A 113,137-nucleotide genomic window follows, 5' to 3' on the forward strand; every position below is an offset into this window, starting at 1 on the left:
GGTCGTCGTATAGTAGCGGTGTCTTGTGCTTGGTACCTTTGTTTTCTTCCATTAACGTTAGATTAGTGAAGATACGTTCAAATTCGAATACGAGTTCGCTTTTCAGGGGATCGGCTTGAATCTGACATAGAAGAATTGCCAAATAGCGTTTGACATCTTCAGCAACCCGATCGATTTCCTCCTCTGTCATTGACGGTATGTGATCACCAACCTGACCTGTGATGAAATGGGGGGAGAACGTTGTCTCTAAATTGACACTGGTATTTAAACGTAAAACAACAGCATTAACAACGACAAGAACAAAACACATAAAACACAGAAATGTAATATCAATGGACGTTCAATTTACTTGCCAAATCTCAATTTGAATTTGCATGCGGATCATGACCAGGGGCTGAGAAATCATTTATTTCCTTGTAATGGGCTCTCACATTGAGGAATGGATTGACATTGTGCCCCGATGTCACTGCCCTAAGGAAGGGTTACTCTGGTCGATGCTAGAATGTCAACCTATTTGGTCAAAAATTGGGGTTCGGGCCATATTCTATTAAGCAAATTACTTAAATGTCATATAGAACGTACATGACCTTGTCCATTTCATATCTAAACAAGGTAAAAACGACGTATAATTCATGCACTAAAGTCTTACGTAATTGTGTTCTACTTCCGTGTTTTGTAGATCCAAGCCATTTGGTCCCATATGTTACCACGTATAGTCGAGTTGAGAATAAATGTGCAATTACACTACATTTGTGGTCAGGCTACTAACTTCATAAATGTTTGCAGTGAAATTATATTGTAGTCAGTGGCGCGTGGAAGAAATCCCCTTGTAATTGCCACCCCCTTTTTGAGAATCGACCATGGGATCAACGTGCCAGAGCACCAAAGCCGCCGTGATTTAAGGCTACTCATTAGTTTGCTGCATTGTTTTATTGGACTACGTAAATTTACCATTTTATTAAATTTATCACATAATGCTAAATCTATTATTGCTTTTAAAAAAGTATGCCTCGCCTTTTTAAAATAGTACTTTGTTAAATGTTACAGTTGAATATTCAACTTTATTGTTGGGGTGTGCTAACTTTTGTTGGACACTGCGTATATAGCTAGCCTTACGTGTGTTTAATGGGGATGCGTGTATTTGTGTGTGTGCGTAATTATGTGTGTAATACTGTACCTCTTCGTACACTATCAGCAAGTTGAACCAGCTCAATACTTTCTAACTTGTTGACTAGTATATCCCTCGCCTCACTTTCTTCTACTGTCTTCCGCCATTCGTAAAGCATCTGATAGGTAGCTTGCATGGAGTTGCCAAGCTTGTCTTTCTCAAACCGACTTAGTTGAGCCTCAGTAGCTCCTAAAGTTAGTCCGACTTTCCTGAAATCTGAGAGATCCATACCGTCAGCAAGGAGATAGAGCTCGAGCTCGGTCAGATTTCCAGGCCTAAATTATAAACAGAAGAAGAATGATGAAGTTCATATAGCGCATATACTATTTTACTGTTTTATGATTTTTATCCACATTGCTTATAATAAAGCCACTCGAACAACACTGCAAATATTTGAAGATATGTTGTCCTGTTAAACATGAGAATATGCAAAACCTCTACACATTTTGATTTCTTTTAACAAAGGCAACGAATAATGTTTACCAGCAAAGTCTATTGCTGTTAGTCTATGTAAATTTAAACCTGACGCTGAGCTGTAGATTTGTTCAGAAACAGGATTAACAAAGGAAATTATTCTGAGGTAAATTCAATTATCAGTCGGTAAAGGTGATCTTAGATCTAGAGTCGGGTTTAGTAAAATACGGACTGATGGATTTAAATTTGTATAAGTTACTCTTTCATGTTGCTTACTTATCATTCGGACCAGGGTTTCGTTCTACGTCACCGGATCTCAATAGGAGTATGTTAGCCATGTCTTGACAGCCATCCTCTTTGATTGCATCTGCTTCACCGCTGGTTATCCCTGATCCGAGGAGAGGACAGGTCGGTGATCCATGATATTCCGTTACTTTCTGGAGGGCAATTATGGACAAAAGAAACTTTTGAAAAGAATGTTCAGACATTATTTGTCACAATACAATTAGAATTACGAATGAATAAAAATTCTATCTAAGAGCAAAGGGCACTTCACTATTGATTACAGTGTAACGGACTTCAGAACTATAACCTCCACAGCAATTTTGAATAATCAAATCGTTCTCTAGAACTTGTCCTCATTTTAAATAGCTCATTTTTTCTTTTTTTTTAAAAACAATGTTCCACAGTGAAGATTAATGCGATCAGTGTATTTTTTGAAAGCCTATTACTTTATGAAAAGCAAGGAGGTATACTTAGACAGCTCACAGTTTGTTTAACATAACCAATTGAATTCGGTTTCGTTTCCTTTTTTTCAGTGACGCCTCGTAAAGTTTTTCTGTTTGTTTGTTGTTTAATGTGAGATGGGTGGTTCTAGGAAAAAACATAAAAATAGCAATCATACCTTGATAGATGGTGTTGTTTGCTCGGTATTTCTCGTTGTATCTTGGCTGGGTTTAGGCGATAAGCCCAATGATTGGTCCTCTATCCTCGAAGGTGCAGAGTTTGATGTTTCCTCCTTGTGTAGTTTGATACGATCTGGCTCACCAGGAACGGCTGCAGGTACATGTGAGTGCGACTCTGATGTGCCAACTTCAGGTTGGTCTGTTTTACTTATTTGATAGGATTTGGTGGGGTATTCAGGTGACATGAGCGTGATGGCTATGTTTCTATCGTCCACTGTCTCTTCCGTACATGGCCGGGGATCTGGGTTCTGAACATCAGTGAAATCAAAGACAGGGTTGGTCTCATTTGCCGTTGGACTTGGAGAACTACTGCTTTCAGCACGCGAAGACTCAGAGTGAGAGAACTCGTTATGTCCGGGGCTTTTTATATCACTTGATGATCCACTCTCCTTGACAGCATCACACTCTGGACCGTCAAATTGTGACCGAGTCTGAGAAGTGTTACATTCTGAGTTGTTTTCTTTGGTTGACTGAACATTATTGGCTCTTTTGATCAAGTTGAAAAGTTTCCTCGAAAAGTAGTTGTAGTCATATTCTTTCTTCCGCCGACGTATAAACGTGCCAATCCTGACACGCCACTCACCGAGAGACACAGGCATGGTGACATCTATAAGCTGTGTGAAAGATTTAAAGAAAATACATACTATCAGTAGGCCTGATTTTAAAGTTATTTTATCACATCCAAAAGGAAAATTTACCTGTAACAGTTATGATGTCTAGAGTTCAGACGTCTTCCTCATTGGCAGACTGAAGTAAGCCGCCAATTATTGTCCGATCGCCAGTGGATGTCGTGTTGGCGATTACTGCGTCATAACAGACAGCTGGTATGCGCTCCCGTCCCAGTTCGTGTTGTGGGGCGAGCTTGATCCAGATAGCTTCCTGGATCCTCCTGGCTCAATATTGGTTCTCTCTCGCTACAAGCCGTGTGCCCTCCAAGTATTACCTGATTTTCTCTGGCCGCATGATCTGTAATTATTTGTTTTTCATTTGTTTGGCCTCTGCTTTTTGTCAGCGGGTGAATTTATGTTGGTTTATTTGTTTCACTCTCCTTCTTGTTCTTGTTTTGGGGGTCTCCTATGTAGACTGCAGGACAGGATAGACAGGGGACCTTATATATTGACTTCTGTCTAGGTGGGCGCATATAGAAGAGTACTAATATGGTATTAGAGTATGTAAGAGACAAGATGCATGTATGTATGTGTGTGTGTGTTTGTGCAGGTGTGCGTGGGAGAGAGAGAGGGGGGTTACCTCGACACGCTTCAATTCCGATAGGTCTCTGGTATAGTTCATTTAATTATGCATTCTTTAAAATTAAAAACAATCACAGTATTCATCTGTCTATTAGTATTAACACTGTATGTTATGTCAACGTATAACATAAGTGATAGGGAGGAAGAAGATTAGTATGCTATATCGAAATATTTTTATTATTCAATTTTGTCCTTGATCTTATGCAAAGACTTTTTTTATTTTGAAGAAACATACTTTACCTGAGACTGGAAGTGAAGTGTGTTTAATTAGCTGGTGTCTCTTTGGTTTAATGGTGCTTTTAACGTTTTGAGCCCCGTCACACAAATATAAATTAGCAATTGATAGCTATTTTGGAATTGACTATGATTTACAATCGTTTGATTATACGATAAATCATTGAACAGTCACTTGCTAAGTTTTGTGTTACAGGTTCCTAGAGTTTGTAAACAAATCGGAAACTGGATCGTCTAACAATTTTTACTAATTACATCACATGTTCAGCGAAAGGTTGAATTTTGAAAAATCAAATTCGGATAAAAAATTAGTTTGAATGTTTCTTGTTTTATTTATTTCGTTTGTTCATGAAAGATAATGGTTGAATTGTTTAGTGTCTGGTTCTTTGAGGACAATTAGGGTTTATTTCAAGTAATTTTGAGCCGGAAAGGAGTTGTGAACCAATTCGTTCTACGGCTGAAGCGGTAGAACGAATAGCATTTTTGCATGAAAAAGTGAGGGGAAAAATAAAAGTGCGTTTTTTTTCCAGCATTGGGGTGCCCGGGAGTCACTTGATTAACTTTTCAAAAAGTATAATACAAACAAATAATATGCACTTTCTCTGTACTTTTGTCGCAAAAACTTAGTAATCCAGCACAATGTCGTCTCTTTTTACGTTGGAGATGAGCAAAATAGCTAGTTTCAATTTACTTCGGGGCAATTCCACGGTAACGGAAGGACACTCAGACAAGATTTTTGAACTTCAGGTTCATACTAAAAGAACTGTTTTATTAGTATAAGATGTGAAACAGTACAGATATAATACCTATATAAGTGCCTTTAATTCTCCCCAAAAAAATTGTCATTATAGTTAAGTAGTTTAAGAATGTGCATATTAATTATCTCGGTAACGGAAGGACATAAAAATGGACATGGTTTTTCCAGTTAATTAGTGTTTATCCAAACTTTGTGAAGTTGATGAAGCTTTCCACTTGACTGAAACACATTTTGTTCCCCATAGTTTAATACATACTAATAAAACATTTCTTTTAGTATGAACCTGAAGTTCAAAAATCTTGTCTGAGTGTCCTTCCGTTACCGTGGAATTGCCCTTCGATCACTCTCGCAAGTCCTCACTCGTTCTATTGTGGTCAGGCGGCTTTGGGGTGAGCGGCTAATAAATACACCAATCGTTAGCTTTCTTCTGGAAATATGTGAAATACGTCATACTACCTCAATAATAGTAAAGATTTGGGATTTGAGACATATCTTATCAAAAGGATCGTATTTTATTCACCTATTAAAATGTTCCTAACACAAATTATCCCTTACTCCCCTTGTTATGGTTGTTAATACCAGTACTTTTAAAAAGTCCATGTTGTAGACTTTAATGCCCTTTAAATTTGTTCATTGCCATTCATGAATAAGATATTTAATACCACTGGGAGAATGGTATCACAAGCGTTTATATTCTGAAAGGAATGACTTATTTACACAGAATGAAAATGTACCAAAGCTGTTTGGAAAACGAATGAATTACCACTGTCTTCATTAAGAGAGAGGAAGACTAATTTTGCCTGGTAGGAAGGTCAGAAATAATTAAATTTTTCTTCATTGGTCCATGGTATAGACCTGCACACACTTTAATGTTCATTACCATTCGGGTATTATACTGTACCACTTGAACAATGGTGTCGACGAGTATTGCTAACGACTGGCACCCGGGTAGCCTGGCTTCAAAACAAGTTTGTATAATGGATTCAGTAGAGTGTTATGTCTATACCTAATAATATGATAAAGTTTAACAAACAAAACTCAAATAATTCGAGTTAAATAATGTAATAATCATGCCTTTGCTTGTATACTGACTGCCGTAAGAACAATTTCCTACAGCCAAATGCTGAAACGGGTTCTCTCCCTCTCGCCATTGTTATGAAACAACATACGGTATATGAATTGTTTTTGTTAATGTAAGCTTTTCCTGTGTTTTAGAATTTTACAAAACTATGTATATATTGTTGTAACTAATGAAAAATGTTGATGAAAAAAAACCTGGGGAAAATATGGATCAAGGCAGATCACGGTCCATTTACCACTTGCCCCATTGGCACTGTCTAGGCACTGTCTAGTCCAAGTTGGTCACGCTTCCAAGAAAAATGGGCAGATTATAGGTCAAGTAATATAGGAAGTTTCATTTATCATTCGCATCATTAGTATTGGCTAGGCCTTAAAAGTGCTTAGACATGGGTCTCGCATCCAGGAACGCCGGTATGCATAAATCTTGGTTTGTTTGATTTTCGACTCAATCCCTTTCTCCCTCTCACCACTTATCTTACCTTCTTTTTCTGGAGCATTCATTTTACTTTTCTATCTTTTTTTATTTTTTGCTTCTTCTTTTTTAAATCTCTTTCCCCAATTTCAAAATTTCATTATTGTTACATTTTTGTTACCTTATTGATTTTCTATGTCTATGTCTATTTTCTCTGCTTATATTTAGTTCCTCTTTTCTCGTGCCATTACTGATATATTTGTCTTGTTTCATTGCATATTTTTTCGTAATATACTGATATTAAATTGCAAATAAAATTGCAATTTCACTGTATTATGTTTTGCATGAGAAATAATATCATTTAAATTGAATTGAATTGAAAAACAGTGGGCAAAATATGTACCGTACTATATACCTGTAGTACGGTCCATTTATCTATAGCACCATTGGCATTATCAAGGACCAATCCGGGCTAAGAAGTGTGCTTCGCATTGTGGGCAAAATATGGGTCAAGTTATAATATGGGTCCAAAATGAGGTTTACTTGTAAGTGCTAATCCCTTCCACTAATCCTTATTTACTACTAGATATTATACGATATACTAGCATACATATCATTCTTACAATTACCGTCATGGCCATAGACTGTTTTAGGGCACAATTGATGCCCTATATTTTACCAGAGCATGGGGGATATTTCACACACATTAACATAATTTGTGTATGTGGGAAATCGTATATAGCAATGATACGACATTTTAAGATAATTTAGCTGCTCTACATTTACTATCCAAAATAACTGGTTCATTAAAGATTTGAAGATGACAACAGATTAGTATTTTCTTATTTCAATTCGAAGGTTGTTCGCAAGCTTTGGATAGGCAAAAACGAAAGAGCAATCTTCAAGAGTTACTTTTGATTTAACTTTCAAAGCAGTTTTGAAATAGTTAAGTGTATATAGTTTGGGATGTGACCATTAAAAGCTTAGTAAATAAATGAGAGCATGTTAAATGCAGTTCTGTGTCGTAATATGTTATCATGTTAAAAATGTTAAAACAGACATAATATGGAGGGGAAGACAAATCGGGAAAGTCTTGCACAGGCACGAATACAAACATTAACAAAGGTTTCAGTGTAAAATGGTATATACGGATGTTTCGGCAGAAAAGGTTGCCACATTTTGCCCCTATTTTTGTTTAAAGTAAGTCATGTTTTAATCCTGTTGACATACCAATCGGAGAGCACGTTGGGATATATTGTTCGATATGAAATTTGTCATGGTAGCCGTTATATTTTTGGAGATATCGCAATTTGTTATGACATTTTGGCAAATGACCATTTTCCATGGAATTGCCCTAAGGATTGACTTGGGTTCTTAACTGAAAAATAAAACGCAGATTGGTCCTCTGATGTTTTGCAAGCCGTGCACATATAATGAAGGACCGTGCAAGGATCAATAAATTTAGGTATAACTTTCTGTATCACTTCCATTAATGATGTATGCGTATAAATAGTGCATTGCTGCCTGCGAATATGAATCATGGTATCTTAACATCACGCTTATTCAGTGTAGATAGGTTTAAACAGACTTTAAAATCGTTATTCTATTTTCAGTTATACATAGATTCACCTCATTATCTTCTTTAATTTGTATATCGAATCATCTACTCTAAAGAGTCGAACATCTTTAATATCGAACAAAATACATTTCATATCCAAAATAATGGAAATTACAATTTACATTTAAAATCTTTTTAAAGAGTTATCGTTATGTTTAATATTCATATGATAATTTTAACATGGAATCTTACCGCTTGCTTAATTCTCTGGTATGTCCCCACAAACCGATGAAACGGGGCTTTCAATCTTTCCCCTCATCAGTAGTGTTGACTTTTTAAACTAAATACACCCAAGCGACCAAGGTTCACATTTATCTTGTTCAAATTTTAGTCTATGTAACAGGTCACAACTCACTTGAAAGGGTTGTTCTTCAACGTGTGAAGAAGAAAAATGAAGTTGAAATACTTTTATTTCATACGATCAGAAACAGGAGGGGTGATGTTCATATAACAGCGAATCCGGTATTGGCACTATGTCGAAACACGCATTGTACTTGCCCCAGAAATTATTCTCAGTACAGATTCCGTTTGCAGAAATATGTATAATCCATAATCCATAATCCGAGTCCCATGTAGAATCAACGAACAAGATACCATGGCTTAGATAATGAAAGGCACAGCGGTGCATAAATCTACTCTATTCAGATTATTTAATACAGAGAGGTGGTACAGTGTGGGTGTATTATCTCTTGGCGTACACCAAAACGAAACCTTTCACATGAAATGCTTTGCAAGGTCATCATCGTAGCCATGTCAGCATACATTTCAATACATATTTATTGCTTAGTCAGTCGGAAAAACTATTTGTGATGCAAATCATAAACTTGGCTCTAGCTAGCTGTTTAGAATAGTACTACAGTGTGAGTCAAAAAAAGGTTACACCTAGAAAATTGCTAATTATTTTATAAATCATCTACACGCAGTTAATTATTATACATCTTATGAAAGAGTATTTTATCCCGAATCATTAAGTATCATTTTGTGTGGTATGTGTTCACGCTTGGATGAAGAGGAGGCATTGTTTGCTATACAGTGTGAGTCAAAAAAAAAGTTTACACCTAAAAATTTGCTAATTATTTTAAAAATCATCTATGAACAGTAAATTATTATACATCCTATGAAAGAGTGTTTTATCCCAAATCATGTCAAAGCTTTTCATATGGTTCGCATTGATTTACTGATGGATTAAGAACTACACTGATATACAGATCACTTAGTCTAGTATATTCTTGTTTAATAGGGATGTGAATTAATAACTGTCAAATCTTACTGGCTCCAGCCGATTTAGACGGACTGTTTATAAGTTACAGCCTACTAATGTCTTTCGAACAACTTTGATAGATGTGTGAGGATGTCCGGGTTGATGTTACTCCGTCTTAACTTTATCCCATTATCGTTTTCAATGGTGCCTTCTCTCCTCCTTTTCATTTTTTTCTTTAGTTTAGAGGGGGTACCTAAAAATGAATTTTAGGGGGGGGATTTCTTCATAACCAAGGATTTGTTATGCTGAACCCATAATAAACAACTGCTTGTCATGACTAGTTCCATAAACATGACTATTAAACTTCTTGTGACGGTCATTGTCAAAAGGTTTGGTCCTGAGACACAATTGATCAATTGTGAGTGGTATACGTTTCTAAAACTCAATTACACGCACCTACATTTATTTTTAAAGCTACTTTGTTTTATTTCTCCAAATGTGTAATACAAACAATAACATACAATCGAATAAAATAAACGTTTTCAATATTGATTGCTTAATTATATACACATAATTAAACCAAAAAAAATATTTGCAGTATATATAACTTAGCAACAAAGTATACGTATATATGTCAATTGTAAATGTTATTCACTTATATTAAAAAAAAACTTATAACAAATCTGGAGGCAATTTTACTGGAACAATGCATGCTCTTCCCTGCCCCCCTCCCTCACACAAACACCTCCACCCACTCACACACATACTCACCCAAAAAACAAAGGTCACATAGTCAGGAGGTATCCATGTATTCTACTTGTAAAAACTTGAAGTTGAAATGTTTCCGACAACATTTGCAGGGAGGAACATCGCCCTCCTTCACCTGCTTGTAATAATACAGACTTAAAGTCATTCAATAATGTTGAGTGGCGTCATGTTCTAGCTAGTAGTTCGTAGCCCCTGTATTTGCATAGACTATATCACGATAATCAAAATGAGATGGTATCATGGATTTATAAAAAAAATGTGCTTGGCGCTGTGTAATAATTGAACGAATTCTCCTTAGTATATATATATATAATTTAAACAAAACTTTTCTTCTTATTTCGTTGATATGTAGGTTCCATCTTTAGATTTTCGTCTAGAGTTACGCCGAGATACTTACACGATGAAACTCTCGGAATGGGTTTCACTCTCTACTAGTAAATGTATATTAGGTCAAGTCTGTTTGACTTACTTCTGGTACCTACAACAAGAAACTCACATTTCTTAACATTTAATCTTAGTTTGTTGCATTAGATATTCACATACGGATTCTAGGTCTTTGTTCAGAGTTGTTGTAAAATTTTGAACATGGTTACTACTGACATATAAACACGTATCGTCATCATACCTTAGAATGATTCACTGCAGTTGGTAGGTCATGCACGTATATTAAAAACAGCATAGGTCCTACGATAGAACCTTGCGGTATTCCGCGTGTAAGTTCTTTAGTATTCGAGCTTATACCATTCATTGTAATAAACTGCTTTCTCCCTATAAGATAACATTCAAACCATTTGGTAACCTTTTTAGACATACCGATGAAACGTTATTTTGCAGAAAGATGTGATGATCAATGCAGTCAAATGTTTTTGTAAATCGAGCATAACAATTCCTGTTGTGCACCCTTTGTCTATATTATCAAATAAATCTTCTGTGATATTTAAAAGTGTAGTAGTCATCGAGTGTGTAGGCCGAAAACCTCACTGATTATCACATGGTAAGTTGTTGTCATTGACAAAAGTCATATATCTCCTTGAAAACAATTTTTTTTATATCCCTTTTGCTAGTACAAGAATAACCGATATTGGTCTGTAATTGCTTTTTTTTTTCTTGTTTATCTACCTTTTTATAAATTGGAGTTACACGTGACATTTTTCATCGAAGCTGTACAATTCCTTGAGTCAAGGACATATTATACGACACATTAGTCCGGTATAAGTTTTCAGACCCGGAAAAGTTAATAAGTACAATAATTAGCATAATCATCAAATTAGCATTTGTGCAATACATAATATGTTGCTTATCTTAATCCGGGAATCCTAAAAACATGGATAATACTACTTTTAAAGGGTTTTCTATGACGGGGAATTCATGTATGACACTTGTGGTTATTATTTTTAAGTAATGCAATTGTCTTAAATAGCATAATTAGCATAATTAATGAGCTAATTGATTAATTCATTTGTACAATATATGGACTTAATTCTCATTGTTAATATAGAAAGCCTAAAAATGGTGCAATGCAACATTGTAAATCGCTTTTTAAAGACAACACATTAATTCAGTAGATTATATTCCATTTAGATGTAGTACAATTAGCCTAATTAAGATAATTAGTAAATTTGCATTTATTGATTTTGGTCTACTTTTATCCAGAAAAATCTGGAATGACAATTTCAATGTGCATTTTTTTAATGACATCCAATATTTATCTCAGAGGTAAATCATGTAAGATGAAAAATAATTAGTCTTGCTAGCTTAATTAACCTATTTAGCATATTTATCAGGCAACTGCCTAATGACCTTGTGGATTTCTGTCCACCAAGACAGAATACATAGGTATTGATTTTTAATGTCCCACTGTACCAGTGATGAGAGCAGAATTAACAGTCATTACAGAGACCAGTCAGTTATTAAAGATAAAAAATAAATGGTTTGGGTCGACTGAAATATCAGAATATGAAGAGAGAGGTTTGCATGTGTTAGTGGCAAAGGCATGACTTTGAGGGGCTTTCCACGTGTCCGTGTGTACAGCTGGTAAAATGCCTCTGCCACGGATGTATCTATACAGGAAGGCCATACAATGCTCAGACGAAAGCTCCCCTGCCGCTATCAGATCAGAGTGATTGGCCCCAAGCTAGCCTATAAGGCAGTGTCGAGTCTCTCAAAATCCCCATTCAACAGAGGTTTTAGGGCTGAAAGCTTGCCCTAAATATAGAAATATGAAGTAATGTCAGATCCTGTCAGAAAAGGCATGCCAAGTAGTTGGAAACTCATTGGATAAAGCTTCTCACATGTAGCATTAACTATGAAAAACCATACCCATGCCAATTCTTCATCAGAACTGCCGAGGTAACCGGAGTGTTGGCTGTAACCGGAGCGTTGGCTCAGTCAGTAGAGCGTCCGCCTCACAACCGGGAGGTCGTGGGTTCGAACCCCGGCCGCGTCATACCAAAAGACGTTAAAAGATGGGAGTTGTTGCTACCTTGTTTGGCGTTCAACAATAAGGGATAGAGCAACGTCGATCTGGCGTTGCTCAGTGGCTGCCGGGCTCACGATCAAAATGGGCAAAAAGAATTTCCGTTTCGGTTTAATAAAATTTGGAGTGGACTATTAGGCTATTATTATTATTATTATGTATAATATACGAGCCTTCTACACCCAATAATGTGATCATATATATCAGATTATGACTTTGTGGCAATCGCTTGCGGTTTGAAGTACATATGATACAACTGTGACAGGCCAACTCCTCGACCTCACTCAATTCATTGAGGATGGCTATGATGGTAAGCTAATCACTGGAGCTGCTTTCGTTGACCTCTCTGCTGCCGACGACACCGTGAACAACAGAATCCTTACCAGGAAGATCTTTGAGCTGACAAAGGATGCGAGACAACCAGCGTTTTTGTGGTTCTTTAACGGCAATCGCAGGAGATGGTCCAGACCAACAAAAAAAGCCTCCCACAAGGAAGAGTGCTTGCACGGTTGCACCACTGCGCTTTAACTTGTACAAGAACGACCAACCAATCCATCCAAACACCAGGAGCTTCCTCTACGCTGATGATCTCTGCATCGCCACCCAGAACCAGTCTTTTGTGAAGCTAGAGGAGTCCCTCAGCGATGCCCTGGCCGGACTCGTTCCATACCACGCGACAAACCACCTGAGAGCTAACCCTGACAGAATTCAGATAAATGAATTCCACCTCAAGAACAGGTATGCCAACCATCAACTAAGGATCAGCTGGTATTTTTTTCTCTCTAAAGGAAATTTAAGTGGAGAAAAAAAATATTGTGGAAGAAAAGAAATAATTTGAAATTTATACGCAAACTGGTCGATGAAATAGTACAAACTTTATTTGCGATTTGTTTAAAATGTGAAAAATTTAATTTTGTTTATGTGAATATTTTTCATCTGTAAATGTGTAACTTTATTTGTAACCTTGTATGGAAATGTAAAAGTTCACTAGCTTGCAAATATATTTAGACCTATGTGAAGATTATTTTGGTCATGTATGTAACTTGCAGAGCTAATGATTTAATTAGATTTTGGGGTCACGAGGTCAAAGGTCAAAGGTCACAGGGCTCATTATGTATGCAAAAATAGCTTGTGATCACATTTTCTTTAGAACAGATGGACAGACATGTATGTATCTTGCTGAGCCAATGAACTGATTAGATTTTGGGGTCATGAAGTCAAAGTCAAAGGTCATGGGGCTTATTATGTATGCAAAAATAGCTTTTGATCCCATTATCTTTAGAACCGATTGATGGATTACCATCAAACTCAAGACATGTATGTATCATGTAGTATTTCCATGGTATCATGCAGAGCCAATGAACTGAGTATATTTTGGGGTCATGAGGTCGAAGGTCAAAGATCATAGGTCATGAGGCTCATTATGCATGCAAAAATAGCTTGTGAACGCATTTTCATTAGAACTGACGGATGGATTACAATCAAACTTAGGACATGTATATCTTGCAAAGCCTATGAACTAATTAGATTGTAGGGTCATAAGGTCAAAGATTAAAGGATGATACATTTATATGAGAAAAAACTTGTAATCACAATATTATGAGAACCTGTTAATGGATAACAATCGAACTTGAATGTGAAAAATTGCTTCTGTTTTGGTTTGTAAAATTGCTTTATGACGGAGGCATCATTTTCGACTGCGCGCATTCGAAGTTCCATCTAATTTCGTTTTGATTCCATGAAGATCCAAGCCATTAAATCAGTTTTCTATCTTGAAGCATGCAAAGAGCTTTGATCAAGGGAAATTTCAATAGCCTGTTCTATTTCCTGTATAGAAATTATGTTCGGTCGAAGTAATAGGCTATGTAAAAGACTACTGAATTTGCTTTCACGTTGATTTTAGAAAGTCTTTGCGATCATGTTTGATGACGTGATCACGTGCTCTGACATCGACATCGACCGCGATGACGGCCTTTCTTTCCTTCGAGTTGGGTGAAGTTGGAGAAGTCGATCGTACTTTGAGGACGCATGAATCCATTTTCTTTACCTGATCTCATCTCGTACTCCATTTGACCTGTTAGGAGTATAGGAAATGAAAAGGGATATTTAAGAATAAAACCGATTTAAAGGGATCGTTGAGTTTTGGTATAGAGGGCGATGCACGAAATAATTTTTTTGTGAGACAATGAAAAAATGAGTATCAAATTTGAAAGAGCATGCAATTTAAATGACAAGTATGGTGCAGTTATAACTATTAGGTTGTTATCTAATGATGCAGGTTTTGGTTACTAAAATTGAGTTTGAACAAAACTGTACTCTCTATTCCAAAAAACAACTTTCCTTTTAAATAGAAGAAAATGTCAAGGGGCAAATACCATTGAGCTTTTATTAGTTTTGTTATTATAAACATAATTTTTTTTCTTCAGAACTAACTAAGTTCTTTAGAATTTAGATTTGTAGGATCCTTAGTCATTGTAAAGGTGAGCGGATCAAGAAAGGACAGAACACCCCCCCCCCCCCCCCCCCCCCCCAAAAAGGATTGGCATCCTCAGGGACGCGTCCATGGGATTATGGACATTTAATCTCAGTTCTTGAGATTACGCGATCACCAGCTATTTTTGCATACACAATTAGCACTGTGATCTTTGACCTTTGACCTCATGACCCCAAAATCTAATCAGCTCATTAGCTCTGTAAGATACATACATGACCCAAGGCAGGAATCCACACATTGGCTCTTGAGACAACGTGATCACGAGAACGAAAACCCGAAAACATAATGCCTCCGGCTACTTCGTGACGGAGGCATAAATAAAAACGGTAAGAGACGAGATCATAATGATTACGATGATCTAAATTTACGTAAATTATCGATCAACTGAGCCCCATGTTTTTAAGAGTTGTGAAAATAGCATGCAATCCTTATCTAACTTGCTGTCGATTCGGATAAATGTCAACCTGTTATCGCTCGGGGTATTATTCTGGGAATACATAGAATAGGCGATAAAGAAATGGCATATGAAATTCTTTTCTCGAAATACTTACAGATATGATAGAAGATTTCTTCAACATCCTGACCAGTCTTGGCGCTGGAATGAAAGTGATACACTCCTTTGGTTTGGGCGTAACTCTCTGCCACTTCCCGGTCGGACAACACGGAGCGGTTCAAGGTCTACTTTGTTCCCAATCACATAAATCAAGATCTCCTCAGGACCATCCCTCCTTAGCTCTGAGATCCAGAAATCAACATCTTCGAACGATTTCTAAATATTTTTTGTTATGAAAAAAATGAAACGTCCTTGACCTTTGCTGCTAATTTTCATTTGGGCAGACCGTAGTCAGTTTAAACCCATTATAAACTAGTTCTACCGCGTTCCCAATACGTCCAAACCCATTCTAAGGCTAGTTCGCAACTTGGGCTAACTAGTTTGTAACCCTACCACTTCGTTCAGAGACAGTTCAAAGGCTATAAAACTCCAGCGCATTCTTGCCATACCTCATTCGCGTTTAACTTCAACGCTTTAAGCTGTGCAGATCAAGACATTCAAGTAAAGCCCCCATCACACCAAACTAGTTCTCACTATGTTCTGTAAAATGCTGTCAAACGGGCTCAAATTGTGTGCGAACGGGTTGTATTAGCAACTGTTTACGATCTGTTTAAGAACTTCATAGGCGGGCTCGGTCTGGCTTCGACGAGAAGGGTGCTCTAGAATTTTGAAACTGTCCATAATTGTCCCCGTCATGCCATTAGACGGAGTGACAACGTACTTAAAACGAGATGGATGTACTACGAACGGAATTGCCGTATTCGGTTCTGCTAAGAACGAGTTACAACGCGACATGGTCGAGCAGCAATGAGCAGTAGTAAATTGGAACGGAAATTATGAATGGTGTGTGTGTGTAATTGATTTTTCGTTTACTGACGTGTATCAATCAGATATAATTATTTACGTCTGGGGACCGACTTTAAACGTCACCATCCGAAAGACGTGACTCAGTTTCGAACCTGCGTCCTTGGCTGAATCAGTTTGTAACTTCCTTTGTAAGCTGGATCTCAGGCGCACGCCACAACGCCCCGTTAATGGCAAGAACACGCTGACTTTTTATAGCCCTCGAGCCAGGATGGCACACTATATGGGCGCGTTCGAACGCACTAAGAACGAGATGCGGACGAGTTGAGCTGTCCCTGAACGTGGTGGTCGTGTTACAAACTAGTTTAATAGAACACGTTGCACACTAGTTAGAATTGGTTTAAACTGATTAATGATGGGCTTGCACTGCTTGGAAATGGCAAAATTACCCAATCTGACCTTGATAATTATGAACTGACTGTGGACGGGTATTAAGGACTGTTTATGAACGATCTAGGATCGTATTATGGACAAATTTACACATTTTACCCCGACCACACCCCGTTTTTACGATTTTCTAGGACGGTTCCAGAACGTAGTGAGAACTAGTTCGGTTTGATGGGGGGGGGTTGCTTATTGGTGCTCGACCACGGTACTTTGCAACACGTTCCTAGTATGATCAAATTACGGCAATTCCGTTCATGATACGGCAATCAGTCCGTTCGTAATCCGTCCTCCTCGTTTTAAGTACGATGTCACTCCGTCTAATTGCAGGACGGGTAAAATTTTGAACAGGCTCAAAGTTCTAGAGCACTCTCCCGTACTAGCCAGTCCGAGCCCGTCCATGAAGTTCTTAAACAGATCGTAAACAGTTGCTACTACTTATTACTCCGTTCGCACACAGTTTGAGCCCGTTTGGCAACATTTTTCAGAACGTAATGAGAACTAGTTCGGTGTGATGGGGCATTAGCGTCACCCTAAAGCCCCCATCACACCAAAGTAGTTCTCACTGCGTTCTCTTAAATGTTGCCAAACGGGCTCAAACTGTGTGCCAACGGAGTTGAACGTAATAGCAAATGTTTTCGACATGTTTAAGGACTTTATGGACGGGCTCGGACTGGACTAATGTCTCTAATACGATCCTAGTTCATTCATTAACAGTCCACAATACGTCCAACTCGTCTGTACCCGTCTACAGTCAGTTCATATCAAGTCAGATCAGATCGGATAAATTTGATATTTCCAAGCAGTCCAAACCATTTTTACTAGTTCGGAACTTGTTCTAACTAGTTTATAACCCAACCACCCCGTTCAGAGACAGTTCAACTCGTCCTCTTCTTGTTCTTAGTGCGTTCGAACGCGCTTCTATCGTGCTGAATTTGCAATCCCGTCCTGGTTTGAGGGCTATACAAACCCAGCGCGTTCTTCCTCGTTGATGCTCGACCACATCACGTGGTAACACGTTCCTAGTAGGATCGAAGTACGGCAATTCCGTTCGTAGTACGTCCATCTCGTTTTAAGTACTTGTCACTCCGTCCAATTGAACAGGCTCAAAGTTCTAGACCACCCTTTCCGTCCAAGCCAGTCCGAGCCCGTCCACGAAGTCCTTAAAAAGATCGTAAATAGTTGCTAATACGTTCACTCCGTTCACACACAGTTTGAGCCCGTTTGGCAACATTTTCCAGAACGTAGTGAGAACTAGTTTGGTGTGATAGGTGCTGACTTGAACGTCTTAAACTGCAAAGCCTAAAGCGTTGAAGTTGAACGGGAATGAGGAATGACGAGAACGCTCTGGGGTTTTATAAGTCCCGAGTCAGGACGGGATTGCACACGCTCTAGAAGCGTTCGAACGCACTCAGAACGAGATGAGGAAGAGTTGAACTGCCTCTGAACGGGGTGGTCGGGTTAAAATTTAGTTAGAACAAGTGGCGAACTAGTTAGAATGGGTTTGGATGTATTGGGAACGAGGTCGAACTAGTTAATAATGGGTTTAAACTGACTACGGACTGGCTTGGACTGCCTAATCTACCCGATTTGAACCTATTATGAACTTGGCTGTGGACGGGGAACAAACGAGATGGACGTATGGAGGACTGTTTACGAACGAACTAGGATCGTATTATAGACATTTTTACACATTCTGCCCTGACCGCAACCTGTTTTACGATTTTCTAGGACGGTTCCAAAACGTAGTGAGAACTAGTTTGGTGTGATGGGGGCTTAAGCGAAAATATATATTCCCTCACCTGATTTGTGATGTCATAAACGATGAGTGCGGCGGCTGCAGACCTGTACGTCAGAGGGGCCAGTGCACGAAACTGTATGAGACAAATAAACAGATTATAATAATCATGACAATGGTTAGGTTAAATTAAGTGAATATACATTAAGTTAAGTTAAGATAAGTTCAATAAGTTAGGTTGAATTAAGTCAAGTTAGGCTAAATTAAATTCAGTTACGCCTTCAGCCCAGTGGGGGATCCAGCCGGCGGCAGGAGGGGGGCCCATTTCGTGTGAATTTTTTTAGCGCCGACTCAGCCGGCCGGTGAATAAGCGGGGGGGGGGGGGGGGGGGGGGGTAAGAGCACTTTTTTTTTCTCTCCAGTTTTTGAGGGAAAATTTAGGGCCGATTCAGCTGGCCGGTGAATAATTTGGGGGGGAGGGGGGGGAGAACTCATTTTGTTTCCCAATTCGTGAGAAAATATTTAGCAGCGATTCATCAAGCCGGTAAATAAGCGGGGGGGGGGGGGGGGTCATGGAGAGAAGAACCACTATATTTTTGTTGATGTTTTTTTGTTTAAAAAAAAGGTTAAGTAAAGTATAAAGTATTAGATGAATGATAAATGATTTTACACCTAAAATTCCCGATATCGCTGACAACAAAATCCTTCTTCTCCTCAATAAATTATGAAAAAAAAAATCATAGTTACCCTTTCTTGCCCCGCCGTATCCCATAATGCAAAACAATATTCGATGAGCTGATAATAGAGTGACCTTGATGAGAAGGCACCGCTATGATGGGAGAGAGAGAGAGAGAGAAAGAGAGAGAGAAAGAGAGAGAGAGAGAAAAAAAAAAGAGGGGGGAAGTAGGTCAGATGTGAACAGTTTCATGACCAAAACTACATGCGAACTACCGTAAAATAGCCAATAACTCCATAGCGAGTTCAGTTTCAGTAAGGACTAATTTCATAAGCATATAAAGAAAATGCAGGATATTCTTATATAGATACATGCACATTTAAAAAGGATTTTGAAGGTCCAAGAGGGCACATGTCTGAAATGATAGTATTGTCCTTGAAACGAAAGATGTTAAAGGTGCATTGGTCCGATAGCTATGAAATGAAAAGTTATTGTATACATTATTACAAGCTAATTATGACAATTTGAATGTGTGAACACTCCTATGATATTCGTTTAAAAATGTTTGCCTCAGCCTCAGAAGAAACTACTCGCAACTGTTTATAGCGAGATTGGTACGAGTATGACTTTGCTATTCATAATTCTGTTCTAGACTTACTTCCTTCCACTTTCATAAAGACATAACTATAAATGAAATCAAGCCAAGAAGTTCCGTATTGAGAATACGGGCTATGAATTAGAACTTATTCGCAGTTCCAGCCAATGTTTAAAGAATATAATGTACGACGGCATTAAAACATGTACGACCACAAGATCCTGGTTTAAAAGACCTTTACATATATATTTCGACCAAAATCCTGCCATAGGAAATCGTTGTTATATGATACATTCTTGTGACGACAAATTAGCGATATTTTGGTATAAAGTTTAGGAGACAAAAGTTGAGAGGAGAGAGACAGAGAAGGAGATCATGGGGGAAGATAAGAGATTAGGAAAAAAAGAGAAAATGAGAAGAGGACCCTGGGAGAGGCAGAGTGGGGGAAGGGAGAGAGAGAGAGGGGGAGAGAGAGAGAGAGAGAGAGAGGGGAGAGAAAGAGAGAGAGAGAAAGAGAGAGGGAGAGGAGGGAGGGGGTTGAGAAAGTGGTCGGGAGGGTATAGAAGCTTACCCGATAGTGGCTTTGTATGCCTCAGTAAACGTTCCTTCGATGAACCGAGTGGTTATACTGGTTTTCCCCACATTGGAAGCCTATATTAATACATGACATAAAGGTAAGCACATATCATCATGATGATTGTGGTGAGGAAGGGTAGGGCTCCAAGAATCTTGGAGCGAAACGGCAGTATAAAGGCGTCGTAAAGATATAGAGAGAGAGAGAGAGAGAGAGAGAGAGAGAAAGAGAGAGAGAGATATGTCTACAGTAAATGGTATTCTTTTAAAAGTATATTTGCTTTTACCGTGCAAGCTGTAATGAAAACATTTGCTCTTTTTTTTTCTCGAAATGTTCAAACAAATTTATCGTGAAGTCACCGGAATACATTAAAGGTAAAGACCAGTATTGGAAACGCCCCAATTTCAAAAAATGAAATGGAAGCTCTCATTACCAATCATGTGAAAGAATATGTTTTGACTAATACATGATAATAACAAATTTGCCGGGAAACCGCCTACTAATTCATATATTTGGTAAATTTGTTTCTCTCATGGTCTGTGAGAGATATAGGGTAGTCCCATATACATCTTTCTGTGTAAACTGCTTGTAACTTTACGGAAAATGGGCCAAATTTCTTATCATTTTGATGATTCCAGAACCTTGCAGATGCTAGATGCTAGATGATCAACCTTTTCTGATCGATTCCACAACGTTTCTTTCACAATGCAATCGCATGACCATAACTGGTCTTTACCTTTAATCCGAAGGGTCATAATATTAGGGAGATTTAGTATAATTTAGCCGACTCCCCCGGATCAGATCTATTCGATGTAACAATTTAGGACAGGACTGTGGTGGCTCAACGGCGAAATCATTAAAAACTCAATAATCCACACACTAAATACAGGTAGGCTATGAACCATTAATAAATGACAATCTATCTAATCATGATGTAAATGTAGTACCAAATAATATAAACGACCAAGGCAATTTGACTAAAACCCCAAAACTCGCACAGACATGCTCAAGTATTTCGCAGTCTTTCGTCTATGGCTGATCGTCAACGAAACGGAGTTAAGTCTTTTGTCAATTCTGTTTGTTTTTACGGCAGGCAGCCAGTGAAAACGAATTCTTTCAATTAAATTTGGAAATGCAAACATTACTTTAAACAAACAGAAGTTTGTTATTTATAGCTCATTTTTTGCCGAATGAGGTGTCATAATTATGAAAGGGCAGAAAATTATCTCTCTAAAAATGTGATTTTCTCTTTGACATTCAGATACTGCCCGCCAAATGACTTGTTGGTTTGCTCTCTTCGAATTGTTTTGAATCACTCATGCGTGAAATGTGCATCATATGAGTTGCATCAAATGAAATAAGAGGAATAAGCTTTACTAATATGTGTTATTTATTAATTATTATCGTGATTAAGTTATGATAAAACATCGATAATTCTCGGTTTTGTTTTTTCTGGGACGCGTTTTATACCGGTCGTGTTTTACAAACCAACATCATGAGAGTAAATCGGAATAAAATCATTTTGGGCATTTCAATGATGAAGCGAACGATATCATGCGTATATGATGCATAATTATTAATCGTAGGAAACTCACGTTGTGATTTGATAAATTAATTTATATGGCTGACTAAGGAAAATACCTCATTTATTACACTCTTCCAATTATAATCAATACCAAGAAAATGCAAAAGAAATGATCAAGCGCGGTTCAAATCCCTATTGACCAAACGGGGCTCATTGACAAAATAAAATAGCAACTAAAACTCTATCGAAAAAAAACGGTCCGTGTGATATACTTACGCCAAGCAAGCACACTTTAATCCTCTTCTGTGCCATATTCTCGGCGATAATTCCGTAGGCGATCGGACCAGAGACTGACAATATTTTCTTTCTGACGCTGAAGTCAAAGACTAGATTGTGGGATTTCTAAAGCTGCATTGAAAACGGATCAAAACCACAAATAAATATTGATCCTGCGAACTGTATTATGATCACTCTCAGTGGTACTAATTCAAGGTTTGAAGTATAGACAGTATTATACAATCAGTACTGAAAGCTTCCGACTGTGACTTCAGATTAGTAAGTTTCATGATTTCGAAATGAGTTCTGGTAATGAAAATTGCATTGTGAATTAAACGGTGTGGAAATCGATCAGAAAAAGTGATAAGAAATTCGGCCAAGTCTTGGTCAAGTAACAAGCATAGTACACAGAAAGATGTATATGGGACTACACAAATGGTGTCGGGGCTACTAACCTTGATTTTATAATCTTTTATGCTCATTACTCAGCCAGTATACATTTTCTACCAAAATTGTTTGGCAAATTACATTTATTTGTAATCTTGAACATTCAGTGTAAGTTTCGTTTGATTCTGTGAGAATTCATTTTCTTCTTTTTTACCAGAACTCACCTTTATCTTTAATTGTTAAAGGTACTATGTCCCATTTGCAGGCCAAAAATGAAAAGGTTAAATTCCAACGACATTTGAAAGACAATACTAATTTAGAACTTCCCCGAAAAAGGGGGCTTGAAAATGTATTCAAGTGGAAAAATCAAGACTTTTAGTTGTGGAATCGACTTAGGAGCTATAGAGCCAGTAAGTAATAGTCTGATTTTTCAGACCATTGTACCGAGTGGTCGTACATTTTATGCTGCGCAAAGATTCAATCAGTTTAATTTTGGCCATCACAAGAAGTGAGTTATTGATGTAGACAAATGCTCATGTACCCTTTACAGCTCATTTTATGTATGTTATTACCAAAGATGAAAAAAGCCAGTCACTCACTCAATAGTGTCTGACAGTGAAGTCTAGCAAGTAAACGGCTTTCCTTGCATAATTTGAATAATAGGACACTGCTAACGTTTAAATTTCACAGATAGGACATACATGACATATTCATAATTCCAGCAAAGTTCTACAGAATTTGATGTTTTTTAGGGGAAATATATTTTATAATCAAGGAGTTTTACGCTGAATAATAACTTGGTATGACCAATTCCATAAACATGATTATTCCGACTTAAAAATCATTTTTGTTAGAAACTCCAACTATACCAATTGGTAAAACAGAAGGAAATTTAAAATTTGTGCATATTCTAGCAAGGAATGAAATAGGAGATGAAATTCCATCATACGGATAAAACTTAATTGATTATCATATGAACTGGAAAAAGATCTTGCAAAGAAAAATGACTGTAAAGGAAAACAAATTGAAACAATTTAATTTTAAGACAATTTATAATTTGATTCCTGTAAAAAATAATGTTGTTTTATGGGGACTTAGTAATTCCGATATAATTATGTGAAACATGTAAATGTAAAGTAAATTTATTTAATGATTTTTTTGAAATCTGAAATGAACTAATGGAAATGATCAAACATTTCTATTATGTAGATATTGATTTTAACATTTGTATTTTGTTAAAACCCATTTGGAAAAAAAATAAAAAATTTAGGTTTAGGCTGCATTAACACTTCAATCAAAAAACGATTCAAAATCCAGAATATTTATGACATTTAAATATTGCTTTTGTAGCTTATATAAAATGTTAATTTTGAGAAACGAAAAAGGGAAAGATTAAAGGAAAAGAAAAGTTGTGGTTATTTTTTTTGAAAGAAGTTAAGATAATTTTGAACATCAAGGCAGCTCTGTTAAAAAAAAAAAAAATTAAAAATGTATAATTTACCTAAAATTTATGTTATGTTAAGTTTGATGTGAGTTTGATTATTTTGTTTTAATCAATACATCTGTTAAGGGTGAAAGAAAGACAAAAAAGAAAGACTTTTTGTGACGGTTATTGTCAAAGAGTTCGGTCCCGAGACACAATTGATCATGTCTGATTGGTACACATTTAAACACAATTACATGCTCCTACATTTACCCCTCATAGAGATCTTGTCCTTAAAAAATTACATAAACTGGAAACAACCAACCTTAACTCGAAAATCAAATAAGAAGAATATTATAATTTCATACTTAAGTTTTTTAAATTTCACAAAATTACACCTACTACAGGTTTGCATGAATCCAAATGGATGACAATAAACTTTAAAATGAAATAGTTGATAGGGGTTCTGCCGCTAATTTTCAATGAACTGAAATAAATTAGATGACCTGAACTGGTTTCTTGTTGCAGTATTCGTCTCTCTCTCTCTCTCTCTCTCTCTCTCCCTCTTTCTCTCTTTCTCTCTTTCTCTCTTTCTCTCTTTCTCTCTTCCCCTCTCTTTTTAGCTCTCCTTTTCCCTTAAACATTATAAGCGGAAATTAGCCTCAGTGAGCTGGAAAAAACGAAAAAGAAAGAGAAAACGGGGAACTCGGGGGAAAACCGAGAAAATGCAGACAAAGAATATGGAATTTGCATATCCATAAACGTATCGATTGATATGGAGCTACTTCTATTGATGAGTCGGTCACGGTACGTGGTGTTATTTTGGCACAACCTTTTCGATTCATTTGTAACACATTTTTAAGATATTTTTTTATCGGAAAGGGGGCATTTTAGTTTTAACTTCTAATACGCAATAGATGTAAAGAGGAAAAAACATATATATTTATACAAAGAGAGAGAGAGAGAGAGAGAGAGAGAGAGAGAGAGATACTATGACATTATTAACGAGATAGTATATAGTAGGACTATCTCTGTATCATTACTGATTTCAACTGTTTCCTTGCTCTCAAATTTCCTTTTCCGTGTTTTCTTCCACAACTTAAAACAAGGAATATTAGGTACGCCTCCCAAACTTGAACTGGTACACTATATTTTTTCTAGGCGACACTATCTTCTTATTCGTTTTGTTGTTAGTCTTATATAGGCCTCATGAAATGCGAAGCTGCTCAGTCTGATATTCTTATTAAACAATGATATTCTGCCACCGTTTAATTAAAACATCTAAATGTAAAATCTCGCACCCAAAGACTCCATAGCTCTGCCATCCACACATCTTTCCGTTGTTGTGATACTCTCCCATCGATCTGAAGACTGATGTTGTGTCTTTACCTTTTAGTACCTGGCTCACAAAACTTCAAGTCCAAGATATTAATGTATGTTATAAACAGTCTAATCATTTCTGCCGAACAACTTTAGATAGATATATGAGGATGTCCGGGTTAATTTTACTTTTTCTTAACGTTATACCTTCATCATATGTCGCTGGTACTTTCTCTCTTTTTCTTCTTCTTTGTAAATTCTCATCAACATATTCCCCCTGCCCGAAAAGTACATACTACAAGTAAATATGAATCCATCGTTGAATGAATTAAGTAATGCGAATATGACTATTATAATTGTATTCATTTATTGTCCTTTAGACTCTATTTTGCCTTAATCTGATATCTCAAACAACTCAACATTCCGTTATTTGTCTGCTTTTGAATACTTATTACAAGGGTTGGATTGCCCTTTGAATTTGCTGAGCTAGATTTTGCCAACATGTTTAGCATGTCAATGTTGTTGGCCTGCTATCCATTTTTCATACGGCCACAACATCACACAACCTGTTGATTATGGAAAGGGAAAACATGGAAATCATTCTCTTGGTGCATGTATGCTCATTATGTTCGTTTATTTACTAGGTAGAACTCTGTATTATCAGGGTTGTTCAATGTTCAGTCTATGTCCTAATCCCGTTATGTACCCCATGCAGTGTGAGTTATACAAACAAAAGGAATGCGTTTATGCGTGTACGTGGGCATGCCTCCTGCGTCATTATGGGTATCCTATTTCATACCAAAATATTTTTTTTTTTAATTTCAACGTTCATTCAATCTTATGTGAATAAGAAAAGAAAGAATCGTTGATGTTGCTGATCAATATAAAATTCCTAGCTATTATGGCATGATTTTTCCGGTTACTAACATACTGCATTGTCTTAATTTCCTAGTGTTGAGAATTCAGAAAACAAAGTTTTCTAGTTTTCGTCTTTTAGAATAACGCAACCAGGAAAGGTAGGCAAAACATGGACCAAGCTATATTGGATCATTAGCACCATTGACAAAACCGGGCATTGACATAGGACCCATCCGGGCTCAGAAATGCGCTTCGCCTTGTGGGCAAAATATGGGTCAAGTTATAATTATGAGTCCAAAATATGGTTTACTTGTATTGCTAATCCCTTCCACTAATTCTTATTGACTACTTAACAGTGTACGATGTAATATTATGCATATCATTCTTCCAATTAACCATCATAGCCATAGACTGTGTAAAGGCACAATTATTAATACCCTATATTTTATGTTAGAAATCGTACATAATAATTATAATATTTATTTATATAATTGAGCTACAACCCTAACTGTACATTTACTATCCAAAACAACTGGATCATCGAAGGTTTAAAGATGACAACAGATAAGTATTTTCTTATTTAAAGTTGAAGGTTGTTTAAAGGCTTTGGAGCGGAAAAACGAAAGCGCAATTTTCAAGAGTTACTTTGGATTTAATTTTCGAAGCAGTTTTGAAGTACTTAAATGTATATAGATGAAATGTTAAAGATAATGATTTGGATATATAGTTTGGGGTCATGGGATCTCTCCTTTGGTTTGTAAACAAATAAAAGCATCTTGTCATGCAGTTCTGTTCCGTATTATATTATCATGTTAAAATGTTAAAAACAGATATAATATGAAGGGAATATTCGGAAAATTGGCCACAAGTCTTGCACAAGCATTCTGAACACGAATACAAGCATGGACAAGGGCTTTAGTGTAAAGGTGGTATCTACGGACGTTTCTACAAAAAAGGTTGCCAAATTTTGGCCAAAACGTTTTTTCGTTGAAGTAAGTCATGTTTTAAGTCTTTTTAATCCTTTTGACATGCCACTAGAATCGGAGAGCTCGTTGGAATATATTGTATCATAATGTGCAAGAGGATGTCATTTAAGACACATTTCTGCAAGGATTTTCAAAACAAATGTGTTTGAAGTCTATTGTTGATGAAAGAATACAAAATTTAGGTTTAGGCTGCATTTATACTTCAATAAAAAACCGATTCTTCAAACCTATTCTTTTCTTGGGGGGCGGGGAACTTTGCAGAAGTGTGTCTTAACTGACATCCTCTCTCACATTATGATACAATTTAAGTGGAATTTTGCCATCAAATCTTTGGAGAATTTTGGGCTCCAAACACTTTAGAAGTTGCTTTGATATCGAAAAAAAAAATCAAATTCAAATAGTAGACATTACAATTGACACTTTATTACAGTTTTTTAAAGAGTTATCGTTGTGTTTAATATTCTCATGATAATTCTAACGTGGAAGCTTACCTTTGCTAAATATCAGCAGTGTTGACTATAAATGCATCCCAGCTACCAAGTTTCATATGTATCTTGTTCAAATTTCAGTCAAAATAACAGTTAGCAACTCACTTGACAAGTTTGTTCTTGAACGTTTGATGAAGGAACAAAGTGAGGTTGAAATGCTTTTATTACGCACGAGAAGAAACATAAAGGCTGGCGTTCATAGTAAATAGCGAACCCGATATTGGCACTATGTTATAAAACGCAGTGCACTAGCCCCAGACATTATTCCCAATACACATTCCGTTTGCAGAAATATGTTTTATCCATAATCCGAGTCCCACTTAGAATCAACAAACAAGATACCATGACTAATATTAGTACAGAAAGGTGGTGTAGAATGTGTTCGTATTATCTCTGGGCCGCCACTGGCGTACTGATAGGGGGAGGTGGGAGGGGGGCTTGCCACCCCCATAATTACAATAATAAGTCTATTCGATACCGGTGATTTACAAATGTTGCTGAAAAGACATAATTTTCCGGCTTTTTTCTTTACTTCTGCCCCCCCTCCCCTAAAACTGTAGTGTTCATTACGCCGCTGTCTGTGCGTACACCAAAACGAAACCTTTCACATGAAATGCACATTTCAATACATATTTATTGTAAGTCAGTCGGAAAAACTATTTGTGATGCAAATCATGACCTTGGCACGAGAGAGAGAGAGAGAGAGAGAGAGAGGAGAGAGAGAGAGAGAGAGAGAGAGGGAGAGAGAGAGAGAGAGAGAGAGGAGAGAGAGAGAGAGAGAGAGAGGGGGAGGGGCAAAGGAAGGGGCAACTCAGGCATGTGGGCATCTGATCCCAGTTATTGGTAATTTGCTGTCCAAAACATTACAAATAAATAATAACTAAAAACGGACATCGTGAATGCTAATGTTCTTTGGTTTTATCCAAGCTCTCGCAGGGCTGTCAACATGATAGAACAACCGGCAAAAGTCTGTGGTGAGGTCGGTAGCACAATACATAGTTATTATATTTATCTAGATTGTGCTCGCTCTGAAAGCACATACCCCAAATTGACACCCTTGAGTAAAGCCTAGATATATATGTCGGTCTCTGGTTGTGTCAAACAGCAGCTAAAGTGAAGTGCCTAACGTAGTCTAATTTTGCAGACAATCTTTGCAGGTATACAGGCATATTTTTCGCAAGGGGGCCAACACTTTTTGCCTGAATATGAAATGTTCCAGTTTATGAACCTTGCGATCGAGCGTGAAAAAAACACTTTTATGTGGTTAACTTTGATTTAATCATTAGTAAAATCAGATGGTATATCTATGTATTATATATACTTGCAAACTCGTGCATCGATCTTGTTGCCTAAATATAGTGTGATGATTGCCCCAAATATTGATAATGTTGATTTTAGGGCGGGGAGGGGAAGCTGCAACCACCACACCCCACCCCCGTCGCATCGTAGAGCTCTTGGTATTTACTGATGGATTAAGAGTGAATTCTTGTGTAATAGATATGTGAATTCGATGTTAACAACTACCAAATCTTACTGACTCCAACCGATTTAGACGGACTGTTTTTTTTCATTTTGAAACGTTTCTTTTCAATACATTATTAAAGGGGAAGTCCACCCTGAAATTAAGTTAGTTTTAATAGGAGTAGAAAAATGAGAGAAACAAGTCAGTGAAAGTTTGAGCAAATTCCGATTAAAAATAAGGAAGTTAGGATTTTTGAAGTTGTGATCAATCAAACACAAATTGGCAACTCTATGACGTATCATGCGAGCTCAACTTCCATTTGCTCAGTACTAAAAAAATCTAAAATTTTCATTTTCCCTCAAGAAAAATTTCAACCATACATGCACCCTAAATATAATAATTGCAAATATGTTTCTATACTCCCCCTGCAAGGAACAAATATATATTCCGTCATCAATAACGAAGAAAACATGATTTTATGGAATATTATGCACAAAGCAAATGAAGGAGAGCTCGTATAATAAGTCACAGAGTTGCCAATTTGTATTTGATTGATCACAACTTCAATAATTCATAACTTTCTTATTTTCATTCAGAATTTGCTCAAACTTTCACTCACCTGATTTTCTTATTATTCTGCCCCTATCGAAACAAACTTATTTTGGGGGTGGACTTTCCCTTTAATTTGTTTTCAGTGACTATTACTATTAACATATAACAACAATTGGAAGAGGATCTGATATTTCTGAATAAAGTAAGCCACTAGTAGGCCTAATAATTTTATCACAAAATGTTTAAAAATATGATATCGATCAAAGTCGAAGAATGGTGATCACTTCTTGTGGGTTTGACGTTTGTTAATATGGGGTAAACAGGCGTTTGAATATATCGCATTAAGACATTTTTCAGAATTACTATTATTCGATAAAAGAATGATATTAAAATTATTCATACTTATTTTCTCGCGAGAAGAGAGTAGCAAAGCATATCTCCAAGTTCTCATTAAAAAAATCAGCATGACATTGGGTATCCAGCAAATAAGGAATAGCCGATCGACGCATGACCGCCCCCTTTTTTCAAGGCCCCCATAGAAATGTCAATAAATTGGGTTTCCAAACCGGGGGACATGGGCTAAACCCTTTTCCCATCTCCAATGAGAATCCCCCTCCTTATATCAATATCTAAATACGCCACTTTATGACTTCACTGAGATAAGCACGTGAATGAGAGCAACGTTTCGGAATTCATGGGATATGCTCTCCCTGCCCTTCTAAAAAGTATAATTTCAACTATGCATTATATGACGGTGTTTTTTCCCCTTTTATTGCGTGTTGATATTGTTTGATTAGGCCTATTCGGAGAGGAAGTGGACCACATAGCCCCACCCAGACGCGAATCTAGCCGGCGGCAGGGGAGGGGCCAAAGAGGGGGCCCAATTCGTGAGAAAATATTGAGCGGTGAAACAGCCAGCCGGTGAATAAGCGGATGGGGGGGGGGGAGGCACTTTTTGTTTAGGTCCATTTTTTTCTGGAAATATTTAGCGCCGACTCAGCCAGCCGGTGAATAAGCACTATGTTTTGTTTGCCCTCGAAAATTTAAAAATTGTCTAACCCCCCCCCCCCCCCTCTCTCTCTCTCTCTCTCTCTTGTGCACCAAGGGAGGGGGCCCGTTTCCAAATAAAGGTAAAATTAACGTGTTTTTACCTGTTTTTCCCCAGGGGAGGGACCCTTTCCCCCTGGATCCTCCACTTGTCCCACCAGTGAGAGTCAGTGAAAGTCGATCTGCTCTATCAGGAGATTTCGTAAATTGTTTGGTGAAGCTTTTGTTCACATTTTGCAAGTTATAAAAATCAAAAAATAACTGAACTGTTCTGGGGCAAATCCACCACCGTAAAATCCTTTTGTTGTCCTTTTCAAGTAACCAAATAAAATTCATGTGGAGCCAGAGGCATGTCTGCTTGCCCCTCCTTCATCCATCATGTGAATTTTATCAAGCATACTTCCGATTTATTTAATAGTACGTTGTTCCTCGGGCCCATTTATTTATTATTCATGTCTTCTTTATAAAAAGCAGGGTGGTCCCATTCAAGCCGCAAGGCCTGCTTTACAAGGGAGCCCTGCTGTTACAAACAAATTACATTTCAAATATCTTACAATACACATACAAATACACAAAATATACAATAAATAAAAAAAAACATAATAAATAATAATAATTATATTTGCTTATATAGCGCCTAACACTTACTTTATCAGAAGTCTCTAAGCGCTCTACAATAATGCAGCATAATTACCCTGGCTTTAGCAGTGCAGCTGTTAAGCGCGCTGCGTTTCAAGGAATAAATTCATACCAGGTACCCATTTACTTCACCTGGGTGGAGTGTGGCAAATGTAGATCAATGTCTTGTCAAAGGACATTAATATAAACAAACTATAAAACATTTCGTACAAATAGGAAATTAGATGCTAATGGAAGAGGAGAGAGAGTAAACGAAAGAGAGAGAGAGAGGGAGAGAGAGAGAGAGAGAGAGAGAGAGAGGGTAGTATAAAAACTTCATGTGAGCGTTCGCAAAATAATCTCATCTAAATAAGTTGCATATGCTTTTATACTTGAACTAATAATTAATCACAACTAGGTTGATGTTAGTTATAGTAACACTAGTATCTGATGGTATATATAGGCCTATACATCTATTAATGATTTCAATGTGAGATGGCATACTTACCGAACTCTTTGTAAATACCTTCCTCTATCAATAATTTATCTCTCTATATACGGTCAAAAAATATTTTTGACAATGGAGACATGTGCATCCAAATAAAAAGTTTTCATGTATTGTATTGTATATTTCATGTTTTAGAAGGCAATGGGCCGGGTATGAGTTCTTCATTGCATGACAAGAATGAATCGAAAGATGCACGGTGATGTAGCTATATCGGGCACGATCGAGGGGGGGGGGTGAGCTTGGCCGGGTGTCCTCGAAAAACGAAGAAAAACGAGATCGAGAGAAATAAGAAGAAGCGAGAGAGATGCGAGAGGGAATGTGAAGTGGCAAGAAGATGAAAGACCCTTCCACATAATTGAGCTCACCTATTTCATTAACCTTACTGTTTGTTACCCCCGTCCCCCCCCCCCCCCCCCCCCCCCCCCATGAAGCCCGAAACCTTCTTTTTTGTATCCTATTTATTTGCCAGTCACTGCACCGTACGAGATAACGGTACGCAGATAATAGTATACGATATATCTCCTTTTTTTTTCCTGACGTAAATACATTGCATTGTAATTGTGTACGTTAGATACCAGTAATTCGCATATCAATCGCATAGTGTAGTGAAACGTATGTAAACGTCGAAAAGACGACAACTATCTACAATTTTGAGAAGTTGCAGTGAACAAGTGGTATCTTGGTCAATTCTGATAGAAATTTTAGAACTTGTGGACCATGTCTGATTCAGAAGATGAAGCTAGGGATAGGGGAAAACAACTGAAAATCGTCGTTGTTGGTGATGGTGCGTCGGGAAAGGTAAGCAGATATAGCCTAGGCCCTATACCTAGGCCTAGCTCCTAGGCAGAGAAATATGGCGAGCCAGCGCCAGCGCGGACGGCACAGGACATGCTGGCTAGCTGGTACTGGTAGCTTTGAGGAGGTAGACCAGGCCAAGGCCCAAGCCAAGGGCAAGACCAGGGCAAGACCAGGACCCGAATCCTCATGCAGGGTCATTAATCAAATCATGGCAATAGACACGAAAATCAGTTTATTTACTAGTTTGGACATCAGCGATAGTGTAGTCTACTGTCTAGGTCTAGAGTCTACTTTCGTATAATTTTTTTTTACCCGTAACGAAAGGCGTAATTACGCGTAATTAACTCCGATCTGACTTGGAGATTACTAGAATCTAGACATCTCTACTAAGAAAATGGAGTCGGGCTAACTCAGACCCGGGGACAACTTGGCCCCGCTGCAAAAACAGTCAGTTTTTGCAGGTTTAGGGTTAGGGTTATTAGATCTAGATCTATATTTTCTTCATAATAAGATATTTTTTCTGGCGAACAGAGCAACAAGACCAAGCTCTGTAATTATTAGGATCTATCTGTCCAGTAGTGCCGTGTTTGTGCCATCGAACTGGATCGACCAAATCAATTGATTCATAATATATTTATGCAATATTTTTTCCCGTAACATGAGAGTAATTTTCATAGTTTCATAGGTCTACTATTAATTAAATGTAATGTTAACTGTTATTGTATAATTGTTTTAAATGGGGGCACGCTACAAGAGTCCTATCTCGCACCCCGGGGCAACGTGTCTGACACGGCCGGTTGTAGCAACTACTCCCAAGATCAAGATTACATCAATCTTGATCTAAGGAGACACGACAATAAGATAAGATATTTTGAGTAGTGTCCCAAGAGCGAAGGTACTCCGTACTTGGTCAAATTTTTGTACACAACAAACGGGAGAGTTACTGTGTTTTTTAAGTTGTGTAGATGCAATCTGTCATTGAGGTTGAAAAAAATCTCCTGAAGACTTTGATGCATGTTTGTCTGAATTTGACTTTCAGCACTGTTTTGCAACTTTACATTTCAACATGTATCCATATTTTTTAATTTAAACATGATTTTCCTTCTACAGACATCTCTAGCGACACGTTACTCCCAGGAACAGTTTGGCAAGCAATACCAACAGACTGTGGGTCTTGACTTCTTTCTCAAGAGAATATGCATTGCTGGTATGTATTATGTAGACATAATATTACTGCTATTTATGCAGGGGGACAGTTTTAGGTATACAGATACTACATGCTTTATTAGGAATTTATTGTTTTGTACGTCACTCGTATTTTTTTTAACAATATAAGGACTGTTGTGAATCAATATAAGATCTAAACATGTTTTATTTCTACATCTGAGTAATGTTTAGTGTGAGCAATTTCCTAAAGCCATTATTATCTGTTAAGGATTTACCAGTATCTTATTAAAGTTATCTTACCTAATTTTTCCCCCAATTAATAGCATTGACTTCAAAGTCAGTAAGAGACTGAAAAAAGTATATGATATTCAATTCTACGACAATATGAAAAAGTATTTGTCATTTTGGGTATTTCAATATTAGTTTTGCTTTTGTATCACAATTGCAATAATTGATGTAAGTTGACTTTGATTGTGGTATGTAGTTTTAAAAAATAATTATGTATCAATTTCTTCTGAAGTTTGAACAAGCTATGAATGTTTTCTTCTTGCCTGTCCTTCCAGACAACACTCATGTTTCTTTACAAGTTTGGGACATTGGTGGACAGACGCTCGGAGGAAAAATGCTGGAAAACTATTTATATGGAGCTCATGTAAGTGAAAGCTTAGACACTGCTTGAAGATGCTTTTAGTTTTTTTTTTTTTTTTAGTTTCTCATTCATTGAATTTTGTTGTTGCTGCATAGTAAAGAAAATGCTCTGCAGTTATACAAGTTATAACGATAATCAGCAGCAATTTGAGATCAGGTAAAATAGTACTACACATGTATTACATGATGCATATATATGATATAGAAAATGCTCTGCATTTTTGCAAATTGTGATAATCATCACAAATATTAGACTGGTATTTAATGATCTATTTAAAATTATATTTATTGCATCATTGCAATCTGAGTAAAACTTAAAACTTATATTTGGAGTGGAATATGTATATTAACGTTTTTTTTAACTCTTTGTCTGCGTCTCTGCGAAGGATTGAAATGCTAGACTGCCGCATGTACACATTATATTGCATTGGTTCACCGTTTGTTCTGTTGTCAACTGAATCAGATGAAGAGTCAATGCTTTCAATGATAAATGACATTTCCTATCTTGTTGTTGCTTTCATACAGGGAGTGTTATTGGTGTATGATATCACTAATTACAGCAGCTTTGAGAACGTCGAGGACTGGTATCAGAAGCTAAGGGATGTCTGCAAAGATGCAGATAAGTTCCCTCATGTTGCACTCGTGGGTAATAAAGGTATGTTGGTAATCATGAATTATTCTAACTGTCAAATATGTTTACTTGGCAGGTGAAAGCTTAGAGTCATTGGCCCGAATTCAAAAAGGAGGTTTGAATTTAACCCATGGTTTAAATCTTCATTTACATAACCCATGGTCTAAAATTAGCACGAAATAAGCATGACACAGTCAGAGGTCCAATATTAGACTCGCGCAAGGCAAGGTACGTTTATTTTGCGCTAATTTTTAAACTATGGGTTATGTAAATGAGGGTTTAAACCATGGGTTAAGTTAAACCTCCTTTGTGCATTTGGGCCATTGTGCTATCACGGCTAAGAAGTCTTATTTGTTAATTTTATACTCTTTTTATTCTCAAAACATATTTTTTTTAAGTACCAATCACCTGTTAAAGAAAACAATGTGTTTTCACCTTGAATGTGTACGATCAACCTCAATGAACAGGAGTCATGCCGGACCAAATATTGTCGGTTTAAACAAAGGGCAGCCCGTTTTTAGTTCTGTTATGATTGCAGTTCCTTATTACAGATTTTAGAGTTTCAAATGAACAGTTAGTTGCCGGACCATTACTTATTGTTATTTGTTAATCTCTTTGTTTCTTGAAAGCCGACTTGGAGCATATGAGGACAGTGAAAGATGAGAAACATCAAAAGTTATGTCAAGAGCACAACATGTCCAGCCATTTTGTCTCTGCGAAGACAGGTGATTCGGTAAGTCAAGTGGACAGTGTCTTCTTTGCCTCTCAACTTTAACACACACATTATCATTTGGATATCAATTTGAGTATAACATGAATATACAGTATACCCCAGACCGAGTTACTGTATCTACAGGTTAGTACTTATGACAGGTTAGCTTTTCAGCTGACCAGAAAAATTGGTATAACTGGTATAATAGAGTACATGAATTACCTTCTACATGTATCAATTAAACATCTCACAGTTTGCTTGCTTAAACATGTGAAAAGTGATTATGTATGTTTATATGCAAATATGTGTTTATGATTTGCAAAATGCTTACTGGTATTGCTTCGTCTTTATATTGCATCATGGAATAAATACGAAAGTTAATACAAAAGATATAATAGTATAATGTTGAAAATATAGGGAAGAATCAAAAGTTTAAAACAATAGCAATATCTGCTTGTAATTGATATTCTTTTGTAAAACACAAGGGTATTGAAAATATTTCAATAATTTTGCCTACCCATGAAATATGTTTTGAAGCATTTGCTACGTGTATATGTCCCTGTATCACACACAAGGCCTTTCATCATTATACATTTAATACTTTAATGAAGGATTTGGCAGCAGAAGTGAAATTCTCTATTATATTAGTGACTCAATTTTAATCTATTGCTTTTGATGGTACATCTCTGCCATAAAGGAACTAAATAATTGAAAGATTGATCTAAATGTAAACTGATTTAATGGTCTTTAAGTCTAATACTGATGTGTTAATGTGATATATAAGAAGTTGTGGCATATACATGTACATATACATCATTATGATGGAAATGAAATATTAAATTATTGATATGATAAATAATTCCTAATTCAATTGTCAGTCTTATATATGATACCTGAAGGTGATTCAGTTGGCTATGAGTAAAGGCAAGTACACTTGCAATAATTGTCCTTTTTTAAAATTCTTTCATGCTTCTTGGTAGTTAACAATCAATTTTTGTGTTTTCTTTCCTCATCTGCCATCATAACTAATGATAATAAACTTTTTTTCTTTCTTGGCATGCAGGTTAATTTATGTTTCCAGAAAATAGCTGCAGATATCCTGGGTATCAAACTGACAAAAGCTGAAATCCAAAACAACACTGTATCCTTTGTACTGTCATTTTATTGTGGTGATAGTTTATACGCGCTAACTTTGTAACATATTAAATCAAAGAAATCTGAAAAAGAGAGGGAGGGAGCATACATAAAGGAAATAGTAATGGAATTCAATACACAAGGCCTCTTGATATTCTGTAAAACATTGATGAATTAGTGTAATGATAACATTATGACAGTATCGGGACAACTGCCCCTGGAGTCTGGACAATAATCGTTGGACAACATCCCCCCCTCCTCTTGTGTAGTTGTGTGGGGATAGTAGTCCTGGGCAGTATGGGGTAGGTCTTTTTCAGATTGGAGTTGTCCATTGAAGATTGTCCAGGGAGTACTGTAACTGTCCTAATATTCCAGTGCTTCAATCTATTTCAAAATGGAGATGAAAGTAAGTCTCTAAAAGTTGTCATGAAAAAATTATACATATATATTGTGTGGAAATTCTTATGCTCTTCTTAAAGACCTCTTTTTAAGAAACAGAAATAGATGACCCTCTACAGAAACTCTCTCCAGGCATACACTTATTATTTCCTTGACTCTAGTCTTCCCAATCCAGCGAGTGGTAAAAGCTGAAGTACTGAAAGCCCGGGAGGACCCTGTACCGAGACCGATGTCATCTCACACACGGAGTTCAATGTGCTCTGTCATGTGACGCTCATCGATGTGTTGGTAGACTTTTGAAAGCTAAGAAAATCCAACTGTGGCTAACCATCGTGTTATTTGATCCTTCTTTGGATGAGGCAACTTCACAAGAGGAGAATGATTGGCAATGGCTTGCTGTTGTGTTGCTTGATGAAATGAAGCATCCAGCCTTCACTATTGGATGTCCTTTTGCTAGACTGCAACCAAGGTCATCATGGATATCGTCATTGTTATCTTCTTGTCATCATCATCGTCAACACCATCATCATGATCATCATCAACATCATCATTATCACCACCACCACCATCATCAACATCATCATCAACATCATCATCATCATCATCATCATCATCATCACCCTTATCAGGGATTCCAGCTTTCATACTCTTGCCTAATTTCAGGCTCTGTCACCTCTCTGTTTCATGATTTATATTGTACACAACATGTTAGGTTCATCGTGTAAAGCTATATGGTTTCCCTGCCCCTTCAGTCATCATCATCATCATCATTATCATCATCGTCTCCATTTTAATTATGATTACCCACTACCACCAGCACTTCTACTGCCACTAAAATAAATCATCATCATCATCATCATCCTAATCATCATCATCGTCATCTTAGCCAGGCCCATTAGAGGATGCTGGGAGCTATCTGATCATTTTCACCTTGAAACCCTAGCAGCTCACAGTGATTGGATAACAGGAGTACTCTTAGGGGAGTGGAGATGGTGCACACTTTACAAGATTTGTTTTCCTTTACAGTAAGGGGATAGATCAGATGATTTATGTTGTAATTAATAACGTCTTTATTCTTTTGTCTATATTAAGCAGTTAATGAATGTCAAAAGAACTAAGTTGCATTCCAGTTTTCATGTGCCATATGGAAGAGATGATGTTCATTTTGTTCAATTTATTTTTTAATTACAAGAAATTTATTTTATAAATTTTAGATGTTGAGAATATTTTCCATGCGCAAAAAGATATGGAATGATTGAAGAGCTGATTTGTAGTAGCATAACTTATTGTATTCTGGAAGAATATCAGAATTGTTATTATAATGACCGTTTTGGTTGTAATAAAGTATAAAAGGATCTCTGGTCATAATACACTGCGTACTGTACAACATGCATGTCCCCTTTTATCCCCACCATAAAACCAAAGCCAATACTCTTTCTTTTTTTCTGTCATTAATGTTTCATTGTTGTGTGTATTCGATCTTATTCTGTAACGTATTCTAGTATGTGTACCTTTGATTTTTATTCTGTGTGCAATTTCACTCTTCTTGGTTCATGATAAAGTATCACACTTTGTGTTTGAAACTTTGAATCGATTTCAAAGTACTGTTGATGATTTGAGCCTCAATTGTACTATAAGTTACGGCATCATGTATTAGCGTTGAGCTTAAAAGAGCAAACTGCGTAAGTACTTCAATTGACTGCATACCTTGCACATACATGTACTTGAATATGATCTGAGGACAGAGCCATATTCTGACTTGAGATGTACATGTATCATTGTAGTACTATTCACTAAATTATCTTTGTGTGTGAAAAGTTGATAAACAACAAATGCATGGACCATTTATCAATATTGGATTGAAATTTAAATTCAGAGGGTTTTCTTTGAATATATGTAAATTGAATGAAAAATTTCAAATTGTTCATAGCATTATTTTACTAGTATTTGACTAATGTTCAAGCTTTATGGGTATTCAGACTAGATACTGCTCTCCAGCACTCTTTAATGAAATAGCATTGGATAACATAGTAGGAGCTGCTATCAGAGCCCTGTTTTATAAAGTGTTACAGTTGATTTGAATCAATCACAACCCTTTTCAAGATTTCAAGATCATTGTAGATCGGTGGTTCAAGACCCAGGCCGAGGGTTGTCATTATCTTTGGTTTAAATTCCTTTTTCTTGTAAGTTTTATTACTTTTCATGTGAATTGTACTTGAAATCACTGCACTCGAAGAGACAGGATACATGCATGTGTTGATCTCTGAGAATCTGAAGTGTTCACTTGGTAAAATTCCAAACTATCACAGTGTGCAGAAGCCTGCAGATTGACTGGAAATATACCCCCCTCTTCTGTTTATTTAGAACAATGATGCAATCACATGCCGATGTTGAGTTACCCATACGTGTACTATTCTCCCCATCTATTGAAATGGGCATAAATTGATTTGGTTTAAGATTGCACTGAGTTATGTCTTTACTTTCTAGGAAAAGCTTTACCATTCTCCAGTTTGGGTGATTCTTAACTTGTCATAAAAGTACATTTTTAAAGATCCCCCCCCCCCTTTTTAAATATGTTTAGGTATCAATGTACAAATATGGGGAGAGGAGATAATATTTTTCACTTCAGGTACACTTGGTGTGTATATGAAGAAGAAAAAACTATTAACAAGTTCTGACTTGTATAAATAGAGACACTTGTAAATATATGAAAATATGTTATTATTATGTGTACATACTAGAAATCTTTATGAAGTCTTACAAATTACAAAAATGTGTAAAATTATGAGAAATAATTTTATTGGTGTGATGATTATTGTATATGAGTTCATGTAGTAGTGTATGTTTTTTGTTTGCAACAATGTAATGAAAGTTCCTTACAAGTTTGGTGTGTTCATCTTGAATGCCATGATTGTGTGGTGCAGGGGTTTTCTTCTCAAAATACAACTTCTTGTGGGCATTTTTTGAGCAAGGGCGCTCAACATGCTTAGCTCAGCTCACCATATAATAGCATACTCATTCTTTTGTTATATTTTTAAACATGCTTCATTGGCCATTGCTAATGATTTTAGATTTTCTTGAGTCTGACTTCCATACGCTTCTGATGAATGTATCAAAATAGCTAATTGAGATCTAAGTGCATGAATTGAAAAAGAATATTGTATGAGTATGCTCAATAAATGGTGAATTGATCAGATTTTTTTTGAATGGGTGGTCAAGGCCCATTATTAGGGAATAAAATTTGAAGTTTGGTACATGCCAATCTTGTATCAGACTTATACATACAAGTGCAACATCAAGTTCAAATACAAAACCAAATAATGTGAAGAGGACATACCTGGACAATGTGAAGATAAATCCTAATACATGATGTCTTGTGATGGTTTGGGGAAATGAAAGTGCAGAGAAGTTTATATTTTAGAGTTTTTTTTATCGTCATGATAGACTTGTTTGTGAATTAGAATGCAAAGTTTGATACTGTGAGGGTTGTGCAAGTCACTCTGACTTTGGTCTCGTCTCATTTTGAAGACTCTTATTCTTGTACTGTTATTTTTCCACATGTCACTTGTGTATTTGTAATAAAAACAACCGATAAATCATCACTATTTTGTCTCCTCTATTTTGTATTGAAAATTCTCTTCAGTTTGTATTGAAAGATATAGAAGTTCCACTCTCAAACTTTATTTCAATACACCTCTCAAACTCATCACCGATATCTCTTAATATCATTGTGTAATACTGAATATAAATGTATGCCTTTGTTCCTAACCACATTGCATCAAAATCACACCTGATGTTAACACAAGTTATCTTACAAGGCTACATTCTTCATCATCTGCTCACCTTCAACTAGCCCCTCGTCCCTGCTTTCACAACCCTCTATGGCGATCATGCCTTCTCTGTTGGTGCTTCCAAACTCTGACTGGACCAATCTTCCACTCCATGTCCGTGAATCCCCTACTCTTGAGACTTTTAAACACCGACTACACACCTACCTTTTGAACACACAGTAAATAACCAAATTCTTCGCACATGTTCTTAAAATTTGCATAATTCATGTAATTTTGTCCTTGTTATATAATTTGCTATTTTGTTACTCGATTTTTGCACTCTTGCAAACAATGCCTCCTGTTCATCCGCATGAACACATACCACACAAAAATGATACCAAATGATTTGGGATAAAACACTCTTTCATAAGATGTATAATAATTAACTATTCATAGATGATTTTTAAGATAATTAGCAATTTCCTAGGTGTTAACTTTTTTTTTTGACTCGCACTGTATAGCACATTTTCATGTCATGTTATCATGTATATTGTTTGAGATTCTCATTAACAGTTGTATTTTTCAAGTAAAGTGCTTAGAAAAAAGTATGTTAAGCGCTATATAAATGTTAACTATTATTAGTATTATTGTTATTATTACAAAAGAGTTTAAGTATCGTACAATGGGTGAATAGGAGCAAAGTTGGTCAATTTCTTTTAAATATCTAGGAATAATACTTTCTCTTTTCAATTCAATTTTCATGATAAGGAATAAAAAATAAAAAAGGGTCTACTTCATTACTTAAGATAAACGACTCGAAATTTGGTTCCTATCTATCCCGTTCAATCTTACAGGGAGCAAAATTATGTGACCAATTCTACAGAGTACTGTTAAATAGTATAAAGATGGTTATCAATCTTCAAACTCAAATATACTTAATAAAATCAAATGAATTACAAATGAAGTACAAATAAACAAAACAAACTGTATATATGAAGTTTATTATTCCATAATCTAATTTTGACAAGCAAGAGTTAGTGCTCTAAATATATACACAGTACAAGCATTAAAGCTCTCTTATTTAATATTCTTGTACAAAATTTCTAGATAATTTTTTTTTAAAGACATGAAATCACTCTGAATGTTCATGATTTGGAATGGTATGGAATCAGTTAAATCCCTGAGTGTTTTCTGGTGGTTACAGTACCAATTATCCTTTGCGATAGGTGCTCCATAAATCCAATTCTTCTTCTTACTAAACATTATAGCCTCCACTCCCACATAAGTTGCAAATAAAACATAAAATCCACTATATTTATAAATTTTTTGAAATGGCATGAGGCAATTTCATGAATGTAAAAGCAGAGCCCATTAAACATTCTCACTAATCAGAGTGTTGCATTACCGAGGTACACAAATAATGTGATGTGCACAATTAACAATTATTGTGCCACTGTGTTTTTGTTTGTTTCCTTAGTTTGGTTGATTATTTGTTTTTTGTAAGCAATTCAGCACCTTATGTCGGCATGAGACTTTTTAGAGGAACAGAACAAAGATGGATCAAAAGATATAATAATAAACACAGAAATAGATGGACAGGGAAATTTAACTACATAAAAAGACATGGGTATAGTCGTAGAGAGAAAAAAGTAAAATAAAAGCTCTTTCAGATATGTTGCGGTATGTCTTCTTTTTCTTCTAGTGTCTCTCTGTAACTTAAGCCTTTATTCTGCATCTACTAATTCCAATGCTTGTCTTGTCTTCTTATTTTCAGAGTATATGACGAGTTCATTTGATATCTTCTGCACAAACAGATTTGTTGTGATGTACAACATCAATTCTATTGCAAACATTAGGAAAAATAAAATCTTTATCTCTTACAAAAATTTACAAAACATCATATAAAAGGTATAAGGATTGATAACTTAGAACTATGATGGTATCTATACTTCTATATTAATACCATCTCATAGAAATCGTATTTCTATAAGCAAATTTTGTGGAATGATTCAATCAAGATTACACATATTCAACGTAACATAGCGATTGCCTTGCTTTAAGTAGTTGTCTTTTGCACAAAATGTATTTTTTGAAATGCAATAAATTCCTTCATTGGGCCTCAGACGATTATTGTGTCACTAATAATTTTATAAACTGGCAAGATTTCAGCTATAATCATTTTTGTAAAATTGTGGAGTAAATTTACAATATCCTTAGAACAATTCCTGAAATAAAACTACATTTCAAAGTCAGTGATGGATTGGTAAAAATAACAAAAAAATAGATGAAAATTCTTCCATCATCTTGAATAATATCTCCAGTACCGGTATCTAATAACTTTCATATATGTTCAATTCTCGACATGATACACTCATGGTTTACCACTTCATTGTGCAAACCACCTCGGTGTCTAGAATTTAAAAAAAAATATGAGCTACAATATGAACTTGCATAATAAACCTATACATGATTTGTTTCCTGGTATCAGATAACCTTCATCAATGGACTTTGTATTTATAATTAAAAAAGAAATTGCAGTTAATCCTAAATTATATGGTATTAATACAATTTAGGCCATGTCTTCTGATGAATTGCATTTGATCCTTATTGATCACAAGACGTCCAATCAATTGCTAATAGATACACAGTTGTGATTGATATCAAGTTACAATCAATTTGAATTTATTGCAAATATTTAAAAGACAGGGCTTTGGGGCCCATCATGTTAAGAGCTGCAATGAATTCAAATCAATCATAACTTGATATTGATCGCAACTGAATACTTGAGAGATAGCAGATACAGTCAAACCTGCTTTGATCTAATGCAAGTTAACATTTAATATTTCTTTAATCTTAAGTATGTTGAATATTAATTTAAATTATTTGTATGCGCCTTGAGCATCTCTAGAGATGGATATCTTGCGCTTTATAAATATTGTTATTATTATTATTATTTTTAATGACCACCTGTCTACAAAGACCATTTTTTTTTCGTTTCCCTTGAAAATGGTTTCTTATTGAAACATGAACTAAAGGAACCTGTCTACAAAGACCACTTTTTGTGTTTTCCTTGGGCGGTCGCTATAGACAGGTTTGACTGTAGTACATTTTTTAATGGTTAGGACTTGTGATTGGCTTGGACCAATTGCAAATCTTTATCAGACGGGCCCCCGGAACAAAAGTTGTGAATTAGATTGGATTATTGACTAAGTAAAGTAGTAACTTGGACCCTGCCGTCCATGGATCCACTCAAGCACACTCCGGTGTTAAGCGTTGTACACCAATCGACACTGACGACAGGTGTTCGGTGTCCAAGGATGGTTAGTGTGCGTAGCATCCCTTTCTCTTTGTTAAGCTGAGGAGAGAGATGGAGAACACAAAGATATTTCAATTGCTAAATGGGATTTATTATTAAGTGACAATCAACACTTTTTATTTCTGTTATCCAATGTACCCCCAGTCCCCCCACCCTAATCCATCATCATTATCTTTTAAATCAGACATAATTTTAATTAATGTTTTAAAAGGCATTGCAAGTGCAACTGTTTGACGATCATCATCATCTCCACTACCACCATCATTATTACCTTCATCATCACTAGCATCATTATCACCACCATCGTCACCCTCCCCATCATTATTAGCATTCTAACCATTATCATCATCATCTTCACCATCATCATCATCATCATCATCATCATCACCCTCATCATCATCATCACCCCCACTTCTAGCTCAACTGCCAAGAACATCACTTCTATTAATTGTCAACACCATCAACAACTCAATCCCAATCATGCAATATCATCACCACTACCACCACCAACACAATCACCATCACTTTTACTAGCATCACCACCACCACCAACACAATCACCATCACTTTTACCAGCATCACCACCACCACTACCACCACCAACACAATCACCATCACTTTTACCGACATCACCACAACCACCACCACCACCAACACAATCACCATCACTTTTACCAGCATCACCACCACCCCCACCACCACCACCAACACAATCACCATCACTTTTACCAGCATCACCACCACCACCACCACTCTCATCATCACATAAAGCAACCATAATCATCCTCCATAACTGAGCTCTCATCTCTCTTCCTTTCTTCACTGACCTTGTATATGACCCCTCCATGTGGAGCACATGTCAGTACGTAGTTCCCACTGGAATCAAAAGCAAAGAGCTTTCCTCTTGGGTTCTGCTGCTGCCTATATCCACCAAAACCTGATACCACGAACGGACCGGTAGCTCCGTCGTGGATGGGCATATCCATCAGCTTCTGTCCCACTTTGTGTATACTCCATTCAGTATACTATAAAACAAATGGTATACCGGTATATTACAGTACATAGAATATAATCAACGTAGGCCCAACACCTAAACTACTCTACATCAATGGAACTGTTCAAAGATACAGTTTCAATCAAAAATGCTTTAACATCAGAGATTGTGAATGAAGGAATTTGAATTCATTGAAATAACATCTTCACAAGGTATAATGACATTTTGTTACAGATAATAAACAAACAAAAAGTAATCATAGCAGTTCTTGTTTGTTTTCACATTTCTCCATTGCCTACAAAACTATATCTGTGTATAGGGAAAGATAAAGAGAAAATATGGCCAATTAAGAACAAGTGTTGAGTAATGGTATAAGGATAAGAGTTGAAAGAATGAGTGTTCTGATCTAAACTACACCGGGCCCCATCGGGCAGAGCTGAGGATCGAAATGGGTCATAACAAAAAATATTGCAAAAAAAAAAAAATTGTAAAATTATTTACTTTTCCTGCATCAAAGAGAACTGTTGCTGAGCTAGCGCCATGAGCGTCCCTGGACGGTGTGTGCGCTCTATAAGTTTACACTATTATTATTATTTATTATTATTATTATTATGAAGCAATGTCTGCGTTTTGGAAACTATTATCCTACATGTAGAGGTGTGGTGGTCGAGTGGATATGTCACCTGACTGTCGATCACAAGTTCAGCGATTTGAGTCCCGCCGGGCACTAATGTCCTTTGGCAAAACATTGATGTACATTTGCCACACTTAACCCAGGTGATGTAAATGGGTACCTGGCAGGAATTAATTCCTTGAAATGCTAGAGCGCCCTAATGGCAACCGTGCTAAATCCAGGGTAATTATCAGGAGCGCCAGGAGTGTCAAGTTTGACAGACATAAGCACTATACAAGAACCCACTATTATTATTATTATGTAGCTTTAGCACCTGCTGATATTAACAGTGCATTGCAGGGAATAAATCATAACAGGTGCACCTGGCTTAAGAAAGACAAACGTAGATGAAAGCCTTGTTATGGGATACATACACATCCTGACACCAGGACCCCCGTTTCACAAAACTTGTCATCAGTCACAAATGACAGTTTTTGTTATAAGCTGCTGAAATCCTTGCTTCTGATTGGTTATCAACAGATTTGTCACTAAATTTTGTCATTTGTCAATGAAAAAAGGCCTTGTGAAACAGTACCCAGAATTCAAACTACCACTGTTTCTATTGGAAGTCAAGTGAATGACCCACCACGGAATGGCATTCCAGAATAATGTTTTCTTAATATCCAAGATGAAACGGTTGCCATGACAAACCAAAAGGACTGAAAGAGAAATGCTTACCTTCCCATCTGATCCCATGCTATAGACAGAGGTCTCTGCTGGACTGAACTGAGTAGCATACACTTGACCCTGGTGTGCTCTCCAACTCAACAAACACTCCTGTCTTTGGATGTCTGAAATAGGAATTTTAGAAGTACTCTTGAAATTGGAATTACACAAGAACTTTCAGAAGTGTTACAGGCAGCAAAACACATATAATCAATTAAAGGGTAAAGTTAAATGTTTGAAAAGCAAAAGTTCATTCAACAATTAGTGCCTAATTCTTTCCCTGCAAAGAATGTGGTTGTCAATGGCATCTTCATCAGGGATATGCATTGAAATCTTAAAATTGGCAACAACTAATACAATGCAAATTATTGATTTGATGTTGAACTTGACAATTCTTAGCTGCAATCTGTAACTATCATTCAAGTATTTTCATTGTTGAAAATTTGACAAAGATAAAAATGATGCATTCATCTGACCTTCAATCACACACAAAATAATGAATCTTTCATGTACTTTTAGTGTTGCCAATTCAAAGAGGAAAGTTTATTGATTCTTCCTAGCTGAAATAACTCACCAAATAATCGGACCATTCCATCCCCAGCTCCTGTGACAAGCAGATTACCGTTGTGATTGAAGGAGGTACAGTTTATACAACCAGCACTTCTTGCCAGCGGAAGCTCTTTCTGCAAACATAAACAAAAGATATAATGCATTTGATTCATAACTTTTCAAAAACAACCAACTATTCTTACAAAAATCCACTTATACACAAGCAACAACAGAAAAAACAGCTAGAAAAGTGTTAGATATAGTAAAACTATGAGCATGATTCTTAAAATTATTGATTAATCTCTCATCGTACACTATGCACATCTATTATCAATCATCTTGTAAAATTATAAATTATCTGTCATGTTTCAATTCATGGCTTATCTTAAGGATTCGATTTTTGAAGGTAGAAAACCAAGGTATATGCCCAAATGTATGATTCACTTAAGACACCTGCAGATTTTGATATTACAGCATTCCACAAACAACAATATACAGCAATCTTTTCTTTGTAAATTTTATATGATAACAACTGATATTAGATAAAATATTAAAGATACGTCATAGCTATCCCTGCCAGGTCAAATTATAGCAATGACAGAATGTTATGTAATTCTGTTAAAGGTAATACAAAGTTTTGGTGATATTTCAACAGGATTGGATTATGAAATTTCAAATTTGCATTACCATTGTCATACCTAGTGTTAGAATAAGCAACTTTGAAAAAAATTGGGCTCTAAAACGCTAAGGATTTAAAGAAATTAAAATATCAAATTTATTGGTGCTCTCGATAAATTTCAAATAGCACCTATGGCCACACAATAGTAGCTGCGACCATGGAAATCTCGGAATATGCAGTTCTGATATATAATTTCATAACAGGAATAGAAAATTGGTTGATTTCAGTAAAAAAAAAACATTGTTTTGAAGCTAATTTCAACCGTGACGACAACCATTGAATATTGTAGGATCGCATATGCTTCAAATATGTTCATTTGAACCAAATTCATGACCCCAACTTTGTATTACCTTTAACATTATAATTTCTTACATGTAATTTGAGGGTCTTGAGATCCCAGGTGGTGAGTTTGCACGCCCCATGGAGAGGGGAGCCTGGCTTACTGAGATCAGATCCCCACTCTGCTACTTGGCTCGCTGATGAACAGACGAACGTGGTACCACTGGGGTTGCATGCAATGGACACAACTCTGTCAAAGAGAGAGAAAGAGAGAGAGAGAGAGAGATGGAATGAGATATATTGATATTGCTATCACTAAGGGGACATTATTTAGTACATGTTTCTCTATGTGCTAATTGCCCAACAATGACAGAGTGAAAAAATGTGTTACAAAGTGTGGATGACTACTAAAGGTCACTCCTGCAGGTCAAGTGCCTAACAGCTGCTTGACTACCTTGTATCTTCTTATTGCTATGTATTCTTACAGATAAAAAGACTTGTTATAAACCAAAGGCTATAATTCTTTCTTCAAAAATAATTCTTCTGCTGAAATCCAGTTTTAATTTGACGATACAGATTGGTGGGATGTCAGAATGTCTTACCTAGGAAATCCTGCGTCCATCTCAGCTTCTTTGATAGGTTTCTTTCCATCACAGTCATAGAGCTTGATAGAACCAACTGAACTGCCAAGGATTAGCTGGGGGTAAAAAAAACATACCATTTTGTCAACATGCGTCAATCATTCCACATACTGTAAAATCAGAAACTTTTGGGACATGAAAAGTGCAAATTTGGAAATGGTTAGACCTGTGAAAGTTTCACGCTGCACAATGATTCCATCACAACTGACAAAAACATACAATTTAATAAATAATTGTCGTTTACAAGGAAAACCAAGATATTTAGATCACTATCTGATCTAGTGTGTGATTAAACATCATACTTAAAAAATGACAAATGATGGCAAATATGATATGATAAACTCACCATTCTATCTGTCTTAGGGACCCATTCCAGAGAAAGGAGAGGTGCTTTAAACATTATTGTTGCTAGGGTGGTTGGATTAGGCGTTGTCTTCCAAACTCTGATAAGAAAACAAATTATATTCATAACAAAAATTCAATATTGTACAGAATGCACAGTAGCCTGGTTTAATGAACTGTGCTTTCAAACTTTGTGTACTGGTATCAATATTCAAATGTTGTTTATACATTATCTAAATAGATAAAATGGATTATAATACTACACAAACCTCTGTAAACTTATCCTGATTTAAGAATAGCAGCTCTACTATATCATATCTCTTAAAATAAATTGAAATTCAAAGAGCCATGATGATGAGTGGTGTGGAACTGTCCAAAAGAAAGAACACAAGGGAGCTCAAGGAAAGATTGGGTCTGGAAGAAACTATGGTGGAAGTAGTAAAGAAATGCGAAATGATATGGATGGGCAATGTGTTGAGAAATGAAGATGACGAACGTAGATTTTATGGAAAGATATGGTAAAGAAAGAGAGCAGTAAGGTGGGTCTAAATGAGGAGGATGCTCAAGACAAGAAGAAGTGGAGGAGGAGGGGGGGGGGTATCCTTGTGCGAGAGTCAGTAACAGATTAACAAATGATGACTTTAACCCATTATGATGATGATGATGATGATGTTAACAGGAAGAACAGGAAGAATATAAGGTGAATGCTTCATGCTTAGAGTATCAACACAATTGTGTTTCAATTGTGACTAGACTTTCCTACCATCTAAAAAAATACAAAGATTGAAAACAATTTTTCTCTAGAGAATGGTTAGGAGTCAATCCCATTTTGGTAATCAAATTGGCAATGCTTACTTGACTACTCCATCGATATCCATGCTAGCTACCGACGTCGAAGATGGTGAAAATCTACTGTATGTAATAGAGGAATGGTGCTCTGTGTACTCATCTTGACTCAAGATCAGGAATGTTCCAAGGCTTTCTTCTTCTCCTAAATGAGAGGAATTCAAAGGTAAAATAGATATGAAACATTCATACATAATTGCAAACTGGTGTTCCAGCGGTAAGTGTGCACCAAAGACAAACTTTGTCACTACTTCAATTCCTAATCTCTACATTGGACCCACCACTGTCCATTACATTAATCTTGACACTCAAGTTAAACCTGAATATCAAAACCTAATCTCTACCTACATATATCGTTTAAATAAAGCGTGGAGCAAAGGTTGTAGGAGCAAATCTGGTTACACTTCTTAGTAAGTCAAAATAACATAGTACTACTTTAAAATATTTCTTTTCGGGCAATGCTGCCTTGTTTTAAAAAGAAAATGACATGCATGGAGAACAAACAAGTACATCACAAATGATATTGGTAAGAAAAATTGGAAAAAGTATGTCTTGGGCATGGTAAAAAAGTATGACGAGGGAAAAGTCTGTAATTTGCAAATGCAGACAAAGAGAGGATCCAACAGAAAGTGTACTATCTGCTATAGAAAATGGATAGTCACACTTAATGTACATGTCCTCCGTTGAGAGCCAGAAGGGTGTTAATTCCTGTACTTTACACACATTTCATGCCCTACTGGCTCTCAACAGATGGCGTAAAGACATTAGTAATCACAATGTCAATGGTTCTAATCAAGATTGAATGTAGAGGTGTCATGGTCAAGTGGATATGTAACCAGACTGTGGATCACAAGTTCCGTGGTTTGAGTCCCGTCCCGGCATTAATATCCTTTGGCAAGACGTTAATCTACATTTGCCATACTCAACCTAGGTGATGTAACTGGGTACCTGGCGGTAGTTAATTCCTTGAAATTCTAGAATGGTGTGTTGGCAGCCATGCTAAAGCCGGGGTAATAACTATGGAGCGCCAGGAGTGTCAAGTCTGACAGACGTGAGCGCTATACAAGAACCCACTATTATTATTATTATTAAAGAACAAATACCATCTTATTTTACCTGGAAAGAAAGTAGAGCTTGGCGACGGCTTCTTAGAGACATTAGGAGGTTGAGATCCATGTGAGGGAGAACCCTGACTTGCTTCAGGTTTCGAAGAAACGAAGCTTGACAATTCAACCTCCTTTACACCACTGCATAATAAAATTACATTTTCTTAAATCAAAATATTCATTTCACAAGAATAAACTTTCAGTAAAAGTATGGTTGAAATATGGGGTGGGGAGAGAGGAACGGGCAAACACTGTCAAGTGTTGCAGAATTCTGAATACTGAACAAAAGAAAAACACACAATTTGATGCAAAACAGTGCACATCAACATATTCATTAGACAAGAACAAGAAAAAGTTCCTGAAAATCAACATTCAGACTTTATAACTAAAAAAGCATGAAAAATCAGCCCCTTCCCCTGATTCATCTACTGGTGTGTACCTATCTCTCTCCTTATCAGTGAACCCAAACCAAGTTACAGAAACTGCACCTACCTTGGAGTTTTCTCTGCAGCTTTTGGTGCATGATGTGCCTGGCTCTGCTGTGTCTGGCTCTGCTGTGACTTAGAAAACAGTTCCTGTCTCTGCTTGTCATGAGCATGCTGCTGCTGGAGACGGACCTTAAGTTTAAAGGGGAAGACATTTTATAAGAATGATTTTCACTTCTGGTTGAGGATGTGTTTTCAAAGTGTACAAGTCAACATTTTTAAAGACCCTATCTGATGAAAATACAACTTTATGTCAATGGAAAGCTGAATGAACGTAGAATACAAATTCTCCTCTTTAGTATTGAACAAAAGAAAACTAAAACCTTTTTTTCCGCACCCCTCCAAATTACTGGTCAACAGGGGTCAAATTTTCCAGTTACGGTGACGATATAACATGTGGAGCACCTCCTATATAGCTGAGGCGATGAGCCATGTTCAATAAAAGTCATTATGAATATGCCTACTCAACATAAGATGATGTCATGCGGTCGATAGCTAGTTTTTAGGTGGACAACTTCTGATTTTCAAAACTTTAGATTTCTAGTTTTCAGAGAGCTGTCACTCCTTTGACAAACATAAAAAATAGTATATAATTGATATCATTATCATTCATAAGCCTTTCTGAAGTCGATAACAAAAACAAATTGACAAAAATTATTGATAAAAACTGAACAATAATGCTCATAAGAAACATCCTCTTTTATTCATTTTCGGTTGCGTTTAAAGAATTCAGTGACTAGAATGGCATTAATTATTTACATATTTCATTGAGAGCATGATATGAGCTGTTTTGCTTTGGAGTGATGGGGAAAAACTTGTTATGTGCCATGGGTGTAATTTTTCATACAAGCTATAGACAAAAACAAACAAAAAACTAATTTAAAATTATAATTTTATCTTCACTTGTATGCATGTCAAGACAACAGAGATTGAAAAATAACAAGTACATTATAAACACATGTGGTTGACGTTATGATTAGATGCTAACTTTTCCACCAAGGTAACAGGGATCAACAGCCAATCAAAATCAAGGTTTCCATGGTACATTGTAGTTACCATTGATGGCAAAGTTAACTTTTGTGCGACGGGCCCTGTACCTGATTCTGTGAGCTGGTCTGTGCAGGTTGGTGAGTAGGAGAGCTTGATGCAAAGTCCACCTTTTTCCCACCACCACCAACACCACCACCACCACCAACACTGCTACCCCCTCCCCCTCCTCCCTCCTTGGTCTTGGACACTTGTTGGGACTGGTCCTGGTTCTTCTTTGGACCCAGTAAGGAGGAGAGGGCGCCCCGCACAGTCTTTGATCCCACGGTTGCTGGGGTGGATGATGACGACGAAAGGAGCCTTCGTCCGACGTTAGGGGATGGGGATTTCTTGGAGGTGGCTTTCAGAGAACTCTTGAGCGGGGGTGCTTGGGATTCCCTAATAAAACAGAAGAAGGAAATCAATGAAACTATAATTAGTAGGTGTAATCCTTTGAGAATGTTTATTTAACATGATTGAGAAAATGTGTGCATTAGAGGCTAATTCCAAGGTATTTTGCCCACTGCAACCTAGTTCAAATATTTTAATATATTTTCTGATTCAAACGATTACAGAGAGACAGGAGAAATGGCTTGGACACATAATACAGCATGACGAGGGCTTGATGCTCAGAGTCATAGACAGTGAAAAAAATACACGGGGGCTCGGGGCGAATTAGCCCCCAAAATGCCTAAAAGAGCCCCCGAAAATCAAAAAAGAGCCCCTGTAAATTTGCATAGAGTTCAATGCAAAACAAATTTTAGAATGTTATTTTCATGCAGGCAAGCTTGAAAAGTAGCCCCCGAAAAATAAATATTAATTTTTTCCCTGGTCATAGAAGGTCATATTCATGGAAAGAAGAAGAGGGGAAGACCTCGTAAAGGCTTTCTAGATGATGTAATCACACAATGTGGAGCGACGGGGGTATGAAACGATGAAACGGTTGGCTCAAGACCGAGGAACTTGGAGAGAAATTTGGAGAGACACTTGATATATATAGAATTTTGAATGGGTCACTGAACCTGTCATAAACCGACAGATCACCATTGATGATGATTTCCTGATTGTATAAAGTTATATAAGATGAAAAATTACTAATAATGATGCTGTCAAATTAAATTCTGGGACATAAGGGTATAACAAATCATGGACTTGCCCAACATCACTTTCATGATCAAAACTTTTATTCACAATTCATAGTTCACACAACAGAGAGAATAGAAACCAGATAGAAATATATACTTGTATACTATACACTAGCAGGACCCGCGGAAATCCGCGGGATTCTAGAGGGGGCGGGGGGTGTAAATAGATATATAGAGATCGTCAAGAACTTTATTTGCCATTCAGGCCATTAAAAAAATATACATGTTTAGCGTCCCCGCCCGCTTCCTTTTTGGGGGCCGCCTCCTTTTTTTTTTTTTTTAATTTTTTTAATTTTTTTTTTTTTTTTGAGAGAGAGAAAAAAAAACAGCGTCCCCGTTTGCTTCCTTTTTGGGGGCCGCCTCCTATTTTTTTTATTTTTTTTTTTATTTTTATTTTTATTTTTTTGAAAGAAAAAAAACATGAAGAGCACTGCTAAAATGTATTTATGATTTAAAAAAAAAAAAAAAAAATTGTCGGCCGCCATCTTGAAAAATAGCCCGAATTTCAGGGAAAATGTACGGAGCGGCCATTTTGAAAGAAGAAAAAAAAAAAAAGGGCCTCCTCATTCCCATTTTTCAAAAAAACATGACGCTAAACATGTTTTTTTTTAAATTTGGCCTTATATAAAAAATTTAAAAAACACGATCCAACTGTACCGGTAGTTATTCTTTAAGCCACTGGAACTGCGTAGAGTTCCGTAGTGTGGCGTACCGACTACGCAGAAATTAGGCTGCGTATTAATGGGAAAATTGTCCCTGTGTAGGTTATGCGTAAGCTGGCGTACAGGTTTGCTTATGGTTGCTTACTGTGTGGAAAACTTTTACTGCTTTGTCGATCTGGCGTAGGGTATAGCGTACTGTTGCGTAGTCATGTAGCGTAGTGTTGCGTAAAAAGGCGTACTTTCTGCGTCGAGTTTCTACGTCGAAAGTACGCGAAAAAAATTAAACATGTTGAATTGTTTCCGTCCCTCAGCATATAGTAACGTAGGCCAGCAAGGTTGGTACGCAACACTACGCAACTCTACGTATTAACCCCACGCCAATTAGTGACCCGCAAGTGTCACAAATAAAGTATTAAAAATATGCTCATCTGACCCTAATTAAATGCCTAAACCCCCCGAGCTTTCGGGGGTTTATGGCCCCTTGAAACCCGTGGACCCCACGCCTATATTATATATACACTCGACTCAGGACCCGCGGAAATCCGCGGGATTCTAGAGGGGGCTCCACTACAAATTTTTGGGAAATTTTCGGGGGCTACTTTTTCAACTTTCGGGGGCTCTTTTTTCTGGGGCTACTTTTTCATTAATTCATCAAAGGATAGGCCTACACTTTGTTGAGATTTGTTTAGTAGGCTAAGGTTTCAGGCTTCCTACTTCATAATTGCCTATTAAAAAAAAACACAACATTTTTCTAGTTCAATAACTAAGTTTTCATGCATTGATTTGATGCAAGAACTGTAACGTAATATAGACCCTAGATTGTGATTATTTCTGACCATGAATTTCGATAATCATTTTTCAAAGTAAAATTTTCACAAGAAAATCAGACAGTAGTTTAAAAACGTAGACATTAGTAATACTTTTACTAATTCTAAGCTTAGGTTTCGTAAATCTATTCACGAAACTATATTGAAATCGCGGCAATAATGATGCAAACCAACAGATAACAATTTCAAAGTGTCAAATCTCTTCGACTCAAGCTCAGCTCAGCTGAACTCACACACACTCCAGGAAGGTCAACACCGGCGCCGCAGGCATCGGACGCCTACGGTGCGCGGTGCCTGTGTTGGAGCTTCCTGCAAGCTCATCTCAACTCTCACACACTGCACAGCAGCACTGCACTGTGTGTTGACTGAATGCAGCTTGCGACTAAACTGTCAGTCCAATGGTTTTCTTGTAAAAACTTTCCTTTAGAAAATGATGATCAAAATTTTATATACATGTCTGTAATAATCACGAAATAAGCTTTGATTTCATACCTCCATTCACGAAAACTATATCAAAATCGCGGCAATCATGATGGAAATAGGTCTCTAAGTTTGGACGTCGACGGGAATTAGCCCCGTGTATCTCTCGGGCTTTTGCAGCTAGTACAAAGCACACCCTATAGCAAGATGGCTTACTCGTGTGTAATCCCGCCCTTTGCATAGAGCATTTAATACGCAACATAATGTGAGTTGCTCGTCGTCTATCGTGTGTCTCTTTGATACGGATGTAATGTTGAATATGCATGAGGTATCTCTGTCGTCACGCATATCATGCATTATGCATATCGCGTCTGTTTTCGCCCTGGACGTCGACACGGAGGAGGACCTCGGGCGGAGTATAGCCAATTCCACAGAGTAGACTCTCCCGCGGACGATGGCACCGGGCACCGGGACCCCGAGGGGAGGGTTCAGGAGGAGATAGCTGCACCAACTTCGGTCGGCGATCTCATTAAAAAACAATAGAATACAAAGGCTGGCAGAGACATCGCGCCCCCCGCGGAGCCTTAGCGTATTATTATTATAGATGTATATCATGAATAATAAAACTTGAATTCTCAAGCCTTTGACGGCCTATTCCAACAAGAAACATAGACCTAATTACACAAAATAATTATGAGATCTAAATTATGAACAAAGACTTTCCACATGCACATCAATGACATTGCTTGCATGATCTATGACATCACTGAAATAATTTCTACAAAAAACTCTTCATTAACTCACCCGGTACCAGAGTTACTGGACTGATCAGAAACATCTGGAGACTCAGATTTCTCATTCAAAGAAAGCTGTCTCACCTGCAATAAGAATTAGCATTAAAACTAAATCCACTGAACTATCAAATCTCTTTGAAATAAACAAATTCTGTTTGATAGGTAAACCTGGGTTAAATAATAACAGAAAAAATTTATACCAAATTTGCATGAATGATTAAAACTAATAATAATATTCAAAACAAACTGTGTAGGAATTTTAATAGTTGAAGAATGAGAAAAGAAAATTAAGCTTGTAGTTTTTACAACATGTAGAGCATCAGATGATATGGTAATACAATGAATGTGATTTTAGATCGTTCACATTTTGGCAATCCAAATAATCAATCAACTGCATCATGAACAGTTGCAGATTACTTTAAAATCAGCTTTTCCTGACACGGTATTCCTTCACCACTTTAGATAAGTTGAAAACTTGAAATGGCAAAAATATGACAAGCCAATATCTTAGCTTCATCTGAAACTGACTTTCGAAAATGGTGATTAAACAGTTTGTATGAACCAGCAAGGACAATGTTTTCAAGAAGACTATTTTAAAATTCACTTAGTGCACTACATCACCACACAATGCCAATTCACAATGCTCCCATGGGAGTGGAGAATGTGCACACATTGTGTGCGGGTATGCTTGAATCCGATGACCGGGGTAATAATATATCTGTAAAGCGCTTAGACGCATCGTTGTATCGATCTATTGGGCGCTATATAAAAACATAATATTATTCTTATTATTATTATTCATGGCATTTTATTTGGAGATATCTCTGATTAGATGAAAATTTGTGGACAGAGAGACAGACCTGTTCTTGTAGTCTGCCCATCTGGTCCTCATACTTGGCGACCTGATCGGTGAGCTTGATCACTTGATCTTGTAACTTGGCATTCTCCTCCTGAAGGTCAACAATCTTCTGATGTTCAGCATCAAAGTTCATAAGAATGGGCAAGGGTGCAAGGTAGTTAAGGTCATATAAGGTCATAGAAGGATATTAAAGAGCATGGCTCGACACCAAAAATAAAAGAAATAGATGGGAGCTTGCACAAGTGAAATAGCAAACACAACCCCTGGATTTATTTTTTTCAATACCAAGTCTTACTCATTATTACAAAAATTTGCAATTACATTTTCAAATGCTGTCAAATTAAAGGGATCCAGAAACTTTGTCTCAGATTCTGAAACAAAATCCTGGATTTAGCTCATGCTGCAATGATAATTATAAACCTTTAGGTCAGTCAGGAACCCCATGACTTTTACAAGCCGATCACCTGTCTGATTATCAAGATATATATGATTGGAAATTGAAACCAAATTTTGCGTTTTCCTAACGGTTTTCATAACACTACAGTCTATTGGGGAAAATGAGTATGGTAAAACCGGTCACTCAGAGATTTTTACTTTTTTGAGGCACTTCTTGATCATTTTGGAGCGTGATTTGTTTAGGGCTTCAATATTACACCATATCACAGACACTGATAACACATAGGGCCGTGCATCTCAGAACTTGTATCAAAAGCATATTTGAATATCCCTGAGAAAGGACTGTATATTTGTAAATTGCATATAGCTACATGGTGCTAACAAATTTGCTAAGGCAAACCTGCTCCCAACTATTATAAAAAAAGTCAGGACTAAAGGTTCCCACAGAAATTTGAGAACCAAATACCATGACTTTACGTGATTTTCCATGACCCATTTTTTTTGCTTTATTTCCATGACCAGATTTATAAGTACCATTTTGGCATGGGTTAGGGCATCCAAGCAGCGTATAAAGACTATGCCCATTGTCAGTTCAAACTGGAAGGCTGCAATAGCCACAGGCGGCCTGCATGCATGATCGATTTCAATGACTTTCCAAGACTCACTTTTTAAATTTATTTTTTCATTGGCTTTTCATGGTATCTTTAATTTTGATGTACTATTTTTAAATCATTGTACGTGGTGTTTAGCTATCGATATTGATATCGGTATCAAGCTCTTAATTTCATCAACAAATTTTTTTTGTTAACACTAACACCCAACTTGCAATCACTCATTGACTGTGGAGCAATTTTTGCTACAGCATGTGTCATGCGAGTGAAGGTACCTGCATTTTTTTATTTTTTTTATTTTTCAAAAAGGATATGCATCGATTGAAAGATGATGCTGAGGAAGTTATGAAGTGATATCTTGAGTGTCTCTTCCCACTGCTTGCTGAAGTAGAGGGAAAATAGAGGACTCTGCTCCGGGTTCCTCAAGTACGGCAAGACTGCAATATCAAAAACAAATACCCCAAAATCACTCATTGTTACATGTACTTATTACTTATCAATTTAGCAATTTAAAACAAATTAAAAGTCCAACAGATCTATATGCATATTAAAATCTATTGTACATTATTATGACTCAAAAACACTAGCAAACCAACCACTTTGATATCAACTTGATCAGGCTGCATTATAATCATTTTTCAACTTTCCTGTAATCCAATTTCAAGTTGCTGTAAAAACGATGATGCTGATGATATACAACATTTATACGGCACAATATTTCTGTTAAAAACATCCAGAGATGCAGGCTTCTCCAATAAAATCTTTTTTTTTTCACATTTGCTAAAACAGGTAATTTTTCAAGCATCACTTACATAGCTCTAGACTAATAACAGGAAGCAATGAAGCAAAAATATAAGACTGATGAATTATCCGATCCCACAACGATTTCTTCAAATCATATTTCAAACATTTAGGGATTTTTTTTTCTTTGTAACTTACCAAACCATTCTTTCCACTCAACCTGGCTCTGTATCTCTGGAATCAACTTCTCAAAGAATTCAGTCACTCTGTCTGTTCTGTTTGACTGGATTGCATTCACCACATATAGCCTGGAGCATGAAAAATGATGATTACACAGTTTTCTATTAAAGCTTATCTGCCATAGTTTACAGGAGGGATTAGACTGCCCTGCAAGGTCACTGGACAGGTGGTTATCTCATCAACTCAGCTCTCAGTTAACATAAGAAAAAGAGGATCATGGGGGACCAATGGTCACCGATTAGGCATTGTTTGTTATATAGAGGGCGCAAGTAGCTACCAGTAGTGCAGTGGGCCTTTAAGATCCATACAGTAGGCCATTTCAAGTTCTTCTTTTTTGTGCTACAAAATGATCTTTTTAGACTTGTTTTCATCTTGTTGATGGTTCCATTAAGTAATTTTGATTTTCTTTGCACAGTGTACAAACAGAAAATAATAAGAATTGTAGCTACAACGTATAAACATAACACAAATAACTGCACATCAATGCAAACAATGGTATCATCCTTTATCAAGAATTCTAATTATTACTTAAACTGCATGAAATTGAATGAATCTACATAGTAAATCTTCAAAGTTTAAATCATTGGTTGTCTCTTGTTAAAGTTAAAAATTATTCAAACTTCATACATGTATCTAAGATACAGAGAATTATAGAGATGATACCTTACCTAAGAACACTGATACGTAATTTGTTGACATTGTGAGCATGGGTGTACTCAAGATGAGAAAAGATCCTCCTTTCTAAGTGCTCCCAGTAGTTCTTCAGACCAAGGAGGTCAAAGGTTGAGATAAACCCTAAAAGCTGTTCCAGGATCTTGTCTGCCTGAACTCACAAAAAAAGTAAAGGAAAGAAAGGAAAATGAAAAGAAAAAGAAAAGAATATACATGTGCACGACAATACCTCCCTCTTCAGATCATAAAACAGACTTTTATCCGATAAGAAAGCAAAACAAAATGGACATAACTACCGGTGCTCTTCTAGAAATTTATTGAATAAGAACTTCATCTCATATTATACCCTTCAAGGAAAATTTCTTGGTCAAGGATTGGTCAAGAGCTCTTCATGTGATCATTTGTAATTCCTCTAGAAGAGAATTTCTTTTGGGGAGGAAAAAATAGGTGTAACGTCACACTTCTCAAAATAAGAGAACTGACTCTGACTATAAGACTAATTATCACATGAAATCATCTTTCACCTTGCTGCAGATCAATAAAATAAGTAACAAAAAAGTTGGGCAATTATCATGAATATAGAAAAACCACTATTCACTCCACATATTTTGTCAGATAAAAGAACAACAGATGGAGTGGTCTCCGGGAACAATTCAATACATAAAGGAATTGATTGAAATGTTGAGAATTCCTCTAAACAGATATACATGTAACTGCCACGTATATGGGGAACTCTCTAATAAAAACTGCCATTTGCAAATTAAGAAGAATAGACCCTGTCAAATTATGCGTTTTAAAAATTGACATTTTAATCATTTTGTGTTGCCTGTTGCCTGCTACTATGTTGGCACTTCGTCACAGTGACATTACCGATTCAGCCAGTTTGAAGCTATCCATCACATAACCAATTAATTAATGATTGACAACTTACAAGAAAGTTAACAAATTATGTTACTTTTTGTCTGATTCAGACTTTCATCAGTCTGCTTCGATGATGTTTCTGTTTTCTCTTACTAGATCTAGTCTTAGTAGACTTTTATCTGTCACAAACCATGTAGATAAACTAATTTACCAAATATATCAATTAGTAGGCGGTTTCCCGGCAAAATTTGTATCATCATGTATTAGTCAAAACATATTCTTTCACATGATTGGTAATAATGAGCTTCCATTTCATTTTTTGAAATTGGGGCGTTTTCAATAGAGTAAGACCGCCAAACTTCGGACACTTAAGACAAAACGGGGGAAAACATTAAATTCTTTTTTTAATTATTGAAAGATCAAATATACTATTATTGTGCAAATACTGTTTATGTATATCATGAAAAGAAAATTAGTAAAGGAAATGGAAAACTAGAATTATTTACTTACCCGCCGAACCTTTTTTCATGCCAAGCTTCGGACGCACTTGCCAAGCTTCGGACGTTCATGAGTAGCGCACGTATAACGCACGTATAGCGCATAGCGCACGTACAGCGCACGTACAGCGCGCGCTAAAGTGCGCATTCATCGTAGGTTCGGAAACCGGATCAAAAATGGTACGACGGGGGTAAGTTTGACTGCGTTGATTTCATGAAAAAAGTATTATTTTCTCGTTTTGGGTAGATTTATTTTAGGTAGAACTATCAGAAAGGTGTTTTTAACAACACTCACACAATATTTTGGTGCTAAAATCTTACGATGGCGCTGTTTTTTCGTAGTCAAAATGACACTCAATGTTGCCTGTCCGAAGTTTGGAAGAGCACCATCTTCTGGTAGGGGTACCTGTATAGTACCCCTAGGTCCGTGGTAACGGCCGCCATTAGAAAAATTTTGCGATAGAGTGAAAAAGTATCTCATAAGCTCCCATAATTTTGGCAGAAACCACGTGAAATATGCCAAGGATTTGTTTGTAATCGATATATTGAAGGCTCTATACTTAACTCCCCGGCCCTGTTAAGGGACTGTAAAAATCCAGGTAACCTGAAATCTGTCTCTGAATTCGATGTTTTTTGTGAGTTTTGCAGACGGCAACCTGCCCTAACTTTCTGTACTAACGATGTAGGTTAGTAGTAGTATCAAATGCATGCAAGTTACCCGCCTGAGCTAGGCTCATATTTTGCGTTCGAGCGGTTGAAGTAATTTTTGTCCGAAGTTTGGCGGTGTCCGAAGTTTGGTGGTTTTACTCTACTGGTCTTTACCTTTAATAGCAGTTTAGGATAATTCAAGTTGTGAGGCAATTAAGCCTGGATTTCCCTTTAAATTAATATTAATATTAATAAAAACTTACCCGAAATCCCTTGTCTTTGTCATTCTTCAATTCCGCATCAAAACTCTTCAGTGAATTAGTCAGACCTCGGTAAAGTAGATAATCTCTGATGAGTTCGTCCATTCGTTGGACAGATTCCGACATATTCACCTGATATTTGGACTCAGTTTGAGCTTGTCGAACTCTAAGTCTAAATAGTGACTCAGTCACTGAGCTGAGCTCGCATCTGTAAACCAGTTGGAGCAACAACAACAAACTGTATACATATTATGCACAGTAGGCTTATGCATGCACTTCGCTGTACTGTTTCTGCAACACACTCCTAGCTAGCTGTATCTCCGACCATCCTCTCGGGCTCCTCGTTCACAACGTGCAACTATTAAATATCAGTTTATGTGTTTCTTAATTGATAATATCACTATTTTGTTATTTAAATTACTTTAAAAAATAATTAAACTACAATAAATTTCATTGAAATGGTATAAATTATTTAAATAGTATATTAACAATTATTTAAATAGTATATTAAAGAAGATTGACTGATATCGCATCTGAACGAGGTTCCACTTCTGACGGTACAAATTTCAACGGGTGAAGCTTTTCTTCACACACCTAATCGGAGATGAAGGTAGCCCATCCAATGTGTAAAAATTGCCAATTTGATAAGTGTAAGGATCGCATTGTACACATACAACCGCGGTACTACACAAACGCAATATATTCTTTGTGTATTGTATCCGTCAGGCATGATCAGTGCAACGATGGCTGGCTACCAATTAAAATAGGCATGGTGGTCGGATATAATGAGAGTAGATGATGGAGGGGGGGGGGGGGTAAAGCGCAGTACTTAGGGGCAAATCAAAGAATTATACTAAGACCTCACCTCATGTATGCTAGAAATTAAAAAGTTATTATCTTCTTTTGAATTGCAATATATCCCCGCACCATAATTATAAGTCATGCATAAATGTTATTTGTCATATGTTATATATTTGAAAGGTGGTATACGCAGAAACTATTCACCATTATGTCACCGTCATGTACATATTTTCTATGGATATAATTTTTCACGATCTCAACTTTTCACCACCCTAGCGCCATGTACATTGTCTATGGATAAGCTGGAATATTAACTCTTCACCACCCTACGCTAACTTTCACCACCCTAGCGCCATGTACATGTCTATGGATAAATGTTAATATTAACTCTTCACCACCCTACGCTAACTTTTCACCACCCTAGCGTCATGTACATTGTCTATGGATAAGCTGGAATATTAATTTTTCACCACCCTACGTACGCTAACTTTTCACCACCCTTCAGTTATGTACATTGTCTATGGATAAGCTGGAATATTAACTCTTCACCACCCTACGCTAACTTTTCACCACCCTAGCGTCATGTACATTGTCTATATATGGATAAAGTGGAATGTTAATTTTTCACCACCCTACGCTAACTTTTCACCACCCTAGCGTCATGTACATTGTCTATGGATAAAGTGGAATATTAACTCTTCACCACCCTACGCTAACTTTTCACCACCCTTCAGTTATGTACATTGTCTATGGATAAAGTGGAATATTAACTCTTCACCACCCTACGCTAACGTTTCACCACCCTAGCGTCATGTACATTGTCTATGGATAAAGTGGAATATTAACTCTTCACCACCCTACGCTAACGTTTCACCACCCTAGCGTCATGTACATTGTCTATGGATAAAGTGGAATATTAACTCTTCACCACCCTACGCTAACTTTTCACCACCCTTCAGTTATGTACATTGTCTATGGATAAAGTGGAATATTAACTCTTCATCACCCTACGCTAACTTTTCACCACCCTAGCGTCCTGTACATTGTCTATGGATAAACTGGAATAATTATGAACTCTTCACCACCCTACGCTAACGTTTCACCACCCTACAGCGCCATATACATTGTCTATGGATAAACTGCACTATTAATTTTTCACCACCGTATAGCGCCATGTACATTGTCTATAAACTGGAATATTAACTCTTTACCGTGTTAGTTTGTGTTAGTTATGCCTATGCCTTCACGGTGACCATATGGTAGGAATACTCCCCAGCAGAGGCCGCCCTCCTGGGGGGAGTAGGGGCACAGTGCCCCCCCCCCCCCCCCACTTTTTCAAGCACCCGAAAAGTGCCCCTTTTTACATAGGAATAGTGCTCCTTTTACTCTGATAAGTGCCCCTTTTATTTTGACACGTGCCCCTTTTCCTTCGACAAGTTCCCATTTTCCATTGCAATAAGTGTCCATTTTCCATTCTCGTAAGTGCCCTCTTTAATTTCTAGTACTAGGGTAGGTGTGGGGAATTGGAGACCCTTAAAGGTAAAGACCAGTATTGGAAACGCCCCAATTTCAAAAAATTAAATGGAAGCTCTCATTACCAATCATTGTGAAAGAATATGTTTTGACTAATACAGTCATGATGATAAAGAAATTTGCCGGGAAACCGCCTACTAATTCATATATTTGGTAAATTTGTTTCTCTCATGGTCTGTGAGAGATATAGGGTAGTCCCATGTACATCTTTCTGTGTATAGTGCTTGTAACTTTACGAAGAATGGGCCAAATTTCTTATCATTTTGATGATTCCAGAACCTCGCAGATGCTAGATGCTATATGATCAACCTTTTCTGATCGATTCCACAACGTTTCTTTCACAATGCAATCGCATGACCATAACTGGTCTTTACCTTTAAGCACATTTCCATAATTTACATAAACATGAAAAATGTTACACATACAGAAAGTTTTGTTTTCTCTTTAGTAACTTCTTCTCTTTATTGGGAAACAAAATTGTGGTCATGATGTAACTGATTAATAAGATAAAAATAATTTATGACGTCATCACCAAAGGTCTCTCATTACCAACATGCGTAGGTAATAAGGGACAGTTACAAATCAAGACATTTCAAATCAAGACATTTCAAATCAAGACATCAAGACAAAAATGGGATTGTTATAGTTAGTTCAAACACTTTTTGAAAGAGATACATGCAGCCAATGAACTTACTGTAATTTTGAAACGATTTTGAAAGAAGAAATTAATCCCATGTTATCCGCTTATGCTTTATAATTCATTGATATTACAGTATATAACATTTTCTCTTCTTCATTCTCGTAGTCATAGCCTCTACGGTAATACATGGCAACATTAGAATAAAGAATCAGTACTAGTACTATATAGATCAGGCGCGCCGGAAACAGTTTGGGATTGGGGGGGGGGAGGGGTTGGGGGTGGCAAACATTCCAGGGGGCTCGCTTTCCAGGGGCAGTGACGTAATGAGTAAAAAACGTTCGGAAGGGGGGGGGGCAGACGAAAAAATCTGCATCACCACCAGTCTTACATGTTACATGCAGCTCCCGCGGAACGTTTTTCAAAGTGGAGTATTAACGATCAGCTAGAGCGTAAATTGGCGTAGGGTCCAGGGCATGAGTCTCGGTAGGGGGTCAAGGGGCTGAGCCCCGGAAGCTCAGGGGTTTTAGGTATTAAATTACGGTTAGATGAGCATCCAGGGGCCCTCTTTAAGCCATTGACGTGTTCCAGGTGGGGAGCCCCAAGAAGCCCAGAGGTTTTAATATTTAACTACAGTCAGATGAGCATCCAGGGGCCCGCCCTATAGTGGGTCCAGGGGGCAGAGCCCCCGGAAGCTCAGGGGCTTAGGTATTTAATTACGGTCAGATGAGCATCCAGGAGCCCGCCTTAGGGACATTGGTGGGGTCTAGGGGGCATAACCCCCGAAAGCTCGGGGTTTTTAGGTATTTAATTACGGTCAGATGAGTATCCAAAGGACAGAACCCCCGGAAGCTCAGGGGTTTTAGGTATATTACGGTCAGATGAGCATCAAGGGGGCCGCCTTAAGGCCCTTGGTGGGGTTTGGGGCGGAGCCCCCTTAAGCTCTGGGGTTTAAGGCATTTAATTACGGTCAGATGAGCTTTTTTTATACCTTATTTGTGACATTGGCAGGTCACTTATTTTTTCTCTCCGTCTTTCTTTCTTTTTCTCTTTAACATACTTTTTCAAAAAGTGAGGTGGGGGGGGGGGGGGCTCGAACCCAGCAACTTTGCAGACCATGACATAAAGGCTTCTAAATAAGCGTATTTTTCGCTCGACTGTAATTTGGGAATTTCTTATCGTCCAACAAACGTATAAAAAGGTAAGACTTACAAAAAAAAATGGAGAAAAAATACCGGAAAATCATGTCATAACAACAACATTTGTAAATCACTGGTATCGAATAAGAAATACACCCCCCCCCCATCAGTACGCCAGCGTTCGGGGGCTCATGTCTTCTCACCCCTATAACAAAAAAAACAGACACGCTTTCCCATTCTCGGCGCACAATATGTCCATGATATGCGCTATTATAAAGACATCCATTGATAAATACCGTATAGGTGGCATGCGCAATGTTTATGAAATTTAATTCCTGTGAACGTTTCTTTTCTTTGAATGGAATTGTATACGTGATTTAATTCAGGATTTTATTATTGTTATGTTCTTTTGGGTTAAAAATACAAACCATGTTTACTCCTTTACTGCTTTGTTTGTTTTTTTTTTGGAGGGGAGGGGGGGGGGCAAAATGCGTTTTGTCCCCCCCCCCCCCTGCCCCCCACTTCCGGCGCCTATGATATAGATGGTAATATCAAACCTATCTATTAGAGAAGAAAGTTGCGACGAAAGTGCGTCTCTTTGCTCATTTACCACTCTCCCTTGTGACTATGACATTCATAGTTAGCAACTGGGAAAGTATTACATTCAGATACTGTACAAGATTGTACATTAATTTCAATTTTAAAGAGATCATAATGATGATTGTTAGTCGACACAAACAGCCTTTTTACCATTGCAAATCGGCCTGCATAATATTATATGACGTACTGTCAAGTACATGATCAGGAAACGTATTAACATGTTAAAGTACAAACACTTTTCCCATAATTATACACGACACAAATAAGATAAGACAATGTTTCAAACAAACAACATCAACAGAAGGAGCTTCCTTACATTCTATAGCATGTGTCAAATGTGCCTGTTGGTTATGGAAAAGGGATTAATGGTATTTGCCCATTTTATTGTATGTCTGTTTACGTTTATATACACAATCATGCATGTACGCTTTTAAACTCTCATACGAGTTTATTTTTCTTACTAGTATATTCAAAATGTTAATTAATTCGTTCAATAACGATTTATCACAATTAACTCCTCCCTCTCCATCTCATGTTTTACCACCGCCCTTGCAGACATTAATTAATATAGTGTTCTGTAGACCAAGACAACACAAACTTGTTAACAAATTCGTTGTTATTCACATTCTCTCTAGTATAATTATATGGGAGATAAATTTAATGTTGTACAGTCAGTTTACATCTCAAATGCAGCTGTGCACATATTTAAAACATTAGACATGGCAACCAAGTCACAATGAAAACCACATATTATTAAAAACATTTACAAGACCAGCTTTGCCTTTGTGCTTCATTATGTTGTCATCCCTTTGGAATCAATGTGGAATTGTTTGGAGGTCCTACATAAACAGCACAACAATTTCGCCGTTCATTTCCGATTCTCTTGAATTCATAACGACTGAAATAAGATCCATTCAAGTTGCAAACTTCCGACGAATCAACAGTTTCCCAGTTGCATGTACCTCCATAAGGTCTTGCGGTACCGCAAAATATTTCGGGAACAAGGTGTAATTGCGCATTTGCCAGGTATATTGAGGTTCATTTGTAAAATATATTCCACATATTACAGAATGGTACAATATATGTTTTCTCTACAGTTGTATTAGAAAAAGATATACAGGCTAGCACAATAGAATTTTAAATTCTTGACGATAATATTTTGGAGAGTGCAAGTTTTATAATTTGTTTGATAGTCTGTTAAATAAAGAGGACTGTTTCATTGTTAAAGTATCTCACCCGTCTACATATGAAGCACTATATATTTTTTTTAAATTTATATAGGCGACAGAAGGGGATCGCAACTTGTTATTTCAGTTCATCCTCGTGAAGCAATTGCTTATACATAAACCCACCGATCGGAAATAATAAATCTCTTAAAGGTTTTATTTGAACCCCATGATCTCTTTTTCAGCCAACATGAAAGTCTGAAGAACTTTGCAGGAATTGTGAATATGTCACGTATGTCCTATCTGTCAGCAGTGTCCTATAGAATTCAAATTATACAAGGAAACCTGTTTACTTTTAAGACTTGACTGTCAGACGCTATTGAATGAATGATTGGCTTGCTTTGGTAATAAATAGAGCTGTAAGGGGTAAATGAGCATTACATGCAGGCACGGATCCAGGATTTCTTAGGGAGGGGGGGGGGGGCAAATTTGAAATCATGCGAGCCAAATATTGGTACGTTATGATGACCAGCAGTGACGTAATTGGAAGGGGGGTGGGTGCAAGTAGGGGCGAGTTTCCTCCCTCCCTCCTCCGCGAAGCGCGGAAGCTTTAACATTTCAAAACATTATTAGAGAAAGAAGACGATTCGTTGTACCGTTATCGACTCTTAATCTTCGTCTAAATTCAGTTTCCCCCCCCCCCCTCCCGCGCGAAGCGCGGAAGCTTTTACGTTTCATTAAATCATTAGAGAAAGAAGACGATTCGTTGTATCGTTCTTGACTCTTAATCCTTGTCTAACTTCAGTTCCCCCCCCCCCCCCCGTGCGAAGCGCGGAAGCTTTTACGTTTCATTAAGTTATTAGAGAAAGAAGACGATTCGTTGTACCGCTCTCGAAAATATTCTTCGTCTGAATTCAGTTTTCCCCTCCCGCGCTCCCTAGCTACGCGTTTTTTGGGGGACCACCCCACCTCCCCCTGGCTACGCGCCTGCAGTCAGATGAACTTATGTTGATACCTTGTCTGCCCCCGGAAGTTCAGGGGTTTTAGGCATTTAATTACGGTCAGATGAGCATTATTTTGATACCTAATTGTGACATTTGCAGGTCACTAATTGGCGTGGGGTTCCGGGGGCGGAGCCCCCGGAAACTCAAGGGTTTTAGGCACTCAATTACGGTCAGATGTGTATCAAGGGGCCCGCCTTAGGGCCCTAGGTGGAATCCAGGGGGCTGAGCCGTCGTGGTTTTAGGCATTTATTTAATCATGGTCAGATGAGCATATTTTGATACATCATACCACCCCACCGCCCCCTGGCTACGCGCCTGCAGTCAGATGAACTTATGTTGATACCTTGTCTGCCCCCGGAAGTTCAGGGGTTTTAGGCATTTAATTACGGTCAGATGAGCATTATTTTGATACCTAATTGTGACATTTGCAGGTCACTAATTGGCGTGGGGTTCCGGGGGCGGAGCCCCCGGAAACTCAAGGGTTTTAGGCACTCAATTACGGTCAGATGTGTATCAAGGGGCCCGCCTTAGGGCCCTAGGTGGAATCCAGGGGGCTGAGCCGTCGTGGTTTTAGGCATTTATTTAATCATGGTCAGATGAGCATATTTTGATACATCATTATAATGTGACACTGGCAGTTAACTATTTTTTCTTTCTTGCTCTCTTTCTTTCTATTTCTCTTTAATATACTTTTTCAAAAAAAAGTGGGGGGGGGGGGGCTCGAGGATCCCGATCCCCGCCGTTCCGCGGGCCCTGACATGTAGGCATCTCAAGAAGCATTTTCTTGCCTGGCTGTAAATTTAGGAATTTGTCATTTTCCAACAAACGCATACAAAAGTACAATTTACTTAAAAGTGATGAAAAATCTCGGGAAATTATGTCATTTCAGCATTATTTGTAAACCACCGTTATGGAATTAGAAATAAACCACGTTTGAATTTTATTTCCCCAAAGCCCCCCCCCCTCCCCTATCAGTACGCCAGTGCCCCCCCCCCCCCCCCGATTTACACCTTGTTGACGAGAAAATTACAACTGATATCCCTTACCTTTCTTCATTCTCTTTTTGCTCTTTCCCTTTCTCTCCTCTTTCCCTTTCCCTTCCCTTCTCTCTCTTTTAAGTTTGCCTGGGGGGGGGGGGCCCACTCCGCTCCACACATTGTTGACTGATCTCCCCTTCTTTTCTCCCTTTTCTTTTCTTCTTCCTCTTTTTTGTTCCCTTTTAGCTCTCCTCTTTTCCTTTTCCTTCCTTCTCTTTTTTTTTTAACGCGGGGACGGGGGGGGGGGGGGGGGGGAGGCAAGGGCCTTTTGCCTCCACCCCCCCCCCCGATCGGGAAAATTGCAACTGATATCCCCCTTCTTTTCTTTTCTTCTTCCTCTTTTTTCCTTCCCTTTATCTCAGCTTTTCCTTTTTTCTTTCCCTTTCCTTCCTTCTCTTTTAATTTTTGATTGGGGGGGGGGGGGGCAGCAGCATGGGAGGCAATTCCTTTTGCCCCCCCCCCCCCGATCTCCTTCTTCCCTCTTTTCTTTTCTTCTTCCTCTTTTTCTCCTTTTTCTCCTCTTTCCCTTTCCCTTCTTTTCCTTTTCTTTCTCTCCTTTTTTTCGGGGGGGGGGGGGGCAAGGCCCGCTCGCCCCCTCCTGGATCCGCGCCTCTCTACATGTACTAAATGTACATGTCTATTATGTAAAAATCAGACTAATTAAACGAGCGTGCTCGCTAAAATCAATTCGACAACTAATGATCATTATTTTCTCACAAAAAGACATTTTCAAACCTTTTGGTTTTGAGGGAAGTTCTAAATTATTATTATCATTCAAATTACGTTGGAATTTAACCTCGTCATTATTTTTGGCCTGCACATAGGACATAATACCCGTTTAAACTTCAATAAACTGTATTGTAATTGGATGGTGAAAAATTAATATTCCAGTTTATCCATAGTCAATGTACATGGCGCTATAGGGTGGTGAAAAGTTAGCGTAGGGTGGTGAAAAACTAATATTCCAGTTTATCCATAGACAATGTACATGACGGTAGGGTGGTGAAAAGTTAGCGTAGGGCGGTGAAGAGTTAATATTCCAGCTTATCCATAGACAATGAACATGGCGCTAGGGTGGTGAAAAGTTAGCGTAGGGTGGTGAAGAGTTAATATTCCAGCTTATCCATAGACAATGCACATGACGGTAGGGTGGTGAAAAGTTAGCGTAGGGTGGTGAAGAGTTATTATTCCAGCTTATCCATAGATAATGTACATGACGCTAGGGTGGTGAAAAGTTAGCGTAGGGTGGTGAAGAGTTAATAATCCATAGACAATGCACATGACGGTAGGGTGGTGAAAAGTTAGCGTAGGGTGGTGAAAAATTAATATTCCAGTTTATCCATAGACACTGTACATGGCGCTAGGGTGGTGAAAAGTTAGCGTAGGGTGGTGAAGAGTTAATATTCCAGCTTATCCATAGACAATGCACAGCATGACGGTAGGGTGGTGAAAAGTTAGCGTAGGGTGGTGAAAAATTAATATTCCAGTTTATCCATAGACACTGTACATGGCGCTAGGGTGGTGAAAAGTTAGCGTAGGGTGGTGAAGAGTTAATATTCCAGCTTATCCATAGACAATGTACATGACGGTAGGGTGGTGAAAAGTTAGCGTAGGGTGGTGAAGAGTTAATATTCCAGCTTATCCATAGACAATGCACATGACGGTAGGGTGGTGAAAAGTTAGCGTAGGGTGGTGAAGAGTTATTATTCCAGCTTATCCATAGATAATGTACATGACGCTAGGGTGGTGAAAAGTTAGCGTAGGGTGGTGAAAAATTAATATTCCAGTTTATCCATAGACACTGTACATGGCGCTAGGGTGGTGAAAAGTTAGCGTAGGGTGGTGAAGAGTTAATATTCCAGCTTATCCATAGACAATGCACATGACGGTAGGGTGGTGAAAAGTTAGCGTAGGGTGGTGAAAAATTAATATTCCAGTTTATCCATAGACACTGTACATGGCGCTAGGGTGGTGAAAAGTTAGCGTAGGGTGGTGAAGAGTTAATATTCCAGCTTATCCATAGACAATGTACATGACGGTAGGGTGGTGAAAAGTTAGCGTAGGGTGGTGAAGAGTTAATATTCCAGCTTATCCATAGACAATGCACATGACGGTAGGGTGGTGAAAAGTTAGCGTAGGGTGGTGAAGAGTTATTATTCCAGCTTATCCATAGATAATGTACATGACGCTAGGGTGGTGAAAAGTTAGCGTAGGGTGGTGAAGAGTTAATATTCCAGTTTATCCATAGACAAAGTACATGACGGTAGGGTGGTGAAAAGTTAGCGTAGGGTGGTGAAGAGTTAATATTCCACTTTATCCATAGACAATGTACATGGCGCTAGGGTGGTGAAAAATTGAGATCGTGAAAAATTATATCCATAGAAAATATGTATATGACGGTGACATAATGGTGAATAGTTTATGAGATTTGGTATTTAAAGAGTCAATGTCCCCTTTCCCAGAGAAAAAGCATATATATGCATGACATGCTTATAATTATGGTGCGGGGATATATTGCAATTCGAAAGAAGATAATAACGTTTTAATTTCTAACATAAATGAGGTGAGGTCTTAGTATAATTCTTTGATTTGCCCCTAAGTACTGAGCTTTACCCCCCCCCCCCCCCCCCCCCTCCATCGTCTACTCTCATTATATCCGACCACCATGCCTATTTTAATTGGTAGCCAGCCATCGTTGCACTGATCATGCCTGATGGATACAATACACAAAGAATATATTGCGTGTGTGTAGTATAGCGGTTGTACGTGTACAATGCGATCCTTACACTTATCAAATTGGCATTTTTTACACAAGATGGGCTACCTTCATCTCCGATTAGGTGTGTGAAGAAAAGCTTCACCCAATTTCAACATGACAAGATATAGCTGAGCTGTGTACTCAATGATGCTAATGATAGGCTAGAGTTAAACGTTTTTAGTTAAATCACATTCTATTTGACTTGTTCAGAATGGCATCCAAAAATTCATCAGCAAAGAGTGAAGATGATGACGAAGAGTGGATGCACAGGCCTAGTTTGAAGAGGTTTAGAAAATCTGAGGACCAATTTTCGTCATCTCAGCAAAACGGTACCTCGTCAAGTCAGTCTACTCCGCGGCCGCGGGACATGTCGGGGATTCCCCAGTCCCAATGTGGCGGCGTGACCCCCAGCTCCAGACCAACTAATCATCTAAGTCGTCGAAAAATATTTGATTCTTCACAAAAACCGAGCAAGAGTGTTTGTGCAAGCCAGCCGAGTCGGACTCCTGCTAATAAATCAGGGAAAAAGCAGCACAAAATGAAGAAAGAAATGACAAACACTGAGAATAATCATGATAATAAATGTGAAACTGGAGACGAATTACAAGGATATTGTCCAATTTGTCAAGCACCGTTTTGCTCAATTCATTTAACTTCTCCAGGACAGCATATACAAGACTGCCTTGAACTTCCAAAACCAGACAATGGTAATTATTCTCTAAAAGATTTATAAGTTTGTCCAGTAATCATGAATAATAAGTCTTAACATATTTATCAGTATATTTTATAGATCTGTAACATCTGTTTAAATTTGTTAATAATATTTAATGTGTTTAAATATAGACCGAAAGCTTCAGTCTCTATACCGTCGGTTGTTCCACTGAGACTACGTCTGGCTCCACTAGACCTCCGGTTATAGAGACTGAACGATCGCCTATGCCAGCCTATGTTGAAGATATCACGGCTAGATTTTAGCCGTTAGGCCCCTCCCACAAACATGAACAAACTTGCCACGGCCGTATTGTTATGCCCCCAAAATCCCCCAAAATGTCATTTTACCTTGTGCATATCCAATTTTACATTAGGCCTAGGCTATAATACATCGGTTCCACTTACTAACTTGATTGAAATAATCCGTTTAATGGTCCCTTTTAAGGAAATTATGGGTCAAAATCGACATCCATGTTGAAAATCTTGCAAGCCGTGTTAAACTCTCGCTGCCATCAATCTCATCCCTTCTAGTCTACGCCGAAAGCAAAAATGATTATGAAGGAAAAACTGTGATAACGCCATTACGAACGTGTAGATGGCGCACAGTTTTTCCTTCATAATCATTTTGCCTTCGGCGTAGACTAGAAGGGATGAGAGTGACGGCAGCGAGAGTTTAACACGGCTTGCAAGATTTTCAACATGGATGTCGATTTTGACCCATAATTTCCTTAAAAGGGATCATTAAACAGATTATTTCAATCAAGTTAGTAAGTGGAACCGATGTATTATAGCCTAGGCCTAATGTAAAATTGGATATGCACGAGGTAAAATGACATTTTGGGGGATTTTGGGGGCATAACAATACGGCCGTGGCAAGTTTGTTCATGTTTGTGGGAGGGGCCTAACGGCTAAAATCTAGCCGTGATATCTTCAACATAGGCTGGCATAGGCGATCGTTCTGTCTCTATAACCGGAGGTCTAGTGGAGCCAGACGTAGTCTCAGTGGAACAACCGACGGTATAGAGACTGAAGCTTTCGGTCTAGTTTAAATAATAAACTATTAATTTCAATGGCAATACTGCACTGCACTTTCACACTGGGCATGATTCATTCCGTCACGGCGTCACCCACAATTTATGTGTAGCGTCTATGGAGTGGGAATGAGAATACTGGTGTTGGTGCAATAAGTACACTAGTGCTTCCAATGTTATGTTATTTCATTTTTCCCATATTACTACTTTTTTTTGACAACATATTTTTCCCTTCTTTAGAATAAATATTTTTCTAAACTGTCTGAGGTGACATTTTATTTTACAAAGTTACATGATTGTTATTATGTATAAGATATCTCCATAATCCATATATGCTTTAATTTTTCAGATTTTTCATTTGTTTCAAAATAATCTTTACTAAAAACTGCTCAAACATCATATACTCATACTTTATTTTATTGCACTTTCTAACTATTATACATCTCTCTAGTGTCTAATTCTCGATACTTAAATTAATTATTTGATTCTAAAGACTAAAGTAACCTCTCAAAAATGATAATTATTGCATGCATTCTAGAGCTCCAATCAATTTTTCTTCAAACATTTTCAATACCCTTTAATTTCTGTTGACATTACAGAATGTCCAGAAGGTCAGTTTTGCAACATCACAATCTTGAGCCACTATGAGAAGTTCAGCCACGATCTGCTAGCTCTAGTCAGATCAGAGATGAAACCTGACGATTCATCAATGATGGATGATAGGTTCACTTCTTTGAAAGCAGAGCCAGAGGTCATGACGTCAGACAGTGATTTTGAAATACCTTCCTCTTCAAAGCCAGCAGCAGCACCATCCATGTACCACAGTACTCCAAAGGGGGACTATGAATGCAAAATTAAAGGTGAAAGGGTCATATTAACCCCTAGGGAACAATGCTCTTCTCAAATTGCTCCCTCACAACCTAAGTCCAAATTAAAAAACACTGCCAGGAAATCTGCAAAAGGAGTAATCAACAGAAATCAAAGAACCTTGGATAGGATACTAGCAAATAAAGAAGAGATGCCTACACCAAAGCGTGAAAATCTAGGAGAAAGTGAAACATCTTATACAGAGAACCAGAAAAGTGTAAGTAAAGACAATACATTGAAGAAAGACCCTGATCAGTCCACCCTAACCAACTTGACCTTAAGTACCCTTGGTCTTGAGCAGAAAACACTTGGTGCCGTATTTAATAGAGCTTCGCACTCTCCCCTTTCCAATTTGGAAACAAATGTGACTTTTGACCCACCCTCATGGTCCTCTGTTTCTGAAGACTCTCAACCATTTGTCGAAAGTGATATGGATATTTTTGCAAGTGGTGAAAGTGAACTGGTCAAAAGTGATATGGATATATTTGCAAGTGATCAAAGTGAGCCAGAGTGTAGAGACCAGAACAATTTTAAGAAGACAAAAGTATTGACTGCTGATGATGCTGGGTCAAAGGCAGATTGTAAGGATGAATTTGTTAAACTTAAACCAAAACAAGATATGAAGAGGGTACCCAAGAATCCACAGAGTGTGGCAAATGATGTTGATAAGCTAACAGATGAACATTTCTTTTGTATCCAGGATGATGCAGCCAGTGAAGGAAGTGAGTTGCTTTTTTCTTCACAGAATTCCAACTTTGAGGAGGATGACGACGCAACGTCAAGAAATCGGCCCAAGAAGTCTAATCCTCCAAACTTCATTGAGGTTCCTCCAGCTCCAATTCAAGATGATGATGATGATGATGATACGACCTTAGAGGATTTCTTTTTTGCTGATGCCAATGGGGATGATTCTTCTGATATTGGAGGTCAGGGGTCAAAAATAGATGGTGAGGTTAAAGGTCAAGACACCCTGGAAGATGGAAGCCAGAAGGAAGAGAGCAAGAGTCTCATTAACCCTCCTGTACCTTCTTTGGACCACCGTGAAGGGGAAATGGATCAAGCTGTGGTGTTTTCAGAAGATGAAGACAGCCAGAGTTTGTTCAACATTCCTGGTGAGAACAAAGAAGGACAATTTCTTACCGTCAGCAATCTTGATAAGAACAAAGAAATTGTCCCTACTTTAGACGACCATGAAGGAAAAATGCATCAAGCTGTGGTATTTTCAGAAGACGAACCCAGCCAGAGTTTGTTCAACATTCCTGGTGTCAGCAATCTTCCAGGCAAATCAGATGATGCGGCAGAGTGTTCAGAAGATGGAGAGGAAGACATGGAAGTGGATGATGAGGAGGAAGAACTCCCGAATAAGGAAGAGAGACCATCAACGTCTGGATGGGGGACAAGTGATGCAAGAAGTGCAATGTCAGCAAAAGACGAAGAATACTCAAGACAATCTAGCGTGCATAACACCTCCACATCGACTCCAGCAGTCACTCCAAAGCTTAAGAAACAGGGAACACTGGACTCCTTTTTGGGGTGCAAACCTTTACCAAAAGTAGAGCCATCATCGAAACAGGGAACATTAGACTTCTTTTTGGGGTGTAAACCTGCACCAAAAGTAGAGCCACCATCTCAGAAGATCCAGGAGAAGGGACAGTGGAGAGGAGCAAAGCAGACATACAAGAAGAACAAAGGAGAAGGCGAGGGGAAGAAGGAATGGGGGAACAGCAGTCGCAAGGAATGTCCCTTCTACAAAAAGATGCCAGGTAAACAATACTGCTCCAGTACAATTAAACTTCTTTGAAATAATTTTCAGCACTTTTATGTTACTGTGTTTTCCATTACACGTTGCTTGTCCATAGAATCCATGAATCACATGATTTGATTTAAGCAGGGAAGCTAATTATTAACTTTGAGGTGGTTTAGTTTGGAGAGGAAAAAATGTAGTGATTATTGTATTAAATTTCCAGGAACATAAAGGAGTATAACAACAACAAATAATACAAGCAAACAAGGTACATATATGATAATTAATTTAATAATAAAAGATATTAAGTTATTAACCCATCAGTTTTGTCTGTGAATTACCAAAAGTAAGTTTGGTAAGACATGTTTCTGCATTTATAAGGCTCTCTTTAATCATTTATTTATGCATGCATGCAAGTTCACAATTTCACAATTCATTGGAGTTAATATCACATGAAAAAGAATATCATTTAACACATCATTTTCAATCTTGCAAATCCATTAAAGATGTTAGTATAATACATAGATACACTGTAAATCAATGTCAAGGAGACACTAAAGACATATTGCCCTTCTTTCTCTCCAACATTTACCTCGTTATCAGATACATCTTTCACAGTGGATGCCTTCAGGTATGGTGTTATCCCAGGATGCAAAGCGTACTTCTTAAGTCACTTCCACTATGATCACTATGGTGGTCTCACCAAGCACTTTGACCAACAGCTCTACTGTAGCAAGGTATAGAATCAGCTTGAGAGTGATTGCAGATGAAATCTCAAACTTTAAAGACCCACTGCACTACTTATAGCTACTTGCGCCCCCTAGATAGTAATCTAAGCCTAAGTGGTGACCATTAATCCTCCATGGTCCCCTTTTTCTTATGTTAATTGAGAGCTGATTTGATGAGATTACAACCTGCCATAGATTATGCAGGGAGGTCTAATCCCTCCTGGCCAAAGTAGTGCAGATAGACTTTAAAGGAATTTATTTCTTGAACAATTATTTGAAAGCAGACATTCAATCAATAAATAATCAATATCATTTTATTTGTGCAGCGATAAAAATATTTGATGTAGAGTTTTAAATCTTTATATTGCTCTCATGATACTCTCATCCACTTTTTAATGTTGAAATGTATCTACATGACTACATCTACATCTCCCCCTCCCCGCCCTCTCTTTCACTCTCAACATCTTATTTTCTTACTCTTTCTACCCTCTTTCTCCCACTATCCCCTTAACACAATTAACTACTGTAACTAGAGGGTTTTGGTATTAAACCTATAGCACTAAATGAATTCAGTAGTCAATGGGTTCATGTATCAACCTGTTCTTTTCTTGTACATCAGGTAACAGGAAATCTTGTGATATCCAGACTGAATGTAGCTGCTGAATATGTGAAGATTTTACCCATGAATGAACCTTGCAAAGTAGATGGCGTGGAGGTTACACTACTCGAAGCAAACCAGTAAGTGGACTATATGATTTATAATCAAATTAAAAAACAACTATGAATTATGATCACTCTGGGAAAATAGTCTGCAGGCACAGACTTTGAGACAATTCATAAAGCCTTGTGACAAGAATAATATTTCAGTCTCTGTGAGCTATAGTCAGAGCCAATGGAGTTACATAGTCTGACAGTTCAAACTCTCTGTTACATATTACACCTGACATGGGTCATCTGGTTTAATGCTCATTCAGAGAGCTTGAGGTTTGAATCCTGGCCTGGTGATTATGACCCCTAGACTAAGCATTTAATCTCTAGTTTAATTTCTTGATCCATGTCTAGTATACGGATTGCAGGGAATTTAAGCACTTGAAATTATGACCAGAGCTGCCTTCCACTACTTCCCTCCTCTTGTCACTCACTTTCTCTCTGTATGTTGCTCTCTCTCCCTCTCTCTCGCTCTCTCTCCCTCTCTATATGTTCTTTCTTGGGTTGTCTCCTCTTGTTGACATCTATTTCCTTATCCTCCCCCTTCCCCACCCCCTGTTCCTTCTCTCTCTCTCTCTCTCTCTCTCTCTCTTCTCTCTCTCTCTCTCTCTCTCTCTCTCTCTATATATATATATATATTTCATTTTTTTCTCATTGTCCCCTTCTCTTATTTTCTAATGTTTTTGAAATGTTTGCCTGTGTATGTGTAATGTATATATTAGTGAGCCTATAATTTAGTTTAAGAACTCTTATGAATTTTCACTCTGCACATTATAAATTTTTCTCTGGTTTGTCTGTACTGCATTTTTCAGCTGCCCAGGTGCTGTGATGTTCCTATACAAGCTGAAATCAGGAGTCATCTATCTACATACCGGTGACTTCAGGGCCGATGCTGAGATGGAGCTATATCCCCAACTGAGCAGTTGCCATGTCAACCAACTCTATCTGGATACTACGTAAGTCAGGGTATGGTTTGAAGGCGAAGATATGCGAAGAGCATGAAGAGAGAAGTGAGATGCTTATTAGAGAAGGTTGAGTTCTGGGAAGAGGTGACAAATAATTTGTAAGCGTTATCATTGTTATTATGCAAGTGTGGAAGAACATCAGATAAAAATTGTATCCTCAAAAACATGGCTCTTCGAATGCTTTCATAGTCTAAATATGCCACATGTTTGTGTACCCCCATATACATCTTTCTGTGTACAGTGCTTGTAACTTTACCAAGACTGGGCCAAATCTCTTATAATTTTGACGATTCCAGAACCTTGCAGTACACACCAGTACTTGTATGCTAGAGTATCAACCTTTTCTGATCGATTTCACACCGTTTCTTTCACCATGCTATTGCATGACCAGAACTCAAATTTATCTTTAACTTTGGAAAATTTGTTTTTTTAATTTGTCTTGGATATGCTTCAACACCTGCATACCATTCTGTTGGTAAGAACTATTTCTTGTGAAGTTGGAAAAGATGGATCACTCCTGAGGTTGCTTTCTATCTATTTGATAAGCATTCTGGCTGATGAGATATTCAGCTTTGAGCTTAGTATCTGATCTGTTATGTGCATATGAATGTTGTTGTTGTTGCTGTTCAGTGTATTTTATTATTTTATATGCTCATTATGCTGTACATTTACTGATTGTAATCCCATTTGTTTTCATTTGCAGTATATTGTCCTTTGTTAACCTTGTATATTGATTGAATTTGAAAGATTAACTTATCCTCATTATATCAGTATACACAGCTAAAATACATTGGATGTATCCAACTCTTGGCTCACTCTCTCTTTCTATCTGTTCTTCTCTGCTCTATCCACGTCTTCTGCCTACCTTATCTTCTACTCTCTTGCTCCGTCTGTCATCACCGGGCATCCTTTATAATTTATTTTGTGTAACCTACTCAATTGCGCTATTTTGACTCTTTTTATTGTTCTGTTTGCATTATGAATATCAACCATTACTTTAACTGTCTATAATTATGATTATTTCTTTCTGTAAATTGACTTGTAAATTTATACCAGTGAAAAAACAGACATGAATAGACAGTAGATATTTAATTACAAGTACAATTAAGAGTAAATTTGTAAGAACTTCCCTTAAAATTCTATTTTGATGGACAGTATGTAACATTAATTTTATGTATCATTTGTAGGTACTGTGATCCTCAGTACAAATTTCCATCTCAGACTGAAGTGATAGAGTTTGCAGTAAAGATAGCTGTCCAGGCTGTGAAATCAAACAAGAAGACCCTAATCGTGTGTGCAACCTACACAATTGGCAAAGAGAAGGTTTTCAGAGGTATGATATTAAGAGAAAAAGAACTTCAAAGAATGGGGAGAAAGCAAACAAGTTCAACTTGTGCCACACCAAAAGATCCATTGTGACTCTTCAGAATTTGCAATTTTACAACATCATTTATCAATCACTGAGAGAAAAAAAAAATCCTTAGAAATGCTCTGTAATGATTATCTGTGATTAAGAAGTGAAACTGTGTTTGGCCTGGGGAGTGTTTCACAAAGACTAAGATCGACTCTAAGTTGGACTTACATATGGCAGGCCATTCATGCCACTGGTTGCTCTCACCATTGGTCTCTCAATTATGATCTTTAGATAATATATTTTCCTTCAATAACGAATTATCAAAATATGTCAATTCTGTAGATTTGTGACCATAATTTGTACATCCCTTGTAAGACCAATGCCAGTAAATGGTGAGAGCAAACAGCGGCATAAACAGCCTGTCGTAGTTAAAGATAAACTCCAGTTCTGGTGAAAAAAAGAAAATGGATTCTCATAGAATCAAACGAAACTTACACTGAATGTTCAAGATTACAAAGAAAGATTACATAGAAAGACAAGGAAATCAAGGTAGTACTAGCCCCGACACCATGTGTGTTGTCCCATATATAACTTTCTGTGTACAGTGCTTGTTACTTTACCAAGACTCGGTCAAATTTATTATGATTTTGATGACTCCAGAACCTTGCAGTGCACACCAATACTTACATGCTACATGATCAACTGTTTCTGATCCTTTCCACATCTTTTCTTTCGCAATGCAATCGCATTACCAGTACTAAAGTCCAACTTAAATTCAATCTTTGTCTTAGTGAAACACCCCCTGGTCTTATAACAAGGGTTGCATTACAATGCTAGTGTCTTGCTTGTATTATCTATGTCAAAATAGGAAGACAATATGAATCATCAAAATGGTTTAAAAAGTAATTTATGCACCATGCAAATTGTATCTCTGATGATAAGTAGTCATGCACTTAGGTATACTCAATGCAATGTTACATAGCTGTCAACCATTCCTATTTTGGAGGAATGATTCCTAATTTTTGGCCCTCACACTAATGTTATGAACCCTAGATTCCTTTCTTACTCTGTGTGCAAAATGTATAAAATGACTGTATTCCCTATTTTGCGTTGAGGGATTCCTAATTTTTGCCCTGCAAGGTTGGTAAGTGCAGCTGTTCTTAAGGATAATCCATAATCAGATCGATCCAACCAATTTTGCATTTATTAAATATCTCATCTTTCATCCCTTGCCAAGGATAGCCATGTGATGTGTTTGCCTTTGGGATTTCTTTTAGTACTTTTGCTTATGGGACTTCTTTCAGATGGAAATGCTTTCTGCATTTGGATAGTGAGGAAGCATGAATAAGTGCATGTAGCATTGAGTTTTAAAGGGGGTGTAGCATGGCAAATACTGGTTAACGCCATCTATGACTTCTTTTGAACAACTGAACGTAAACGAATCAACTTGATTAACAGACCGAAGTTCTCCTCACGCTTCACGTATGTTGCACGCATGTGATTACTGCAGTCGCAATAGTAGTCGTAATATACCTGATTGGCCCCGAGTCAGGCCACGAGAAAGACATGTAGTCTCGTCATGCTACACCCCCTTTAATACGCATCAGTCAAAATGTTATTTCTGTATTTCAGTCCTTTGTTGCTCTCCTTTTTTACAGCTATTGCTGAAGCACTGGAATGCAAGGTATATGTGGATTCTCGGAAGTTGAAAGTCTTGGAATGCCTTGAAGATGATGATCTGATGTCACTCCTAACCCGTGATAACAAGACATCTGCATGTGGACTTCACGTCATAGCCATGAATATGCTTAATCACCAGGTCAGTGTGTTTGTGGTCATAATGATTTCAGTCAAAGATGGTTTGTTTTTTATAAACCAAAAAGGGGACTTGCAAGATACTCTTCATTTCATTATGTTAGATAACTGGAGGGAGATTGTTTTGTGTCCCTAAAAGAAAAATATATGAAATTATTTGCTCTATATTCATGTACACACTTATGACAATTTTGTTTATTCACTAGTATCCAAAGTTTACATTTCTGTTAACACTTGACTTTTAAAAAGAATTGAGCTCTGGATAATTTGCCAATATTTATTTCTTCATTATATTTGATTTATTGAACAATTAGATTATTCAATATCTTTGAATGGTTCTCAAATCCTCATGCAGAAGCTGAAGGAGTACCTGTCCCAGTTCAGTTCAAGATATGACAACATTCTTGCCTTCAAGCCTACTGGTTGGACTCACAGTGATAAGGTTGAATCACCCTCAGATATCAAGCCTTCCAAGAGTGGAAAATCAACAATTTATGGTACAGTATAATGAGAATACCACCTCTACCACCACCTCTACCACTACTACTACCATCGCCACCATAACCACCACCAACTCTACCACTTCTACTACCATCGTCAATATAACCACCACCACCTGTACCACTACAACAACCATCGCCAATATATATCCACCACCACCTCTACCACTACTACTATCATCGCCACTATAACCACCACCACCTCTACCGCTACTACTACCATCGCCACTATAACCACCAACACCACACCACCACTACCACCACCACCACCACTATAACCACCACCACCACCTCTACCACCATCGCCTCTACCGCTACTACTACCATCGCCACTATAACCACCACCACCACACCACCACTACTACCACTGCCGCCACCACCACCACCACCACCACCACCACCACCACTGTCATTATTTCTTCAGAATAGATATTAGTGTGTATGGTCCCAGAAAATTCAAAATATATTTCCACAGTTGCACCTTGTTTGTTTTTGTACAGAATCGATCTTAAAATTGCAATTCTGGCAAAAAATAATATACCAGCTACAAAAGGGCATTCAATATTTGGCAGCCTTGGTGCTAAAAGATTAAAGCTTGGTTCAAGTTATCCTTTCTCTCTTGTCACCTATTCTAATGCTTTTCCCTGATTGAAATATCTGTTTTGATCTTTCCCAAAATTAGAAGGAGGTCACATTATCATCTTGATAGTTTAAGAGGGAAGAAAATCTTCGTACCAGTAAATGAAATTTGTTGTGATGTTTTTCTTTCAGGAATACCATACAGTGAACACAGCAGCTACTCTGAGATGAAGCGCTTTGTTCAGTTCATAAGTGCTGACAAGATCTTACCCACAGTCAACAACGGAAACCCACAGAAACGCAAAGCCATGGAGGATATCTTCAAAAGATGGACGGCAGAGGATGGACAGTCATCGTCACCAACTAGGCTCAAATCTGTTAAGATCATGAACTGGTTTAAGTAGTGCGATGACAAACAGTGAGAAAGAGGCGAGGTCCAAAAGACAAGACATGACCCTTCCTCAGGTCTAGAACGGAAATAGCAAATTATGTAAGACCATGGAGGACATCTTCGGAAGATGGATGAAGATGAACGGTAGGCCGTCGTCACCAACTAGGCTCCAATCTGAGAAAAAACAAGAACTGGTTTAAGTAGCGAGGTGATGGCAAGAGAAAAGAAGCTAAATACAGTAAAACCTGCTTTAGTGACCACCTATCTACAAAGACCACATTTGTTGTTTCCGTTAAAAATGGATTCTCATTGAAACATGTACCAATAGAACCTGTCTTCAAAGACCACCTGTCCACGTATCTACAAAGACCACTTTTTGTGTTTCCCTTGGGTGGTCGCTATAGACAGGTTTGACTGTATTTATAAAGATACAAGATCCTTCCTGTGGTAAACAGTGGAACCCCGAATCATGCAAGGCTGTGGATGAAGTTTTTAAATGATGGATTCTGTAGAAAGGACAGTCTTCTTCTTCACAAGCCCGGCCCAGTGCAGGAGGCAGCTAGGTCTGGCCTTGGCGTTGATCCCTTCTAGGTCACTGGGGGTACAGGGTATCCAGAAAGGTCACCAACCAGGAAACCAGTCTTTGATGTTGTAAATGGTAGAACTTGTTTAGGAAGTGATTTAAGAAAGCTAGAGTAAGAGATGCAGAAAAGTGTTGTTGACAACAATATTCATGTTAGATGCTGCTCATAAGTATCGGCTTCCATGGTGATGTAGATGTACAGTAGGCTTGTGAGAGATGGGGAGGATTGGGGAGACCTGGAAAGGACTCTCCTTAATATTTCTTTCTTGAATGTGTGTAGTCCTGAAAAGGACTGTTGGTAGTCTTGAATATTCATGATATGTAAACCTATGAATTCCCATAAGCTTACCGGTAATATATGGACCATTAGGTTCCTTTAGGCAAAGGGTTAGTAGACAGATAAGTATGTGAAATGTAGTAAAAACAACTATGCTGCGTACATATTGATTGCTGTTCCCATCTTCCTCATCACCGACACATCATTTGCTTTATACAAGGAGGGTTTAAAGATCTCAGTTTATTACCTTAGAGTTCATCATGGAAGTAGATCCATACTTGATATTATTTCTACCACTATATGCAGCTGATGGAATGCACAGTTTAATTGCTGTAGAGGGTTTTGATCTTTAAGCAACCACACGTCCAAAAAACTGCCCTTTAACATTCACATTCTATAGTATTAAATTGTTTGATCCTGCATAATCACACCTCACTTGTTATCTCTGAGGATATATATCATTTGTTTGTAGCCCAAAGGGTGTTGACCCATACACTCTCAGCCCGTCTGTACTAGTTTGGCCAGAGGGGATTAGACCTCCCTGCAAGGTCACTGACAGGTGGTTATCTCATCAAGTCAGCTCTCAATTAACATAAGAAAAAGGGCATCATGGGGGACCAATGGTCACCGATTAGGCATTTTTTGCTTCATAGAGGGCGCAAGTAGCTATGATTAGTGCAGTGGGCTTTAATATAGAATCGATGCCCTTCTAGCTCCGGTAGACTCTGTAATGAAAAACATTGCATTTCTGTTGAAAGAGTCTTTCCAGATAATGTGTAGTTACTAGTCAGTTTCTTCTTGTGAATGAGTGGCAACAGGGCACACAGTTGTAGTTACTAATGGCTTAATTTCAAGTCATGGGTTGATGTTACACATCATTTCAAGATACTGCCTTTCTAATAGTGATATACAATATACTCTGTGTATATTTAATTGTATGCTTGGACAGTTGGAATACTGAAGGTACCAGTTTGGCAGCTTCAATCCATTATTTCTCTCGGCAATGAATGATAATGCAATTATTGAGAATTATCAAGAATTTGAATGAACTTATACAACAAATTGTTATGTATATGCAATACATAGACTTTTACAAACTTCCGAATCAAATTATTGATCATGTCATTTCACTAAAAAAGATGAATATATGTAAATAATTGTTTGATTCGTCAAGGTATTACATTATAGAAAGAAGAAAAAAATATGTGTGTATTGCAACTCAGCAAGATAACAAGTGTATAACAGAAATATTGGAAATGAAATTTACTGTGTGTGATATGACAGTTTGATAGTTTGATATCCGTTGTGTTATAATTGTGAAATGTGTAAGTCTACAATCCAACCAATGAATAATTTCATTCATATCATGTGTTGGGAATTCTACAACTGTTTTCTGCTTTGAAAAATGTTTATTGTATGTCGTCAGAGTCTACTCTTTCATATTGTGCCAAAATCTAAATCATTCCTTGGTCTTCCAATGTACATTTATATATGCTATAAGATAGATGGGGGAAATGTAAGAGGTTACTTAAATGGACTTCAGTGTAACATTGTTCAGATGATAGAAAATGGTGCTAAGGTAGTGACTTCAATGCTAGATGTACAATTTAGGATCATCTGAAAGTTTGAGTGAAAACAGACCATTATTAATGATAAAAATTAGGAAAACTGATCTGATCAATTCCTTAATTCTCCCAACTATATTATACAATTTAATTACATTTAAGTTTAATGTAAATTGTTGCAAAGCAATAAATTGGCTCTATATTATTTTAAAAGATTATTAGATTATTAAAAGCCTGTCTCTTGTCTTATTTTCATGGGAAAACGGTTGGGCAAATTCAAAAAAATCTTTGTGGTTTGATAATTTTTTCAGGATTCTTTGCATGTTAGAGGATTAGTACAGTAGAAGGAATATGATAAATGACATTTCATACAAAAATGAAACAGGTTTTCATCAATCTTCAACAATGTTACTGAGTCACTTTGATACAGGAAACTTCACATTTGCAATTACTGTAAGTGTCCGAATTGACTTTATGCAATGCTGCCCTCTTTGTCCAAATGAGGTGAAATCTTAGTTTTATGAAGGAGTTTCATTCAGCAGGCGGCATTTTGTTTTAAAACAATGTTTGTGTGTTTATGTATTGTGGGTGAACCCTATCTAGCCCGAACTATGCAGTTTTTAAATAGCCCAGGCTACATAGGGTTAAGCCTTAAAAGGATTTGATTCTCCTACATAGAATGTCTTATTCAGTCAGGAAAAAAAATGAAACACAAACTTGTACACCAGCAAGTTTTGTTTTTGTTCTTACACTACTTTTTAGGCTGAATAGAATATGATGTAGTCTGTAATATGAATTCCTTAATGTTTTCATTTTTGGGGTAATTAAACATTCCTTACTGCCGTAATTTTGAGAATTAGAAATGCATACAATGGCTAAATTTATTATTTTATCACTTAGAACTTCCAGAAACATCTTCTTTTTTTTTAAAGACTTTTCCTTTATATGTATTATTTATAAGACATATACAGTTTAAATGACGAGGTCAACAAATCAATATGTTTATATTTTTGAATTATTTGTGTTATAATCCTAGGTTTTTAGATCATTAGAATCATCTATTCCTTAGATTTATAGAACATAGTTGTATGATTTTTCATCTCAATTATATTGCAAAATGTATGTATGTACCCAAATTATTGTAGGTTAGTGCTATAGTTGTTATGTAAGATGGTTACTAATGTGCTAGTACATTCCAAAAGGATCTATAAATGGTTGAAAACAAAGACACATTCTAAACTTTATTCCATTTCAATTTTCATTTTTATGCAAAGGTATTGTGCCTTAGACTTCAGAAACTATAGAGTACCGAAGTGTGACGTCATATTGGCCAAGTTATCGACGTTGCAGGCTCCAAACAATTTTGTGCTAAACAATAGCATTGTGATCACACCAGCACCAAACAATAAGCCCTGCTCCAGCCCGGTGCTTGAATGGTTTTCTATTTTTTTAGAACCGATAACCTGGAAGACGAGCAAATATAACGTTAGTACTTTAGATACTATACCTGTGATTGTGTACAATCAGAAGAACATCAACTCATAAAAAAATTCTAGCCAAAGCCTTATACAGCTAACATGTTTAAAACTGTCAGATAAAAGTATTATTTAAATAACGTAGAACTAAAATTTGATTTAGTGCTAGGATATTACTTAGATTTGTTTTATAATTGTCTTGCCCTTAGCTTATAGAATATTATATGGTATTTTGTATACATCAAAATACTGAATAAATGAAAATGCTGCTAGTCATGTTCTTTTCATCCTGTATCATCTTTTTATTCAAAAACGTGAGTCCAGTGAACGAATGTTGTGTGTTAGAGGGATGATATAAAAATGCTCCTATACGTTTAACACTTCTTCTTCTTCTTCCTCTTCTTCTTCTTCTTCTTCTTCTTGAATGGTGTATGTTAGAGGGATGATATAAAAATGCTCCTATACTTTTAACACTTCTTCTTCTTCTTCTTCTTCTTCTTCTTCTTCTTCTTCTTCTTCTTCTTCTCCTCCTCCTCCTCCTCCTCCTCCCCCTCCTCCTTCTCCTTTCGTATGGCACATAGTTACGAGTAAGCAACAGGGACAGAAACTCTTTCTCCTTGAAAAATAGAGATCAGTTTAGATCCATGCTCCATTGACAGTAACTTAGTAAATGTAGAAAAGATGATATGAAGTTTTGTTTATATAGAGAATATAAAAATGCCCCATTATCACAAGAAGATGGTCTATTTGGTCTGACTTTAAAGAGACAGTAGAAAGTAATACAAAAATTGATTTACAGTTTATTGATGTTAAAAGTGAAAACATATGGTTAAACTCAGATATAAGAGATCATAACCAAAAAGCATTATTTATCAAAAAAATGGTTTGATGTAGGCGTTTTGAAAATTAATGATATCGTAAAAGACTCTAGATTTATGTCTTTGAAAGAAATTAAAGAAAGATTAGAAAAAACATGCTTCTTTGTTTTAAGAATATTATATCATAGTAAATACAATTCCATGTTTAGACTGGTATATGATGCGATGCAGGAAAAAATGAAGCAGTAATGAAAAATGTTTTAATGAATGTTAACACTAAACGAAAATCTATTTTTTTTTACTTTACGATGTCTATTCATTCAATTGTTAGATTGAATTGAAGATAAATGGGAAGAAATATTAAATAGTATAGAACAAATTGATTTGAAATTCATAGGGTCATTTGATTTACAAGATATGAAAGTAAACAGAAAAACAGAATTTAATGTTAAGGTGTTACAAAATTTAATACCAACTAGGTATAATTTATTCAAATGGAAATTATGTAACAATCCCCTATTGTTCATAATATGATGATGAGTTACACGACAATCTTCATCTGTTCGTAAAATGCAAACACAAGATTCTATCGGTTAAGATTTGGAGACATAGTTCGAAAACTTTACAATGTTTTTTTTTCTTCCTACAAATTCATCTTAAATACAGATTATAACTTGAAAAACAAAATGTTCAAAAGTTTAAATTTTCTGATCATGTATGCAAAATACGCAGTTTATCTAACATTAATTTTTTTCATGCCCGCAGAAAATCGCAAATTTATGTTTTATGAAGTCTCTACTTCTCTTTGTATTTTCAAAAGATTAATCCATAACAGTTTAAAGATCGATAAGTATTGTATAACAAAAAATCTATGCTTTTTTAAAAAAACACTGCTGTTCAAGATAATGAAACATTTTTTATTTGAATTGTGTAAGGATGCTACGATGTTATTTCAATTGATTGTATATGATTGTTTAATTTGTTTAAAAGCATATATTTATCAATATATTCATTTTACAAAAAAAAAAATCCAAAAAAAAAAAGAGTGAGCAATAGGGACAGAAACTCTTCCTCATTATAACATGGAGATCAGTATGTCCATGCTCATAGGCAAATATTGGTCTGTGGGCACTTTTGTCAGGGGGGGGGGGGGGGGGGGCTGGCACGGATCTTTGTGTGAATGCCTAATGCGTGAGAGCAAAATTAAATCGAGGAGATCGAGGGAGGTGATCATTTTAATTAATGATAACAGTAATGTCGTCTTCCAATCTCCCTTTCTTTCTTCTTTTAGCATTTATTTTTCAAAGATAATAGAAATAATAATAATAATAATAATTCATCTAGAGGGTCTATATAATAATGGACCCTATTATTATATTTTTTATTTAAACATTCAATATGAATGTGGTCATAGTCAACAGAACCCAATGCGATGTTCTTATTGCTTTCGTTGATGCCAACATAAAATTACTTGAACAGAAAGACAGAATTTTAAAGAAATACATGCATTTCAGGAAATTCAGGTCATAACCCCTTCAAAATACAGGGAGACCTTATTATTCAGGTTCAGTCGACCCTTTTGCCAACTTGCTCTGCTACCCCCGCATAGATTGGCTCCCTGCCAACAATCGATTTCCCTTTGGATTTTTCCACGGATCGCATTGACGTCACCCCATGTGACTTTGATGATGCAAGCAGTCTGGTTCTAGCTGGTTCGCAGCTCATACAAGAATTACATCATCACACACATTTATTTTCACTTTTACCATACAAATGTAACATTTTGTGAATTATTATTGATGAATGAATAAAAGATAATAATCATATTTATAAGATGTACAGAAGATATTTTGTTAAACTGATGATCCTAATGTGTACAATGTGCTAAAGTTTTGTTTTGATGCAAATTCTCCCAACTGAACAGAAAATTTACATTGAATAAGTAGGCGGCCCTTAAAGGGCGAGCCCCCAGAGAGACGAGTTTTGATTGGTCAACCTCGGTTGCTGTTGTTTCCTGGTACAGCCTTGAGAAGTAGCTGACAGATCCAAAACAATATCTCGACCTGCCGAGCTGCTGAGAAGCTAGAAAGAAATCTCGGATAGAAAATGCGAATTTTATCGATGTTTTTTAAACATTTCAACGTGGAATATCTCATGACTCGATAGTGTATCTACTGTTCCATAGTGTTTTCTGGTTTTCTACAATCAGTTGTCCGTAAATTGAGTGATATATTGTAAGAAATACAAGGTGGTTTGAAACCCAGCTGCTAAGCTGATTGTGCAGGGAAATTGGAGAGCGGAAATATCCACTGCAGCAGCTGAGCTGCACTATACACTACTGTACATGTACTGGAGTACTGCTGGTACCTGGAGAACTACTAATCTAAATTGATCTGCTGAAAACTGTGCAAGGTAATAAAGTAAGTATGTACATATTTATATATTTTTTTTAGGGGGTTCAAAAGCAACAGACACATTTGTTAATATTGGGAAATATGTTTTTTTCAGTAGTAGATCTAGATACAATAGATAAGAGGAAGTGATGTTATTTGAGCTTTCCATTTCATGGAAAAGTCAATAACGATGGGGGGGGGCGATGGCTATATTCATAATACACGATAATGATTGTACCGTGAAATTAGGTTAAGATTCAATACCGAGGTCAATGGTGAACGAATGCAAAGATGAAAGAAAAATTAATGCGTACATTTTTATAAGATCCTCTGGTCTTTGACTTTGACTTTGACACTGAGTTAACATGTTGAACTTGAAGAAGACATTGTATAACAAATAGCCAAGGCATAAGGCTTTATTGTCAGTTTAATTCTGAAAAATGTTGTAGAGAGATAAGAGAATAGAAAAACAAAACAACTGAAATTTTGGGTTCAGTTAAAAAAATTTAAAAATGGAATAGATCTATGAGTTTAATTAAGAGATAGAAAAACAAAGAGGAGATAACAGCAGAGTGAGGAGTTGGATTCAGGAAGAGAAGAGAGAGAGAGAGAGAGAGAGAGAGAGAGAGAGAGAGAGAGAGGGAGGAAGAGAACGTTTGGAGCATTTCTGGTGAACTGCCAAGATCAATATACAAATTCATGGTTAAAAGAGGTCAAACAGCAGTGACCTCCTTTTCATTTTGTCCACAACATACCAAGTAGCCCTAAATACATGTACATGTAGATAAGTGTACTTTAGTCAGTTCAAGAACCGCATGCAAAATGTTATTCATAACCACAACCTTGAGTGTCTAGTATAAAATCCATTGATCATCTGAAACATGTAATAAGTGTGGACCACAAGATTATAAAATGATCATTTTCACATTTTGTAAATGAAGGAATTAATAAACTAATATCATGTCATCATGAATCAATCTCATTATTGTTTGAAGACTAAATGAAATCAAATTCAATTTGTTCTTGAAGTACAGTACATGTGGAGATCAAGGTTGACAGTGGGTGCTTATACATGTCAAAGTATACAGCACGGTTTATAATTGGACTAAGTTTAAGCCAGGTTTAACTTCATCTGCTTGATGAATAAGAATCCTTCTTAAATTTTAACGTTACTGTCAGTCTGCTCCAGAAAGGTAGGGTTTGGCTCAAGGGTGTTGGCTTCATGTGAACTGGAAAAAAGGAACAGGTTCAGACATGAAATCTATGCTCTCGATCACAAACAGGATGGGTGAACTGTGTGGACTGATTCTGATACAGGTCTTTCTTTTTGATAAAGTAGCATCAATGATGAATTCAGAGGTTACATATAAATGTACATGTAAGGTCATACATGTAGGGTCAGGAAAATTATTTGTATTCATGTACCCCGGTAGTATTTTTTGATGACCTCAAGAGCTGATTAATGGCCTATGGTATACATTTTACATGTACATGAACCTTTGCTTTTTGCAAAAGGATATATTCTAAAATCCATTACATTTTACATGTTTGTTAGCTTTTGGGGGGAAAGTGCACCCACCCTACACTCCCTTTAAGTTATCATGAGAACTGTCATCTTCAAAATTCTTTTTGGCCTATCTTATGCGACAGGTGGCAGGGAGCCAAAAACACAATGTGACCTTCACATTCAAGGCTTTCCTGGCCAGCCTTGCTAGCTAGGGTGATGACCTTTTAAGTAAGATCCTATTTACATGCTCTGTTTATTTGGATGCCTGTTGGGCAAATATCCCCCTGTGGATTTTTATTATTCATTACATTTATAATCAACTTGGAAGATAATTTGTTATTGAATTTTTTGAAGGACAGCTATACTTGGACTTCACACTAATTAGGGAAGGGAGTCATTACAGAAGGGACCTTGCTGTATACATGTTCATGTATTGGTATTGTTTAACTCTTAAAGGTGGTTGTAAATTTGCTGTTCAGTTCTACCATACAACAAGTACATCGTCAAATATATGCAGATCAGTACAACATAATGTTCGATCGTTTCATATTTAAAGAAGAGGTACGTAGAAAGGTACATGAATGTGCATGCCCTACAATAGGCAACTGAAATAGTGCACTTACATGTAATCGTACATGTACAATGTACTTTGTGGATAGCTGTGCATGCACAATTGATGTAATAATGGACAAAGTTCTGTTACCAAAAGAAATCATAGAGTTAATTTAGATATATCTGAAAATATGTTGGCATGCACTCTGAACTACATGAATTGGTTGAAATATGTTGCGCAATCAATACTGATACAAGTACATGTCAATATAATTAATGCATGCCAGACAATGGACTTAATTGACATGTTTATGTTTCCATGTAGTGCATGAACATGTACGTGTACCATATACATGTAGCTACTCAGACAGTCACTCTTTCTCTGCATGTCAGATATTTATTTTCGAGCACCCCATACTTTCGTTGTATGGTCCCTTGTCCAGGAAACCAGAGTCTTGTTATGATTTGATGACTCAGCTATCACTTGGTCAGATCAGTAATAGCTAGTCCTGCCAGGCAGGCTCATGCAAAATCTTGCTATAGTATAGAGCTAGAAAGAAGCTAGCTAATCTGATTCATACATGCCTGGGGGCCAAATACTGTTTAATACAGGGCTGTGGTGGATGACCTTTACCTGTTTTATGAGTCAAATATTATTGTCTGCTTGGAGCCAGAGGGACATTAACTCATCATTATTTACAATATCCTTCAAATCTAGCTCCAAACAAGTGTTATTATAAAGTCACATGCCAACTATACAGGTCTTTTTTTTTATTATGGATATTTGCCCAGTGGGTACTCCTGTTGCATGTAGTAAATATCCTTTTTAAACAAGGCATTTTATCCACAGTTGACACTCTCCACCCAGGTGTTAATAGGAACCTGGCATGATTTATTCCTCAAAATTATGCACTTTGTGCTGATATAAATGGCTGCTGGAGCTAAATCTAGGGTATGTTTTCTGACCTCTTATTGGAAGCATATACATGTATATATATATATATATATATAGACATTACATCAAAATGTAGTTGTGCTAGATCCCCAAAATATGTATTATTATCATTATTATTATTTTAAAGAGTTATTACTGTGCAACTCTTTGGTTGCGAATGCAATTGCATCTATATAGGCCTACCCGCAAAAATGCATACCTACTTGTGTTGGAACAGCTCATTAGCCATAAGGGCGCTCCAAGTGACATAAATGGGTTTCCTTGAGCTAGAGTATTAGAATTTGGGTCAGTCAATTTACAGCGAAGTTGACCTTGACCCAATTTTTTGAAGATACTGTACCTGTAGGTGTAGGCCTACATGTATATTTCAAATTGGTCATGTGGTGTGTATGATTCGTAATATAATGTGCCCCACTGTCCCTTATTGCCATGGCTGGGGCTGTGGCCATATAGTGATCTTGTCAAATCTGAGTAAATTACAATATATAGGCTATACAGCTGTATGTTTAGCCTTTATGTATTGAATGACATTCACTCAGCTGTCATTGAGATGTAGTCTTTAGGGGGACACAAGCCATCAGGAGGGGGGCACACAGGTTTTCCCGGGTGGATATACAGGCATATAAGGTGTGAGAACAAAGTCTCATATGAGTAACAATCGATCTAGAGCATATTTCAAGAACATTGGCTAAAATAAATGTCTAAAGTTTCCTTTAAATGTGCCCCTTCTGTAAAGGTTAGTGGGGAACTGTTTACTTCATGTCATACCAGCATCACACAGTGAGTCAGTGACGTACATGACATAGCCTATCCGTGACATACACTTAGATGACAGTTACTGTACATGTATATGCTGAACAGTGAACACTAATTAGACCTTGGCTAAAATATGTTTGTAACTTTGTATTATAGGCCTACAATTAATTCTTACACATACAGTACAGTACATGTATTTCCCTTCGACTGAGCAAACTGACCTACACTGTAGCTAATATTTTTGTTATATAAGAACCATGAACTGAAATAGATTCCTAAGTCTTTTAATGTATACCTGTACCCAACCAGGATTGTTGTCTTGTAAAGGTCATAGCAGCTGTTATGACTTGCGTACATGTTTACGACTGTACCAAAACATACACTGTTGCTCAGTATATTTGATTTGATTTGATTTTATTTTATTTTATTTATTCATCATCAATAACATCAGTGATTAAACATTTGAATACATCGTGAATGGTACATGTTCATAAATGAATATTATAGATCATATTAAAGAAAAACCTAACAAAGTATTGATATGCTAGACATATGTCTTTTCTCATAGAATATAGAAGGTGATGAAAAGGAGCCAAATAATAGCACATGTGCTAGTCGAGTCTGGCCCCTGTTCTTAGCACACACTTGGCAAAAATAAATATATCATTATCAAAAAATAAAACTTGACAGTAGAAGTATACATGTTGAGTAATACCGTAGCACAATTTCTACACTCCAAATATAATTATATACCTGCACATATTCAGATGGGAATGGAAAATGCCAGCTAGTTGCATAATTCATATTATCATATCTTATTTAACCAGCATTTCCATTAAAATGAACAAAGATTTTATTTAGTTTAATGTTGGTGATAAAACTGTATACTTGTAGCCAGAGAATATTTAAAGGTAATACAAAGTTTTGGTATGGGGTCATGAATTTGGTTCAAATGAACATATTGGACGCATATGCGGTCCTACAATATTCAGTGATCGTTGTCGCAGATGAAATCGAGTCTTCAGTTATGAAATTGTAAATAATAAACTCTTTATGTTGTATAGCTCCCTCTCAAGGTCAAGATATAAATTAAGCTATAAAACAATGTTTCTTGACTAAACTCTACCGATTAGTTGTTCCCGTTTGGGATTAAATCATATATCACAACTACATATTCTGAGATTTTCATGGTCGCAGTTACCATTGTACAGCCGTAAAAGCTATTTGAAATTTATTTATCATTTACCTGGAGCACCGGTAAATTTTTATATTCAATTTTTCTCGAAAGCAGAAGTAGTTTAGGGGCTAAATTTTCTAGTGCTTATAATACATCCACAGGGGCATCCAAATATATCAAAATTATAAAGAATCACTATCCACCCAATTTTCAAAATTTCCCAAAACTTTGTATTACCTTTAAGCTTGTGTCCTAGACATGTCATTGACATGCAGAGGTAATTATTCAGATTCATACATAATTTCATATCTTGAGTGCCTTGTGTATATCTTAAGTACATGCATAGAATCAGTCAGGTTAATGATTGGAAATTTGAATTTGCATTTTATAGAAGGTTAAAACTGTCTAATGCACATGTCATATTATGAGTGAGGGAGATGTCTTTGCTTGGATAATGCATACGGTAAGCTGTTGTCCAGACTAGTAGGACCCATCTACATTGAATTTACAATTAATTCAAATTGATGGGAGCTGAATATCAAATGTTACTCTGCACTTAAGAGATAGGAGTAACTTAGCGATTGCATCAGTCCATGTCAATAGCAAAAATGGAGCAAAGACAGGATGGTGAGAAGTGGTTACGGATGATTTTTTTTTTCAGGGGGGGGGGGGAAGGGTATCAACAACTACCGGTACTGGTATAAATAATACAGGGAGTAACATGTCCATTGGTCTTGGACAGTTACAGTACATGTTTTCAAAGTTTTGCCTGGGAGGTGTCCTTGTAAGCAGGCAGGATTAAACGTTGACAATTGTCTCTGGGCTGTAGTGGACTGATACCTGGTTTGCGACAAGGCCTAGCTATGAGGGTGTTTCCCAGTAACCGAGATCTGTGTACCCCAAATACTGCAGTCTTTCAATGCCGCACGGTGAGGTACAACAATAGAATGAATAGCTCAGCTGGGTGGAGTTGTGACTAAAGATCGCCTCCTAGGGTTGGTTTCTATTGTGTTTGTCTGTCAAACCAGGGTTACGGGTTCAGTAGAGTAGAGCCATTTGGTATACAGCTGACAGCCTAGCTGACAGCGAGTGTGGGAATGCAAGACTCGGTGACCTTCTTGTCATGACATAGCAACTTTTCTCTATTGTAGGGCGAGGTTTTGTTAGTTTCTGGTAACTAAATTTACCTGGATTTTGTCATATGAATGCTTTGTACAGCTATTTTTTTAAAGCTCTACACACCTTTAATACATGTAGGTGTATTTATACAGGATGTTTTTAAAAACAAACATAGCAGTGTTCTTTCTACCACACCCAAATAGTGACACAATGCTGGGTTTATGACTTTAATTGTTTGAAAAAAAATGTTTGGAATGTACATGTAAACTGTTTTTTTTTTGTTTGTTGCTTGCATCCTGTAATTGGGGTTATTCTGAGAGTGAGGCGAGTTCGGGCATTCATGCACTATTGATCCCTCTTGCATGTTGTTTTCCCACGTATAAGTACACAGGCATAGTATAGTCTTTTGTGTGTACAAGAGCAATCGATTGTTTTAAATGACTGGAGTGAAAAAAAAAATTAAAAAACAAAGAGAAATGTGCAGAGTACCGGAACTCTGTTTGAACAAGCAAGTATTTGATATGTTATGCTTCAAATCAATGATTTAGAAAGAGGCTATTAAAAAGGGAAACCTCAAAACACAACTGTTTCAATTTGAAGCAAAAGAGGGCCTTAGGACATTATGAGTGTGTGTTCTGGGTGGGGGGTAGAGGCCTATGAATGAATGTGTCCATTGTATGCAAATGTTGAGTCTATTCTTGTTTCTTCAGTAAACTAGTGGTATTGGCCTTGCAGTCTATTGATTTCCATTTTGTGACATACTGTTATGCATATATTGTGGTGGTAGGGGAAAACATATGCATGTGAGACTGAAAACCTTTTTCACTTGACACTATAACAAATATAGTGCACATTTTTTTTCTTAGACATATACTGTATGTACATAATATAGTATCTCTGTTTATGAAAATGTGTTGAAAAACAGAGGGCCTATGGCTATGTGCTATATATGCCTCCAGTGTAGATTTAGAAAGAAAGAAAAACTTCATATTTTCTAGACCTTATAATTCATAATTTTGTTAGAAAATGTAGGAATGTATTATGTGTACACATCAAAATCAGAGATAAATGAGAAAATTTCCAAGAATCCAAGAAGATATCCTGTTTCCAAAGCATCAGGGAACTGATCTAGACTCTACCTCAAATTCATTTTCCAGAACAGTTTGTAAACAAAGCGCCTGCCTGCACAATGTATGGTGAATCCCCCTCATTTGCATAGGAATGAAGTTCACTAGGTCAGTGGAAAGGAGTGCAGGCCTCTCATTGGCTGGCTCGTTGCTGCCTGCTGTCAAGGCAGCTTTACACATGCATACAATGCAAGGGTCTGTGTATGGACTTTACTGTGTGTTTATATGCTGTGTGTATATATGGTGTGTGTATGCAGTCAGGTTTGTTTATATTGGAGAAAGTTTGTTGACCGGCCTGGGAAAAAGCAGCAGTGTTTATGTTTTGGGTGTAATTTACATAAAGAATGGTTCTGTATCTTTACTGCTCAGCTGACTGCAGTGTTCTACATGCACATCTACATGCACTGCAATTTTACATGTTTGTAGGTGGGGCATGCGCTTTCCTCAATGCATGGTGCACATGTAAATGCATATTATTATGCAGATTGTTTTTATCTTGTATGTTTGATTGATTTGATAAGAATGTAGATGGCTGTCAGTTATCGATCGCCTTCATTAATTCATATTTACAATTTCACCTGGACAGTTGTTCATCTTTACATTTCTAACAGAATGAAATATATCACCACACCAACACTAAATAGTGAAGTATACATCATTGCTTATGATTATGTAGGATAGCTGGACTCCATCTTCAGTATATATCTCGGTTACAGTTTACATAATTTGGTTTAAAATTTACTAAAAGAATCTCAGCTTTACTTTTTGAATAGTATCTTTTCTATGGATTTAGGGAGTCCTTCCTTCAGCTCTTTAAATTTCTCTTTCCTCTGCCTCTAACCTATTTCTCCCTCCCTCCCACTCTATCTCTCTCTCTCTCTCTCTCTCTCCCCTCTCTGTATCTCTGTCAATATCTTTTCATCTGACTATTCTCTTCCCCCCTTTCTCTCTCTCTCTCTCTCTCTCTCTCTCTCTCTCTCACTCTCTCACTCTGTCACTGTCACTATATTTCTCTTTCTCTCTCCCTCTATACATCTGTACAGACATGTGATGAAGCTCAAATGAAATGTCCTGGAAAATGTTCAACTCTGTTTCAATCTACTTCTAGTGTAAGGACTATAAAGCCAAGTAGCTTGTGTACTTGGAAATCCAGGAAAGTAGGTCACCCCAGTTTGTAAATCACGGCTGCCTTTTCCTGAGAAAAGAATAAATGTAATACCTACATTTCTTGAGAATTCATACTCTGCACTTGGTTTTGCATTTCAAAGACTCAATAATTAATTGCTTTTTGTGCACGTATTTTTCATCATAATTTGATAGGTTAGTGTCAAGAAACTGTTTGTTTATTAGGGGGCTATTTTTGGATATGCTACCGGTACTTTGTGACATTGTCTCACATTCACAGTGTCAGTGATATCAGTTATTTTGTTATCTCTAAAATACCTTTTTGACATGAGCTCTTTTTTGTATTTTTTTTTTTTTTAAATAGCTTTTTCCTGATCCAAAGCCAAATACCACTCACAATGTTTATTTTTCGCTGACTCATAGGTATGTTCTAACATTGGACCTTTTTTATACCCCAGGTACTGGTTCAAACATAATTAATGGGAGAAACTAGGTTATCTGTCAAGTGTCGACCTTGCCTCATGCACGGGTACAGGTGGACACATTGAGTTTGCATGCACAGACCCTTGTTCTATCAGTCGTAATGTATATATCGGAGCTAGTGTGACTCAGCTACTTGTGAGGGACTATGAAGACTGTTACCCATCGGCTATACATGTACCTGCCCTTGACCTACTGTATGTTGATTCAATCAGGAGGAACTTGGGTTAGGCTACACTCAAAACGCAATTTATTCCAATGAGGTATCAAATTTGGGTCTGTGTTTAAAGACTAATACAGGTGGTGCTTCAGTATTTATGCAGACTTTGCACTCGTTTTGTTCCTATTGTTACCTTTTGTGTTTATATGTTGTGAATAATATTGCTGACGACAGTACATGTAGGTTCTATGCTGACAAGTTTGTGGTCTGAAGAGAATTTTGGTTGGGAGGGAAAAAGTTGGAAGTCACATGAGTTTGTTGTGTTCAATTCTAGAACCATGACCTACGAAAGATAGCAATGGAAGGAGGGCAAAGTTCACAAATGACACTTCAGCTCTACATTTGAGCATATATGTGTCAGAATGGGGAGTTATAATTTGCAATAATCTTGTATTTAGTTGTGAAACATCTTCGCACTAGCAAAGAGAGAGAAGGGGATGCTTGCAAGATCGATCGATCGAGAGAGAGAGAGAGAGAGAGAGAGAGAGAGAGAGAAAGAGAGAGAGAGAGGGGGCAATGGTAGGAGAAGGAGAGTTGAAGAGAAAGAGACATACAGACAGAGAGGGGGTAGAGAGAGAGAGAGAGAGAGAGAGAGAGGGGGGGCAATGGTAGGAGAAGGAGAGTTGAAGAGAAAGAGACATACAGACAGAGAAGGGGTAGAGAGAGAGAGAGAGAGAGAAAGAAAGAGAGAGAGGGGGCAATGGTAGGAGAAGGAGAGTTGAAGAGAAAGAGACATACAGACAGAGAGGGGGTAGAGAGAGAGAGAGAGAGAGAGAGAGAGAGAGGGGGCAATGGTAGGAGAAGGAGAGTTGAAGAGAAAGAGACATACAGACAGAGAAGGGGTAGAGGGAGAGAGAGAGAGAGAGAGAGAGAGAGGGGGGGGCAATGGTAGGAGAAGGAGAGTTGAAGAGAAAGAGACATACAGACAGAGAAGGGGTAGAGGGAGAGAGAGAGAGAGAGAGAGAGAGAGGGGGGGCAATGGTAGGAGAAGGAGAGTTGAAGAGAAAGAGACATACAGACAGAGAAGGGGTAGAGAGAGAGAGAGAGAGAGAGAGAAATTTAGAGAAACAAAGATGGAAACAAAACAATATAAAGATATTATACATCACGTCTTATTTGTTTTTCAGCCAACCAATTAGATCATTAGTACCGCAGACATGCCCAAGCTTTTTTGTATGGTATCTTCATCATTGTGTTGCCATGCCGATACAAGCCAGGGAAGCCCTGACTTTATTCTCTTTTAGGGCATGTGGTCCCTCGTGAATAATGGATTTTCCTTCTCACCCACCCTCCCCCCCCCCCCCCCCCCGATCAATGTCAGTTTGTTATGGAACACTGTTGTCATTGTAAACTTGCATGTACTCTACTGGTTTATTACTATTATATCAAAGTTTAAAAAACTAAGTTCTCTTTTCATTCTCTATTGCTTTCTCTTGCAGGTAAAGATATTGCTGTATTTGCTGAAAAGGACTAATTACAGAATCAGCTGGAAGCTAGGAGAGCCCCATTCACATCATTATTGGCAAACTTTGCTGAAGTGTAAGCTAGAGTGAAGAGTTTCAATGTGAGGGCTGGACCACCTAGTGCACTGTCAGAGGAAGTGGAGAACATGTAAGTCTTGACCCTTAAGTATAGTAGTCAGATACAATGATGTTCCATCATGATCTGTTATTCAAATCTTCAATGTTGTCAAATGAAGAAATAGTTGGTTATGTCTTATTATGAGTACAAATTAAATAGGATGTAGTCTGGTCATCCCTTGGGGTGGATATGTGCGCATTATAAATGTTGATATTATTATAATGCCAGGTGTTGAATCAGCTAATATCCACCAACTATTTTTTTTTTCTTTCTTCAGTTCAACCATGGAGATGTATAACGACTACGGTCAGCCAGACATTTTTAGCAACTTGACTAATCCTGAACATGCCCTCCAGTCTCCGAATGCCCTTCTGCTCTCGGCTTCACAGAATATCTTTATGTATGAGCAGGATAATTACAACCCATCCAGTACTAAACAGGAGCCGGCCCCGGCTAAACCCGCCTGTTTGAGCCTCAGTGACAATGTCTTTGAGTTCCCCAACCCGGAGGAGATGGCCCAGCTGGGATGTAGTCCAGTGGTGGACGATTGCTGGCCTGAGACGCCCCTCCTGGCAGGGTCCCTTGATGGCTCCCTCAACGATAGCGGCTTGTGCTTCAGCTGGGATTTGAGCGATGACGACCAGGAAGGGGTTTTCCCGATTGAAGCCAGTCCGTTCTGTTCTGCACCGACCCTGGCAGAACTGAACCTTGAGGATTCACAGTCTGTTGATAATGACATGGCTGTAAAGAGGAAGGCAGAGGACCTGTCTGTCCAGTCTTCTTCAGCCACGATGCCATTGGGCAAGCAGGAGATGTCGTTGTCACCGCAGAGCTGGAAACGGGTCAAGACAGAGGCTGTGGAGTTAGCCAGTGTAGAAAAGAGGACCAAGACATCTGATGGACTTAAAACGAGTAGCCCAAGACCAGGCTTGTCCAGGAAATCCTCCAAAACAAAGACATCGAGACCTCTCATGCCAAAGAATGGCAGAACACATAATGAGACCTCCAAAGTTCCTGCAGATGCAAAGAAGTCTGTTTTGTCTCTCAGGAAAGTGCATCCCTCCAAGATAGATTTCACAGAGTTATTCTGGAAGCGCTACAGGAGCAGAGAAACGATTCCGTCCCCCACCAAAGAGATGTCTCGCAGTGAACTGTTAGCCAGGACTCCTAACCCATTTGGCAACAGGAGATTCCTTGGAAGGAATGCAAATCTGAAAGCCAAAACCCAGCACCACCCACCAACCGCCAAGTTGGCCCAGACCCCTAAATCAGTTGCAAGGACAGTCAAGTCCAGGACAAATCACAAGGTCAGGACTAAGAAACTTAGTGCAGTGGTCCAAAAGAAGACCAGGAACATGATGTCGTTGCCCTCTCTCACTTCAGACGATTCGAGCCAGGACAGTCTCTGGAAGGATCTGAAGGTATTCATGTATGGTGATCACGACATCAAGAGGAATAAGAAGAAAGATATCCCTCACAGGACTCTAAGTCTGCCTGAACCTGATATGAAATCAGAATCGGTAAGTACATCTACTTACTATCCTTACCAGACCTACATGTAGTCATGTTCTAAGATCATCTGACACATTTCTCGAGTGGAACGATAATCATTTGTTTGTACAAAGTACCATGGATGTATATATTTTTGTTCAAGTTGCAGATTATGGGATTTGGAAACAAAAGTATTGACTTTTCAGTGTATTGATTTTCTTTTTAGTCTTTGCTATTTGAGTTTTATTGTATTCCACTTAATGGAAGAAAAATGTATCAACTATGTTGATTTTATTATTAAAAGGAAAATTGACCTGTTGGTATTCTACTAAGCATACTAAAGTTAGCACAGATGTCAAGCACCTGTATAAAAAAAAATGGTTTTAATCAAATTAAATTGTTACAGACTAATTTGTGGTCTCTCTCTAATTGGTGTCAAAATTAAAATGAACTTCAGTTTAATTGGTTTTTACATTTCCTCTAAAATTAAATAAGAAAGAAAAAAAAGGAAATCTCAAACATGCTGATTTCTGACCTCTATTTGCCGGAGTTTTATTTTGATATTGCGTTTTAGTTATTGAAATAATCAAAATGCAATGGCCTGTCAGTGCTTAATTGGTAGTGTTTTATAAAATGGTGAGCTGGAAAGCCAGCTGGCACAAGTGGGAAATTAACATTTTATGTCTTTGCTTATTAAATCATATTTGTGTTTTATATTGTTAAAAGGAAAGTAACTCTGATGTTAATTTTGTTGTTGTTCAACCTGTATAATTTTGACACTTGGGAATCTCTAACAGTGAAGTAATGGTGAAAACATTTTTAGTTATTAAGTTAAATATGATTATTATGAACAGGATAAATGAATTCAATAATTATATGGTTAGTCATGTACTGTCCCATTATAAATGTCCAGGGGGGTGTTTCACAAAGATAAGTTGGACTTAAAAATTATGGAAAGCCATTAGCATCTTTGAAAATATTTTGTAAAAGTTATTTTGAAAGGCATTAATTGTTTATTCAAATCATTCATATTGTCTATCATCAAGGAGATTTCATGTTCTGGATGTGGTATTCATAAAAAGTCTAAAATACTTGAATTTCTGCTTTTGAATATATTTCATGTTAAGACTCCAATGGCTGTCCATAATTTTTAAGTCCAACTTAGAGTTAAGTTCTACTTAGGATCTTTGTGAAACACCCCCCAGAACTGTGATTTGATTACCTCATTGATGAAATATTAATGATCATTTTCTAGATTTCTATATTGCTTGATATAATATTACGTCTCTAAGCACTTTTTTTATTACCAACCTGATAAGAATTTGAAAGAAGTGCTGCTTCATGCGATGTGGGATTTGTTATCTTCACATGAAGTTCTGTAGTATTGTATTGTATTGTATTGTATTTATGCATGGGAGGAGGGCGGTTGCCTTGCAAACTTATATTTGTAATATTGACTGATATTTAAAAGTTAAACATGTAGGAAGTATATATTTCAAATTATACAAACTCGTTTCCAACAAACTTGAATGGATGTATGACATATATAGCTACATCATCTTAGTTTAAGATTGTTTGGTTGAGTAGGCGTGTAGTCTTGTACTTGATATAATTAAGGGCTTGTGGTTCTGGGGTACCATTTCGTTTGAAGAATTACTAAATGTTTGATATGTTATTGAACATGTTTATTACAGAGTAAATCACCTCGGACCAACATGAGCAGTGATCCAGGCTTTGATTCTCATGACGAGGGTCTGGGCAGTGAAAACGAAGACCATGATGACTTTGGGAGCGATGATTCCGATGACGACGATGATGATGACATCCCTGATGATGGCAGTGATATCTCGGATGACCCTGGTATGTCAAAAATGAAGTTCTAAATTTTTCCTTTTTGAATAAATGTGGTTTAATTTACCTTGTAACTATATATATATTCTTGCTATATATTTCTACAATGTGTTATGTATTACAACCTCTCAATGTGCTTCAAAAGGAGTCTCTATATAGACAGGAAGTCTTTAAATAGAGAACAGTTCCTAGTATTGAAGATTTCAAGGGGACACACTATTCAAGGGAGACAAAAAAGTGACCTTTCTTCATAGTTGCTAATGCAGTTTATTAGTCTGTACTGCTTAAAGGATGTTGTGCAAAAGGGTTGCAGTACAAGAAAATGTCTGATGTACATAGAAGAGCACAAATTATTTGATGTTGATCATATCTTGGTTTTTTGATATGCTAAATGCTGTTATGGGTCTAACTCTTGAATCTTTGTGTCTATGGCTAAAGGGTTACCATCAACGAGCACGAAGCACTCCTCTGGTTCCTTGGCCACCAGACGAAGACGGGTCAAGACGCGACGCAGCGAGTACGACGACTTCACCCCGAACCCTCGTAAGCTCCTGAACATTGGCCACGAGCTCAACAAGCTGAACCTGACGATCAGCTCGCTGTGTCCCGGTAACGAGGCATCCAACGATGAGAAGAACCAGACGAGAAGGGAGAAGAACAAGTTGGCATCAAGGTAAACAGTTTATTCCTGTTCCTGGGGGGGGGGGGGGGCTGGGGGTGTTTCACAAAGATCCTAAGTTGAACATATCTCTAAGGTGGACTTAAAAATTATGGAAAGCCGTTAGCGTCTTTGAAAATATTTTGTAACAATTATTTTAGAAGGCATAAAATGTTAATTTAAATCATTCATATTTTCTATCATCAAGGAGATTTCATGTTCTTGATGCGGAACTTATGAAAAGTAAAAAATACTTGAATAAATGGCTCTCCATAATATTTAAGTCCAACTTAGAGTTAAGTTCGACCTAGGATCTTTGTGAAACACCCCTGATGTCATATTCTTTTACATGACATGTGTTAGGTAGAGGGACAGATCAAGGTTAGAGAGTCAGCAAGGGTAAGATCTGACACAAGGTGGAGTTCCTTGGTGCCTCCTCAGGTAACAAAGCCATGAGAGAGAAGATCTCTGCCTTATGTGAAATGGCAAGTTACTTTTAGTGAGAAATGGGCAAAAGAGATAAAAATATCCAAAAAGTTATGAATGCATGAAATTCAGGATAAGACTAACATGGGAACCTTATTATCAATCAGGGAAATGAAAGCCAAAGAGAAACTGAAACAAATGAAGATCGATCGAGCGAGAGAGGTAGAAAGCCAATGTTTGTCAAATGATGCAAAGTCATCCCCTGTGGAAAGGCAATATCGATAAATATTGACTCTTTTTTTATCACACTGCAATCTATGACCACTGTACTTTTTTGCATGAGTGAAATATATAACAATTTTTCAAATTATTAAAAAACTTGTTCTGCACAGCTTCAATGCAAACCTATATATATGTTTACATATTTGTTTATATCTCAAAATTCTGAGCATTTTAGAGCCCAATTTTTTCAAAGTTGCTTAGTCTAACACTAGGTTTCACAATAATAATGCAAATTTTAAATTTCATAACCCAATCCTGTTGAAATATTACCAAAACTTTGTATTATACCTTTAATGTTTTATTGGAAAGGGGCAATTTCGATTTTTTAACTCTCAGTCATTACCATTTATCTTGTGTGAGTATTTTCTATTTCATTTTCTTGGTTACTTTATTGCCTCATATTTCTAGTGTGAAGTGGGTTATATAGTATCACAGTTTAAGCAATGTGAGATATCTCTTGTAATTGCCCCATTTCCACCTCTCATCCTCCCGTCACTCCAGGGCATGCAGGCTGAAGAAGAAGGCACAGCACGAGGCGAACAAGGTCAAACATTGGGGACTCATTGAGGAAGCAAGTAAGAGATCACTTTCATATCTCCCTCTCTCTGTTTCCTGTCCACCCCCTCCCCCTCCCCTCCCCTCTCCCTATCATGTAATGATTTATGTATCACAAGACTCTTCATCGATTCACCGGAAAGTGAATATATAAATATACTTTTTTCAATCAAAGTAAGGAATGACATATTTATTGCTGTCATATCTTACCAATATTACTCCCCCCCCCCCCCTATTTATTATGATATTATTCATTTCATCCTACTAGTGAAAAAAATCTTACATTTAGATGTTTTCACAATATGGTGAAATGATACAGGTTTCTTTTCTAATTTTAGTTTGTTTTCATATATAATCATGAAATCATTAACATGTCAATAAATATCTTTGCACATTGTGTATTCTATCATGAATAATATGAAGTATGCTTGTAAGCCCTGCATTGTTAATAGTAAAACATGACCTGGGCCTTTTCCTCTTTTTCTACTTATATATACTTTTTTTGTTGGTAGTATCTAATTATCTATACAATTTGATGTATTTATTTACTCCCTTTGTTGATAATCATTGTTTATAAAGTGATATTGAAACCAAAAAATGAATGTATTTACACAAATGTATTCCCACTTGGGTTTGATATCAAGTACATGTACTAAGTGAGAGTTCCTTTTCCGTTTTCAGAGCAATTGAAGCTTGTTCTAGGGAGCATGAGGAAAGAGATGACTGGTCGTCTAGAGAGACCCAAGGCATCATGGGATTTCAGCCTTGGAGCAAAGCTGGATCATCTCATCAAGAATTCACTTGGTATGTTCAATTCCTCTCCGTTTTATAAATGTCAATTGGTATGTGGAAACCGTATAACTGAAAGAACATGAGATACAAAAGTAGGGTTTTGTAGATTGGTTACTGAAAAACAGAGTCGCCTTCTATATTTGATAAATTTGATTGGTATGGAAGCCTTATAAATGAAAGAAGCTGACAAACAAAACCCTTTGCCTTCATATCCACATTTGGTCACATCAACACTTCATCTAATTTAAATAATTTCACCCATGTTTCTTCCTTCCTTCGCAGGTCACATGGTGTCCGGGCATACATCCGAGTTTGTGAACTCCGTCTTGGAGAAGACCGCCAAGGGAATCCCACTCTCACATTTGAAGCCAAAGGTCACCTGAACCTTGATCTGAACTTTGACCCCTCTCCCTCTTGGAGAAGACGGCCAAGGGAATTCCACTCTCACATCTGAAGCCAAAGGTCACCTGAACCTTGACCTGAATTTTGACCCCTCTCCCTCTTGGAGAAGATGGCCAAGGGAATCCCACTCTCACATCTGAAACCAAAGGTCACCTTGACCTGAACTTTGACCCCTCTCCGTCTTGGAGAAGACGGCCAAGGGAATCCCACTCTCACATCTGAAGCCAAAGGTCACCTGAACCTTGACCTGAACTTTGACCCCTGGACCCTTTCTGTACTTCTTCTGATCAATTTCTTTGTTATGTTTGATGAGTGGAGCAGCAGAAATGTTTGTTGTAAAATGTGAACAGAAGCTAAATTTTTCAACCCAAACAGGAGAAATGGTCTCTAATATTCATGTTTGTTCCTGATCAAGAGTTTGTCAATATCTTATCCCATTTTTTTCAGTATCCCTGAAAGCATAGTTTAGATGTTCGCTATAATTCTTCGTGTAAGAAACGTGCTACTGTTATATTTGTTTCTTACAAGTTGAGAAATATTTATTGGCTGTAAGATACGTCCCTTTGTGTATATCCTGTAGTACTTGTGAAATAAAAAAACAATACACTAGAAAGTACACATAATATCAGATGGAGATTGTAATGATCACATACAGAAAAGATTTAAATCAAACATGATTACTCAGTGATGTGTCCAACATTTTCAGAGGACTTTTCAGCTTAACATAATGTACAAGTACTACAGAATTACATGTTTTGTTCTGATATTTTCCATTGGAAATCTTGTTAGAGATTGTGTGCTTTTTGTACATGACAGATGCCTGCCATATTCAGAAGGCATGTCACTTTGATTTTTAATAAGATTAACCATAAATTAGTTGTTTTTGTCTAATTATTGCAGAGTGTTGTTTTCCCAAGCCTGTGCCCCTGCAGTAATGATTTGACTTTTGATAGAAAAGACATGCCTACAGTGTACTGTGAAATGGCGTGTGAAGCAAACGACTAATGTTTGTGTTTAATTATGGCAAAGTGCTGTTTTTTTTAAGTCTGTCACCTTTCGTTCACTATGTGACTAGTAGAAAGGACATGCCTGTAGTGCATTTTAGGATGGCTATAGGATCATGTAAGGGGAAGAAACATGAGCCATGTGTATAGTGTTTCTTATCCCTTCTGAAATCAAGCTGGGCTGTCGAGTGTACTATTTATACTCTGCACAAATGACTATCTTTAAAGTCTGAGCTTCTTACCCTGCTCAAAGTGCTTTGCCCTTAACATGATATTAACTATTTCCTGTGTTTTAGTTAGTAACTAACAAACCCTATCTTATTATATTCTATCCCTAATCCCTCCAAAGAAGATTTGATCAAGTTCAATTTGCGTGTACTCTCCTGATAACACAAGAGAGTCGGCATAGAAATTCTGAAGATGATATTTTTGCCTGTGTAGCAACTATAGATTAGAGAGTTGATAATCTGTTATTTGATCAAGACCATATATATATATATATATATATATATAAGTGTGAGAATTCTTGCATTTCTTGCTTACTCATTCATGAGGGTCCATGATAATCGTGCTCCCGTCCCATGAAATCTTTGGTAAAAAAGCTTTAAATACCATATATGTAGTCAGGAATATTAAATATTTGATTGGAGTTTATATATGATGCTTAATTATGTAACTTGCTAATAAACATAAAAGTAAATACTATCATATTCTTGTTAAAGTTAGTGCCTTAGAAAAGAAAAGGAGAGAGTATGATCATGAATATAGAGTGTGTTTTTTATCAGAATATCCTTCCTATACATTGTAGTTAAAGCTTATCTGCCATAGTTTACAGGAGGGATTAGACCGCCCTACAAGGTCACTGGACAGGTGGTTGTCTCATCAACTCAGCTCTCAGTTAACATAAGAAAAAGAGGATCATGGGGGACCAATGGTCACCGATTAAGCATTGTTTGTTATATAGAGGGCGCAAGTAGCTACAAGTAGTGCAGTGGGCCTTTAAAGAGAGGGGGTTACAAACATTTTGAGTAATAGAAAAACAACTTTGATACTTTAGAGAAGCCTCCCCCTCCCCTTTTTTTTTAAATGGGGGGGGGGGAGAATATAATTTAAAATCTGTTACGATGTTCATTGTAAAAAAAAAGTCTACAGACTACATATATCGATCTTAATCTGATCTGATCCCTCTCATAAGTATTAATTAAAAGCAATATACATGTTTAAAACAAATGGTTGAATTAGCTGTATAGCTAGAAAAGGCGTGTAAAATGGAAAACATAGTTTCTGACTGGTCGTTGCTGAACATTTTAAGAAGTAAATGTAAGGTAAAAGTCGATAGAAAACAAAGAAGAAGTCATATTGATGTAGGTTATTGGTGGTGTCATTATAATATTTCAGTATTTCCTTTATTACTGCTGGCAGTGATTGTGTATAGTTCCTCTTCGCCATCAAAGACATACAATTGGTGCTAAACTTTCAGATTATTTTAACTGTTAATAGTGTGTAAAACTATAGGGGCGAAATGGGTATCTCTATGTTACAGAGTTAAGTGAATCATGTAGATTTGGTGTGATTTGATGTGTATTTTTTAAGTGTTTTGTATCCTCTTTTTAAATTGTAATCATTTTCTTATCCTCTTGAATCTAATGTGAAATATTGTAGATGTGTAAAAGGCTCTTTTAAAAAACTTTTTTGTGAATTAATTAGCTTTTCAATTGTACCAGCAGCATTTTGAAATCTGTCTGGGATCTCCACAAGCCTACACAGAAATACTTTTATTGGGACTATAGTTGAGCCAATAATAGATGTACATCCTAATCTTCAACAACTACAAGATAATTGTTTTTGTTTGGATAATTGTTCCAGATTTTGGCAAATACATTTTCACCGTTAGAAATGTTGATGAAAAAAAGCTCTCTCGATAGATATAATTTTTTACCTTGTTACTCAGAAATTTTGCTCTTTACATTGAAAGAGTCTCAAGTGAGACGACAGGCATTTGGTGTAGTCCATGCTTTGAGTATTTACATACGACAGTGAAATGTTAATGTAGTGTTCAGTATAATCATATACACATTTGCACTATATATGGTGTTTTACATGGATATCGGTGTATTGGTGGCAAGCAGTGTACCACATGTGGTATGTACATGTCTAGCTATGATTGTGTATCACTGTATGTGAGCGATGGTCGGATTATATGACTAAGTGAACTGGTGATGTATCTGTTCCTCAGCTTTGAAACGCGTTAAATGAAATCCATACCACTTGGAAATTCTGTAGCCAAAATGGACTCGGAACTGGGCTTGCTGACTCTATTTTTCAGTTGAAGTGCAGTGTTGTTGTCTTTTCTTTTAACTATCTTGACAACTGTATTCAAGTGATGTCGAAGTACTTTTCACAAATTGTCTTGAGTTTCATTTTGTGGCACACTTTAAATTTACTCTGAATAATATGTGTATAAATTCACTGACAGTCGGTCTAGACATATTGTGGTTCTTGTAATTTTTTTGAAATTTCAAATTTGTTGAGTGTAGTAATTGTTAGGTTTAATATTGATATAGAGTTTATGTTCTGTAAGTTTCTTTTAGATGTAGTGAAGGTTGTGTAATTTGGAGTTGTACTTTTTGGAAAAGAGAATTAATGCATAAAGTAAGTAGTTCATCTGTAATTCAGATGGTTGCATGAGGCATAATGAAGTTAAATAATGATCTCATGATTAGGTATTGGTCGAGCGCCTTGAATATTTTACGTATGAGCTCAACATTCAATAATCAGAAATTACATTGTATTATTGTTATTCCTGTTATCATTATTATTATTATGTCACTTTAAACTGCAACAGTCATATGAAAAAAGTAGCATTCATTGCGACTCTTAAGAATTCAAATCTGGAATTTGTTCTTATGTGAGCATATTTCTGAATATATTAGGTTACAGTATTCTGTCGCCATTTAATCAAGTACATGAAGGTAATTTCTATTGTATATATATAGCCTGCACCATAAAGGTCGAGGCGAGGCCCCTCTTTCACTCCTCGAAGAAGAGGAAAAGAACTATTTTAGTTTTATGAAACATACCTTTTTTTTCAAAGCCTTGTACACACAACACACATGCATGATAAACCCTCAACAACCGTCAGCAAAATGAAATGACACAGGCGTAATGCACTTCATGTGTGTGTATCATGAAACACACACTCAGATAAGGAGCTACTTTTTTAACCCTCAGTAATTTTGAGTAAATGGCTTTTATTTACTTTTTGTTGATATTTTTATTCATTCATTTATTTATTTATTTTATGGGTTAACCAAATCATGTGTGTGCAAGGTCCGCGGTTCGAGACCCGCCGCGGCACTAATGTCCTTTGGCAAGACATTGATCTACATTTGCCACACTCAACCCAGGTGGTGTAAATGGGTACCTGGCAGGAATTGATCCCTTGAAATGCTAGATCGCCGCAATGGCAGCACAGCTAAAGCCGGGGTAATAATCTCCAAGTTTGGAAGCGCTTAGTGATTGTAATAAGCGCTATATAAAAACTGAGTATTATTATTATTATATTATTATTATTTAACACATTATGCCTCTTGCTATGAAATTCATGAGTGTAGGGTGAAGGAGATAGTATTTTCAATGTGTGTGACTGATCTTAGACCATGATGTATATAATAAACTTTAACAAAAAACACTCTTTGCTAGAGTAAGCTCAGGACCCGACGGTGTACAAAACT

The 113,137-nt window shown here is 37.2% G+C and overlaps 5 protein-coding genes across 6 annotated transcripts in view; 3 read left to right on the forward strand and 2 right to left on the reverse strand.

Annotated features, from left to right (window-relative positions):
• Positions 1-3,248, reverse strand: part of LOC105440782 — a 4,681-nt gene extending 1,433 nt beyond the window's left edge. The window contains exons 1-4 of the mRNA XM_030985952.1: positions 2,487-3,248; positions 1,859-2,019; positions 1,178-1,443; positions 1-216 (exon numbers count right to left, since the gene is read on the reverse strand). The exon at positions 1-216 is cut by the window's left edge and continues 1,433 nt beyond it. Of these exons, the coding sequence (XP_030841812.1) occupies positions 1-216; positions 1,178-1,443; positions 1,859-2,019; positions 2,487-3,146 (1,303 nt within the window). The 5' untranslated portion in view covers positions 3,147-3,248. The remainder of the gene's footprint in view (positions 217-1,177; positions 1,444-1,858; positions 2,020-2,486) is intronic.
• A 28,976-nt stretch (positions 3,249-32,224) lies between these two features.
• Positions 32,225-38,006, forward strand: LOC584589 (ras-related protein Rab-28). Its single transcript, XM_784448.5, has 7 exons — positions 32,225-32,468; positions 33,579-33,675; positions 34,199-34,287; positions 34,809-34,938; positions 35,544-35,647; positions 36,690-36,767; positions 37,335-38,006. The coding sequence occupies exons 1-7, from the start codon at positions 32,388-32,390 to the stop codon at positions 37,428-37,430; spliced, it is 675 nt and encodes a 224-aa protein (XP_789541.3). The 5' UTR covers positions 32,225-32,387; the 3' UTR covers positions 37,431-38,006.
• A 5,941-nt stretch (positions 38,007-43,947) lies between these two features.
• LOC578872 (WD repeat-containing protein 91) lies at positions 43,948-62,521 on the reverse strand. Its single transcript, XM_030985591.1, has 17 exons — positions 62,168-62,521; positions 59,895-60,049; positions 59,185-59,294; positions 58,560-58,682; positions 57,240-57,385; positions 56,390-56,463; positions 52,603-52,930; positions 51,513-51,637; positions 51,031-51,161; positions 49,924-50,059; positions 49,073-49,169; positions 48,688-48,782; positions 48,179-48,335; positions 47,153-47,261; positions 46,591-46,703; positions 45,073-45,270; positions 43,948-44,284 (listed from the first exon to the last, which is right to left on the reverse strand). Exons 1-17 carry the CDS (start codon positions 62,288-62,290, stop codon positions 44,129-44,131), a joined length of 2,376 nt encoding a protein of 791 aa, XP_030841451.1. The 5' UTR covers positions 62,291-62,521; the 3' UTR covers positions 43,948-44,128.
• Positions 62,522-72,950: 10,429 nt separating this feature from the next.
• On the forward strand, positions 72,951-84,276 carry LOC592079 (DNA cross-link repair 1A protein-like). The gene is made up of 10 exons (XM_030985592.1): positions 72,951-73,546; positions 75,181-75,665; positions 76,149-77,211; positions 77,796-77,929; positions 78,540-78,658; positions 79,441-79,584; positions 80,781-80,926; positions 82,606-82,766; positions 83,118-83,259; positions 84,034-84,276. Exons 1-10 carry the CDS (start codon positions 73,051-73,053, stop codon positions 84,243-84,245), a joined length of 3,102 nt encoding a protein of 1,033 aa, XP_030841452.1. The 5' UTR covers positions 72,951-73,050; the 3' UTR covers positions 84,246-84,276.
• Positions 84,277-91,004: 6,728 nt separating this feature from the next.
• On the forward strand, positions 91,005-109,606 carry LOC105438651. Of its 2 annotated transcripts, XR_004064139.1 has the most exons (9): positions 91,005-91,370; positions 101,801-101,972; positions 102,220-103,462; positions 105,128-105,293; positions 105,723-105,957; positions 107,152-107,225; positions 107,887-108,009; positions 108,280-108,547; positions 108,630-109,606. XR_004064139.1 is itself a non-coding variant. In XM_030985593.1 (8 exons), exons 3-8 carry the CDS (start codon positions 102,227-102,229, stop codon positions 108,378-108,380), a joined length of 1,935 nt encoding a protein of 644 aa, XP_030841453.1. In that variant the 5' UTR covers positions 91,005-91,370; positions 101,801-101,972; positions 102,220-102,226; the 3' UTR covers positions 108,381-109,606. The 2 variants fall into 2 exon arrangements, 1 of the variants encoding a protein (XP_030841453.1); XM_030985593.1 differs by having other exon boundaries at positions 108,280-109,606.
• Positions 109,607-113,137: the final 3,531 nt, after the last annotated feature.

Source organism: Strongylocentrotus purpuratus, unplaced genomic scaffold (assembly GCF_000002235.5).
Source record: "Strongylocentrotus purpuratus isolate Spur 01 unplaced genomic scaffold, Spur_5.0 spur5_scaffold_15, whole genome shotgun sequence".
Lineage (NCBI taxonomy): Eukaryota > Metazoa > Echinodermata > Echinoidea > Camarodonta > Strongylocentrotidae > Strongylocentrotus > Strongylocentrotus purpuratus.

Excerpts from the sequence above, each read along its gene's own strand:
- LOC584589 (XM_784448.5), top strand. The coding sequence starts at position 32,388 with ATGTCTGATTCAGAAGATGAAGCTAGGGATAGGGGAAAACAACTGAAA. Across the intron at positions 35,648-36,689 it reads CTGCGAAGACAGGTGATTCG|GTTAATTTATGTTTCCAGAA; the intron begins GTAAGTCAAGTG and ends CTTGGCATGCAG. Across the intron at positions 36,768-37,334 it reads CTGAAATCCAAAACAACACT|CGAGTGGTAAAAGCTGAAGT; the intron begins GTATCCTTTGTA and ends TTCCCAATCCAG.
- LOC578872 (XM_030985591.1), bottom strand. The coding sequence starts at position 62,290 with ATGTCGGAATCTGTCCAACGAATGGACGAACTCATCAGAGATTATCTA. Across the intron at positions 59,295-59,894 it reads TTACGTATCAGTGTTCTTAG|GCTATATGTGGTGAATGCAA; the intron begins GTAAGGTATCAT and ends TTCATGCTCCAG. Across the intron at positions 51,162-51,512 it reads GCTGCAGAGAAAACTCCAAG|TGGTGTAAAGGAGGTTGAAT; the intron begins GTAGGTGCAGTT and ends TTTATTATGCAG.
- LOC592079 (XM_030985592.1), top strand. The coding sequence starts at position 73,051 with ATGGCATCCAAAAATTCATCAGCAAAGAGTGAAGATGATGACGAAGAG. Across the intron at positions 75,666-76,148 it reads ATACAGAGAACCAGAAAAGT|GATGATGCAGCCAGTGAAGG; the intron begins GTAAGTAAAGAC and ends TTTTGTATCCAG. Across the intron at positions 80,927-82,605 it reads CAAAGAGAAGGTTTTCAGAG|CTATTGCTGAAGCACTGGAA; the intron begins GTATGATATTAA and ends CCTTTTTTACAG.
- LOC105438651 (XM_030985593.1), top strand. The coding sequence starts at position 102,227 with ATGGAGATGTATAACGACTACGGTCAGCCAGACATTTTTAGCAACTTG. Across the intron at positions 105,294-105,722 it reads TGATATCTCGGATGACCCTG|GGTTACCATCAACGAGCACG; the intron begins GTATGTCAAAAA and ends CTATGGCTAAAG. Across the intron at positions 105,958-107,151 it reads AAGAACAAGTTGGCATCAAG|GGCATGCAGGCTGAAGAAGA; the intron begins GTAAACAGTTTA and ends CCGTCACTCCAG.